Source organism: Acinonyx jubatus, chromosome A1 (genome assembly GCF_027475565.1).
Source record: "Acinonyx jubatus isolate Ajub_Pintada_27869175 chromosome A1, VMU_Ajub_asm_v1.0, whole genome shotgun sequence".
NCBI classification, from domain to species: domain Eukaryota; kingdom Metazoa; phylum Chordata; class Mammalia; order Carnivora; family Felidae; genus Acinonyx; species Acinonyx jubatus.
The window spans coordinates 142,016,769-142,157,581 of record NC_069380.1 but is presented as its reverse complement, the minus strand read 5'-3'; the positions used below and the strand labels follow the sequence as shown (position 1 = coordinate 142,157,581).

The 140,813-nt window shown below is 41.3% G+C and overlaps 2 protein-coding genes, 2 long non-coding RNA genes and 1 pseudogene across 8 annotated transcripts; 4 read left to right on the top strand and 1 right to left on the bottom strand.

Annotated features, from left to right (window-relative positions):
• Positions 1 to 10,152: 10,152 nt before the first annotated feature.
• LOC128311244 (uncharacterized) lies at positions 10,153 to 14,255 on the top strand. Its single transcript, XR_008289441.1, has 3 exons — positions 10,153 to 10,521; positions 11,488 to 11,542; positions 14,072 to 14,255. It is a non-coding gene; the product is annotated as an uncharacterized LOC128311244 (long non-coding RNA).
• A 10,998-nt stretch (positions 14,256 to 25,253) lies between these two features.
• Positions 25,254 to 27,916, top strand: LOC106972140 (60S ribosomal protein L18a-like; annotated as a pseudogene).
• A 12,111-nt stretch (positions 27,917 to 40,027) lies between these two features.
• THBS4 (thrombospondin 4) lies at positions 40,028 to 83,451 on the bottom strand. The gene is made up of 22 exons (XM_027039233.2): positions 83,160 to 83,451; positions 77,060 to 77,263; positions 65,695 to 65,942; positions 62,178 to 62,286; positions 61,713 to 61,795; positions 61,333 to 61,384; positions 60,907 to 61,118; positions 59,275 to 59,412; positions 57,012 to 57,080; positions 54,920 to 55,072; positions 51,945 to 52,049; positions 51,282 to 51,389; positions 50,874 to 51,033; positions 49,413 to 49,531; positions 48,491 to 48,543; positions 45,798 to 45,991; positions 44,708 to 44,886; positions 44,022 to 44,070; positions 43,728 to 43,924; positions 42,957 to 43,129; positions 40,785 to 40,924; positions 40,028 to 40,252 (listed from the first exon to the last, which is right to left on the bottom strand). The coding sequence occupies exons 1-22, from the start codon at positions 83,245 to 83,247 to the stop codon at positions 40,191 to 40,193; spliced, it is 2,895 nt and encodes a 964-aa protein (XP_026895034.2). The 5' UTR covers positions 83,248 to 83,451; the 3' UTR covers positions 40,028 to 40,190.
• LOC128316012 (uncharacterized) lies at positions 43,911 to 50,090 on the top strand. The gene is made up of 3 exons (XR_008299342.1): positions 43,911 to 44,143; positions 46,491 to 46,634; positions 47,441 to 50,090. It is a non-coding gene; the product is annotated as an uncharacterized LOC128316012 (long non-coding RNA).
• Positions 83,452 to 128,878: 45,427 nt separating the features above from the next.
• MTX3 (metaxin 3) lies at positions 128,879 to 140,396 on the top strand. 5 transcript variants are annotated; one of them, XR_003413928.2, is made up of 10 exons: positions 128,879 to 129,006; positions 129,515 to 129,584; positions 129,960 to 130,036; positions 130,993 to 131,085; positions 131,598 to 131,780; positions 131,923 to 131,999; positions 132,503 to 132,660; positions 133,043 to 133,139; positions 133,912 to 134,000; positions 137,677 to 137,708. XR_003413928.2 is itself a non-coding variant. In XM_015069089.3 (9 exons), exons 1-9 carry the CDS (start codon positions 128,926 to 128,928, stop codon positions 137,785 to 137,787), a joined length of 939 nt encoding a protein of 312 aa, XP_014924575.1. In that variant the 5' UTR covers positions 128,879 to 128,925; the 3' UTR covers positions 137,788 to 140,396. The 5 variants fall into 5 exon arrangements, 3 of the variants coding, with proteins under 3 accessions (XP_014924575.1, XP_026895051.1, XP_014924576.1); XR_008299340.1 differs by having other exon boundaries at positions 133,043 to 134,000; positions 137,677 to 137,737; XM_015069089.3 differs by lacking the exon at positions 133,043 to 133,139 and having other exon boundaries at positions 137,677 to 140,396.
• The last annotated feature ends 417 nt before the right edge of the window (positions 140,397 to 140,813 follow it).

Sequence of the window (140,813 nt, the reverse complement as noted above, 5' to 3'; positions counted from 1 at the left end):
AGAGTGTCATTATCTCCTTGAAAGGACACTGGAGAGCAAGCGTGAGAATCCCCAAGAAGGGAAGGAGAGGCCACATAGAGAGGTGAGCTCCAAAGTGGGCCCTGTAAAGGGAACAAAATAGACTCACAAGTAGGGTGCAGGCCTCAAAGCTGCACACAGCCTCTCCTTGCCCAGTGCTTAAAGAGGGAGACGTCGTCTCCAACTTAGTAACCAAGGACGGGAGCCTGGGAGGGACCAAGTGCCAAGGGCATTTTAAAGAAGAGACCACATCAGGAGAGTGGCAGGAAAACATGTTTGCTTTGCTTTGCTTCTCCCAACCCCCACCCCAACACACACAAACTTGGACCTGAAAGCTCCTGATTTTCCAGGCCCTTTGCTTCAGGTAAGGAACGTGACAGAGAGGAGAACAGGACCAGGCCTCAGATTCTGAAACCTAAAGCCACTCCAGGACAGAAAGGACTCTGGATCTAAGCAAAGTATTTGGGATGTAGTATTTGTTGTATTTGAAGAGAGGGTGATTTCCTCTGTATATGAGAAAAGATCCCTCTGGGGTGGTGGAAGGGAGGAAGAGGAAAAAACAATGACAGGACAGAAATGGTGGTTCCTAGATGGAGAATAGGGGGTGTCCTCCAGCCTGCAAACTAGAAAGAGCCTTGGGAGATCCCAGATAGGAAATAGCTTATGTGGTGTGTTCAGGCAGAGGAGACACCTTGGCCTCTAGAGGTCCCATCCTGGTGTGGTTCAGAGCAGAGCAAGTGCCTTCCCATGACAGCCAGAGTAATAATAGTGAGGCTTCAGCGTTAAGAGGACCATGACCTTGGGGCGCCTGGGTGGCTCAGTCAGTTAAGTGTCTGACTTGGGCTCTGATCATGATCTTGCAGTTCACAAGCACAGAACCCCATGTTGGGCTTTGTGTGACAGCTCAGGGCCTTCAGCTCAGGGCCTTCTGATTCTGTGTGTGTGTCTCTCTCTGCCCCTCCCCTGCTTGCATTCTCTCTCTCTCTCAAAAATAAATAAAAACATTAAAAAAAAAAAAGGGCCATGACGTTGAAAGATTGGCTCATGTTCCAGTGACCATGGGCTGAAGGGGCAAGCGATGTCTCAGCAGCTTCTATGGCAGCTGCAGGCACACCTCTGGAAAGCCTTCACACAGGGGTCTCCATGGTAGTTGGAATTTCAGAGATCCCTCCCTGATCCCTGAACCATTCTCCCACCCTTGTTATTCAGATCAAACACCAATTTAGTACAGCTGGGAAGGGACTTTGCAGGTGGAATTAAGGTTACTAATCAGCTGACCTAAAATAGGGATGCTAGGGATTAACCAGGTGGGCCGGATGGAATCAAGCAGAGGAGGAAAGCGGAAGAGTCCCTCAGAGAGCTGCAGCAGGAGGCTAAGTCAGAGGCTTAAGCATGAGAGGGATTTGCTTCTTTGTTGGTGGCCACGAGTACCATGAGCTACCCATGAGTAAGGCCAGGGAGGAGACCTCTAGGAGCTGGGGATGACCCTGGCCTACAGCCAGCTGGAAAATGAAGACTTCAGTCCCTCAAATACAAAGAACTGAATTGTGGGGTGCTTGGCTGGCTCACCCAGAAGAGCATGTGATTCTTGATCTCGGGGTCATGTGTTCAAGCCCTACATCAGGCCTAGAGATTACTTACTTAAACAAACACACTTAAAAACAAACAAACAAACATCACAGAACTGAAGTGGGCCAAAAACCTGAACAGGCTTGGAAGATGACTTTTCCCTATGGCCTCCAATAGAAGCCCTGCTCAGCCAACACCTGAGTAAAACCTGTGTTGGACTTCGGACCTACAGAAGCCTTAAGATCATATATTTATGTCGCTTTAAGCCGCTACATTTGTGGTGATTTGTTACAGCAGCAATAGAAGAGTTTTGGATGGTGCGTCTGCAGTTGGCAGGACACAAGGTAAGTGACCGTATGTGACACCCTCCAGACACCGAAGACCCCATCCCTCAAACCCCAGAACTGTGACAAGATCTGGGGTTCAGGGGGTAAATTCCAATTTGAGATTACATCCCTGCCTTGTCGGTGAGACAGGGATCAAAACAAACTGAAGGATAGGAAAAGTTTGTTTTTCATACACCTGAATTTGTGGCCTGAGATTGGGACCCCCTTCAAGAACTTTTATAGAGATCTCACATTCGATGGACTTAGAATGTTTCCTATGGAACTAGAGTGTATTATGCTAAGTGAAATTGTCAGAGAAAGACCAATGCCCTATGATTTCACTCAAATGTGGCATTTAAGAAACACAACAGATTAACACAGAGGAAGGGAAGGAAAAATAAAAACAGAGAAGGAGACAAACCTTAAGAGACTCTTAAATACAGAGAACAAACTGAAGGTTGCTGGAGGGGTGTTGGGTGGGGGATGGGCTAAATGGGTGATGGGCATTAAGGAGGACACTTGTTGGGATGAGCACTGGGTGTTATATGTCAGTGATGAATCACTAAGTTGTATTCCTGAAGTAAAAAAAAAAAATAAAAAATAGAATAAGAAAAAAGAATTAATGTTTCCTAAAGGCTGAGAGCTTCTCTGTCCAGGTCAGCATTTTTTAAAGAAACGAGCAAGGGAGAGAGAGGCAGAAAAAGATAGAGGTAGGGGCTCCAAGGTGCGTCTCCACCGAACCCATAGCCTGTGCCCACTGAACCTTCCAGTGCCAGATGCTCTTGGCATAGTTGCTCTTGTGCTGGTGAAGGACTGGAGGCCTTGTCTGTTGCTGCCTGGGAGAAGGTGTCACCTGTGTGGGGCGCTCTCAAAACCACCCGAGCTTCTGCTTTGGCAGCCCCTGAGTGAGATGAGGGAGGAGAGGTGAGGCTGGTGGTTCCTGGGTGTGGGGAGGCGGACAAAATGTGTAAGAGGGTCTAAAGGTACACACTTCCAGTTATAAAGTAAGTCCTGGGGGGGGGGGGGCATAATGTACAACATGGTGACTGTAGTTAACAATACTGTATTGTTTATTTCAAAGTTACTAAGAGAGTGTTAAAAATTTTCATCGTAAGAAAAAATTTTGTAATTGGTGACAGATGGTAACTAGAGTTACTATGGTGATCATTTTGCAACATACACAAAAAGCAAATCATTGTGTTGTACACCTGAAATTAATGTTACATGTCAGTTTAAAAAAGCTGAAAGGTTAAGTCTGTTGGACCTCCTCTGGGTGGCCGGGGTGCCAGAGGCTCCCTAAGCTGAGGTGTTGAGCTCCGTGCTCCTGGTGCATTGCTCTGCTCAGGTTATCATAACCGTTTAATGACCCACCTGCGATCCTCTTTGGGGATCTTAAGGGCAGTGGGGCAACTGGGTCTAGGAGAGAGAGCACTGGTAAGAGGAATATAAAGTCTTGGGGATGGATAAGAGGGCAAGCTTCATGGTCAGATGAACTTGGCCCAAATCCTGGCTTTCATCATTAGCTGGTGAACTTGCTTCTCTTTTTTTTCCTTTTTAATTAATTTTTTTTTTTTTAAAGTAGGCTGCTTGCCCGATGTGGGGCCAGGACCCTGAGATCAAGAGTTGCATGCTCCACCTACTGAGCCAGTCCTACGCCCCAAGGGTAAGCTTGCTTCTTGACCTTTCCGGGCAGTAGTTCCCTCATTTGCAAAATGGGTCTGTTGCTCTGTTGTAAGGCTTTCGCGAGAGAACCCATGTGAAGCAACTGGCACGTAGGACATGGAGGAGCAACCTTACCTATCTGTGATGATGCACAAAACGTCTGGAGGGGGAGATTTGATAGGATCATTTGATAGAATTTGATAGGATTCTCAGATTCTATTAAAGGTATTCCATCAGAAGTTAGAGAAGAATGTTTGCCTACTAGGAGGCAGCATGCATTCCTGATTAGTGGCATTTGTAGTTTCTGGGTGTCCATTGATGAGGTTTTTGGGGGGAGAGTGGGGTTTGTGGGGTCCAGAGCCAACAGCCAAGAAATAATTCTTGAAGACATCTTTGGTGCAAGAAGGTGATTTTATTAAAGCACAGGGATGGGACCCGTGGGCAGGAAGAGCTGCCCCGGGACCATGAAGAGACACAAGTGATATACTATGGAGCTGGGGGAGGCAAAGTCCAGGGGAAGTTTCCAATGAGATTTTCATGTGCTAAAGAAGACTTACAGGATACTGGGAGCCCAGCTATTGTCAAGCTAAAGTTATTTTTCCCTCTAGCAAAACATCAGCATTAAGGCAGTAGGGAGTTTCTGGAGAAACTACCCTCACGTGTTGGTCAATGGGCTGCAGGTTGTAAGGAAATTTTATTTTATCTGCCATTTCCTTCTGCCTTTGTTTCCCACATCATCCAGCGCTTACCCTCTCTTGCCAACAACACCTATTACTTTACTTTTGCGGACGTGTTCTTGTTTGTGGTCAACTTTGAGAAAATGCCTTGTCTTGTAGAACCCAATGGGGCCAGATCCTCCCCCCCATCCAGCTGTGGGTTGTGCAAATGTCTTTGGCTTAGCCAATTAAACTTTTAAAATTAAACTTTTAAAATTTCCTGGAAATTGTCTCTGATTTTTTTTTTTTCTGGACTCTATTATGTAGATACTGAACCTTCTCCGTTGGTCATCTTTTCTCTTTCAGTTTCTACCTACTTACTTTGTTCTCTTGACTGGATAGTCCCCTCCTTTTATCTTTCAGAGTTGCTGTTGAATTTACTATTTTAGCTATCATAATTATAACTCACAAGAGCTCTTTTCTGTTTCGTGATTATTCCTTTTCTTTCCTACATATAGTATTCTGTTCTTGTTTCATGGATGCGTATTGCCTTAGTTCTTTCAGGCTGTTATAGCAAAATACCACTGACTGGGAAACTTATAAAGAACAGAAATAGATTGGCATGGTTGCCTTCAGGTGAGGCCTCCTTGCTGATTCATAGCCAGCACCTTGTCACCGTGTCCTCTATCGGTTCAGTGCAAGAGGGTGGGCTCTCTCTAGAGCCTTTTTTTTTTTTAAATAAGGCACTAATCACATTCATGAGGGCTCTACTCTCTTGACCTAAACACCTTCCAAAGGCATACCACATGATACCATCACCTTTGGAGATAAAGATTTTAACATTTGTAAATTTGGGGGAGACGCAAACATTCAGTTCATGGAGAGTATTATTTAGTTTTTTTTCTTTTTTTTTAAGTTTATTTATTTTTTGAGAGAGAGAAAATGAGTGGGGAGGGGCAGAGAGAGCAACAGAGAGAAAATCCCAAGCAGGCACTGCATTGTCAGCTTGGAGCCCAATGGGGGGCTTGAACTCACAAACCGTGAGATTGTGACCTGAGCTGAAACCAAGAGTCGGAAGCTTAACAGACTGAGCCACCCAGGAACCCCTATAGTATTTTTTCTTTTAAGTTTTCCTCTTTTTATGGCCCTTTTCTCTCCCCTCTGAGTTGCTTTTATTCTTTTTTTTAATATATATACATCTATAATTTTTTTAAAAGTTTTATTTATTTATTTTTGAGAGACACAGAGACTATGTGAGCAGGGGAGGGGTAGAGACAAGGAGAGGGAGAAAGAATCCCAAGAGGCTCTGCACTGTCAGTGCAGAGCCCAACATGGGGCTTGAACCCGAGAAATGCCAAGATCATGACCTGAGCTGAAAATAAGAGTCAGACGCTTACCTGACTGAGGACTGAGCCACCCAGGTGCCCCTGAGCTGCTTTTATTCTGATTGCTTGGTGTCTTGCCTTTTAGAGGAAGACACTAAAAAGCAAATCAAAAGTTCTCTGGGCATTTCCACCCTATCTCCCCATAATTAACAGCAGTCATGATGTTGCTTCTCTGTTCCACTTCTTTTCTCTGAATGTTAACACTTTCCATTGTTTGATGTATTCTGCTACATTAATGACTTTATTTACTATAATTCCCAATTGTTTTGTAGGGTATTAAGGTTTTTTTTTTCCTTTTACAGGTACCTTGCCAGACATAGTTTTCCACATATGGCTTTTTTTTTTTTTTTTCATCTAAATCACTGTCTTGGAATAAATTCTGGGAGTGGGGTTACCAGGTCAGAATCTTGTGGGCATTTCCATTACTTTTTTCTGTGTGTTGCCAAATTTCTTCCTAAAGGTAGTAGATACAGGTCCAATGTCAACAGCAACAAATGAGTACAACCTTTCAAGCATATGATTTCTGAGTCTTTCTTGTTAATTTCAAAAGTACAAATTAGCACTGTTTAAATCTCATTATTTAGATTTCTCTTTTCTTTGGTTACTAATGAGGTTGAATAGTCTTTCACATGGATCTGCAAAAACAGCCTGGAAAAACACAAGGAACCCCACTGGACATAGAAAAGCTCCTCAAAGAACTTTCAAACAGTTGCGAAAGCAAAATATTTTGTGTTGATGTATTGGCATTGGTTGTGTGTGTGTGTGTGTGTGTGTGTGTGTGTGTGTGTGTGTGTAATTGACATACATCACCAAATACATTTAAGCAGTATAGCACATTTCACATATATTGTGAAATGATTACACAGTTGGTTCAGCTCACATCCATCATCTCATATAGATACAATAAAAAGAAAATTTTCTTCTTGTGATGAGAATGCTTGGGATTTGCTCTGTTAACAACTTTCTTACATTTCACACACCACTGTTAGCTATAGTCATCATGTTTATGTTATATCCCTAGTACTTATTATCTTAGTTATTTGTCTTTTAACTGGAAGTTTGTACCTTTTTGTTTAAGATTCTATTTTTAAGTTATGTCTACATGCAATGTGGGGCTTGAACTCATAATCCTGAGACCAAGAGGTACACGCTCCACTGACTGAGCCAGCCAGGTGCCCCGGAATTGTGTACTTTTTGTCCACCTTTCTCTAATCCCCCTTCCTCTGACCCTTTGCCTCTTGTAACCACAAGTCTGAGCTTGATTTTCCTATAAGTTTGATTTTTTTTTTTTGATTCCACGTGTTAATGAAATCATAGAGTATTGTCTTTCTCTGACTTATTTCACTCTGCATGATGCTTTCAAGGTCTATCCATGTTGCAAATATTAGGATTTCCTTATTTTTTTTAATGGCTGAGTAATATTCTGTGTGTGTGTGTGCTTGTGTGTGTGTATATACCACACACATACACCACAACTTGTTCTGTTTTAATATTTACTTAGAGAGAGAGAGCGAGTGTACAAGTGGGGGAGGGACAGAGAGAGAAGGAGAGAGAAAATCTTAAGCAGGCTCTGCAATATCACCACAAAGCCCGACGTGGAACATGATCTCAGAGCCATGAGATCACGACCTGAGCTGAAATCAAGAGTTGGATGTTTAACCAGAGAAGCCACCCAGATGCCCCCACAACTGCTTTATCCATTTATCCACTGATGGACACTAGGTTCCATGTCTTGGCTATTGTAAACAATGCTGCAGTGAATTTGGGGGTGCAGCTTTCTGAATTAGTGTTTTCATTTCTTTTGGATATATTCCTAGAAGTGGAATTGCTGGATATAATAATATAATTTTTGAGGAGCTTCCATACTGTTTTCCACAGTGGCTGTAGCACTTGACAATCCCATAAAGGTTCCTTTTTCTCCACTTCCACACCAACCCTTGTTATCTCTTGTCTTTTTTGGTGATGGCCATTTTAACAGGCATCAGGCAAGATCTTACTGTTTTTAATTTACATTTCTTTCATGACTAATGATGCTAAAAGCATCTTTTCATGTACGTGTTGTCCTTTCATATCTGGACATTTCATTGGAGAAATAGCTATTCAGGTGCTCTGCCCATTTGTAATTTTTTTTCTTTTGCTGTTGCATTGTATGGGTTCTTTATATTTTTTAAAATATTTTCCCCTTATCAGTTTTATTATTTGCAAGTGTTTTGTACCATCCTGTAAGGTGTTCTTTTCACTTGGTTGATGGTTTCTTTTGCTCTGCAGGAGTTCTAGTTTAATCTATTCCCACTTCTTTATTTTTTATTTTGTTGTGTGTGTTTTAGTTGTCCCATCCAAAAAATCGTTATGAAGACCCATGTCAAAGAGATTTATTGCTATATTTTATTCTAGGAGTTTCATGGCTACAGATCTTACATTTAAGGCTTTTTATGTCTATGTATTTATTTTGAGAGAGAGAGAGAGAGAGAGAAAGAGAGAACAGGGGAGGGGCAGAGAGAGAGGAGAGTGAATATCCCAAACAGGCTCCATGCTGTCAGCGCAGAACCAGGCTCCGGGCTTGATCCCACTGTGAGATCATGACCTGAACCAAAATCAAGAGTTGGATGCTTAACAGACTGAGCCACCCAAGTGCCCCAAGGCTTTAACCCATTTTGAGTTAATTTTTGTGAATGACGTTAAGGTATGGATCCAGTTTCGTTCTTTTACATGTGACTATCCAGTTATCCTGGCACCATTTATTATAGAGACCACCTTTACTCCACTGAGTATTCTTGGCTCCCTTGTCAAATATTAATTGACTGTATATACTTGGGTTTATTTTTCAGCTCTAGGTTTTGTTCCATTGGTCTATTTTTCTATCATTATTGCCAATACCACACTTTTGATGACTATAGCTTGAAATTAGGAAATGTGATGCCTCCTATATTGTTCTTTTTCAGGATTTCTTTGGCTATTCGGGGTCTTTTGTGGTGTTACATTAATTTTAGGAGTGTTTTTTTTTCTTTTTTTACTTGTGTAAAAAGTGTCATTGGAATTTTGATAGGGATTTTGCAGAAGTTTTTAACCTGGGTGTCATGGGCTGCAGTGGGTTGACTTCCTGAAATGATATGCAAAATTTTGTGTATATATGCACATTAGCAAGAGGGGAGGGTCCTTGACTTTCATCACAACCTCACAGGGATCTGGACCTAAAAGGCTAAGTTATATGATGAAAGTTTTCTGCCCCAAGTAACAAAAAGGTAATACAGGAAGGCTCTGGAGTGAGACTTCCTTGGTTTGGAGTCTCATTCTGCCACTTGTCAGCTTTACCATCTTGGGCAAGCTACTACTGTCTCTGTGCTGTGAGATGGGATGATGGTGATAAAGAGTTTGCACATAAAGTACTTTTAATAGTACCAGGCACAGAAAAAAGAAAAAAAAGAAAAAGAAAGGGGCTCCTAGGTGGCTCAGTCCGTTAAGTGTCTGATTCTTGGTTTTGTCTCAGGTCATGATCTCACCGTTCGTGGGTTCAAGCCCACGTTGGTCTCTGCACTGACAGCCTGGAACCTGCTTGGGATCCTTTCCTTCTTCTCTCTCTGCCCCTCCTCTGCTTTCTCTCTCTCTCTCTCTCTCTCTGTCTTGAAATAAGTAAGTAAACTTTAAAAAAATAGTACCTGGCACATAGTAAATATTTAATATATAATACATATATATTTTAATACATAATAATACATAATATATGTAATACATATAATACATATATAATATGTATTATAAATAAAAAAATAATAAATGTTTAGGGGCACCTGGGTGAATCAGTCGATTAAGCATCTGACTTCGGCTCAGGTCATGATCTCATGGTCTGTGGGTTCAAGCCCCATGTCAGGCTCTGTGCTGACAGCTCAGATTCTGTGTCTTTCTCACTCTCTCTGCCCCTCCCCTGCTCATGCTCTCTCTCTCTCTCTCTCAATCTCTCAAAAATAAAATAAACATTAAAAAATTTTTGAAAATCGAATTTGTCTAAAAACTTAATAATTAGAACCTTCTAACCATAGGATTGGCTATGGCATGTAGCAATGAGTTCCCTGTTGTTTGAAGTGTTCATGAAATAGATGAAAAACATCAGGGAGGCTTTTGAGAGGATCTCTGAATTAGAAGAGGGGTTGAATTAGGCCCTCTTAAGTTTCTATGAATTAAATTTTCCTTTCAGGCAGGTGGCAAGGGTGAGACCAGCAGGCCTCCAGCAGGAGTGACAGCTGCTCTTGCTAAAATGGAAATGTATTTGTGAACAAGCAGGCTGTTTCAAGAGCATATTTCTGGCACACTCTTCAAGACCAAGTGAGATTCTGCACCATTATGAGCAGAGAGAGTACGAGTGGGGGAATCGTCCTGGGTGCCCTGGGAGATCACATAGTAGGGGATTAGGAGTGGAGCCTTGTGGAGCAGAGGCTGCCTGATCCAACTGCTCCTCTGATTAACATATTTAATGAGCACTTACCAGGCCTGAGGGCTGGGTGTCATGGTGGGTGGTGGGTGGGGTTAAAAGATGAATGAGATCCAATACCACTGTTCCTTCACTGTGCTAGTTTTCATTCCACTTATTGGACTTATGGGCTATTCATGGAGGGGTAATAAAGTCCAGCCAAGTGGCTGAGTAATATGGATGTCTTTGGAATGGTTGGTTCAGAGAGAAGTTCTCTGTGTGGATGTATTTGTGCTCATGAGCATAGGGTATCCATGCACATCTCAGATTCCCGAACTCTGGATTAAGTAAAATTTGAGTGGGCTTGTGCTGAGCGAAATTTTCTTCTGGTTGGTTTATCCAGAAACAGACTCCGAGAGAAGGATTGCGGTACACCCTGTTTATTTGGGAGGTGAAGGAACCCTAGGAAGGGGAGGAGAGAATAAGGCAGGGATGGGGAGGTGAGTATCACTTAATTCCCCTGCACTTGTAGCCTGCCAAGGGAGGGGGGGTGTGGAGAAGGCCTGAGTGCCAGAGAATGCTCTGAAATAAGGAACTGCAGGTATTGGCAGTTGGACATCAATGGGTGACAAGTGGTAAGAGAGATGGACAGGCCACCAAAAGCATCTGTTACAGTGTTTTTGAGTACAACACTGATGTAAGCAAGGCCCAGTGTGCATTGAGAAGCAAGATGGGTCCCAGTGAGTTCCTTCTCAAGCCTGAGGTTGACCAGGGGCCCTGTATAAAGTTGTTGGGTCTTTGTGCTTCGTAAAGGCAGCTGGCCATGGAGGCACAGGTGGGGCTGAAAGAGCCAGCTTCTGCTCAGTATATGGCCCCTGAGTAAGAGATACTTCCAGTAAACCCAGGTTTGAACTCTGAGGGAAGATGAAAGCATGAAGTCTCAGAAGGGTGAGAGGAAGGTGTAGAGAAGGAAAGTGGGGGCTTCGGAAGTCCCAGGATGCGCCTAACTTCTGCTACGTCTTCACCAAGACCGGCAGTGGGGATGGCCTCCCACGAGATCCCTGGAACTTTGTCACATATGCTCTGTCAACACTTTCTGTTTGAGTACCCTGAAGCCTTTCATAGTTAGTGGAGGAGCATGAGCCTACAAGTCCCCAAACCTGGGATCTAGTCCCTGCCCTGTTGCTAACAGCCATGTGACTTTGGCAAACCAGACATGACCAAAATTCAAGTTCTCAGACGCCAGTTGAGGGCCAACTTTGCAAACAGACTTTTAAAAGGATAACAGTCTCAGGCCTGCTATGTTACCTGTTTCTGGCACAACTGATGAATATTTTCTGTAACTACATAATAACTTCAGGTTTGGAGCTAGTGACACTGAGTTTGAACCTTGCCTCCAACATTTATAAAGTAGGTGTCCTTTGCCAAGTCCTTACCATCCTGTGCCTCAATTTCTTCACCTACAGAAAGAAATTCCTTCCCCTGCAGGATTAGAGGGAATGTGTGCAAAGTGTCTGGAAGGTAAGCTGAGCTATTCCTGTTGGTGTCCATCTTTTCTCCTCCCTGTCTGTTGGCAATATGATGTTTTGGTCCGATGCCTGGGGCACAGGGCAGTGTGGTGGAACTTCACAGAACTTCGAGATCAATTCAAGTGGAGGAGGAGTTTGTTGGGGTCTTCTCTGTCCTGGGGCAAAAGTGAGGCCCACTCCCTGCCTGCTTCTACCCTGCTTTCCGTCTCACGGGGCTGGATGAACGTTTTGCATTAATGGACCCCCTTGTATACCCGAGTGCTGAGTTTGAATAACTGGAGAGGGGGGAGGAGATGGGGTTGGGCTACTTATTTCCTTGGTTCCTTCTCCCTATGGTTTTGCGGGATTGCTGTGCCCATCTACCCAAGGCCACAGCTGTTGTCCACCGACACTCACTGCACTCCTGTCCTCTCCAGGAATGATGATTATTCTTTCCACTTGCTCTGTCAAGGCTGGTGGGAAGGGGTGGGAGCAGCTCCCCCCTCTTGTTTGGCCAGTGGAGGGGAACGTGGGGAGGGATACTGTACTCTCCACTTTGGTTTCCTGAAACCTGCCCCAACCTCATAAATGGCCCTTTTATTAAAAATCCAAATTACCTAATTGAGTGTGCCATCTGTTTCTAGTAGAGCCCTGCTGGTAGGAGGAGTTAGGACTCCTGGCTTGGAGCCCAGGCCTTGCCATTCGGTAGCTGTGGAAGTAGGAACAGGTCACCTAACAGGTGTCGACCAGAGGGGTGGAGTCTAGCCCTCCTCTGTCTGTGCCTTCAACATCACAAGTTGAGGCTTTCAGACTGTCACTTCTAGGGGCTAGACAAGAGCTCCATGTGTGAAGAGGGTTGAATGAAGAGGGAATGTGGAGAACGCCACTCTCTCTAAGATTCTTGTGCAGGAATGCAGATAGTGTGGCCAGAGCTTTTCATTTTTATTACTGTTACTCTGCAATACATTTTAAAATTCTACAGTAAGGGCAAACACAAGTGTGTTTCTGCCCACTACACTATGGACAGCAGTCAGAACTTTTGATTTCTTAAGAGAAGCTGAAAATCCAGATTTTAGTGTGAACTCTTATAATTTTTTTCCTTCTTTATTTTGAACTTAAAAAAATTTTGATTATTTTGAGAGAGAGTACAAGCAGGGGAAGGGCAGAGAGAGGGAGGCAGAGAGAGAGAGAGGGAGAGAGAGAGAATACCAAGCAGACTCTTTACTATCAACACAGAGCCCAATGAGGGGCTTGAACTCTTGAACTTCGAGATCATGATCTGAGCCAAGATCAAGAGTCAGACGCTTAACTGGCTGAGCCACCCAGGCATCCCCCAAGTATTTTTTTTAATTAAAGTATAGTTGATACACAATGGTAATTAGTTTCAGGTGTGCAGCAGAGTGATTCAATGACTCTGTCACAGCAAGTGTAGTTGCCATCTGTCCCCACACATCACTATTATAGCACCACTGGCCATATTCCCTATGTTGTACCTTTCATTACCCTGAGTCATTTGTTCCGTAAGTGGAAGCCATACCTCCCATTCCCCTTTGCCCCTTTTGCCCATCCCTCTACCTTTCTCCCCTATGGCAACCACCAGTTTGTTCTCTGTATTTATGGGTCTGTTTCTGCTTTTGTTTCTTTGTTTAGTTTTGTTTTTTTTAGATTTCACATATAAGTGAAATCATATGGTATTTGTCTTTCTTTGTCTGACTTGTTTCACTTCACCTAATACCCTACCCTATAGGTCCATCCATGTTGTTGGAAACGGCAAGATCTCTCTTTTTTAGGCATTAAAAAAATTCATTTATTTTTGCAAGAGTGTAAGTGGGGGAGGGGCACAGAGGGGGACAGAGGATCCCAAGCAGCCTCTGTGCTGACTGGATGATAGCAGAGAGCCTGATGTGGGACTCAAATTCATAAATCGTGAAATCATGACCTGAGCAGAAGTCAGATGCTCAACCAACTGAGCCACCCAGATGCCCCTCTTTTTTTTTATGGCTTAATAATATTCCAGTGTGTGTGTGTGTGTGTGTGTGCCACTCTTCTTCATCCATTCACCTATCACTGGACACTTGGGTTGCTTTCATACCTTGGCTATTGTAAATAATGCTACAGTAAACATAGGGGTGCATATATCTTTTCAAATTAGTGTTTTTTTTTTCCTATTGGGTAAATACACAGTAGTGGGATTACTGAATTGTATGATATTTCTAATTTTTTGAACATTTTTTGTTTTGTTTTTAAGTAATCTCTACACCCAATCTAGGGCCTGAACTTACCACCCTTGAGATCGAGTGTCACATTCCACTGACAGAGCCAACCAGGTGCCCCATATTTCTAATTTTTGAGACACCGCCATACTGTTTTCCACAGTGGCTATACCAATTGACATTGTCACCAACACTTAAGGAGCATTCGTTTTTCTCCATATCCTTGCCAATACTTGTTATTTTTTGTATTGTAAAAAAAATTTTTTTATTTAAAAAAAATTTTTTATTAAAAAAAATTTTTTTAATGTTTTTATTTATTTTTGAGACAGAGAGAGACAGAGCATGAGCCCGGAAGGGGACAGAGAGAGAGGGAGACACAGAATCTGAAGCAGGCTCCAGGCTCCGAGCTGTCAGCACAGAGCCTGATGTGGGGCTCCAACTCAGGGACTGTGAGATCATGACCTGAGCTGAAGTCAGACGATTAACCAACTGAGCCACCCAGGTGTCCCCCCACCCCCGCCAAATTTTTTTTAATGTTTATTTATTTTTGAGAGAGAGAGAAAGAGAGTGTGCGTGTGGGGGTGGGGTGGGGCGCAGAGAGAGAGAGGAAGACAGATACAGAATCCGAAGCTGTCTCCAGGCTCCGGGCTGTCAGCACAGAGCCTGATGTGGGGCTTGAACCCATGAGCAGCAAAATCATGACTTGAACAGAAGCTGGACGCTCAACTGACTGAGCCACCCAGGTGCCCCATTTCTTGCCTTTTTAATACCTGACAGGTATAAGGTGATATCTCATGGTGGTTTTGATTTGCATTTCCCTGATGATTAGTGATGTTGAACATCTTTTCATGTATCTGTTGGCCATCTGAATGTCTTTTTTGGAAAGATGTCCATTCAGTTTCTCTGTCCACTTTTTAATTGGAATTTTTTTAGTGTTGTAATAATTTATATATTTTGGATATTAACTGCTTATTGGATAGATTTGAAAATATTTCCCCCCATTTAGTAGGTTCCCTTCTTGTTTTGTTGATGGTTTCCTTTGCTGTTCAAAGCTTTTTATTTTGGTGTAGACTCAACAGTTTAATTTTGCTTTTTGTTTCCCTTGCCAGAGGAGACGTATCTAGAAAAATATCGCTAAGACTGATGTCTAAGAAGTTACTGCCTATGTTTTCTTATAGGAGTTTTATGGTTTCAGGTCTCATATTTAGGTCCTTAATCCATTCTGAGTTTCTTTTTGTGTATGGTGTAAGACAATGGCCCCGTTTCATTCTTTTGCATGTACCTGTCCAGTTTTCCCAGCACCATTTATTGAAGAGACTGTCTTTTCCCCATTGTATATTGTTGTCTCCTTTGTCATAGACTAATTGACCACATAAGTGTAGGTTTATTTCTGGGCTCTCTATTCTATTTATCTATGTGTCTCTTTTTGTGCCAGTACAATACTGTTTTGATTACTAGAGCATTTTAGTATATCTTGAAATCTGGATGGTGATACCTCCAGTTTTGTTCTTCTTTCTCAAGATTACTTCGGCTATTTGGGGTCTTTTGTGGTTCCATACCAATTTTAGTATTATTTTCTCTAGTTCTGTGACACGTTATTCATATTTTAATAAGAATTGCACTGAATCTGTAGATTGCCTTGGATAGTATGAATATTTTAATAATATTCTTCTAATCCATGAGTGTGGAATATTTTTTCATTTGTGTCATCTTTAATTCTTTTCATCAACATTTCATAGTCTTCAGACTATGTATTTTAATTCCTTCGTTCAGTTTATTCCTAGGTATTTTATTCTTTTGGGTGCAGTTGTAAATGGAATTTTCTTAATTTCTCTTTCTGCTGCTTTGTTATTAGTGTAGAGAAACACAACAGATTTCTGTATATCAATTTTGTATCCTGTATCTTTACTGAATTATTACTTCTGATAGGTTTTTTTTTTTTGCAAAATCCTAAGGGTTTTCTATGTATAGAATCATATCATCTGCAATTAGTGACAGTTTTATTTCTTTCTTACTAATATGGATGTCCTTTTTTTCCCTTGTCTGATTGCTGCGGCTAGGACTTCTAGTACTATGTTGAATAAAAGTGGAAATCCTTATCTTGTTCCTGATCTTAGATGAAAAGGTCTCAATTTTTTACCATTGAAATGATATTAGCTGTGGGTTTGTCATATAAGGCCTTTGTTATGTTAAGGTATGTTTCCTCTACACTTGATCTTAACTGTAAGGCTGAAAAGTGATGGGTATGTTTCCTCTAAAGCCACTTTGTTACCAGTTTTTATCACGAATGGATATTAAATTTCCTCAAATGTTTTTTCTGCATCTATGGAGATGAATGTATGTTTTTTATCCTTAATTTTGTTAATGTTGTGTATCATGTTAATTGATTTGCAGGTATTGAACCATTCTTGCATCTCTGGAATGCTCATCCCCTTTGAGTATGGTGAATGATCCTTTTAATGTGTTATTGAATGTGGTTTATTAACACTTTGCTGAGGATTTTTGCATCCATGTTCATCAGGAATATTGGCCTGGGGTTTTCTTTTTCTGTAGTGTCTTTGTCTAGTTTTGGCATCAGGGCAATGCTGGCCTCATAGAATGTATTTGGAAGCTTTCTTATCCTACTTTTTGGAATAATTTGAGGAGAATAGGTATTAACTCTTCTTTAAATGTTTGGTAGAGGGGCGCCTGGGTGGCTCAGTCGGTTAAGCGTCCGACTTCGGCTCAGGTCATGATCTCACGGTCCATGAGTTCAAGCCCCGCATCGGGCTCTGGGCTGACAGCTCAGAGCCTGGAGCCTGTTTCCGAGTCTGTGTCTCCCTCTCTCTCTGACCCTCCCCTGCTCATGCTCTGTCTCTGTCTCAAAAATAAATAAAACGTTAAAAGAAAATTAAAAAAAAATATTTGGTAGAATGCACCAGTCAATCCCTCTGGCCCTGGACTTTAGTTCATCAGGAGTTTTTTGATAACTGATTCAGTTTTATTACTAGTATTCATTCTATTCAGATTTTTTTTATTTTTTCCTGATTCAGTTTTGGCAGATTATATGTTTCTAGGAATTTATCCAGTTTTTCTAGGTTGTCCAATTTTTGGTTATCATTTTTGATAGTAGTCCCTTATAATCCTTTGTACTTTTTAAAAAGTATTTATTTTTGAGAGAGACAGAGTGTGAGTTGGGGAGAGGCAGAGAGAGAGAGACAAGAACCTGAAGCAGACTCCAGGCTCTGAGCTGTCAGCACAGAACCCAACATGGGACTCGAACCCACTAGCTGTGAGATTATGACCTGAGCCAAACAAAGATGGATGCTTAACTGACTGATCCACCCATGTGCCCCTAATCCTTTGTGTTTTTGTGGTGTCATTTGTTACTTCTCTTTCATTTCATTTCTTTTCTTTTTTTAAGATTTTATTTTTAAGTAATTTCTACACCCAACATGGGGCTCTAACTTACAACCCCATGATCTTCTGACTGAGCCAGCTAGGCACCCCTCCTCTTGAATTTCCGATTTTGTTTATTTGGGTCCTTTCTCTTTTTTTCTTAATGAGTCTGGCTAAAGGATATTGATTTTATTTATCTTTTCAAAGAACCAACTCTTGATTTCATTAATCTTTTCTCTCTCTCTTTTTGTCTCTATTTTATTTGTTTCTGTTCTGATCTTTATTATTTCCTTCATTCTACTAATTTTGGGCGTTGTTCTTCTTTTTCTAGTTTCTTTAGGTATAAAGTTAGATTGAGATTTTCCTTGTTTGTTGAGGTAGGTTTGTATCACTATAAATCTCCCTCTTAGAACTGCTTCTGCTGAGACCCAAAATTTTTGAATTGTTGTGTGTTATTTTCACTTGTTTCCATGTAGTTTTTAATTTCCCTTTTGATTTCCTCATTGACCCATTTGTTGTTTAGTAGCATGGTGTTTAGTCTTTATGTGTTCATTTTTTTTTCCAGTTTTTTTTTCTTGTAATTGATTTCTACTTTAATACTGTTGTGGTTGGAAAAGATGTTTGATGTGATTTCCTTCTTAAATTTGTTGAGATTGTTTTGGGGCCTAATATGTGATCCATCTTAGGGACTGTTCCATGTGCACTTGAAAAACAACAACAACAACAACAAAACCCTGTGTATTCTGTTGTTTTTAGATGGAATGTTCTGTATATATCTCTTAAACCCATCTGGTCTAATGTGTCATTCAAAAACATTTCCGAGGGAGGGAGGGAGAAAAAAACATTTCCTTATTGATTCTCTGCTTGAATGTTCTATCTATTGATGTAAGTAGGGGTTAAGTCTGCTATTAGTATTGTACTCCTGTCAATTTTCCCCTTTATGTCAGTTGATATTTGCTTTATGTATTTAGGTGTCCAATGTCGAGCATATAGTTATTAAAATTGTTACATCCTCTTGTTGGATTTATCCTTTTATTATCGTGCAATGCCCTTCTTTGTTGCTTGTTACAGCCTTTGTTTTAAGGTATATTTTGTCCCATAGAGGTATTGCTACCCTGGCTTTTTTCCCCCCACCTTTATATGGAGTATCTTTTCCATATCTTCACTTTCAATTTGTATGTGTCTTTAGTTCTGAAGTCAGTCTCTTGTAGGCAATATCTAAATGGGACTTGTTTTTTTTTTTAGTCTATTCCATCTCTCTATACTTTTTGATTGAAGCATTTAGACCATTTGCAATTAAAGTCATTATTAATAGATACGTACATATTGCCATTTTATTCATTGTTTTCTGGTTGTTTCTGTATTCTCTGTTGCTTCTCCTCTTCCTCTCTTTATGATTGATGACTTTTTTTTAACATTTATTTATTTTTGAGAGACAGAGCATGAGCTGGGGAGGGGCAGAGAGAGAGAAGGAGACACAGAATTTGAAGCAGGTTGCAGGCTCTGAGCAAGCTGTTAGCACAGAGCCTGATGCGGGGCATGAACCCACAAACTGTAAGATCATGACCTGAGCCGAAGTTGGATGCTCAACCAACTGAGCCACCCAGGCGCCCCTGATTGATTACTTTTTTTATTGTTATGCTTGGCTTTCTTTCTCTTAATTTTTTGTGTATCTCTTACAGGTTTTTGGCTTGTGGTTACCATGAGGTTTATGTATAACATTCTAAATATATAGCAGTCTATATTAACTTGAGGGTCACTTAAGTTCGAACACATTTTATGTATGTGTTGTCATATTTTACATCTTTTTTATTTTGTAAGTCCTCTTAATTTTTTAGATGTAATTGATTTTACTACTTCTGTCTTTCAACCTTCATACTAGCTTTATAAGTGATTGCTGTGCTACCTTTATGTTTGATTTTACTCAAGAAATTTTTCCTTTTGTTTTCTTAAGATTTTATTTTTTGGTAATCTTTACACCCAACGTGGGGCTCAAACTTAAAACTCCAATATCAAGAGTTACCTGCTGTACCAACTGAGTCAGCCAGGTGCCCTGAAAATTTTTTCTTTTATAATTTTTTTTCTAATTATGGACATTTCTTCTCTTCTTACAGAAGTCCCCTTAACATTTATTTTAAGACTGGCTTCGTGGTAATGAATTCTTTGATTTTGTTTGGGAAACTATCTTTCCTTCAAATCTGAGTGATGTTCTTGCTGGGTATTCCTGGTTATAGGTTTTTTTTTTTCTTTCAACACTTTGAATATATCATGCCTCTCCGTTCTAGCCTATAAAATTTCTGCTGAAAAAAAAGCTGATAGCCTTATGGAATTTCCTTTGTATATGACTAGTTGCTTCTCTCTTGCTGTTTTTAAAATTCTTTCTCTTTCATCTTTGACATTTTAATTATTATGTGTCATGGTGTGAACCTCCTGGGATTCATGATGTGGAACTCTCTGTGTTTCTGAACCTGGATATCTGTTTCCTTCCCCAGGTTAGGGAATTTTTTAGCTATTATTTACTCAAGTAAGTTTTCTGCCCTCTTCTCTCTCTCTTCTCCTTCTGGGACCCCTATAATGCAAATGTCAGTTTGCTTGATGTTACCTAAGAGATCCTGTACTCTGTCCTCATTTTATTTTATTTTTGTTGTGTTTTGTTGATTAAGTGTTAATTTTAATTCCAGTAGAGTTAACATACAATGTTACATTCGTTTCAGGTATACAGTATAGTGATTCATTAATTCCATACATCACGCAGTGCTCATCATGACAGGTACACCCCTTAGTCCCAGTTTCCCCCTCCCCCCACCCACCTCCCATCTGGTAACCATCAATTCATTGTCTATAGTAAAGGATCTGTTTCTTGGCTTCCCTCTCTCTCCCCCTCTCTGTCTTTCTCGCTCTCTCTTTTTCCCTTTGCTCATTAGTTTTGTTTCTTAAATTCCACATATGTATGAAATCATATGGTATTTGTCTCTGACTTATTTCACTTAGCATTTGACTCTCTAGCTCCATCCATGCTCTAATCCTTATTATTTCCTTTCTTCTGTTAGGTTTGGGTTTTGTTTGTTCTTCTTTTTCTAGCACCTTTAGGTGTAAGGTTAGGTTGTTGCTTTGATTTTTTTTGCCTCTTGAGGAAGGCCCGTATTGTTTTAAACTTCCTTCCTAGAACCAGTTTTGCTGCACCCCCCAAATTTTGGACTGTTGTGTTTTCATTTTCATTTGTTTCTATGTATGTTTTAAATGTTTATTTATTTATTTTGAGAGAGAAAGCAGGGAAGGGGAAGAGAGAGAGTGGGGGAGAGAGAAAACCCGAAGCAGGCTCCATGCTGCCAGCACAGAGTTTGATGTGGGCCTCAAACCCACAAACCATGAGATCAAGACCTGAGTCTAAACCAAGAGTCAGACGCTTAACTGAGCCACCCAGATGCCCCATCTTTCCATGTATGTTTCGATTTCTTCTTTGATTTCTTGGTTGACCCATTCATTGTTTAGTAGCATGTTATGTAATCTCTTTTTTTTTTTTTTTTTGCTCTTTCCAGACTTTTTCTTGTCGTTGATTTCTAGTTTCAGTGTTGTGGTCACAAAAGATGCATGGAATGATATTGATCTTTTTTAATTTCTTGAGACTTGTGGCCTAATATGTGATCTGTTCTGGAAAATGTTCTATGTGCACTTGAAAAAATTTGTATTGTGCTGTTTTAGGATGGGATGTTCTGAATATATCTGTTAAATCCATCCGGTCCAGTGTGTCATTCAAAGCCAATTTCCTTGTTGATATTCTGTTTGGATGATGTGTGCTTGGATATAAGTGGGGTCTTAAAGTCCCCTGCTATTGTATTACTATTGATTATTTTCTTTATGTTTGTTATTAACTTGTTATGTATTTGGGTGCTTTCATGTTGGGTGTATAAGTTTTTACAATTGTTATATCGTCTTGTTGGACTGTCCCCTTTATTATTAAATAATGTCCATCTTTGTCTCTTGTTGTGGTCTTTGTTTTAAAGTCTCTTTTGTCCATTTTAAGTATGGCTACCGTGGCTTTCTTTACATTTTCATTTGCATGATACCTGTTTCTCTATTCCCTCACTCTGAGTCTGCAGGTGTGTTTAGGTATGAAGTAAGTCTCTTGTAGGCAGCGTATAGATGGGTCTCTTTTTTCCAATGTTTGTTTTTTTGAGAGAGAGACAGACAGACAGACAGGGAGAGAGACCAGCATGAGGGGGGAGGGGCAGAGAGAGAGGGAGACAGAATCTGAAGCAGGCCCAGGTGCTGAGTTGTCAGCACGGAACCTGATACAGGGCTTGAAATCATGAACCCCAAGATCATGACCTGAGCTGAAGTCAGCCACTTTGCCCACTGAGCCACCCAGGCAACCCCACCATTTTTATTTTAAAACACCCTATGTCTTTTGATTGGAGCATTGACCCATTTATTTATTTGAGTCCAATTTGAAGTTATTATTGATAGATATATATTTATTGCCATTTTGTTACCTATTTTGTGGCTGTTTTAGTAGTTGTTATGTGATTCTTCTCTTGCTCTCTTTCATGGTTCGTTGGCTTTCCTTGAATTCCTTTCTGTTTATTCTTTGCTTGTCTACTACTGATTTTTGATTTGTGGTTACCATTAGGTTTGTAAATAACATCTTCTGTATATAGCAATCTATATTAAGTTAATATTCACTTAAGTTTGAACCCATTCTCTACCCCTTCCCCCTGTCCCCCACATTTTAGATATATGGTATTGTGTTTTACATCCTCTTATTTATTTAGTGAATCCTTTGACTTATTTTTACAGAAATACTTACTTTTACTGCTTTTATGGTTTTTTTACTTTTTATACTCTCACTTATGTTCTTTCCTTTCCATTCAAAGAGTACCCTTTAATATTTTTTGTAGGGTAGGCTGAGTGGTCACAAACTCCTTTATTTTTTGTTTCAGAAACTCTTTATCTCTCCTTGTATTCTGAATGATAGCTTTGCTGGATAGAGTATTCTTAGCTGCAGGTTTTTCCCTTTCAGGACTTTGAATATATCATGCCACCCTCTTCTAGCCTGTAAAGCTTCTGCTGAAAAATCTGCTGATAGTTACATACAGGGAGAATCTAATGATGCTATCTTCTTTTCTGTTGCTGCTTTAAAGTTTTTTCTTTATCACTACTTTTTGCCATTTTCAGTACTATGTGTCTTGGTGTGGACCTCCTTGAGTTGATTTTCTAGGGGGATTCCTGTGCCTCCTGGATGTGGATATCTGTTTCCAGATTGGGGAAGTTTTCAGCTATTATTTCTTCAAATAAATTTTCTGCAGCCTTTGCTCTCCTCTTCTTCTATGATCCCTATAATGCAAATATTATTACGTTTGATGTAGAGACTGAGTTCCCTACGACGTTTCTTAATTTGCATAGTTTTTCTTCTCATTTGGTCAGCTTCATTACTTTCTGTTACTTTGTCTTCCACTTCATTAATTCATTCCTCTACTTCATCTAGACTGGTGTTTATTCCATCAAGTGTATTTTTAATTTCATTTATGGTATTCTTCATCTCTGATTGGTTCTTTTTTTCCCCAGAATCTTGAATATTCTGTATTTCATTTCATTACGTTGTTATTGAAGTGTAGTTGACACACAATGTTATGTTAGTTTCAGGGCTACAGCACAGTGATAAAACAACTTTGTATGAAAGGAACTTGATAGATGTTTTCCCAAAAGAGGCAACATTCGGAGAAATGTACCTGACTATCAATAATGAGTTGTGAAAGTAAAAGAAGCTTTTTAAAAATTATCAGTGATAGAAACATGCTCGTCAGGTATTCTAGATATTGACATAAACTATCTTTCTAATCTCTATAGAAAATGAACTTACACATTTTTGTCATAAGAGGCAAAGATTTGAATCTGAAAAGTGTATTCTAGAGATGTGTCAGGCAGTAAAAAAAGTACAAAGACATCATTTATATATAGAAAAAATTCAGGCATGAGCAACACCATCTGATGGGTTCTTTTTAAAAAAAATGTCTGTTAAAGATCTCATTGATGTCCTCCACTCTTTTCTCAAGTCTAGTGAATATCTTTATGATCATTATTTTAAATTCTCTTTAAGTCATATTATTTACATCTGTTTTCCTTAGGTATCTTGGTCTGGTTTGGTCCTGTTCTTTCATTTGGGACATAGTTCTCTGTCTCCACATTTTGTCTAACTCTCTGTGTCCATTTCTATGTATTAGAAAAGTCAGCTATGTCTCTTACTCTTGATGCTAGTGGCCTTAAGAAGAAGAGGTCCTTAGTGCATGGCACTGCAGTGTCCCCTAATCCCCAGGACCTGGTGCTTCAGGGAGTGCCTCTCATGTGTATATCACGAGTTGGGCTGTTGCGTCCTGACCTCTTTTCCCTTCAGTCCATGTCTCTTTGCCTGTTGTGGGCAATATTTGTTCCTCAGAAGGGGTGGGGTGTGTTTTTACAAGGTGTGTGCTCATCTGCTTGTGAAATGAGACCTGCTGCTACCGCTGGCACTGAAACTGAAATCCTGCAAACCTTGTTGGTCAGGAGATGTGGTGTTGGCAGGGTTTGTGCCAGTCTTCTGGGGGAGGGGGCCTGCAGCACCAGGACTAAGGCCAGTGTGACTGGAAAGGGCAGATCTACTGATGTGGGGGGTGGGTGGGCATGGCTTGTGTAAGCAAGTTAGGTAATGAGTGTCAGAGGTACACTTGTTACTGTAGGTGGCCGCTATTTATGCTGGTGGGAGCAGGAGGTAAATGGAATGTGCCAGTTTTTTTGTTCCTGGAGGGGGCTTCTGTGATCTCTGTCTCTCTGAGTCACACTCTGAGATGAGTAAATCACTCTCCCTCCCATCTGCCCCAGTGTATTTCAACTGCTGATTCTGGGCTGTTTTTGCATGGGCTGTTGTGCTGTCTCTTTAAGGGTGGTGACTTGGCTTCCTAACACTCTCTGGGCTCTTTCAGAGCTGAGACCTCTGATTTTTTTAAAAATCCCAGGTTCTGCTGGTTGTACAAACTCACTAAATTTGGCCCCTCTCACTTTCAAAGCCAAATGTTATGGGGATTTGTCTTGCCTGTGTGGGCTCCCTTATGTGAAATTTTGTTTTTCACCCTTCTCTGTGCTACCAGTTCCCTCCCCACCATGGGTGGTCATGGTCTGTTTTGTTTCCAAACTGTGTCTTCACCCTTCCTACCTTCCTCAGTGTGGCTTCTTCCCAGCCTTTAGTTGTGGACTTTGTTCTGCCTGTCTTAGGGTTAGTTCCTAGTTATATATGCTGATGTGAGTGTTACTTAGTTGTATCCATGGGATAGAATGAGCTTACGGGTCCTTTTACTCTGCCATTTTCTCAGTCTTTCCTATCCTCATTTTTAGACATTGTTTTTTTGCGGGGTGCCTGGTAGCTCTGTCAGTTGTGTCTCACTCTTGATTTCGGCTCAGGTCATGATCTCACAGCCATGGGGTCAAGCCCCATATTGGGACCCCATGGAACCTGTTTGGGATTCTCTCTCTCCTTTTGCCTCTCCCCTGCTTGTACTCTCTTTATCTCTATCTCTCTCTCAAAAAAAAATCTTTTTTGGGGGTGCTGAGGTGGCATTTGGTTGAGCATCCAAATCTTGGATTGGCTCAGGTCATGATCAACCAAATGCACTGTACATGGAGCCTGCTTGAGATTCTCTCATCCTCTTCCCCTTTGCCCTCTCCCCTGCTTCCTGCTTGTGCTTAAAAAAATATAAAATAAAAATAAAATAAAAAAATCTTTTTTATTTTCAGCTTGGGTGCTTTCCCTTATCCTGCCTTCCAGATCACTGATTTTTCCTTTTTCATCCTCTAATCTACTGTTAATTCCCTCTTGGGTGTTTTTCATTTCAGTTATTATATTCTTCAAGTCCTTCTGAGATTTTTGTCTTATTCTTCTGTTTGGAACATATTGCTCTGTCTCCTCATTTTGCTTGACTTACTGTGTTTCTGTGAATTAGGTGAAACATCTACTTATCCTAACCTTGATGGAATGGTTTTGTTTATCACAGGCCATCCCCTGTGAATACTGTGTGTTCCTGGTGACTTTGGTTGGTTGGCTGGAGATGTGGCTGTCATGGGCTGGGGGTCCCAGGAAACTCTATACTAGGCTGCCCTGTTGGGATGGTTGGGACTGAAGTAGGTGTGGGCCAGAGTGGTTCTGGGACCCTCTCTGCAGAAGGTACCTTGGCAGGACAGCTGAAGCTGAAATTACAAGCCAGGGTATTCCAGGGCACCCTGTGCATGGCTGGAGCTGAGGTGTGCACAGGCCAGGGGATTCTGGGATCCTCTGTATAGATGGTTTGTGCCAGAGTGCTTAGAGCCAAGGTCAGTGTACCCCCAGTTGCTCTGCACTGGAGGGGTTCCCTGGCAAGTTGTCTGGAGCCAAAGTGATGTGGGTATGGAGAGTTGCAGGGTGCTTTGTCCCTGTGTCGCCTTGGTGAAATTGCCATTAGTTGTAGTGAGCATCGACCAGGGATGTCCTGGTGTGTACACCATGGTGGGGTGGCCTTGGTGGTATGGCTGTGACTGGTGTGGGCTAGGGGCCTGGGGCTCACTGAGGCAGCAGGCCAGCTATCGCACTGGGCCCTGCTCCTGTCCACACTGTCAAGGTGGAGGGAGAATGTAAATTGTGCTGCTCACCAGTCCCTCTAACCTTGAGAGTGTTCCCACAACTCTCCTACCATCTGGCAGGATTTTAGGGTTGGTTTGTTTATATTCTAGTTGCCCTTTTAAACTTGAGCTTTTTTTTTTTTTATTTTGGTACTCCAGGGAAGAGGATCTCCCAGCCTGTGGGTACCATCCCTCCCCAGTGCAGTTGGCAGCGTTGGGGATGGGGATTCCCCTTGTCGCTCAGTCTCCGTCTCTTGCCATTCTCTCTGGGTTGTTTATACTATTTGTTGCGCAGAAGCTGTTCAGACAGCCCTCAGTCCTTCTCCAGGAGGAATTGATCTACAAATGGGGGTAGATTTGGTATATCTGTGGAGGAGGTGAGTTCAGGGTCTTTGTACATTGTCATCTTAGACTAGAGCTCCAAATTTGTCTCAGTTTTTAAAGTTTGCATTAGTTAACAAAACAAACAAAAAAGCCCCAAGAACAGTGAAAACACTGTGCAGACCAAACAGTTTTTGACTGAATTAACTTCTGTCAAGCCACCTGTCCCTGCCTGGTAAGCTATGTTGTGTTCCCTGGAAAGTCATTCTTTCTGGTGAGACATTTAGGACAAGTCTTTTTTTTTTTTTTTTTTTGACTTAGCTAAAAACTCTCAGGATTAAGTAAATGGGGGTTCTTTCAGTGGACAAATGCTTTACAAATAGAGTCAGAGAGCAAGGGAATCCAGCAAGTTGCTTTAATAAAGTTTCATCCAGTCCTAAAACAAATTATTCTTTTGCAATTAACAGTGTTGGAGTGCAAATGGCTCTCAGTCAAATAGAGACCTGGACTAATGCCAACTGGATTCACGTACTTTTTTGCGTTCCTCCCAGTGCCTAGCACAGCGCCTAGCACACAGCAGTTGCTCAGTAGGTGTTGGTTTGATGTGTGAGTGAATGAATGATGAATGGTTGGATGAATGGCTCTTTGCTTGGCTCACAGAGAAGACTGGCATGTGAATTTAGGCTGAGGGACAAGGAAGGTCTTCTCTAGGCAATTCCAGAAAAAGAGAAAAAAAAATGAGGCTTCTGTGTTCATTCACAGCCTCATCTGTAATAATTGAAATATCATTTGTTTCATGTGTGGTTGCTGGTTTTTGTTTAATTTAATGTTTTGGTAATGAGTTCTTAAGCACTGAACTATTAGCAATGTTGTTACTAGGAGTAAAATAAGTAATAAATGGTGGTTGTTTGATTTTTAATGAACTTCAGGTGTTGTTTTTTAGCTAGAAAAGGGCAGCCTGCTCAGAATAGGCATGTTTTTGGAGGATTGCCGCCCCCTCGTGGATTCAGTGGGGAAAGACAAGAGTTTGAAGCCTCCTGCTCTTGGCTTAATGGAGGCAACTGGCTTTTCCAGTTCAACAAATTCTTTATTCAGGGGCTGAGGGTAGGGTACAGATAAGAATATTGCATTCTACTCATCCTCCAGCAGCTCACAGAAACCACAGAGCTCGAAGGGACTTTTGAGACGTTCGTTTTCAACCCCTGGTCCTCAGAAGTCTGGTGGGAGCGGTCCTCTCTTGGGTGGCGGTTGAGAGCGGACAGTGCACCATGATGGCACACTTTGGGGTACAAGGTAGTGGAGCGCTGCCTGCCCACCCCGAAGTGCCGCACTCCGCTGTTGTATCTCCTGCGAGTATTTGCACCTAATCATGTCGTCGTCAAGTCCCGCTTCTGATACTTTGTGTCTGAAGATGAAGAAGGCTTCAGGGAAAATGGTCTACTGTGGACAGGTGTTTGAGAAATTCCCCTTGTGGGTGAAGAACTTCGACATCTGGCTGCGCTATGACTCCCGCAGTGGCTCCCACAACATGTACGGGGCGTATAGGGACCTGACGACGAGGGCGCCATCACCCACTGCGACCCAGACATGGGCACCCCGCACTGCTCCCTGGACCGCTGGATCCAGATCATGAAGGTGGACGAGATTGCAGCCAGCACGTGCCGCCGAGCAGCAGACAGTTCCACGACTCCAAAAATCAAGTTCCCACTGCCCCACCGGGTCCTGCGTCGCCAGCACAACCCACATTTCATCACCAAGAGGCGGAACACCCTCTTTTAGATGCAGAGCCTCCCTGGCTCCAGTTCTGCCCAAATGAATTCAACGGGAAAACAAAACAAAACAAAAATCAAACAACAAAAAAAGGGCTTCTTGTGAAGATAACAGAACACCTTTTTCTTTTTTCTTTTCTTTTGTTTTCTTTTCTTTTTTCTTTTATGTTTGTTTTAAGAGAGAGAGAGTACACAAGCAGTGAAGGGGCAGAGAGAGGGAGAGAGAGAATCCCAAGCAGGCTCCCTACTGTCAGCACAGAGCCCAGGGCTGAGGGGCTCCATCTCAGGAACCATGAGATCCTGACCTGCGCTGAAATCAAGAGTCCCATGCTTAACCCACTGAGCCACCCAGGTGCCCCTAATGGAGAACACTTTCTTTTAAAAAAAAATTTTTTTTAACGTTTTTTTATTTTTGAGACAGAGAGAGACAAAGCATGAATGAGGGAGGGTCAGAGAGAGAGGGAGACACAGAATCTGAAACAGGCTCCAGGCTCCGAGCTGTCAGCACAGAGCCCGACGCGGGGCTCGAACTCCCGGGACTGCGAGATCATGACCTGAGCCGAAGTCGGACACTCAACCGACTGCGCCACCCAGGTGCCGCTGGAGAACACTTTCAATGAAAAGCTTACTTCTATAAGTTTTTCTTAGACTTGAGATATCTGCTACTGTTTTTTTCTAGTGGGTGCTATAAAATAAGCAATTAATGAACAGCTATTTAGAAGAACCCCCCACCCAAATATGGCCAGAGATGTTCATATAGTTGGACAACTCTTTTTTGCAGAGATGTATGTGCCTCACAGTGATTACTTATTGTGTTTTATAATGTATAAACCTGATATTACTTAGTAAGGTAACCTTAGTGAAGGGGAGACATGTGTGCTAGATCATAGCTTGGATAAGGGTTTGAAGTGAATCCTTTCTTCAGGGTACTTTGAACCAAAGCTGTGACTTCAGGAGCTGTCCCTTGAGGGTGCTCCACCCACGTGGAGCACTTCTCAGGGGCTGTTTGTAGAATTTCTAGGTGGAGGATGTGGCCTGGTCTAAACATAGGCATCTTTTTATTTTAGGAACAAATCCAAACAGTAGGAACTGAATTATCCAGGTCCAGCAAATAGTGGCTGGAGAAACTGCATTGGGGTCCAGCCTTGGTGATGTGAGTTGGAAGGTAAGGTCAAGTTGTTTGTTTGATTTTCATTTTATCTTTTTCCCTTTATGTCATTTAATCACCCATACTTCTCTTAGGTAATATTCTGCTGAATCTATTTATCTATTTATTTAAAACAATGTTTATGTTTTTGAGAGAGAGAGAGAGAGAGCACAAGCAGGGGAGGGGCAGAGAGAGAGGGAGACACAGAATCTGAAGCACACTCCTCCACACTGTCAGCACAGAGATGGATGCAGGGCTCAAACCCACAAGCCGTGAGATCATAACCTGAGCTGAATGAAGTCAGACGCTTAGCCAGCTGAGCCACCCAGGCGCCCCATGCTGCTGAATCAGTTTTAACGGCTCATTGGTTTCTTTGGTACTTTCTTAATGTTTATTCCATTTCTTCTTATAGAAACAACACATGTGCAGGAGTTTTAGAACAGTGAATATCCTTGGCGGGCTCCCCATTTCTGCGTGTGGGTCCAAGGCTGCCTGTTTCTGCCTCTGGTGACTGGAGGTTGGATGGAGAGTGTCGCCAGAAACACCTTCTGGAGTTGGGAGTGTGGGGCCTGGAGGTTGTCTGGCTCTCCGTATGGCCCCTTCTTTTTCCTGAGCGTAGGTCCCTGTGGCCTCTGCTCTTCAACTTTTCTTTGGTCAGCTCCCCTCTGTTAGAGCTGAGCAGAGCCCTGCTCCCTGCTCTCACTCTGTCCCCCTGCCCTCTCACCTAGCCAGCCTGCAATGTCAGTCCTTACTGGGGCTCCTTCCTCAGCCCCATTCTACAGGTTCTCTGTGCATATTGGGGGGGAGGAGGTGGTGCTTCCTTTAGGAGGGCTGCATTGGTGCTCCTCGAGATCAGCCTGCCTGCTGCTGTAAGCTTGGCCATCTAGAGCCCTCATCTCTGCTCCAGGGTGCAGGCTAAGTGTCCAGACCACAGTAATGACCAGGTACTCCCATCAGAGACTCCTCTCCATTTCTCAAACCATTTAGGCGTGGAGCAGACAAGTCCACTCCAGACTCCACCATGCCTCTGCTCCCCCAGCCTTGGGGAATCCCTTTCTCTTCTTCCTCTGCCACCACACCCTTCTGCCCCTTGAGCACCTGCAATTTCATTCTGTAAGTATGCCTTTTCCAAACAATATTCCTGGTGGCTTTTTTTTTTTTTTTTGTAGGCTCCAGAAACCCAAAGAAGATCCTATACTACACCTTAGGTCATCATCATTTGGGCTCATTCAGAATGTGGTGGGGTAGCACCAGAAGACACTGAGCCCATCTCCCTTTGATATTTCCCTCTTCCCCAATTCTCCATTCAGAGGGTGGACTCTGAGCTTATTACCTCAGAGGGGATGTGGCATGTGTGAGTCAGAGCCGGCCTGCAAGCTAAGCCTTTAGGGGAACTTAGGGGCCATAAGTAAAGGAAGACTGGGAACAGACAGAATTTCTTTGCCAAAAGCAAGGAGGGCGGGCGGACATAAGGCTTTCTTCTCAGATTACGGACAGATTGTCCCATGCTAGAGAGAGAGGGAGAAGAGGGGCTTCCTGCAGCCCTCCAGGTGAGGGCCAGTAAAGAAATGGCTCCAGGGGTTCATTCAGATTTGGGGGCCCTTTTGTGGTTTTATGGCCTCTGAGAATGGGGGTGGTGGTGAGTGCTGACGTGTTAGGAGGAATCTGTGTGGACAGCCACTCCCCAGTCCCTAACACTTTGGTACTGAGAAGGCATCCTAGGGTGATTCTGAGAGAAGAGTAGAAACCCCAAGCAAGACTCAAGTAGTACTTGTCTGGAGTCTGGGAGAATGAGTTTTCAACATGAAAACAAGTTGGAATTTGGGAATTAAAGTGGGTTTTCTCACAAACCTGAGTTCAAGGGCTGATTCCTGTCTACTACATGGCTGAGGAGGCAGGTGATATGAGGAAAATAATTGTCATTGTTTTCCAACAGGCTCAGGAAGAGGCCACTGTTACTTCTGGGGCATCTAGCCAGAGAAGGAAGCTTTAATTCTGCAGGTCTCATTCACCCCCAAGCCTCCAGGTAAGTAGGTGCATTTATACTTCTTTTTAAGGTTTAAAAAGGGGGGGGGGTGGCAGGAGGACGACAAAAGAGGGGTGCTTCTTGCCACATCCCTACCTGAGGCCCCGAGTCCAGCATGAAATGTTCTTTGGACCAAATGGCCAACAAATACGGGTTTGATTGCTGAGAGCAACATCACCCAGGCCATTGGTATGCTGTAGTAGCTGCCTGGTGATGCCTGGGGAGCCATAGGGAGTGGTACCAAGGCTCTTTTCCCCTCTGTGCGGTGACGGTCCCCATTGTAGAAATGCGCTGTGCTCTAGAACAACTGTCACTCCTTATTTGGAGTTGAGGATGTATTTCCCCAGACTAGCACTGGACTGTATTTTGTTGGTTTTATTTTTTGCTTATGAGGGCAATTTTTGTACATAGAAAGCTATTAATGGCTTTTATGGTTTTTAAAAAAAATTATTTACTTACTTTGAAAGAGAGAGAGAGGGAGGGGGAAGGACAGAGGGAGAGAGAGAATCCCAAGTAGGCTCTACGCTGTCAGATCCTACTGTCACCATGCGCTGTCACCATGGGGTTCCCTCTCACAAACTGAGAGGTCATGACCTGAGCCAAAGTCAAGAGTCAGATGCTCAATCCAATGAGCCAGCCAGGTGCCTGAGGTTTTTAAAATTAGTATTTGATTAATTAAAGATACAAATTGCAAAACCTTAAGTTTATAAGTTCAACTTAAAAATTTTCTTACTCTTCTATACTCCATAAATATACAAATGTACTTATAAATGTATTATAAATGCACTATAAATGTACTTATAAATGTACTCTAGAACAATTTATCATCACTTTTAAGCTTTTGATTAATGTTTAGTCTCATTTGCAAACTTAAATTTTAAATTGCATTTATAAGTTGAATATATTAATTTATAGCATCTAAAATACTATATTAATGTATAATATACTATAAACTTAATACGTTTATTTTTAAATGTTTACTTATTTAGAGAGAGAGAGAGAGAGAGAGAGACTCCCAAGCAGGCTTTGTGCTGTCACTACAGAGCTCGATGTGAGACTTGATCCCACGAACAATGAAATCATGACCTGAGCTGAAATCGAGTCAGATGCTTAACTGACTGAGTCACCTAGATTCCCCCAAACTTAATATGTTTAAATTTCATTTATAAAATTAATTTTTGTATCATTTGTCTGGCAAAAACTACCTAGGTACTCAAGTAACTTGTAAATATAACAAACTTATAAATATTGTGGATTTAATTTATCTTAATCACCTCACTCTTATTGATATAGTCAACCAAATTCTTCCATACCTTTTAACTTAAAATCAGAAGTCTAAAGTCAGATACACAACTATATGTACCTATGTATATATAATACGTAATACATTATATATATATTCTATATATAAACAAAAATGTTTATATTTTTATTTTGAGAGAGTGCAAGCAGGGGGGGAGGGGCAGAGAGAGAAGGAGAGAGAATCCTAAGCAGGCTCTGCACTGCTGGCATGGAGCCCCGCACAGTGCTCTGTTCCAGGAACCCACAAGACCATGACCTGAGCCTAGATCAAGAGTTGGATATTTAACCACTGAGCCACCCAGGTGCCCCAACCCTGAAAGCTTTTTTAAAAATAATGGATGTAGGGGCGCCTGGGTGGCTAGGTCGGTTAAGCGTCTGACTTCGGCTCAGGTCATGATCTCACGGCCCGTGAGTTCGAGCCCCGCATTGGGCTCTGTGCTGACAGCTCAGAGCCTGGAGCTTGTTTCAGATTCTGTGTCTCCCTCTCTCTCTGCCCCTCCCCCGTTCATGCTCTGTCTCTCTCTGTCTCAAAAATAAATAAACGTTAAAAAAAAATAATGGATGCTGTGGTCAAATCCACAGATATTCTAATTTAATTGGTTGGGGGCAGGGCATAGATTTATTTTTTAAGTTTCCCCAGCTGATTTTTTTTTTTTTTAGAGAGAGACAGAGAGGGCACAAGTGAGCAAGGGGCAGAGAGAGAGAGGGAGAGAATATCCCATGAGGGGCAGAGAGAGAGAGAGAAGCAGGGTTTACCTGAAGTGGGGCTTGAGCTCACCTGAAACAAGGCTCGAACTCATGAAACTGTGAGATCATGACCTGAGCCAAAGTCAGACGCTTAACTGAGCCACCCAGGCACCCCTCCCCAACTGATTTTTATCTGCAATTTTAATGAGAACGACCTTTCTGAGACTGGGAATATGCTTTACCTTTACCATTACCATTTTATTTTATATTTTATATCTTATTTTCTTATATTTTATTTATGTTGCATTGTGTTGCATTGTGGTCCATTCGATTCCATCCCATTGCATCTCATTGCATTGTATCTCATCCCATCCCATTCCTTTATTTTAGAGAGTGAGAGCCAGGGAGAGGGACAGAGAGAATCTTAATCAGGCTCCACACTCAGCATGGAGCCCAACGTGGGGCTCAATCTCATGGCCCAGGGATCGTAACCTGAGCCAAAATCAAGAGGTGGGCACTCAATGGACTGAATCACCCAGTTCCCCAAAATGCTCTTTTCCTAAAATGACAGTGAGACTTAGCAGGTGTTTGTTTTTGTCAAGAGAATTAACTGGGCAAAGTAAGAAATCAGCAATCCTTTATCATCCTCTGAAATTTATTTTGAAATTTCAAAAGAAAGCCAAAGGTTTGGGAGCAACTACATTAGAGGTTAGTAAATTATTAGGACTCTGGAGTTCTTAGCCCTTTAGGGAAGAGGAGTCTGGTATCTTTGCATCCCAGGTGCCTAGTAGAGTGCAGAGAACATAGGAAGCTCAATTTTGCTTTCAGATGAACAAATAAGTGAGGAAAAAAGACTTTTGAATTTCAGAAAATGTGTTTCTAAGCATGGAAACTCTAGTTGTGAGTGGGAACTTAAAAACATGCCTAAATGAGGAAGCTTCAAATGTGTGTTTTTTAAAGTATCTTTATTTTAATAGATAGCACATGTGCACATGCACAAATGCAAAAGTGGGGGAGTGGCAGAGAGAGAGAGAATCCTAAGCAGGCTCAGTGCTTTCAGTGCGGGACCCTACAAGTGGAGCCCGACATGGGCTTGAACCTACAAACTGGCAGATCATGACCTGAGCTGAAACCAAGAGTTGGATGCTTAACCGACTGAGCCACTAAGATGCCCCAGAATGATATATTTTTAATTGAATCACAAGTTCAATTTATTAGATTCTCTAATATGCCAAATTATTTACAATATTTCAAGTAATTTATTTGTATTTTATTTTTTAAAGTTTATTTAACTAATCTCTACACTCGTGGGGCTTAAACTCACCTTGAGATCAAGAGTCATGTGCTCTTCTGACTGAGCCAGCCAGGCACCCTTCAAGTACTTTAAATACCACATATTCAAAAATAATTCCAAACACTACACAAAAATATTAGGACAGTAGGTTTAGTATCTCTATACTTAATTCTAAGTGTTTTTAGGAATTAAAAATCCTTACTGATTAAGGAAACTACACTGTCTCAAGAAATTTAGGGTAAACTTCTCAGTGGACTGTGTGCCCTCAAACAAAGGCACCTCATATCCCACTTTTGTAGGTTAATATAAATGACTTAGTTCTCAAGTTTTTTTTAGACCAGATTCTTTTCTGTCTGTTGAATATACTCTGAGTTATCTTCCCAGTCTGGGTCATTAAAAAATGCTTTACAGATACTTTAATAATGGGTGACTAGATGTTGCATCTTTCTCATTTTCTTTCACTCTATAGCCCAGAATTAAAATTAAGCTAAGGATAACCTCCCATGATAATTCTGAGATATGGGAATAATAACCTGGGAAGAGAGAAGCAAGAGCTTCCTTTTTTGAGGGTGCTCTCCTTCCCTCTCAGCCCCTCCTCCCATGCCCCTGGGGCTTCTTCTCATGGCCCAGGGCCCTCCTCCTGCCCTCCAAACTCTTCCCTCAACTTGTGGGTGTCTACCCTGGAATGGTCTTTCCCCACAGTGACATTCTCATTTTTCCGTCACTCCTCCCATTTCCTCAGAACCCTTGATCTCAGTGAACAGTCAGGAGGAAGACAGACAATAGAATGAAATCGTGAGTGAGTGAGGGCTGCTCACACTCTTAGAGGTATTAATAAGATTATTCTTCTTTTATGTTTGTTTATTTCTATAAGGCAATTATTCTATGTTTTTAAAAAATTTTTATTTATTTTACTTATTTTTTTAAAGTTTATTTATTTATTTATTTATTTATTTATTTAGAGAGAGATGGGGCGCCTGGGTGGCTCAGTCGGGTGTCCGACTTCGGCTCAGGTCATGGTCTCTCAGTTGGTGGGTTCAAGCCCCGCGGCAGGCTCTGTGCTGACAGCTCAGAGCCTGGAGCCTGCTTGGGATTCTGTGTCTCCTCCTTTCTCTGCCCTTCCCATGCTCATGCTCTGTTGTGCTCTGTCTCTCAATAATAAATAAACATTAAAAAAAAAAGAAAAGAAAAGAAAGAGAGAATGTGACTGGGGAGGAACAGAGAGAAGGAAAGAGAGAGAATCCCAAGCAGACTCTGAACTGTCAGTATGGAGCCTGATGTGGGGCTTAAACCCACAAACTGTGAGATCATGACCTGAGCCGAAATCAAGAGTTGGATGCTCATTTGAGCCACCGAGGTGCCCCTATGTTTATTTTAATTTTTTTTTAATTTTTTTTTTTTAACGTTTATTATTTTTGAGACAGAGACAGAGCATGAACGGGGGAGGGTCACAGAGAGAGGGAGACACAGAATCTGAAACAGGCTCCAGGCTCTGAGCTGTCAGCACAGAGCCCAATGCGGGGCTCAAACTCAGGGACCGTGAGATCATGACCTGAGCCGAAGTCGGACGCTTAACCGACTGAGCCACCCAGGCACCCCATATGTTTGTTTATTTTTGAGAGAAAGGGAGAGCAAGGGGGGGGAAAGGGCCGTTAATAAGATTCAAATGAAGACCTTGCTAACATGGATGCAACTCTCATAGAAATTTGAGTTTCTGCACTAGAGTTGAATATAAATATTAAAAACTCCCAGGTTTCAATTTGGGGGAGAGGGCACCACACCAGCTAGGCCATTGCTATAGTTTGTCGCACGCATCTGGCTAGCCTTTTTCAAGTGTTTCCTGATTCTCACAACTTTCTCCACTTCTCCACATTTAAAATATTGAATATATTTGACATGTAATGTGCAAATTTAAGGCATACAACTTACTAGTTTGATACATCTATATATTGTAATATAATTGCCATTGTAGCAATATTTAACCCCTCTATCATGTTATATAATTATTCTTTCTTTTTAGCAGTTGGGATAATTAAGTTTTAGTCTCATAGTAAGTTTGATTGTAGTACAATATTGTACAATCATCTACATTCATTATACTGTATAGACTTTAGATCTCTATGACTTATTTACTACTTGTTGAAAGCTTGTGCCCTTAAACACCATCAATCTTTTTTATTTATTTTTTAAATGTTTGTTTATTTTTGAGAGAGACAGAGCATGAGCTGGAGAGGGGAAGAGAGAGAGGGAGACACAGAATCTGAAGCAGGCTCCAGTCTCTGAACTGTCAACACAGAGCCTGATGCGGGGCTCGAACTCATGGACCACAAGATCATGACCTGAGCCGAAGTCGAATGCTCAACCAACTGAGCCACTCAGGTGCCCCAATCTTTTTTTTTTTTTTTTAAGTTTATTTATTTTTGAGAGAGAGGAGAGAGTACGTGCATAAGGAGGGGCAGAAAGAGAGGGAGACCGAGAATCCCAAGCAGGCTCTTTGCCAATGTGGGGCTGGAACTCATGAACCATGAGATCATTACCTGAGCAAAAGCCAAGAGTCAGATGTTTAACTGTGCCACCCAGTGGCACTTACTGTTCCACATGTAAGTGATATCATACAGTACTTCTCGTTCTCTGACTTACCTTGCTTAGAATATTGTGCCCAAGGACTGTGATGTTGTCACAAATGGCTGGATATCCTTCTTTCTCATGACTGAATAATTTTCCACCATGTATATTTACCACATATTCTTTATCCTTTACTTCACTGATGGACATTCACGTTTCCATATCTTGGCTATTGTGAATAATGCTGTGATAAATGGGAGTGCAGATATGTGGTTGAACTCCTGTTTTCCTTTCCTTGGGTATATGGTAGATCTTTTTAATTTTTTTGAGGAGCCTCCATATTGTTTTTCATAGTGGTTGGACCAATTTACATTTATATGAATAGTGTAAAAGGGTCCCCTTTTCACCACATTCTCACCGGCACTTGTCTTGTCTTAATGATAGCCATTCTAACAGGTGTGAGTTGATAACTCATTATGGTTTTGATTTGCATTTTTCTGATGGTTGGTCATGTGGCATATTTTTACATATGCCTATTGGCCGTTTTGATGTCCTCTTTGGAAAAATGTCTGTTTAGTTCTGTCCATTTAAAATCAGGGTTTGTTGTTGTTATTGAGTTGTATGAATTCTTTATACGTATTGAATATTAACCCCTTATCTGATGTACATTTAGTTTCTTTTGCTGTGCAGAAGTTTTTGAGGTTGATGTAGTTCCATTTGCTGATTTCTGCTTTTGCTGAATGCTTTTGGCATCATATTCAAATCACTGCCGAGACCAGTGTCCAGAAGCTTCTTCTCTACATTTTTTCCTGTTGCTTCTCCATTTAAACAAGAAGTTTTCTGAAAGTTTCAAGCTTTCTACAGCATTTCCCAAGATACTGAGGAGGGGCAACCAGAAATAAGACAGGATAGTATACCCCACCCAGTTGTGTGTTGGTAAATGTTTGACCATCAGCTCTCTGGAGCCCTGCTTTGTAGTGTTTGCCAATTTCTGTGGTGTAAATATTCTCATGATGGCTAATATCAAACCATCAACAGCTTGACGGGATATCCTGTCTTCAAAACCTAATAGTTGGCTCTCCTGAGCTGGTAAGCACTGGCTTCAGCACATCACTGGGTCTGTTGCTCTCTGTATATAATGACCTTTGTCTTCCCAATGGTCTAATAAGCTCCCTAAGGGATACAATTGTATTCTTGATCTCTTATAGGCCAATGGTACTAGCATGGTTATAGACACAAAAGTATCAAACTTTCCTATGGGTATATTGCTTTCCTAGAGCAGCTGTATTGCTAACAGCAGGGAGACTTGGGGGTGGGGAGGGGACAGGAAGGCTGCCTCATCTTTCCACCAGCATCAGGGAGGCAGCAAAGGAGAGAATATGGGAGCCAGAGGATGGTTTTGATAAGGAAATCGGGCTCACTGAAAGTCCGATCAAAATACTGTAAGAATTCAGCTCAGCTTCACAACCGGATCTGATTAACACACTCTCTTTAACTTACAGAGTAGTTTATTTCCTGTCCAGGATCTGGTATATACTTTGGTGATGAGAATGAGATCTCTGAAGAAACAGATTTGTGGTTTTCATCACAGACTGCCTAGTAAAGTGCCAAAGACTCAGCAGAAGGGCATGAAAATAGCTATAAAGGTGTAACCTAACTGTATTGTTGACAGAGCGTGTGGAAGACCAAATGGGCCAGAGAGCTCCGAGAGGCCCTAAGGGCTCAGGAAATAATAACCTTTCAGTGACATTAAAAAAAAAAAAAAGTCAGGAAAAGGACTAAGATTGAAAGAGGATGATCTCTAATGAAATGAACTTGTTCTTAGTTTTTTTTTTTTTGGAATTGGGAAAGAATTATAGGTGTGAAACCACAAACTGAAAAAAGCCCATGACAGCAGTATGGTCCAGAAATCCTTGAACAGTATCTCTGTGTAACATAGTCCCGCTGGAAGACTAGACAGTGTCAGCAGAGGGAAAAATTGGTAGACAGGCCTGAATTCTGTTCACTCACTGAAGACCTTGATGTGGGAGATCTAGTGTCCTGAAATAGGAGGCAACAGACACCTCTAGGCTTTACATGTGTAGGGGGCTGTCTTGAAATCCTGCATATCTCCTATTGCTCACGCATATGCGTCATATTTTAGGACTATTGAAATCATAAAACTGTGGTGATAGTGTTTATCCTCTATTTATGACTTAAGATACCTCCAGGAGTATTGGAATAGGAGGATATATTACTACCCAGCAATATTCTTTAAAACAGAATTCTTAGTGAGTTTATAAAAATGGGCCTGGATCTTTGCCTTACAAATGGAATGGTAGGTCTAAATTAGGCACTGAAATTAGGTTACTGATATAATCATAGAGCATATGTTGTGAGGGTTTTTTTTTTTTTTTTAATTTATTAGAGAGCGAGCGAGCACGCATTAGTGGGGGAGGAGGAGAGGGAGAGAGAAAATCCGATGCAGGCTCTACCCTGTCAGTGCAGAGCCCAATATGGGGCTCAATCTCACGAACCCGTGAGATCATGACCTGAGCTGAAACTAAGAGCCGGGCACTTAACTGAGCCACCAGGCGCCCCTGTGAAGAGCTTTTTGAGTTGTGGAAGGGCTTATATGATCCATCTACACTTTTGTCCTTGTTACTTAGGCATTCGGCCATCAAGCCAGTCAATATAGTAGATATTACTGGATATCTACTATATTTCAGGTACTATGTTGGGTACTGGGAATACCGATTACAGTTAAAAGACATGGTCTTTGATGTCAGTAAGCTTACATTCCACTGGGGGGAGCCAAATATATAAATAAGCACAATAGCTGCTGAATGTGCGGGTGTGGAAAGGTGTGTGTGGAGTGGGGGAGGGTGTCAGAAGGAATTACATTGGCTCCAGGACTGGTCAGGAAAAATCTTGGGGAAGGTTCCCCTGAGCATGTGTTTTTGAGGCTGCTGAGGTGAGCAATAGCACTGTTAGGCTTTTATGTGAAGATAACCTGAGGGACCAGTGATCAGACCTTCCGCCTGAGTCTCCTGATTCATGCACTTGCTCAATCTCACTGATTCACCCAGTCTAAGCAAAAATTCCCACTACAAGTTCAAGATGTATACCTCAGAGAAGCACATACACAACCATCAAAGCCTGAGCCACATGTAAGCAATGTCTGAGTAGCCCAGGTTTTAGAAATTATCTCTTCTTTATTGCCACATCCATATAAAAAGTTTGATAGTATTTGGATTGGTAAAAGGCAGGCACAGTGTATATAAAAAAAAAGGTGTAGTAAGTTAAAAAATAGATGGCTTTAGTGCTTGGAAAAACAATTATGGATTGCTTCTTTGGTTTAATTATCCAGGCGATCGAAATTCTGGGTTTGAAACTCTTGGAAGTCCTCTGGGATGGTGTCTGCAAACCAGAACAGGCACAGCGGGGTTAGTAAAGCTCCTTCCACCTGGAATCCGGGTCCATCTCGTGCTGTGCAAGCATCCTGTAGGGGTCACTGTCAGCCTAAGCAACAGGCCCCTGAAGCCTCCACAGCCATTTTCTACTTCAGGCTGCTTTGCAAATTGTTGGCTTAAAGCCCGGGAGTGCTCATTCATAGGCCTAGAGGAAATTAGCAGGCAGAATGGATTTTGAGTGTGATTATGTTTGAGCCATGAGAAAATAAAGGCTGCCGTAAATTAAATCTGACTGAATTTCTCACTGAACCCCAAATCCTAAGCCAAGCAGTTAAATTCTGTGGGTCTCAATGTCCTCATCTACCAAGTAGGAAAAATGAGATCTACCATTTACTTTGGTTACACAGAGACTGTTACATTTTAATGAATATGCCGCATGAGCTTGGAGCTCCTGAGAAGAAAATGTGCCATAAAAATAAGGCGGCGTTTTCTGATTAATGATAGTAATAATATCGTATAGTAACAAGAATGCACGTTACCATTGCAGCGATATTTGAGGTTGGACCAAATGATGTTTTCTTGGGAGAAGCAGAACACGCCGAGCCGGCCTCCACGCATGGTGGTGTCTATGGTGACCCCGGAGTCAGCTACCAACTCAGAGCCTTCATAAAAGCGCACTCTGCGGACAACACAGCCCAAGCTGGTCTTCATGAACCTCAAACCCAAGTCAAGGTGAAGCACCCACTGTGGGACCCAGGGGCCCCACTTTAAAAAAAAATTTTTTTTTTTTATTTTTGAGAGAGAGACAGAGCATGAGGTGGGAAGGGTCAGAGAGAGAGGGAGACACAGAATCCGAAGCAAGCTCTGGGCTCCGAGCTGTCAGCACAGAGCCTGACAGGGAGCTCAAACCCACGGACCACAAAATCGTGACCTGAGCCAACCAGCTAACTGACTGAGCCACCCAGGTGCTCCTGAGGGGCCTCACTTCTTAAATACTCACATCTTTGCTGTTTCATACTCCATTTTTCACAGCCCTGGGTTGTGCTCCAGCTGTGGCCCCTTCCCTATTGGACTGGAAGTTCCATGAGGTCAAGAACTGTATGTTCCTGTCCTCCCATATTCTTTCTCTCCAAAAGCCTAACACAATGCTGGGCACAGAGTCCTATTCGATGGGTACTTGCTGATGAGTTAAAGAGAAACCACAGTGTGAACCATGGCCAAGAGGCTTTGTGACCTCATTGTCCTGTGAGTTACCTTGTCCAGACAACATGCTGAAAAATCACTGCTTTTCCTGAGGTCTGACTGGTAGCACCTGGTGCAATCTCAGAATAGTGATCCTCCTCGGGAGCAACAGCCCTCCCCTAAACAAGGGCTTTAGAAATTTGTGGCTCTTTGTCTGGCATTTTATGACAGAAGCCAGGGATGCTGAATGGCTTACAAAGCCCTGGAGAGAATAGTCAAACTTGTCCTGCATCCTATACTCCTTTGGAGTGTTCCTTCAGACACCTGGGTAGGTGAAAACCCTGCTTACAATTATCAGGGCGGGCCTAGACCCTAACTTCCGTTTACTTGAGAACATCAAGTATTTTTTGCACTGTTTTAATATATACTGAATTGGGGGGGGGGCGGTAAATCGAGAAACGACTACTTTGTTTTGCTTAAAAAGAGGTGCTCACCTTGTTAGAAGTTAACTCACCAGCAGAACAACCTGTATTAGAATGTCACTGCCTCTATTTCATTTTGTGTTGTGATATAGTGGTGTTTAAGCATTTACATGATTTTGTCATAAATTATTATTTTTCTCTTACAGTGTTAGGGAATTAGATAGTTTTGCAAATTATGTGCAGGCAGATTGTATATTCTATGACTACATTTTGGGACAGAAAAGAAGGCATTAGGCTTCATAAGGCTCAGAACATGAACGTCTTACTGTGTGACAAACAGTACATTTGACTAAATGCTCAAAGAAGAACAAAACATGAATTAGCCACCACGATTTTCTTTTTTCCACCGGGCTGGTTTCCTGGTCAGGAGACTGCCACTGGTCTACATAAGCTGTTGTTGGTGTTGATCTGCACGTTTGAGGAATGAGCAAGTACATGGTCTAAATTTCAAAGATGTAGCCTAAGCCATCCTCGTTTCTGAGAAGAGTTTTTAGTGCTTGTTTTTTAAATAGTCCTATAGGGAAATGAGGCAGATGGCATTGGCTCACGTGAAGATCCGTTCCTGCCGCATGTGGTACAGGCCTGGCAGTGGGGAGACCAAGGTAAAAGGAGATACAGGCACTGTCTTCAGGGAGTTGATAGTCCAGAGGGGAAGAGACCACAAAAGGGACCCACCGCAGTGCAGCATGCATATTCGTGAACAAGCCACCATACAGGGCAGGTGTGGATAGGAGGCTTACCCAGGCCTTGCCTCACAGTGGTCAGCATGGCAGAAAGGGGGTCACCACTCAAGCACCTCCTTCCCCAATGCTGACACCTCCCGTGCAGAAAGTCCCTCTACCTCAAGTTGGGCCATAATGTCCAGCTGGTTAGTTTGAGCTTGGGTGTCTTTCTCCTACTACTTTTCTGGGAGCCATGGCCTGAGTCTTGGAAGCATGCCCTTGGAGGGCCATCCGGGGTCAGGACTGCTCAGGGCGGTGAAGGCTCTGTGACGCACAATGAGGATGTGCTTTGCTTCAAGTGCAAGGTGAGATGTCTTCCACGTACCTTATGTAGCCCACCTGGGGCCTGTGCTGCAGGAACCAGCGGTAGGACACCTTGTCCTTCCAGCCCACATTCCTCGAGTCCTTCCACAGCAGCCGGACCTGGTCACTCGTGTCCCCGGTGTGCCACAGGGAGTTGCGGAGATGCTCCCCCGGGCCTGTCTTAGACTTAACAGCCTGGAAAGGACATGAGCACGGTAGAACCAAATACACAGACCACCCTTCCTGCTTCCTGGGTCCCTGGGGTGGTGACTTCATGGTTAGAATCTGGCTGTCTTGGATTTGGACAAAAGTGTAAACACTTAAATGCCCTTTCTCCTGAGGTGACCCTTAACCCTTTAATAACCAGCCCTGGCTGATACCCCACTAACCCATTCCACTTTTTTTCCTGCTGAAATCCATTGCTCCCCACATGTGTTTCTGAGAGCTCTCAAGTGTGCCTTTTCTCCAAGCAGGAGTGAGGGAGGCAGCGGCTCAGCCCTCCTGTACACAGCTGGCCCCATCAAGGGAACAGATTAGCCAGTTAAACTGTATGTTGTGCCTGGTGACATACCCCCAAATCTCTCCCAACTCTTGAGCCCTACTCACACTGACATTTTCACCATCAGTCACCCAGAGGTTAGGACACAGCTTATACCCAAGAATGAAGGCCAAGCCCTGGGTGTGCTGTAGCACAAACACCTCGATTTCACAGATGAATTAAATGCCACATGGGACAACAGAGGATTTAAATTAGGGCTCCGAAGAGAGATGAGTATCTTAGAGCTGCTGGTACCTTAAGCTGGATGCCAGGTTCTGCCACAGCGCGGAATGGCGTGGCTTGCCAATATGTCTGCTCTGTCTGCTTCCACATGACTACGTAGAAGCTGGAGCTGTCTTGGTAACCAAAGATGAAGCCAGCGTAGTCATCGTCTGTCTGGGTGTTTACGTGGAAGGTCCCTTCAAAGTCAACTCCGTTGAATGCCGTGTACCCTGCAGGGATCAGAAGAAGATCAGAGAGGCAGACCAGCCACATGAGGAGCTGCAATGAGTGGATTCTATACATGTGCTCCTGATGCCCTGGACATACCCACTGCCAGGCCAGGATCGCTGTTCATAGTCTGCACAATCTCCATGCCCTGCAGAGAGAGTTGAAGGCCATCTTAGAGGGTGGAGAAAGCTCAAGGAAGCCCAGAGCCTCCGGCAGCATTGGTGAGTGGTCAGCAAGGTCTCACCTCCACACAAAGATTTAATTACCTGAGGAACTGTTCTACCTTGTTATGTCCTCAAAGAAAGCACATACTTGTGAGAGGGGAAAGAGAATCTGAATAGAGATTATTTTGCTAAAACTGTAATTAAGGGTTTATTGAATCAGCTTAATCGAGAGAACATAGACTTCTAATGAATGTGACTTCCTGGGTGACACTAAAAAACCTAAGCCTCTCTGTGCCTGCTGTTTGTAGCTACACAATAAGGAAGACATGCAGGAGGCAGTCCCCTGGAGAGATCAGTAGCATGGCTCTGGGGTCAGACTGCCTGGGTCCCAGTTCCAGCATTCTTAGCCATCACCTGCATTGCTACCCGGAGCAATCATTTCGGATTGATGGGACTTGATCTCATGTGTAAAACAGGGCTAATGAAAGTGCTCTGTCATAGGGTGATTATGAGGAGTAAGTGCAGTCCGAAACAGTGCCCCCTGTCACTGTTACCCACTTCTCCCAGAACGACCTGTGCTGAGAGGCAGAGCTGAGCTGCTGTTGACCACGTGACGCTTACCTGGTTCAGGACCACCCAATTGGGATCGATCTGGGCATCCCCTTCAGGGTCCAGGACTACTGTCTGGTAGGCCCTGAAGTCGGTCAGTGTGACCTCCGCATTCTCTGGGCAGACATCGATCCGATCGATGACCTGGTCCTGGTCAAAGTCAGTCTCACAGATGTCTCCCACGCCATCGCCTGGGTGGGGCGGGGGAGGAGGAGAGGAGCTGCCTACCGCCCACTCCGTACTTGACTGAGACAGGGCTGGGCAAGGAGCTGGAGGGAGCCTACACCCCACCTCCAGGGCTATGACTCTCCACCCATGTGGGCAGAGGAGCCCAGCAGCAGTCATGTCTGAGGTGGCCCCGAGCCCCATCCTGGAGTCATCATGGTTGGTTGCTGAACCCCACTGTAGGTGACCAAAAGAATTTTCTGGGGATAGAGTGGTGTGGTAGGCAACTCTACAAAACTGATCTTGTCAGAAACCTTGGGTCAGGATGCTGGGGTTCACCAAGTGGTGAATCTTAAGGCTGATCTTACATAAGCAAACATCTATAGTACTTTCTCTAGAACATATGAAAAACAGGGAAATTATCATCACCAGACAGTCTCTAAGACCATCTGGTGATCCTTAGGCTCTCTGGCTCCTCTGGCTCATGGTTTGTTTTGTTCAGCTGACCTGGTATTAAGATATTTGAACTGAATACTGCTGAGCTGTGGATGGGCGTACCCTCCCCCACTCGCCAAGGTCCTCTCTACTCTGTGTCATTTCTGGCTTTGTGCACACTCTTCCTTACTGGCCTCGCCCCTGTAGCCATCTGAGCTTGGGACTTCTGTGAGACGAGCAAGCAAGATGGCAAAGCAGCTCCCCAAGCCCTTTGAGGGGAATCGTGTGGCTGCTTCCCTGGCCCACGTGACCTCATCCCAGGGCTACTCCGAGGCTGCCGGGCAGTGCTTCTCTGACGGAGCTCGCCAGTGGTGTCTACCAGCTGTCTGCTGACCACCCAAACTGTGGCTCCTCAGAGAGGCCCTAGGAGAAGCGTGCCACTGTGGGCCTGGCAGAAGGGAGCCTGGGGGCCCCCGTGCAACCCGAGGCTGAGCCCGCCTACTGTTGCTATCCTCCTGGGCTGGGTTGGGGACCAGCCGGCAGTTGTCTGGTCCCGGGGGCACCACGTCTGGGATGCCATCGTTGTCATCATCATCATCACACTCGTCACCGATGCCATCCTTATCAGTGTCCAGCTGGGCGCTGTTAATGACGGTGGGGCAGTTGTCTGTGCTGTCCTGGTGTCCGTCTCCATCACTGTGGGAGGAGGAAGAGGTGGTTTGTGGCACAGGTGACCAGCGAGCAGGGAGGAAGAGAGAGTTTGGTCTTTGTTGACCCACATGTCCTTAGACAGGGCTGCCCTGTGGGCCTCCGGGACCATTTTCTCCACTTCCTCATCTTGTTGAAACAAGTACATCATATCCTACTCAAGAAGATAAAGGTTGATTTCTGATTTTGTGACCAGATGTTCCTATCAGTCCCTGGGGACTGTGATCACCTCCCCACACCCTGCCACCTCCAGCTGAGACTGTGCAAAGGGAACAAAGTGAGGGGCAGTGAATGAAGCCAGGCTGCTCAGTGAATCCTGGCTCAGCCACTTACTAGCATGCAGCCCCAGGCGTGATACTTGACCCCTCTGTGGCTCAGTGTCCACATCTGTAAACTGGGAGTAACAGAGCCTACCTCATTGCGTTGTTAGGAAGATTAAATGCTTCTGTGATTAGAATTTTGCATATTGCAATTTAATCGATGACAGAGTACTTGTATGTGCTGGCTCCTAGGAAGCCCTCCAGTGTTTTCCATTCCTCTTCACAATCCCTGGCCAGCAGACCCAAGAAGGATCAGATGTGCATGCCTCAGGAAGAATGGCAGAGAGGAGGGGGCGGCCCCTGCCTGAGAGGTAAGCATGGAGGCTGGGCTCAGTCCTGCTCTAAAGCACTTCTCAGAACCCTCATTCTCCACCTGACATTTCTTTTTTCCAGGCCTTAGAGCCACTCGAGGAGGAGACTGCCCTGTCCCCAGAGTTTTTTTCCCCGTGTTGATGGAGGCCCTCTTTGGCTACTCTGTATCAGAGCAGATGTCCCTTTCACCTCATTCTACCCATGGCCTATCCCAGACAGGGGAGGGAAGCCAGACACCAGCCCATGCCCTCCAGGCCACATGTCCCAGATGGGTCCCAGAGAAAACGAGGCCAACCTGGGCAAGTAGATAGATGACATGGCTCAAACAGCGGAATTCCTGTGCCTGTAGCAGGGCTGACTTTTAAATCCTAAGATCGAGCTGTTTCCATCAGCAGCCATTCTATACGGCCTTGCACATTTTTATGCAAAAACAAGCAGTTCCTGTCCTCCTCCCGAAGGTTCAAGTTTATGGGAATTAAAATGTAGCAGAATGAGTCATTTATTTTAGGCAAATATCTAGAGGGTGACAGGATAGGATATTTTAGAGATTCCGTAGATGGCAGTTGGTGCAAGACCACCTGCACCAAGGAACATTCTTGATGTCCATCCCTTAGGGAAGGTTCCACTTAGAAATGGAGACCTCCTAGGGCAGACTGTGGCCCTCTCCTCATGTGGTGGTAACAATAACACAGCCACCGTTTGGTGCAGGTCACCTGTGGACCAGCACTCTGCCAGGAGCGTTACCTACTTTAGCTTTTATTCTTACAGAACCTGCAAGGTGCATTTAATTCTCTCTACTTTGCAGATGAAGAAACTGAGACTGCGTTGAGAAGTAGGATTAAGTGCACTTGGCTGACACATACTTTGCAGCAAGGACACTGAGCACAAGGACAGAAATGGGACTTTATGGCAGCTGTCCTTGCACAAGGTTGGGCTCAAGAACCACTGGGGACAGGGCCACCTCCAAGGGGTTGAGAAGGGAGGCCCTGCTTTGTCTTCCAGGGTCCTTTCCCTCTCTCATCCCTGTCCTGCCGCCCCGACAAGCATCCCTGATGGAAATGAAAGGGGACAGAGCCTAGGACCACAGGCGCCTCCAGGGCAGAGATAAACTTGTCTGTGTTCTTGCTGATGTTGCTACAGCATCTGATCCAGCCCTGTGTCTTAATATAGGACTACATCGTGTGGGGCTAGACGGGTTGACAAAACTCATTTGCACAGGACAATACCACCAATAAAGGGACACAAAACGAAAAAATTCCAAGGACAATGAAATAACAGTGATCTCTCAGCAAACTGACAGTTTCCTATTTTGGGATGATGGTGAAGCTTCCCTGAGCTGAAAGACTATAATAATAAAAGAGCTCATACCTACTGAGTGCTAGCTATGTAAGGGAAGCTGTGATGTGCACTCTCCATAAATTAACTCCATCTTCACAACAGACCTGGCTACGTGCCATTGTCGTCCCCATTTTTCAGATGAGAAAACTGAGGCACAGAGATTTGATGACCTGCCTAAGGTTAGGTAGTTTGTAAGTGAAGGGGCTGGGATTTATCTAGCTGTGTATCACCCAGAGCCCCTGTCTGAAGCATGATGCTCTATTGCCTCTCCTGTGCTAGAATCTCACTTGCTGGAGTGCCTCGTGGCCCCTCCTGACACTGTCACCTGGCTATAGAGAACTTTCAAGGAAGTGCGGTGACCCTGGCCAGAGGCAGGGCTATTGTCCCCCCAGTAGCTCTATCTCTCTCAATTTATTCAGCAAGATCCCAAAGCAAGGTAGCAGCAGAAAGCTCCAAAAGCTAAAATTCCCTCTAAATTTTTCATTGGGCCTTAATGCAGCTGGGAAATGTGCCATACCTGTCCTGATTGGTGTCACAGGAGTCCCCAACCAGGTCGTTATCCACATCAGACTGCAAAGAGAACAGACCATGTAATTATTTATCCCTGGGCCTTCATGCACAGAACGTTCCAGAGAAGGCAGATCTGGCCCCTCACCACTGCATCTCAGGAAGTCTCTCTGGAATTGGGTTGGTGCAAAACTGCAAAAGGACAGCACCATATTGGTGTAGGCACAATGCTGAATTGTCAAAAAAGCCTTCCAAAATATCAAGCCACATGGCTGGGCTGCCTACACACCAGATGAGCTGATTGGAAAGGGCGCCGGGGCAGGATGGTGGCAGGTGGAGACGTGGAACTCTGGCACGGGTCTGAGGAGAGCCAGCCAAAGGCATGGGGACAAGGCAAACTGATTTGGCTTTGCTTCTGCATGTTGGAATTAAGCCAGAATGGGAGTGAGTCACAGAGGGCAACAATGACGCCCCTCTTTCAGGGCTTTAAAAATACATGACACATCATACCTAATTATCCAGACAGGAAGCGAGAAGGGAAACAACATGGCGCTAACTGAACTTCATCTGAAATGTCCAGACATAGGCTGTATAGGGGCCTGGGGACTAAAAGGGCACAGGCTCCCAAAGGTTAGTTTCCATGCTGTATTTTCCTTCCAGCAAAAAGACTTGTTTTGGGCATCATTAAATTCCTACTACTAAGGCACTCTACAGCCCATGAGATTAGCCCAGAGGGCCTTAGGTCTCGTGAAGCATTCTTCCTACCACCTCCAGACCTAAGGTGTGCAATTCTACCATGTCTGCTCTGGTAGGTAAGTGCAACAGCAAGGAGCTGAGCCAGTGTGCTCTGCCGTTTTTCTAGGCACCGGTCTTAAAGAATCTTCACATAGGGGAGCTCAGCCTAGAGTATGAGGCCCTCAAACGCTACTCACCTGGTTAGGGTTACTGACATCAGGACAACTGTCACAGGCATCCCCCACACCATCACCATCCCTGTCCCGTTGGTCACGATTGGGAACTTTTGGGCAGTTGTCCAGAATGTTTTTTATTCCTACAAGAAAGGAATGGTTCCCTGAGTCAGGTGAACACACAGATCTAGAAGACAGGCTTCTGGGTGCTAAGAGATCAAGCCTCTACCCAGGCCTGGGGTGAGTGACTTCTGTTGAACTGTCCTCCAAGAGCCACACTACCTTTCTCAGCACTCATCTGGATGTACCCTCAAAGGATGGATTCTGGGAGACTTAAAAATGAACAGCAATCTGAGGCATTTCTCCATGCAGTTAGAAGTTGTGCAAGATGTCAAGGACTATCATGTAACCAGATGAAAAGGTCATGAGGGCTAGGTGGGCCAGCCCTGGAGAGGGAGGACCTTGGGACGATGTGAATAAAGACTGGGACCCAAGGGCTGGGCCCACCGTGCCCTCCCCTTCCCAACTGTTGTCTATGTCCTGTCATGCAAGCAGCCTGTAATCAGTCATGGTGGGAGTGGTATTTATAGCATAGAAACTGGCAAATGCTACATCTTGGAGCTTTTTTTGGTTTGTTGAACTGGTTTACCAGCATACCACTGGATCTGATCATCAGTAGGGCTTGCAGAGGATGAGGTCATGTTTTAGGGAGGTGTGGATATTCTGGAATGGTGTGTGTGTGTGTGTGTGTGTGTGTGTGTGGTGGGTGAGTAGGTGGAGGGCCGGGAGTATATTTCTAAAGATTTTCCTTCAAGGCCCTTGTGATGTGAAATATTTTTCAAAAACTATCACATCCAGCCTATACTTTGATGACAGTCATCTATATGCTATGGAAGCTACACAGAAACAAATGTTCTGCCTCCCATCCTGAGACGCTCCAGAGCTCAAACTGTGCTCTGGGGGTTGCCATTCACACAGCCCACACTAGAAGGCCTCTTCAGTGGAGCCTAGAGCTGGCCCACTCCTGCCTCCACACTCTTCCCAGAATAGGCAGGGGAAGGGCCTGTCTTCCGGGAGATGCCTGATTCTTCGCAGGAGGAGCCAGACCCAGGGCCTGTAGTTTGTGACCCTGCTCAAGGCCCCCTCATTCAATTCTCTGCTCCCAGGAATCTTACAGGTGGGAAGTGGGGTAGGGGAGATCTACTCTTTCTAGGAAGATACATGGCCTACAAAGATGCCGCTCGAAGTAATCCCCACAAAGTTTCTGGCAAAGTTGTAGAATTCGAGAAACACCCAGGGTTATTAAATAGAGGAGTGGGCTATGGAGTCTCCTTCCATCGAAAGAGGCGGGCCAGACACAAGCTACAGGAAACCACTCCATGTGGGAGGCCTTCTGAGTTACCAATGCTATTTCTGCTCCTAACAGAGAACAAGGGCAAAAGGACACACGAGTCCCACATAAAAGACAAAGCAAGACAAGCCCACCATCTCCATCCATGTCATCATCACAGGCGTCTCCTTTTCCATCTCCATCAGTGTCTTTCTGGTCATTATTCAGGACATTCCGGCAGTTGTCACAGGCGTCCCCAAAGATATCTTTGTCACTGTTCCTTTGGTCCACATTGTGAGTCAGGACACAGTTATCCTAAAGGATCAGAAGACCATTTAATCAGACTTGATTGAATCCCTCCAAGGTCTCTGGTCCTGCAGTGGATGCCAGCCAGCCTCCACCCCATTGTCATGCACTGTCAGAACTCAGGAGAGAGAGCCGCAATGCCAGGGGATCACAGGCATGGCAACTACCATGGGGGATGACTAATAGGGGACTCTGCAGGCTTTCTTCTGCATCCCTGGTATGTGGCAATTCATGCGCCAGGCTGGCAGAGCAAGCACCTGCTCATTCAGGATCCCGTCTCCATCAGCGTCGTCGTCACAAGCATCTCCTATGCCATCTCTGTCTGCATCTTCTTGGCCAGAATTTGGCACATACTTGCAATTATCCTAAGGAGAAGAAACAAGAGCTCAGAGAAACATCTACATCTGACTTTTTTTTCAGCTTTATTGATGTATACCTGGCAAAATTCTCATATATTTGAAGTGTACACTGTGATTAATATACCTTTATGTTGTGAAAGGATTCCCACCATTGAGTTAACACATCCAACATCTCACTGGCTCTTTGTGTGTGGGTGAGAACATTTAAGTTCTATCCTTTTAGCCAACTGCAGTTAGACAATACAGGGTTAACAACTACAGTCACCATGTTATACATTAGATCCTCAGGTTTATTCTTCTTATGCCTTCGTATCCCGTCTGTACCCTTTTATCAACCTCTCCGTATTTCCCCACCCCCATCTGCATCTGTCTTAGGTCAGAAATGATTTCTAACCTCAAGACTGACTGTAGCCGCCTGACTTTCCTGTTGATGGCTGTTTGGCTACGTTTGACATGCAGCTACTTTCAAAATGCAGTTTTAAATGGAACCCTCCCCCATATAAGCTCTGGCTCTGGACAGCCCACAGCGAACGTGGTGTTTTTCTTGTGTGCCCTCCTTACCTTCTTGCAGTTCCTGGCAGAGCACGGCAGTTCTTCGTCGGGGTAGCTGTCAATGTCCACATCCTTTCCGCAGATATAGCCATCGCCAGCCCAACCAATGCCACACTGTGAAGGGAAAGCGCAGAAGTTTGGGAAGCCAAGCCTGGGAGGAGGCAGGTGGCTGACAAGGGCCTCAGCTCTGACTCTGTGAATCCCTGCTAATCATATATGCTTCCCCAGAGGGAGGGCCCAGAGCTACACCACCTTGTTGGGTAGGATTTTAAAACTATTGTTTTTTGAATAGTCTTATGAATCAAAAGGTACAAAGGGAGATAGAATCAAGACTCCTCCCCATTCCTATTCTTTTGGCTCAGGCCATCCATTATTATGTATACTTCCACAGATACAACATGCACAGACAAGCAAATACACGCATTCTTTTTCTTTTGACTTTTAACACAACTGACAGCACCTATATCCACTGTTCTGTACTTTATTTGGAGCTCTTTCCATATCACTCCATGTAGATCACGTCACTCTTTTTAGTGGCACAGATTATCATACCCAAAGTGGTAGGCATGTGCCTTAATGAATTCAACCAGTCCTCTACTGATGGGTGTCTGGTTTTTAAAACATTTTTCTATTGCAAACAAGGCTACAACAGGTTACTCTAGTACATAGGTCATTCTGCACATGTACTGGTGTCTTAGTGTGGAATTCCTGGTTCAAAGGGTATTTGTAATTTAGAGTTACTGTTAACCTGTTCTCCACATGATTATTCAATTTCCTCTCCCAGCAGAAACGAATGCATGTGGCTTTTGTGCCACTTCCCTTATCATTCTTGAACCGCAGTCATATCTCTGATTTTAACAGTCTTCTAAATCAATTTCCATCAAAAGAGTAACCTTCCAAGGTGCTTTACCTTTATTCATGCCCTGTAGCAGAAGAAGATTCCCACAGGTCCAGGGCTGGGCCTGTGTGTTCTCTCCATCCCTGGAAAAGTCTACCCAAGTACCCTGTCGTCACCAGCCCTCACTTCATTGCCAGCATAAGAGGCATCAATAGTTATTCTGTATCATACCCTACACCCATTGTCTCCAATCCTTACAATGACACTGCAAGGTCATTGTTACCCCATTGTAGGTGAGACAACTAGGCTATTGAGCAAGGATCGCTGGCAAACCAAAGACAAAAGAAGTTATTCAGTAAGTGGTGCCCTGGGCATGAGGTAGGACCTGGGGGCCCAGCCCAGGAACAGGACAGGCACCTGCAGAGGGGGAAGGCAGAACAGAGGAAGGAACAGTGAGGAAGAGGACCTGGAAAAGGACAGGGAACCAGAAAGTCAGGGAGAGGACAGAGAGCCTGAGGAACAGAAGCAGGGTTTAGGGAAAAAGAACTTGACATGAATAAACATTAAATTTCCTGGCCTTGCTAATCAAAAGAAGGTGATTGAAGACCAGTGACTTCCTAAGCGGCAGCCTGCCTGTTCTCAATCATCCATGCTTTCCTTCTGCAACCAGGAATTTAGAAGGCAGGAGGCCAAAGACACCCCTCCCGTAAGTGCCCCTATATCCGTGCAGTTGCTTCAGCGGGCCTTCAGAAGGCCTGGAAAGCTTGGCCATGGGGTATGGTCCTTGACTCATTTTAATGAAAGAAAAAATTTCCTCTAGGAACAAATAAATTTTTAATGAGCCATTTTCTGGCAGATTAAATTATTTTAGTAGTCACACCAAGTGTATTAATCCTTTACCATCTGTCGTCGTGCCTTATTACAAATTCAAAAACATATTAAGAGCTCCATCACCCACCATCCCAGGGAAGTCATTAATTTGTTCACAGAAAATTAGGATTTAAACACAGATTTACACTCGCCTCTCAATGGTAATAAACATGCCCAGGCAATAGGAATTAGGCAAGTTGTGGGGTTTTTCCCTCTGACCCAGCTTGCTCCTTTGTCAGGACCTTGTTACAGACTATCTGTGCTGCCAGAGAGAACGTGTGTTATTACATTTCTTCAACTTCATTCTGATTCTTCTCCTTTCCAATATTTGAAAAGCGATATGCTCCCAGTAGAAAATTTTGTGAGCATAATGATAAAGAAGCCTAAGTTCAAGGTATAGAGAAGAGAGAAAGCGTCTCCCAGAATCCATCCTGCCGCTCAGGAGTGACCGTCGTGAACCTGGGAGTCCCACAGTCTGAAGGGCCACCTGCCATGGGCCTGACTTACTGGGAAGCAGCTGAAGTGGCTGATTTCTCAGTCTCTAGAAGCCCTGAGGACTCTGGAGCCTGGGATTTAGGAGTGGGTGTCAGAAAGGGCCTTCTTCTTCACCAAGGGCCTAGCATGCACCCACCTGGCCCGAGACCCACGTCAGCTCTCTTGCCAGCCAGCTCCTCCCCAGATGGGCTCCAGGGTTGGGTAATGCATAGGGAGAAGAGTGACCATCCGCTGAGCTATTCCTGAATCTGGGTGTAGGTGGAGACGGAAAAGTGCCCTCTGTCCCCTCGCGCTCACTGGCGGGAGACAGGAGGGTTCTCTGAGAGTTGAAACAGCCTACCACTTCCCTCCAACCTGCTTCCTGGAACATCAGGCCAGATTCTAAGGACAGCTAGAAAGGATGGCAGTATGCTAATACATTCCCCGAATACATAGGGCGGTGGATGGGAGGGAGGGAAGGCGGCCCCTTCGCTTCTTGCCGCCCACTTCTTGGCCCTCCACAGAGGGTATCTAGGAGTGAGGGCTCTACCACTGATGTGCCCGAGGGAATCGTGTTGACCCATGACTGACAGGGAGAGAAAAGGCAGCTGACGTTCAATGGACTTCACATTGCTCTCCGCGAACTCAGCTGACCCTGTTACTATTAAATTCTGTGTTTATCTCAATTGAAATGTTTTCACTTCCGAGTACTTTTTACCTGGAAGCAAGGAGAAACTGGGGAGGGGTTGGTGTTTGAAATGGAAGAGGAAAAAAATCATTGAGCAGGTGACAGACAACTTACCACACATGTCACATCCCCTTGCCTCTCTTCAATGCACTGTGCATTCACACTGCAAGGATTCAGCTCAGGATTTCTGCAGCTCCTTTCGGTCTTGCATCCCCTTGTCTGGTCACCAGTGTACCCCGGTTTGCAAGGCCCACAGCGATAAGATCCCTGCAAAGATCAGATGATGAGCTGGGGCTCAGAACTGTGAGCAAGGCGACTGCAGTTGTGTTTCTTTTTGTAGGTACTCAGTGATGCCAAGATTTAGGGACACCCATGCCTGCCTCTCTGCCCATGTGTACACCTTGGAGGACTGTGCGAATGTTGAGGAAGACACCGCCAGCCTGGAAGCTGCAGTGAGCCACACGGACATGAGGGAAGAGCGGGGAGGGCAGAAGAAGGCTAGAGTGAACCACCGTCACCAGGACTTGCCAGCTCTGCCGTGGAAGACAAAAGGGGAAGGGGCTGATGGCGCCAATGAGGCCCTGGGAGGCAGAGAGCATTTATTCTCAGGACAAGGGAGACGGTTTGATTGAAAAGCATGTTAGGAAAAAACAAGGTTTTTTTTTTTTAACTGTTCCTTTGGCTTTTTAAAAATGGAATGACAAAGAACAGTTGTACAGAGAAATGTCAATGGCCTTGCACTGAGAATTCTTGATGAGGTAGGCTCCGTGGAGAAGCCTGGCAAATGAGCTGTCAGCCCTGCTACAGCAGCCCTTCTACCGGCCGTGACTTTTTTTTAAAAGCTTTACTGAGATGAAATTACATTTCCTGAAAGACACCCATGCCACCTGTAGGGTTCAATGATTTCGGTCATTAACAACCTCTTACTGCCAACTCCAAGGGACGCTCTTCAGTGGTCTTCCTCTATCTACTGGCCTTACCGGATTGCTCCATTTGGTTGGTTCTCTCCTTTTCTTGGCTCTTGCTCTTTTTCGTCGGCCCATTTTTGAGGTTCTCCGGAGTTCTACTTTCTAGATGGTTCCACCATCTAGTTTTCTTCCCCCAGGGTGACTTTAGTTATTACCTTTATGTGTCTCCCAAATCTCTATCTGCAGACTCACTGATAAGGGCCTGGTGAAAAGCTAAGAAGCAACAATCCCTATATATTCCTAGGTAGCTGAGTATGTGGATAGGAACACAGGCTCTGCAGCTGGAAGTCTTAGGAGAGGTGTGGGCTTGGCCCAGTTACTTTTCTGGAGTTGTTTCTTCAACTGTCAAACGGGAATAATAGTGCCTAGTGACATGGTTGTTGTGAGGACTAAAATAAGGGGCTTGATATTTATAAAATGTTTTTAAATTAAAAAAAATGTTTATTTATTTTTAAGAGAGAGAGAGAGAGAGCAACAGAGCACAAGTGGAGGAGGGAGAGAGAGAGAGACACCCACAGAAATCCGAAACAGGCTCCAGGCTCTGAGCTGTCAGCACAGAGCCTGATGGCAGGGCTCGAACTCACAAGCTGTGAGGTAATGACCTGAGCCGAAGTCGGACCCTTAACCGACTGAGCCACCCAGGCACCCCTATAAAATGTTTTTACATACAAGCAAACTAGAGTAATTTTCCTAGGGACAAAGTTAGAAGCAGTCACAAACGGAATCAGCAGGTCTCTTGATGGTTACTGGGCCACACCTCTATCTCGGAATCAGTTGACAAGAACTTTCAGAAATAAAACCGTATCTAAATATATACACTTTAGACCTCTTAAGAGCTAAGCATTTTAATACAAATGACTTTTGGAGAGATTTATAAAAATAATGAATACTATTTGGGGATTGTGTCATCACCAATAAAATGTATATTCTGAACTGTATAAACTAAGAAGCTCTTCATATTTTTAAAATAAAAGAATATTTCAAAAATATATTCTAAAAGCCCAACATTGCAACTATGATTAAAATATAGCAGTTAGAAAATAATTCTTATATAAAAATTACTTATAAAATTACTCTCACATGAAAAACTATTTTTCAACATAAACTTTTATCTTCATTTGCCAACCAAATATGTTGTACCCACCTGTTCTATGTGTGTTTGGGGTTATGATTTATAAACATATGATTGTCTCAATAACTGGTCTGCTTTGATAACATCATCCATGAAAAATACTTACCAGAGTGTTAATACAGATAGAGTTGAGAACACACGCTCCGTTTTGACACTCATCAATGTCAGTGCAGACCTAGTACAGGAAAGTTTAAAGACATACTCCATTTAAGCAGAAATGCAAATAAATTTTGCTTTGATAGCTTTGGGTGAAGACATGGGATTTCAGGTAAAATGGGAACAGGAGCGTCGCTTTAGCCACCTCCCTGTGTTTGTACTAATCTGTACTTGACCTAATTTCAAGTGATAGTTGCCGCCTTGGGATTTAAGGTTGTTCAGAAAACAGAACTGGTATGATTCATCTGTTCCTGCAACCTTTTTACTCAGGAAAGTACTTCTATATCCTGTTTGGTACTAGATGTACTTCTGTATGAGGATTCCTAGCTTTCTTCAATTCTGGAAAATTCTCAGCTTCCCTCTGCTCCTACTCTTTGAATTCTTTCTTTGGAACTACCAATATAAGCCAATATTGGACTTTCTCATTAATTTCTCCTTTTGACTCTTAACCTCTTGTTCATATTTTCACATATCTTTATTTTTCTGTGCTGCATTCTGGATGATTTCCTTAGATGCACCTTCCATTCTATATATTCTCTGATAGCTGTCTTGCCCATCTATTGAGTTTTTAATGTCAATGATTACATTTTTCACTGAGTAAGTTTAACCTGTTTTTCAAAGTTGCCTTTTATTTTTCACACTGCCCTATTTTTAAATTATGATATCTGTTCCTTCCTTGGCCTCTTTATCCTTTTGAACTGTTTTATATTTATCATGTATCCTCAGGGTAGCTTAAGTCACCATTCACATAAATCACCATTTTTGTTTATGAACAAAATGTTTATGAACAACATACCTTTAGCGCCCTGTTTTTGCATGTTCTACTGGCACTGGGTTTCAGAGTCTCTGGTATGGCTTTGACATTAGCCAGGGCCCCAGGGATTTTACTGCACCAGGGCTAATTTTTATGTTAATTTCCTGGCTTGTATTTCCATGTGGTATTAGTAACATAGATTTGAAGCTCATAACGGTATACGGCACAAACCTGGAGCTCTGATTTGTTGTGGGAAATATTCCTTTTTGTCAACCATGTCCCAAAGATGACATGAAGTTTCCTTGTTGATTGTGGGGGCTAGTAGTTTTCTCATCTCCTTGTAATGCATGGGTAGGGTTCATGGCTTTATGAAGGTGTGGTAGGTCTTTCTAAAGGTCCAGGACTACATCTGCTATACCTACACAGGTGCTAAAACCCCTGATTCCCACTCCTAGGACTGATACCCAGCTCCTACCTCCCATAAGCATTAATTTGTTAAGTTTTAGCAAGGTGGCTCCTTCTACTTCAGTCGAGTCTACCATATTACTGGAAATCCACTGGGCACTGCTTCTTACTCTCTTACACAAAGCACTGTCTATTTCATTTCGTCTATTTTCCTTGGTTTCGTCTTGGAGACTTTTGTCTTTAGAGGAGAGGATGAAAAACTTTGGGTCATTACTCTAATGGTTTCTTGTTACTCGTCTATGTCCAGCTTGCCTCCTTTTTCTAGTCTTAAAAAATGATGCCCTCTAGAATCCTTTGATAGGCAGCTAGGAAATAATGAACCCTTGCCCTTCTTCAAACCTAATAATTTCCCTAAGGTAGTAAAATATATTTATAGACCAACCACTTTTAAGGGCTGAAGACATCAAAAAGAATTTCACAGTCAGTCAGTTAAATAATGGCCAGGATATAGTAGAACATTTGGAAATAAATGGAGACTGTCACAAAGTGCTCAAGTGCTTTATGGCAGTTTATAGCTTATATAAGAAGAAGGGGGGTTTCCTCAGGGGATTATTTCTACTCTTGAAATCCTCTCATCTCTAAAACAGCTTCTTATCAGCAACAATGACTCTATAAAAGTGACCTAATTTTTCAAAGCTTTTATTTGTTTCCTTGATTCTCAAGTTATTCTGCAGGACAAAACGTTCAATGGCTAACAGAGTAAGTCTGAAATCATACCACATATTTAGTTTTCCTAGTGATACTCTATTGTTTTCCTAGTGATACTCTATTATCCTGATTTAATAGTTTCCTCCCTACTGGATATTATGAACATCTATACTCAGAAATGAGTTGGAAAACTTCCCTATTTGTCCTTTGTGCACCATGACATTCCACATGGCATTGGCTGTTCAAGGAGGTAAAGGGTTATAATGAAAGAGGTGGGAACAAACCCAAGGTTTTCTGTTGGTAATTAAGACAAAAAATGAGTAGAAAGACCGTAACTTCAGCCCACCTGCTTGTTTGACTTGGCAAAACTGATCCCAACACCCTGTACCATGGGCCCTGTGAAGCCCATGGGGCACGCATCACATCTGAAGCCAGGAGCCAAGTTCACACAGCGCACACCTGGGTAGCAGGGATGGTATTTGCACTGGGAACAAAAAAAACCAAAGTCTTTAGCCACATGGAGAAAACACAAACTCTCATTCAGCTATATGTACATGCTTATTTACTTCACTGTCCATTTCTTGGTGACCAAGATGGTAAAAGGATATAAAGGCTTCTAATTTCATAGTTATAGATGGAATCTCAGACACACACAGTATAAGGCTGACTTCTAGTGGGCTTTGCTGTATTACAAATAACGGCATGGCCAAGTGGAAAAGGTCCTTAACGATAATCAGTCTACCTCCCAGTGTAAATTCTCTGATATTCTACCTTGTAACTTAAAACCACCATGGAAGGACAGTGTTCCTGGACTGCCTGTCAGGTGGCTGTTAGATGAATCCAAATGCATTACTAAACCAAATTCTCAAATGAAAAAAATCTCAAGAAGACAAGGCCAGGGTAGCTGTTGCTTTTTTCAACAAGATGTGATCTATTAGGGTCTGTGCCTGCCTTCATGCCCTATAGAGTCCACGGATGTTCTAAGGCTCTTGGTAGTCTAGGAGATTGGTTCTGATTTTTTTTTTTAACCGCTTCAACTAATGTAAAAAACATGACCACTTCCTGCCCTTTCAAAAGGAGGAAAATTCCAGCTCACAGATAAAAACCAGATGCAGTTCTGTGAAACATGTACAGACGTCTCTCCAAGTGCGGGATTACTACAGACCATCTTAATTGCTTACTACCTGGGAAAGTAATCAGCTGAGTGCTACCATGAGCCTGAAGGAGCTGTGTGTGTGTGTGTGTGTGTGTGTGTGTGTGTGTATGCACACACACCTAACTCTTTGCAGGCACTGTTCTTTCTCCTTCTAGTCCTCCTCTGGCTTGGTGGGAGGGGAAAGGCATATTCTGGTGGCGGCCTTGCTACCTACTGTGAACACTGCTTTGGGACTAGACTAAAGACTGGCTAAGCACAGTCTTGAAACAATCTCCTTTAGAGGCTTTTGCAAGCTGGCCAAACAGCCTGTGTTTGCTGTATGTCCTTCTGGCTCCATCCCTCAGCACTTTTGGTTACTCACAGGTTATAGGATCTCCTCAACAGGCTTTGCTGGTCTGAGATTCCCCTCTGCACATCTAACCTGAAGAAGTTAGTTGCAACCCCTGAAATATACCCTCACACAGATATTCCCCCTCCCGTGTTTGCAGAAGTGTAGAAAAATCCAAACTGTAACACTGACTACATGAGAGAAATAATCGATGCTGGGGTACAAATCTCAGCATTACAGTGACATGGCCCAGCAGAACAGCCGGGAACACAGAGAGGAGATATTACAAACAGAGCCACAATCAGGTGTCATGCCTCCTTCATCCTGCTGCTCATGGTCTTGTGGTCGCTAAGGATTCACGAGGGAGAGTATTTATGTCACCTGGAGAACAGGCCATGTCATCCCAGCATCATCAACCTGGCTTCCTTTTCCATAAGCTGTAGGGTGTACAAGATACTTAGGGAGCCCCTGTCCCGGGGAAGCTGAACTTTTACCTCATCAATAACAGAACAGGTGATCCCATTTCCTGTGTAGCCCTCGGGGCAGGGCCCACACTGAAAGCCATCTCTGGTGTTAGTACATCGGACGCCGCGGAAACAGGAGTTAGAATCACAGTGGCGCACTGGGGGTGTCGAGGATGTCGTGGGCGCTGGGGATGCAGGGGGCACCAGCGTGTTTGGGGTTGGAGACTGAAAGCTCAGTGGACCTAGAGGAAAACCAATAATCCGCAGACTTTTTGACCACCAGAAAAATGTAGCTGATTCAAAATGCTATTTGATTTTCCAATGAACTTCCCTTCCCTCCAACTCTGTGCCAAACCTCCAGAAACCATAGTCAGTGTAGCCTCACTCCATGGCCCTTCATCAGTCCTCACCTGCTCGTCCAACTCAGGATGAAGCAGTTACTAGAACAGCACTTACCGCAAGCCTGGCACTCAGCTATGGTATTTCGCAAAAATGATGTTTCCTTGACCTTTAGAAATGGGAAGGGAAAAACAGGATGGAAAAGGAGTATCTGATATAGAATCCAGGAATGAAAGAATCCATGTGTAGCAATCTAGTAAACACTTCTTAAGATAGTGCTAATGTAGCCTTTGATGGCTCCAAGGAGAGCCATCACATACCTGTCCCCCACTTCCAGAGCCCTTCGAACAGACCTCCAGGGTAGTGGGCCGCATGGGGCCACCTGAGGTCTGCCTCCAGGTCCATTTCCCTGCCCCTGCTGCCTCAGCAGCTCCACTAGCTCGTATGATGAGCTTCTTTGACAGGACTAGGGATTTTCGATGCTGTGGCCTTGTTACCTGCTGTCTCAGAAGATCCTTCACCTCTCCCAGGAGCTGGTTGAGTTGGGTCATTTGCCCCAAGAACTGCCGGTTAAAGTCTCCTGTAGCAATAGCAAAAGGCAAGGAGTATTCAGCCACTAACAGACATTTCTACCATGGCTCAAAAGCAAATGGTTTCCCAGAGAATCATCATGACAAAAACCCGAGGAGAGGAATTTAACTTGGGGTAATTCATCTAATTCACCTAAAAAAAAATGATAATGATGCCATTGGCTGTTAGCCCAAATTCATGAGTTATAAAAATAAAAGTACAATGGAAATATTTCTTGTCCCGCTCTTTGGCACAAGAGCCTGATTTCTGTAGACACATCCTGTACCTGTGCTCTACTGAAGTTCACCTTTCAGTGATGGGAGCCAGCCCACTTGGGGGCTCAGGGTTTATCTGTACTGATGAAGGTGTGCAAATTGCCCAAGAGCCCATACCTGTGCTTGTGGTGGCCAGTGGCTCACTCTGCTGTAGGAAGCAATCTTGCAGGCTGGCCACCTGGAACAGTGAGCCCCTCACCACCAGCTTCAGCTCTTCCAAGGAATCCTGGAAGAAATCACATTCATACCACACATTGCTGACACTGTTAAAAAAACCAATGTGCTTGCATACTCACACAATTTTCATAACAGAGTAAGTAGCCCTGTATACTTAGACTCTGACAGCTTGCATAATTTTGTGGGTTTGATTTTTCCTAAAACCTGCCAGCCCTATCCTTCTGACTGAAGCAAATATGGAAGTAGCCAATAACCTAGGAAAATGCTGGCATCCAACTTGGCCTGAGGGTTCATCAAGGTGTCTCCAAGAAGAGGAAAGGCTTTTGCTTTCATGGTAAACAAGTTATTTTGTGGCAGACACCTCTTAAGAATTGTCTGGAATTTAGTTATGGAGTTTAGACTGTAATAAATAAGACACTGATCTCAATTTTAAACGCTATTGTTTTTAGGATGTCTCGGCTCCAGGTTTTAGCAAAGACCCTGATTTCCTTGGGCTAGGAGAATGAATAAACAGTATACTCTCTGATTATCAGGTAGTTGGAATCATACTTTCACATTATTGGTTGATATCAATCATTCTAGTCACAAAGTCAATTTCCTCACCTCTTTATTTTATAATTTTTAATCTACTCATTATTGTATACTCGTGACAGAAAAAGTTTAACTGCCAGTGTAAAGTTACCATCCTTATTATTATTTTTTAAATTTACATCCAAATTAGTTAGCATATAGTGCAACAATGATTTCAGGAGTAGATTCCTTAATGTCCCTTGGCCATTTAGCCCACCCCCCTCCCACAACCCCTCCAGTAACCCTCAGTTTGTTCTCCATATTTATGAGTCTCTTCTGTTTTGTCCCCCTCCCTGTTTTTAGATTATTTTTGTTTCCCTTCCCTTAGGTTCATCTGTTTTGTCTCTTCAAGTCCTCATATGAGTGAAGTCATATGATATTTGTCTTTCTCTAATTTCACTTAGCATAATACCCTCCAGTTCCATCCACGTAGTTGCAAATGGCAAGATTTCATTCTTTTTGATTGCTGAGTAATACTCTATTGTATATATATACCACATCTTCTTTATCCATTCATCCATCGATGGACATTTGGGCTTTTTCCATACTTTGGCTATTGTTGGTAGTGCTGCTATAAACATGGGGGTGCATGTGTCCCTTTGAAAGAGCACACCTGTATCCCTTGGATAAATGCCTAGTAGTGCAATTGCTGGGTCGTAGGGTAGTTCTATTTTTAGTCTTTTGAGGAACCTCCATACTGTTTTCCAGAGTGGCTGCACAAGCTTGCATTCCCATATCATCCTTATTTTAAAAATGAGGATGTTCATATGTGAAATTTAAGACACAAAACAGATGAACATATAGGAAGGTGGGGGAGAGCAGAGAGGAAAGCAAATCACAAGAGACTCTTAACAACAGAGAACTGAGGGTTGATGGAGGGAGGTGGGTGGGGGATGGGCTAGATGGACAATGGGTATTGAGGAAGGCACTTGTGATAATGAGCACTGGGTGATGTATGTAAGGGATGAATCACTGAATTCTACTCCTGAAACCAATACTGCACTGTATGTTGATTAAAATTTAAATTAAAAAATATATAAGTAATAAAGAAATAAAACAAGGACACTAAGTATTTTCAGAGTAATTCTGTTTTCTAATTTTGCTAAGTTAATACGCAACACATGCTATGTAACAGATATTGTTTTGGACATCAGGCTATAAGCTCTATGGAGGCAGGGCCATGACTGTTTTGCCCACTATGCTTTCCTTAACGCCTAGAATATGCCTATTTGTTAGCTGACTGAATAAATAAGAAGGTGACTATGAAGATAGAATACTGTAGTCTTTGATAGTCTAAGGATTTAGAACTTTTGGAAAAAGTCCAATGAGTTTAGTTTCTGATGACCTTGACATGGCTGACTCCTGGCTTTTAGAAATTGACTTATTTAGTGGTACACACTAAATTCCGAAATGGTCAGTGACACAATTTGTGACTGTCATTCTGATTATTTGGGCTACTTTGGGGATTCAGAAATAAAGTTTTGCATATCTCTCTATTCACTATTTTTTTCTCTATATAAAAGTCTATACTAAGTCTATATGTGTTTTTCTCTTTTTCTGCAAAAACAAAAGAACCCTTGCATTTTAGCTTTCTTGCAGCTTCTGCTTGAAAATGCTTCCTATTCTCCAAACACAAAATTCCAGTATCAGATTCATTGTTTTTATATTTTTATGTAAAACTTCTCAGCATTCCTAGTTGTAATGGAAATTATTGCTTATACCCAGTCTCTTTGTACAAAGGGATCAGAGCAGCTTGTAACTAAAGCACATACAATAAAATAAAGTAGAAATGGAAATGAAGATTGAGACACAGAAGATAACATTATGGGCCGTAACAGATGAACACAGTTACTGATTTTGGCATTGACTTCTACATCAATGGAAGGTAAAATTCAAGAACTATGACCAGTTATAATAAATGGGAAGGACAAAGAATGCTAGTTCTTTATAGGAAACACATTATTTCCTGGCACAAAAATTTTAAAGCAATATATGTGGCAATTTCTAGGGGAGGTGCCATGATATAATAAAAAATACCATCAACATATCATCAAACAGAAAAGGGGTGATGAGACTTTTAAGGCCTCATGGAACTAAGTTGGCAGTAAGGTCTTTTTTGCTAGGATTGCTCTAATAAGACACATGAAAAATGTTCCTAGTGCTTGGAGTTTCCAATCATTCTTTGTCACTTTCATTAAAAACAGTAAAATTATAGAAAGATTTAAAATAGATCATCCTATTGCTCTAAGATTTTGTTTTTGTTTTATGTAATCTCTAGGCCCAATGTGGAGCTCAAACTCAAGAACCCACAATCAAGAGCCGCATGTTCTACCAAACGAGCCAGTCAGGGGCCCCTCGAAGATTGTTCTTTAAATTTTTGCTTTTCCTTTCCAACTTCAGAGGCTCTCAATTTTAGCTTCTGATTAGAATCAGTGTTATTATTATTATTTAAAAAAAATTTTTTTTAACGTTTATTTATTTTTGAGACAGAGAGAGACAGAGCATGAACAGGGGAGGAGCAGAGAGGGAGACACAGAATCTGAAACAGGCGCCAGGCTCTGAGCTGTCAGCACAGAGCCTGATGCAGAGCTCGAACTCACGGACCGTGAGATCATGACCTGAGCCGAAGTTGGATGCTTAACCGACCAAGCCACCCAGGCGCCCCTAGAATCAGTAGTATTAAAAATACTTAGGCCTAGGCACCACCTCTACAGAATTTAATTCAATTTGCCTTGAGCCTAGGCCCTCTTTCAATAGGTTTTTAAGTTCTACAGGTAATGCTAATTATGCATCCAGAATGAGACCCACACATGACCTCAGCCATACTCCTCTGCATTCCCTGAGCCTGGGCTCTTTCCACTTTGGAGAATGGCTTATGGGTTTCTACCTGTGCCTTCCTCTGGAAGGTCCTTAATTCAATGGACTCAGGAATCTGGGAAGAGCCGGAAAAGGCTCTGGGGAGATTGTGAACAGAATCCACTTGGGTGCAATCCATGTAGAGCTCTACAGAGCCAGTCCCTCGCCGCAAGTTGGTGAGTCTCAGGAGGACCCTGTGCCGCCTGCCATCAGCCAGATGCAGGTTGTTGAAAACCACCAAATGAATTCTCCCATCGTTCTTCAGGTAACGGAGTACAGCTGGAACCAAGCACATATCAACCAAGGATGAGAAAAGGATGAGAAAGGGCAAGTCTCTGCTAAACAGCCTGTAGGTCACAAGGCTGGGTTACTAGAAAGAATGCAAACAAGTTGGAACCATAAATATTCAACACATTGTGTGCCAGCATTATTCTAGACACCTGTAACCCACTCTGTTGTTGAGGATGCTTTGTGCTCATGGAAAGACAGACACTAAGTAGCACATCTGAAAACAAACAATTTCAGACAGTGGTAAGTACAATAAGCAAGCAGAATCCATCAAAAGTCAATTGAAATCCAAATAAGCTCCTGAACGCATAAATCCATTAATTTACCAACTCATTTATTAAGCACTACAATGGAGCTGGGTGCTGCCCTTAGTTGCTTTCAACACTTAATTTCTATTCACTGCAACCCTATCAAAGTGGAATAATTCCAGATGACAAAAGTAAACGTCAGGTAAGTGAAGGAACTTACACAACGACACCTAAGTGGCAAGACTAGAATTTGAAACTGAGAGGAGGGCACCTTTTGGGATGAGCACTGGGTGTTGTATGGAAACCAATTTGACAATAAATTTCATACATTGAAAAAAAAAGTAAAAAAAAAAAAGAAACTGAGAGTGGTTTATTTCATGACTAAAGGAATGTGAACTATGGCTAGGCCTTTGTAAACATATATTGAATGGAGTATTATCTGTCATACTGTCCCTCTGCAACCCATCTTCAATTTAACAATGCTCAGAAAACCTAAGGTATCCATGGTTGCAAAAGAAGGACTAAGAAGAAGATCCACTATCTTATTTTCTGTTTGATTTTTTCTTTTTCTATGTAGGTAGCTATCTATTCACATATATCCTTAAGCTCAAGCATTTCCACTTCTTGTTAAATAAAAATTCTTACAAACTTTAAGATTCTGGTTTTCTGTCTTGCTTTTTACTCCATTACTTTCTTGAATTTATTGAGCCCTGAGCTGAAATCTGTTCAGCTGAGCCTTTGGGAGTTAAAGCCCATCGGGTGAGGTTTGCTCTAAAGACCCAAGTTTGGTCTTGGGAGCAAACCAATTTGCTTCTAAGGGCTTAGTGAGTCGACCCAAGAACACCTCCAAATTCATCCATAGGTACCATTGCCAAACTCCAGTTCATTGCCAGAAATAATCATTTCAGAAATATGTAAGAAACATTTGGTACAACATATATGCATAAAAAGACAGGGTGTACTAGCTACTTTAATTTTAGTGTAATCATGAAATGGGATACTATGGAATAGGTGCGCATTAAAAACACAGAGTCCTGGTATTTTGTGGAGTGAGAAACACGTTGAGTCACAGTATAATTTCGTTCAGAAAAAAATATACAGAAATTTAGAAGGAAATATGTCAACTTTAATACGGTCATTGATGGGTGCTTGGATGATGTTTTCCTCTTGCTCATCCTCATTGTCTAATTTTTTTCACAAGAAACATGCGTTATAGTATACAAAAAAAAAAATTAAGAAAAAGTGAATTACGTACATATACCCAGACTGTGCTGCTGTCAAGCTGTATGATTTGTAGCAAGTAACTTGGACTATTTTTCCACAGGTACCTTTTCTGAAGAGTGTAAATGCCAACTTGGTGCCTCCCCGTGGAGTAACCAGCCTGTTGATGTTGTAGTACTGCCAGAAAAAATAATCACCACTATGAAACTTTCAGGATTTATTTGAAGACTTCCTCCAAATGTATAAGGCTGTCTAGGTGGATATTCCCACCGCTTCTAAAATCTGCCCAGATCTGTTTTTCCATTTGACCATGACTGGAGAGGGTCAGATAGCCTTAGGTTCTGTGATATACAGAGATGCCAGGAGGAGTAAGGAGATCTTCTCTTAGGCCTATGTGCTCACCACCACTCGCTTACCAAGAGAAAACAATTGGTAAGACCTGGCAGGACAGACTGGCTAAAAGACCTTTCTCTGACTCTAATATAAAACATAGTATTTTATATATGGTGGTATGAAGAGAAAGAGTGGGAAGGAAAAAAGTAGACATGAGTAGACATTCTCGAGGCATTATAAATATGGGATACGCCCGAATTTTTACCTCTTTAATGTTGTTCAGAATTTAAACAATAACTGCACAGCTGGAAATTGAAGGCATATATGGTACCCAAAAGAGGGAGAAAATTGATCAAAACCTATGGACTAATTCAACTTTTCAGAGCTCATTTCTTTATTGTTTTGAACAGTTTTACAAATACCTGGAGTTTTACAGGCCAGTGAGAATACCACTTGGGACACCAAACTTCAATTAGGTCATAGACATGTATACTCAACATCTCCTTATTCTCTTCACACCACAACCTCAGTGCCTCAAATTAACAGTTTAAGAGGATACACACAGTGTCTTAAAACAGATAGCCTTGGTTTTCTTCCTCAAACTGAGATTTCTGTGGAATTCAAAGGAAACATATTTTCATGGGCATCTTGCCTGCTTTTAACAGGCTTTCCAGGGCATGTGGGCCATGATTTATTTTCATAACTGAATCACTAAGTTTAATTTTATAAATAGTACCCAGTGGAGCACTTTACACATAGCAGGTGCACATTAAATGTTGTGAACATGAACTTTCAATGAATAATAAAATGACTGCATGGAAAGTGTTCCATATATAAATTATGAAGTTTAGAGAGGGGCAATTCAGTATCTACTGCAGAGAGCAAAACCTACTGTTGTGCTCATGCTGTTATCTAAGGGGATTCTATACCTCTGCCTGGCTTTGTGTTGCAGTGCAGTGCTGAAATGACAAATTCCTCATGCTCCTAGATCTTGTGACAATGGCAAGAGGAAACAAAAGCAAAAGAAGAATCACGGAAACTTCCATCTTCAAAACGTCCGTTAGCAGAAAAATTATCAAGTGCTTTGACATTTACCATTCTTCATATTTGATCCAGTGATTCTCATTTCTCTTATGGCTTCCATTTTTCATTTTTCTTTTTTATTGCAAACTAAGGAGTTTCAATGCTTCAGTGCTTCAATACTTATTTTATCTTCAGAGCAGTAAGACTACCCCAGAGGGCAGACAGGCACCTGCTCAGGAAACTCACTGTTGTCACATCAGTCACACTGAGTTGAGACACATTCTAAAGCTCTGGCTCTAGGAGCTTGCAGCCTGCGGGGTGGAAGTTTCCCCGACCTTCTCCAGAGACAGCACCGTTGGAGCAAGAGAGGGCAGACATAGTTGCCTCCCTCTCTCCGGCCCCCTTTTCCAGTGCTCACCTTGCCCTATCTTAATGCAACACACATACACACAGCAGAGAGGGCAAAATGGAAGGGAGATACTACAGAGTTAATAACATAATCAGGTCCCCCCCTCCAGGAGGGGTGCAAAGCCAGTCCCCTGAAGCTGCTAAGAGTGGTCTTCTCCTGGGTCAACCACACCTCTGCCCATCACCACCTCCAGGAACACCGCACTCAGGAAAACAGTCATCAGTACAGCTTTGTTTCTTCAGCTGCGGCACACTGCGTTCTCTTATTCCCTCTTCACTCACCACTAGCTGAAACCAGTTTGGTGATAACTGCCTGAAAACCGCACGTCTTCAAACGGCGTTTCTGTCTCCACTCTGTTCTGTTGCTGGCTTTGTCCACCACATTCCTGCCTCACGTTCCCACCGAAAGCTTCTCTCTGCACAATTTATCTAGACCGACAGCTTGAGCTCCTTAAAGGACTCTTCTGACCAAGTTATTGCCTTCTCAAAGCCGCACACAAGCAAGCAACTGAAATCTTTTAATAGCTCCCTAGTGGTTCCTAAATAACATCTAACCTCCTGATCCCAGGACTAGCTGCAACCTTCCCCCTGCCTTCATTACCCAGCCAAGCTGAACAACCCGTATTAGGTTTTCCCTCTGTATGGAATGCCCTCTGCTCCATTGCTTTCTTTCCTGATCCATCGCGGCTACTCATCTGAAACCAAGATCCAGCTCAAATGCACCCGACTTCCCGAAGTCTTCCTTCTTCCCAATGGCTGGCAGCTGTCTTCATTCCTAGTCCTGTAACACTTTGTCGGGACTTTTCCAGCTGTACTTTTCCAGGACTCAGAGTCCAGTTTTGGCTCAGATACTTAATAGCTCTGTGACCCTGGGCCTGTTAATTTTGTTAGCTGTCCATTTCTTAAACTATTAAATGCAGCTAAGAAGAGTTTTCCTTTCTATCTCTTTTGGTTTTCAGTGTTGGTCAAATAAGAAAATGCAAAAACTACCAACTGCTATGCAAATGTAGGTATTAGTGTTATCTATTTGTATTTATTTCTTATCTTCACTACTAGAGCATAAAGTCTGGGGCCAGGATTCTAATTTTTATCAATTTTCTCACATACCATAGCATCTGAAAACGCAAAATACAGCTATTTATTGGATGAAAAATAGAGTATTCATGTATCCACTCTGATTTTTTTTTTAACCCACAATCTCTTAAACAACGTGAAGGGCAGTTTCTACTGGTTTATTTTTTTTTCTACTGGTTTATTTCCTTCTAAACTTAGCATCTTTGCATCCCAGACAATTTGGGGCTTGATTTTATAGCTCCATTTACATGCCTGGCTACCAGCTTGACACAGAAACCACGTAACTTAGCCTGATTAAATACCATCTCCGCGACTGGCAAAAGATGAAAGAGCAAACCCAAGCAATGAAGATGTGAAATACTGCTTTCTTGGAAAAGAATTTTCAAAGGGTGCTTTTCGGAACAGTGGACTTGGTAGTCAAAAATATTATGATGTACTGAATGTCAGAGCAATGAAGTAGGGCGCCAGCTTTAAAGAACTGGAAATGATAATATTTTGTCTGCCTGGGCAAAAGAGTTCAGAGTGACCTGGCCCGCAGGCAGCAAACTCGTGAAGCCGTAGTCCGGGGCTTTCTGCTTTGCTTGGCAAATGGCTTTGCTCTTTGGCACTTTTCAATATTTGATGAAAGCCATTGCTGTCAACCTTTCCTCTTCTTTTAAAATAATTGCACATTAAAAAAAAGTCTTCTTGCCATTAATGTCTCTTGTGATGGATATTCTTGTTTGCCTTTGCTTATTTATCTTCATGCCCTATACACTGAGTCTTTGTAACTTTAGTGCTTTGGAAATACATATAAAAGGTAAGCCATCAAATTGCTTTTCCTGAAAGTACTCTGGGTGACTCCCAAGTGGGATGAATGCCGTGTGGAGGTTTTGAAATTTTCTTATAGCAGTTTGAACAAATGTACACAGAGTACATGTATACACACACACACACACACACACACACACACACACACCCTGCAAAGAAACCATCCAGTGAAAGGAAGCACAGTAATTATATTAAACATCTGCAGAGGGCTTGATATTTTGAGAAGTTATGAGATTCCTCAAGTGTGCAACTATCTGGTAGGTGACAAATGCTGTTGAGTGCACACGAAATCCCAAGGTCATCTTATAGGAGGGAGTTCCAAAGCAATTCCTTAAGCACCCATGGAATCTTCTGGTCTTAGCAGAGCGACAGAATATGAACACTGTAAGTTATCTAGCTCAATATCCCATTTCACAAATCCCTTCAATAAAAGTTTAGCCTCTACCAGCACATTTCCAGGAAGAAGGAACTAATTACTTTGTAGGGAAACCCATTTCACTTTTGGATTGCTCTCCAAGATTTTCCTAATAAAGAACCAATATCTGTTGTTCCCTCTGACTTCCACCAATGAATCCTAACTGTGCTCTTCAGAACTATAGACAGATTTAGTCTTATCCTTAATTCAAATGATATTCTTCAAATATTTTAAGGCAACTTTTATCTCTCTCATGTCTTCTATTTGGCTCCTTTATTTCTCCAGATCCTTTAACATTTTGATTTGTGATGTCATAAAAAATGAGGTCCAAAGGGCTGTTGTTTTGGTGACTCTCCTCAAGGTAATCTCTGACTTGAGAGTGTCCTTGTGTTATGTGTCCTGAATGAGTATGGTGGGACTATTAGCTCCTTTAATCCAGCCACATGAATGCATTAATGAAGTCTAAAATTTAAGGAGATTTTTTTTTAAATGATGACAGGTGATATGTATTTTTTTAATTTTTACTTGTAGAGAAAGCATGCAAGTGAGGGAGAAGGGTAGAGGAGGAGAATCCCAAGTAGGCTCCTTGCTCAGGGCAGAGCCTGAGACGGGGTTAGATCCCACAACCCTGGTATCATGACCTGAACTGAAATCAAGAGTCAGACATTCAACCAACTGAGTCACCCAGGCACCCCTTAAGAAGATTTAAAAAACTGTTGCATTACTGCATCTGTTAATTAATTAATTCATTCATTCAGCAAACATTTCTAAACAACTACTAAGTGTCAGGCACTGTGCTTAACATTAGTTGGTTCTTAATGTTGACTAGACCTCTGAGGATAGTTCTCCCACAGCCTGTACTTTAGCAATTTACTTTTCACCCCTAGGTGATGGATTTACATTTATTATTGTTAAATTTCATATGATTGTGGCATATGTGGCAGACTGGTAGGACCTTGTTAAACTTGATGATGGCATCCAACATATTCAACGGTCTTCTCTAGCTATGTGCCATTTGCAGACATGATAAAATACTATTTATGCCTTCACCTAAGTCACTGATATGCTGAACGGTTCAATGCCCAAGACAGAGCGTTGTCAAAAACCACTAGATTTGCTGTAAAACAACTTACTAACCCCTAATAGTACTATTTATCTAGCTTATTCTTTTTTATACTATCCAGAAATGTATAATGAGTGGCTTCAAAAAATTCTTTTCAGATATCAAGATACATTATGCTCACAGCATCTTTTTGATCTCTCAGCTTAGAAACTACTTTAAAAAAAGTTTGGCATGACTTATTTTTAGTGAACTCATTTTCTTTTAAATAATCCCAGCTCTTTCTTTTCCAGGTAATCCCAAGATACAAGGGTAATAATATAACCCTCCAGGAGTTCGTCCTAAAGTTCACTAATATTCTTTCCATTTTCTATACATGACCATTTTAAAACCAAGCAATTCAAGGGCACCTCATAGGAATACAGTGAAGATCACAACAGATAATGAGGTTTGAGCCTTTAGAACACTCTTGGGACACTGGATGGGCCCATAAATATTATTATTAATGTTTGAGGCACCTCATTGTCCCCCTTCATTACTGGGTTCAAAATTCTAATTTTTTTAGGGGGGGAGGGGCAATGGAAGAGGGAGAATCTTAAGCAGACTCCATGGCCAGTGGAGAGCCTGATATGGGGCTCGATCTCAAAAACCATGAGATCACGACCTGAGCTGAAATCAAGAGTTGGACACCTAACCGACTAAGCCACCCAGGTGCCCCCAGAATTCTAGTTTTGAAACTCATCTAGCTCTCTTATACTGTGTTTCTCTTTAGCCCACAGACTTCTCTGTGAACCATTACTCTGAACTATTTGACATGTCCTATCTTAATGCTAAGGAGCTTGACTGTCTGCAGTTATTACTGCAAATTCTTGGGGTTCCCTTCATTTCCACAGCACCAAGTTGTTCTTTTAAAAAAAAATTTTAATGTTTATTTATCTTTGAGAGACAGATTGTGAGCAGGAGGAGGGTAGAGAGAGAGGGAGACACAAAATCCTAAGCAGGCTCCAGGCTCTGAGCTGTCAGCACAGAGCCCAACATGGGACTTGAACCTATGAACCGTGAGATCATGACCTGAGCCAATGTCATGTCGGTCAGACATTAAACCAACCGAGCCACCCAGGCACCCCCCCAAGTTGTTCTTCTGTGGCAAACAAACTAAGACTAAAGAAGCAGTTCTTATTGTTTTTTTCTGAAAGGTGAAGGTCTCATCAAGGCAAGCCAAGAGTTCACCAAATCCTCTCTGGAAGACAGTCCCCTAAAAAAAACAGAGATCTTTCTCTTCCTCTTCTTTCTACCTATCTTATAGAAGCATATGGAAGAACCTGAAATTTTTATTGAGCTTCACAATCTATAAAAAGTATACTTATATAATTCAGTTCTTGCAATCAATCAACCCGACTGTAGAGACAGTAAACCAAGGCTAAGCACTTCAGAGACATATTCATGGGGACAGAGCTGTTAAGAGATTTAACTGTGACTCAAACTCAAAATCCTAACTGGAAGGTTGCTTCTATGCCAGATACAAGAAAAATATCAACCAGGTCTTCTGTACAGCCAGGTGATTTCTGTAGAATGCTTATTTCTACCAAGATTGTACCACCTGTATTACTAACAATCTGATAGATCATTTATATCAAAAATAGTCCATTTCCCTTATGTCCTCATCCCAATGGTCTTCAAAATTCATTAATGCATTTGAGCCGGAACTATTATGTGCCAGACATTGTATACTTCCAGAATTTTCACAACAGTGTATATTTTCTTTAATAAACAAGGCTACTCTTCACAGCCTCCATTTATTCTATTCACTTTGCTCATGAGCTACTTTATGTACAAGGCACTGTGCTAGGGGCTACAAAAGACACAAAGGTGAGTTCAGGGATGCTCAGTTCCTGCTTTGAGGGAGCTTACAACCTACTGGAGAGAAGAATTCAAGAACAAGGCAAACTAAGATTAATACCTTCTGTAGGAATCGTAATAAAAGGTGTCAGAAAGAATTTGAGAACGGTCTTGTATCTTTAGGATTTTGGTATCTGTATATGATGCAGGAAAGGTACCCGTGGGGAGCAAAGGACAAGAGTAAAAGGATAGAGAAAGACAGACATCATGAGTGGGGCCAGGAAATGGTAACTAGTCCATCTAGCTCAAGCATAGGCTGCATGGAGGGTTGGAAGAAGGGATAAATTGCAAAGGCTGGTTGGGAGATCATGCCACAGAAAGTTCTGACAGGTCAGCAGGGACATCTGTATCTTATTCAGTTTGGAATGGGAAGCTACTAAAGGTTTCTGCCATCCAGCCTAACTCCATCCAAGTTATGCTTATGAACAATAATGAGGCGGCCATGCAAAGGCTGACTTGTAGAAGCAGGGAGCTCATTGGCCAACTTGTGCTGCACATTCTTCATGGAATACACTTCACTTTACTGTAGGAGCTCATCTAGATCCCTAGACAGTGACTGGGGTTCACCTTCAAGGTAGATGATTCTCCTCGACCCTCCAGGTCAGGCCTGCATGGCCACTATCAAATACCTCGACAGGGAGTCACAATCACATCCCCGTCTCTTCCATGGAGCTGATGGACCCAGTCACTTCTCCTTCTCGTTCCAGTCTGAAGGCTACTGCTCCATCACAGAACCTTCAGATTGACCGTGTTGGCAACTGTCTATACTTTTTCTATTGCTCCAGTGAAAATTCTCTATGTCAAGTTCGTCCACTCTCCAAACTCTGGTATAAATTCCTCTTTGTTTTCCTTTAATTTTCATTTTCTAACAAAATCCAGAAAGGTGGAGAGGTGTTCATCCAACCTTGGGGTCTTCTCCTCTAACATGGAGATCAGCTGGTGTTTACAGCTGAATCACATGACTGCTGGTTGTTCAAAGGAAGCACTAAAAACACCCTTACCTCTTCATCTTGCTATCTGGTGTTACCTCTGCCCATATAGAGTCAACAAAAAGAATCCGTTCTGGGGAATGTGCTGCCTTGTGTTTCCAGGCAACACAGATTTTCCACAATGGGCTCACGCATACTGGACAATTGTGAAATGGAGGGGGGAGATTCAGTGAGGATGAAAAGCTAGGAGCAGAGTTTTTCACTCCACAGAAGGCCCTTCTGTCACCAAGCTGAGACATGTCACCATGTCCCCAGACTCCCTTCACTATTTGGGACCTCAACACAGCCCCTGACAGGTCCGAGGTACAGACAGAGAGAGCACATATGAGTGGGGAGGGAAGGGGCAGGGGGGTGGTTGGGACTTGACATAAAAGGAATTAAAAACCCATTCCTTCCTGCTTGTAACTCTGTAGTCCTATGAAAGCTAAGAATTAGGAATTTCTGTCAGCTCCTAATATCTGAAAATTAAATGTTCAATCACAATTAGAATCTGATAGAGAGTCTGAAGCACTTGAAGTAAAGCAAAGTGAAATAAATATGACATCTAGCCAGAAGGACCAGTCCCCCCCTTTTTTTTATTAAAATCATGAGGCAGCAGGAACACGTATCTGTCACATTCCTCAATAAGCAGGAACAGGTGTTGTCCCCAGGGCATGGGTGGAGGGGAAGGAGATGAAAAAATAGTGACCTGTTTCTTTGAGAATCATTTCTTAGTATTTGTAGTAACTCACTGTGACAGTGAAACATTTGACAGCAAAGCAACCAAACAGATGACAGACCTGTGTAAACTGGGATGAAACAGGTGGAAAAGAACGCTGTTCATTTAGTTCTACTGACTGAGGTATGTTCTCTGCATCAAGTCCAGGGAGGTTCTTGCAGAGCTGGGAGTTAGGTCTGCTAAGCCACATGCTTCCGAGGGAACAGAAGAATGGTGTGGGTGGCTGTTAGAGGCTGAATATTTGTGTCCCTCCTCCCCACCTCCCCCCAAATTCAGATGTTGAAGCTCTAACCCCTCAGTGTGGTGGTATTAGGCAGTGGGCCTTTGGGAAGTAATTAGGTTTAAATTGGGTCATGAGGGTGGGACCCTCACGATGGCATTAGTTTCCTTTTAAGGAAGGCAAGACAGAGAGCTTGCTCTCTTCACTGGCACACACTGAGGAAAGGCCATGGAAGGACATGGCAAGAAGGTGGCAGGACCCAGGCTTTCTCCATGAACAAGATCTGCTGGCACCTTGATCTTGGACTTCTCAGCCTCCAGTACTGTCAGAAATAAATGTCTCTTGTTTGACCACCCCGTCTATGGTATTTGTTGTAACAGCTTGAACTAAGTCAGTGGCCTAATGGTCCTGGGTCCTGTCCCTTCCCAAACTGGACTCAGAATAACAGGAGGTGGGACAATGTCAAAGGGCATTTTGGCCACAAACAATTCTTCATCCTCTCTCCAAATTATCAACTCATCCTCCCCAGACAGGTCAATGAACAATCAGAAGAATTTTGTATTGAAAACTGACATGAATGTTGGATCAGTATAAAATTGGAGGAGGAAACCATCTCAAGGCAAGAAGGTCCCAAATGTTCAAATAGGAAAAGAAGATTCTTAGAAAAATGATTTCTGCAAATGTGCTTACCTTTGTTTAAGCGTCCCATCACAGTGAATTCAAAATATTTGCTGCCATCAACTGAAGAGTAAAGGCCCAAGATGGTGGATGAACTTTTAGAATGCAGCTTGAAGGTGGAGATCACATAGACCTCATTCAAGGTGGGATCTGTCAGGATTGGCTGCAGAACAGCTGGGTTCAGCCTCTGGCTGGAAGATGGGAGAAGGTCAAAGACTAGGGAGAATGGAGAGAAAGGGATAATCAGTGAAAGAAGTTTGGGACAAACATTTTTTTGAGGGGGCACAATTTGACAGTAAGATATAACGTACATGAACACTGTTACCATTTACATTGCTAAACTCACCAGTTCTTCCTTATCATTCTTACAGTGGCTGGACATTTGAACCAGAAAAAATACAGCATAATCATCATCACTAGGTCATGAACCCCCAAGAGAAGACTAAATTTGCAAACCGTAAATCACATTTGGCTCAAGAAGTGGCTCTGAAAAAGCCCACTAGGAAAAGCACTAAAGGCTACAAGGGAGACAGGTGAGAGCATGCAAGTCATTGTTTCTCTTATGTCTCCAAGTAGTAAATGCCTGCCTTAGGGTTCTCATGCACCCCCTGGACCAGAGCTGACTGTAGTTTCCAGGTCAGTGATAAATAAAATGATACCAGGCATGCAGCAGAAAGAATGGATGTGGTGGGACACAGTGTGTCAGCAAACAATTTGCCGCCTTTGTGAGACCCAAGTGTTCCCTTTCTGCATATATAGTTCTCCCATATTTCTCTGTTAAAAATCCTGATGCAGGGGTGCCTGGATGGCTCAGCCAGTAGAGTAGGAGACTCTTGGTGTCAGGGTTCTAAGTTCTAGCCCCAGGTTGGATGCATCTATCTCTATCTTTTCTTTCTTTCTTTCTTGCTTTCTTTTTCTTTCTTGCTTTCTTTTTCTTTCTTGCTTTCTTTTTCTATCTATCTATCTAGAGATGTAGATACATATACATATTTGTAATATTTTTGAGAGCTTTAAGAGTATACATCCAGAATTATTTAAAAGGCAAAGGCCAAATGGGTAATACTCACTAGAAGTTATTCAGTATTTTTGTTGGTTTATACTAATATTGTTTGAACAATTCCAAAGCCTACAGGAACTTCAGCCTCTAAAGCTGTTTTCTAGATACAATAATCTGGTTATGAAAAGGGTAATAGAATCCATAATTTATAAAGAGCTCTTACAAATTAATAAAATAAGCAATAGAAAAATGGACACAGCAGTCAGAGAAAGGTAAGTATCATATGACTTCACTCATATGAGGACTTTAAGACACAGAACAGATGAACATAAAGGAAGGGAAGCAAAAATAATATAAAAACAGGGAGGGGGAGAAAACAGAAGAGACTCTTAAATATGGAGAACAAACAGAGGGTTACTGGAGGGGTTGTGGGAGGTGGGATGAGCTAAGTGGGTAAGGGACACTAAGGAATATACTCCTGAAATCATCGTTGCGCTATATGCTAACTTAGATGTAATTAAAAAAAGTAAAAAGAAAAAAATTTTTAAAAAGAGAAGGAAAATGGGCACAGAATATGAAAAAGCAATTTATAGACAATTTACAGAAAAAGAGTTACAATGGCAAATAAGTACTTTGTGTGTGTGTGTGTGTGTGTGTGTGTGTGTGTGTGTGTGTATACACATTACTGTATCTAGAAAAAAGGTTTAGAGGCCGAAGTTCCTGCAGGCTGTGGTATGTACACACACACACACACACACACACACACACACACACACACACAGTTCATATGCTTAACTAATGATGAAGGAATTGCTAACTTGAACAATAAGGTATTTTTCTCACCATCTGACTGTAAAAACAAAAAATACAATGATACCCAAAGATATCCAAAGAAAATGGGAGAAAATCTAACTGGAAGAGGTGGAAAACCAAAGCCTCGTTAGCATAGCACTTTTTAATGAAAACATCAACTGTCCTTAGCAGAGAAAGAAGGGCTTGACAGAGATCAAAGAGATTTTAGCCATCCAAGCCATCCTGTAGCACTACAATTGTTCAACAAATTATTGTTTATAATATCAAAACACTGCATGCAACTTAAGGGTCCTTTATTAGAGCGCTCAATAAATAAACTTTAGTCCCTCCCAAAAGTGGATTATTATCTATCAAAAATGGTAATGCAGCTGAATACTTACAGATATGGAAGATGTTCATGATATATAGAATTGAAAAAATCATAAAACTATACATGTAACATGACCCCACTTGAAATATATATTTCCAAATGAAAACATTTGAAAGACAGCACAACAGAACCTAACATGAATAGTACCTATCTCTGGGTCATATAATTATACATTTATTTCCTTTTTTTTGCTTATGCAATTTTTAATTTTTATTTTTACAATGAACAGGTGTTACTTTTGTAATAAGAAAAAAATAAATAAAAGTTATAAAACAAACAGGCAAAACCCTAATTACTCAAGAATTTCTACTCTTTAAGAAACTATCTGTCTTTATACTGGATATGTATTCTTTTCCATGTACTTAAGGACCTTACAAAATAATGTATTTAATATTAGAAATACTGGAAAGCAAAACATCTATTATGTTCCTTCTAGGACTCTGCCTTCCCCCCCCACCCCCAAACATGAAGACTATTGCCTACTGTACTTCAAAAAGGGAACAGAATTTTTTAATTTCCAGAGAATTGCAAGCTTTACATTTCCATCAGTAAGAACAAGGGAAAATGAGACAATAGGTCTAAAAGTTCCATTCAGGACAAGCCATCTGCCAATGTGTGTTCAAGGTATGGGAACTGCATTCAACACTAAACTCTTGCTATTCTGGAGTCTTGCTTTGACTAGGATTATGCACATGATTTAGCTCAAGCTAAATTTACCCTATTTCAATCTTCAAGGCTTATCTAACCCACTGGCTTCTCTCTCAAGAGGCAGAGTTGGGATTTGTTGGTAATGAGTTTGGAGAGGGTTTTGAAAAGGAAATGAGACACAATTTTCTATTAATGTTATTACATTTCATTAATAGTGCCACGATCTAAGCACAACTTTCTACTGTTAGAGGTGAAATTACTACTACGAATCAGTCCAACTACCACAGTATGACAATTGAATACATACCAATAAAACTAGCAAGGCAGCTCACAGGAGAAAGGATACAAATTATTATTCAGTTGAGTTGATGATGGTAAGACTAATTAACTCAATAAAACAATCTATCAGAAACTTAACTTAATCTGATAATCTACAGCAACTAAGTTAACCAGATAATTTAGGTAGTATAGCCTTATTCCGAGTCCTATGAAACAGGCAGCTCCAAGAAGCAGCAAAATCCATACCTGCAGCACACCATGAGGCCGTGTGTTCACATGTCAGGAATTCATACAACACAAAATATTAACCCCTAAGTTTAAAACTGCCAAATCCTATGCACAATCAGAAAACTTTTGAATTGTTTTGAAAAGCTTCCTTTTTTTTTTTTAATGTTCATTTATTTTTGAATGGAGAAGGGACAGACAGAATGAGAGAGACCGAGAATCAGAAGTGGGCTCCACGATGACAGCAGAGACCTGATGTGGGGCTTGAACTCACAAAGTTGAGATCATGACCTGAGCCAAAGTCGGACACTTAACCAACTGAGCCACCCAGGCACCCCGAAAAGCTTCCTTTCTAACATCAAAAAGCAAAGGCAGCAGAAGCAAAAGCAAACAAGTGGGACTCCATCAAACTAAAAAGCTTCTGAACAGCAAAAGAAACCATCAACAAAATGAAATGACAACCTACTGAATGACAGAAAATATTGACAAATCATATCTGATAAGGGGTTAATATACAAACTATATAAAGAACTCCTACAACTCAATAGCAAAAAAAGAATCTGATTTTTAAGTGGGTGGAAGATCTGAACAGATATTTTTTTCCAAAGAAAACATACAGATGAGCACTGGGTGTTGTAGGTAAGTGATGAATCATGGGAATCTAGTCCTGAAACCAAGGGCACACTGTATCCACTGTATGTTAGCTAACTCGACAATAAATTATATTAAAAAGACATACAAGTGGCCAAGAGACACATGAAAAGATGTTCAACATCAGTAATCATCAGGGAAATTAAAACCACAATGAGTTATCACCTCACACCGGTTGGAATGGTTATTATCAAAAAGAAATACCAAGTGTTGGCAAGGATGTGGAGAAAAGGAAACTCTTGTGTACTGTTTGTGGGAATGTAAATTGGTGCAACCACTATGGATAACAGTATGGAGGATCCTCAAAAAACTAAAAATAGAACTACTTATGATCCAGCAATTCCACTTCTGGGTATTCATCCAAAAACCCTAAAAACACTAATTCAAAAAGATATATACAGGTTCATGTTCACTGAGCCATTACGTACAATAGTCAAGATATGGAAACCATCGAAGTGTCCATTAATAGATGAATAAAGAAGATGTGGTATATGTGTATCATGGAAAATTATTTAACCTAAGAAAGGAATGAAATCTTGCCATTTGTGACAACATGAAGGGACCTTGAGGGCATCATGCTCAGTGAAATAAGTCAGACACAGAAAGACAGATACTGTATGATCTCATTTTCTATGTGGCAACTAAAACAATAAGCAGCCAGGCTCATAGACAGTAAGCATACTGGTGTGTGGGGGCGGGGGTAGGGGTGGAGGCAAGGGTGAAAAGTGTCAAAAGGTACCAACTTCCAGTTATAAAACCAATAGGTCATGGGGATTTAAAGTACAGCATACTGATTATAGTTAATAATACAGTATTGCATATTTGAAAGTTGCTAAGAGAGAAAACCCCAAAAGTTTCCATTGTAGAAAGTCATTTTTTTTTTTTTGTAATGGCGTATGGTGACAGACGTTAACCGGCTTTATTGTGGTGATCATTTCACAATGTATGCAATTTTGGAATCATTATGTTTCATGTTCACCTGAAACTGATATATCCTTCTGTGCCAATTACACTTCAATTTTTAAAAAAAGCTTTCTTACCTTCCTCGAAGAGAGGTCACAATGAATAAATACACACTATAGTATTTCCAATATTTCAAGGCAAACTAAATGCAGTGTATTATTACCTACCCCCTGAAACCACTATTCTGGTTGCCTGGTCTGAAATCAAAAGGAGTTATTTGGTGACATGCAAAGTTTAAATGGGTTATTACTGCAATAGGAGAGGGAGGAATTGGAGACTTCCCTCAGAGGCATGCTTCACCCTGGGTTTGTGAGGAAGAACAACTTTCACTTCAACCTGTTTGACTCCTTCCAGCTTTATTTCATGCCGCAGTAATAAGTCAACAGGTGAAGGTCATCACTGGATGGCCAGTGAGAGCCCTAACATCTTTTCTTGCTTAAGTAATTTCTTCCTTTTGACCTTTACAAAAAAAAAAAAATCAGTTTAAACTTAAGTGCATTCTGCCCAATGGTCATTTTCACCCCATTTCACACAGAGGTTTGAAGATTATTCAGCTGTCTTTTCAAAGCATTTATCGAATTTTTACCTCTAGAAGAGAAACACCGACTTCTTGGTCCTTCCTGCTCTATTCATCTCAGGAATCAAGAGATGATGCCGACTCCCAAAGATGGTTTTGGGGGCCAAAGAGCAGCAAAGAGCCAGTAGCCGGGCAAAGAGAGTAAAGCTGCGTGTGCCTTTCTCGGGAACTTCGCTCCCGCCGGGTCGGAGTTTAGTGGGCAAAGGCTTAGGGGATGGCCGGCCAGAGAGAACCGCAGGGGATACAACCTGGATTTCAGGATGTGTTAGAGGTCTAGCGCAGGGTGAGCTCTGAAATGAACTCCACTTCTTTGCATGGACTGAAAAAAAGTTTCGAATCCCCTAAGCTGTTGTTTAGGGAAGTGGTCTCATGGCTGGATCACGGTCTCTCAGAAAATGCTGTACTCCAATCGCCACTTCCAATCACAAAATGCTGGGACTCAGACCCCAGAGGGTCAGAGAAGTACCGACGGAGGCCCTGGGAGCCAAGGGCCAAGCAGCGCGCGGAGCTGGTCCCTCCTGTCGTCCAAGAGGAGCGCGAAGGAGGAACCCGGGGCTCGTCGCCCCCGCCCCGGCGCGAGCCCACTTACCCTGGGGGGTGGCCTGGGCGCCGGCCCCTAGCCACGGCTGCAGGGCCAGGTGCAGCAGGAGGAAGGCGGCTCCGCGCGGGGCCAGCATATTGGCTCTTCCTGCAGCCGCGGACGCCCGCGAGCGAAGCGGCTTGGCCGTGCCTCGGTGTCCCCAGCTGCGCGCTGACCCTCCGTCGGGCCCCGCGGGCGGCGCAGGTGCAGGGTGCTCGGGGCGCGGCCTCCGGGTCTGCCGTCGGGGGCGGTGCAGAGCTGAGCGCACTAGCGGCTGCCTCCGCCGCTGGCGCCGGGCTCTTTATGGTCTGGCCGGCCGGAGCCGGGGGAGGGCCGAGGCCGGGGCGGCCCCCTTGGCGGGGAAGCCGGTTCGCCGGGAAGAGAGGGGGCGGCCGAGCGGGGAGCGTGGGCGGCGGAGGGGACGGACTGCGTGTGGCGAGGGGAAGGAGACGCGGTCTAGCGGGACCTGGGCGGGCGAGGGTTCTTGGGAGAGAGCGGGGCAGCCAGGGCTGCTCTAGGCACACAGGACGGGGGAGAGATGAAGTGACCCTGTCCGCCCCCCCCCCTTCTTTCCTCCTTCTGTTTTCTAAAAAGAACCGCGCTTGGAGAGGCTTTGTAACGCCCGTAGCCCGTCGTAGGTTCCCTTGAGAATGAACCCCGAAGACTCTCCTGCCTCCTAAAGCGGTCCAGACAGCAATTGGTTTCTTTTATTTCAAGCTTTTCTTGAGTGCCTCGGATGTTGAATATTTTTCCCATCAAGTTTTAAGACACGAACAGTGAACGTTTGAAAGTTTTGAGTTTTTAACGGAAATAAAACACATCTCAAGGAATCAATCCGGACAGAACCGTTTATAGGAGGGCGGTTTATTTTCAGTCTAGTTTCCAAACACTCTTGCATGCCCACTTCTGTTGCGTCCTCCCAAAAGATTCCACGTGACAGTTTGAAGGTCTGGGAGCAGGGAGCATACCGAAAGAGAGGGAAGGAACATAAGGAGTTCATCTCTCTCCTAAGCGAAGCCCCCTAGGATAATGCGGATTAACCAGAGGAAAAGATATTTCAGAACAATGGCAAATGTTTCCCTGTTAGAGAATCTTGAGTAATGGAGAAGATCCAGCAAAGTATTTCTATCCCTGTCGTCATGTCTCAAAGAATGTCACTTGGAAGGTTAATAAGCTATGTGCCACAAGCTGGAAGATGAACCCATCATCTTATTTTCAAGCTTAACCCTTCACCTATTATGATTCCAGCCATTGCTGGTGACCTGGAGATTTGCAAGCTATCTTAGGATATCGCTTCTCTTTGAGGTCTACCACAGTTCTGGGTTTTATTTAATGCCACATTACACTAACGCCACTCTATGGAATGGGGTACCGCTTCTCTACATATGAGAGTGCACTGTAGCGAAAAAGGGCATGTGTTTCCAGCAATGTAACTGTAAACCAATGAAATGACTGAAGAATGTTCAGATCTTCAAACTGTCCCCGACAGTGGCCTGGGTGAGAGCAGCCTCCAGGTTCCCAACTTCTGCTAGAAGCAGAACAGCTTTGCCTATTTATGTCTTCTACAATGGACTGACACAATAACTGTAGTTATTTGGAGGCAGATCTTAGTTTTAAGTCATCTTCATTTAGTCACCTTTGCTAGGTGACCCCAATTCTTAGGAGACGGCCAGCAAAATAGCTTGCCCAGGTAGACACACAATAAATTTTGCTTGAAACTGGATGACTACTAAGGGAAACTGGATGACTACTAAGGGTAATGGATCAACAAGAGAACCAAGTGACTTTCTGCTAGCCCAGCACACTTACAATCTAGTTTTGCTGCTAAAGAGCCTGGATGTTTATTAAACTCTTCACTGGAGAATCTCACCCAGCTTTTTCTTTATGTCTTCCATAAGGAAGGAAGAGGAGGAACCAAGAGGAAAATCAATTATTTTTTATCATAATAAAATCCATTAAATTGGCTCTGAAATCTACGACCAAGGAGGTGAAAGACTTAATCAGTTTCTTTTCTGTGCCACCTTATTAAAATATCTGTTGTTGCACTTATCACGCTGGATTTTAATTTATCTTAATAGCGCATTGTTGGGGGAGCCTGGGTGGCTCGGTCGGTTAAGTGTCCTACTTCGCCTTGCGTCATGGGTTCGAGCCCCATGTCGGACTCTGTGCTGACAGCCCAGAGCCTGGAGCCTGCTTCAAATTCTGTGTCTCCCTCTCTCTCTGCCCCTCCCCTGCTCTCACTCTGTCTCTCTGTCTTTCAAAAATTAAACATTAAAAAAATAATAATGTATTGTTTATTTTACCCCAATATCAGACTATGAGCTCCCTAACACTCTTATTTATTTTTGTAGCCCCAATTGCAAGTATAGAGCCTAGCACCTACTGGTGAATAACTCACTGAACTGATTTTCCATCTCTCAGCAAAGTAGGTTATAAGAGGCTGTGATATGTTAGTAATCCATTTGTGTGACAGGTTGCAAAAAACTGTCCCTATTCTTTGTTCTTCCATCTACATATCTTTTGCCTTCCCACTATGATTCTCGGCTTGGTCATGTAACGTCCTTGGCCAATAGATTTTAGGAAATATGCCACATTCAGGAGCTTAAAAAGTATTTGTGTGATTGCACTTGCTTGCTCTTTCATCTCTACCTTTGCCATGATAGCATGGCTGTGCTAGCTTGCTGGAGGATGACAGACATGGAGCAGAGATGAGTCACCACAGTCATCCTAGGCAAAGACACCTGAGATTAGCTGTCAGCTGACTCAGGTGAGTGAGCTCAGGCAAGATCAGCAGAGCTGTCTAGCCGACTCCAGACATGCGAATAAACGTTTATTTTTGGAGGTCATTAAGATTTTAGGATTGTTACGTAACTGACATAGTAGCAGTTACAGTAGGTAACTGATATACTAGGTGTCCTTCCATTTGTAACTGTTTAACACAGAATATAACATTTTTTATGTTTGCTCACAGCTTTCAATGTCTGCCACTCCCCTCCCCCTCAGCCCCATATCTGAGCAAGCTGAGAAGAAAGCCTGGGTGCTCCCTTCTTTGGTGCTGGCAGGAAGTTCCACTGTGCAAGCCCTAACTATAGCCAGGAACCCTCACCCCAGCCTCACCCCCAAACCGCCACGAAAATCCCCAAACCATCTCCTTTCCCTGCTCTCTGAAACCATCTTCACACAAGCTTGGGAGCCCATCCTACTCTCGCCAGAAAGCCTCATTATGTGGGTGATAAACTTTTTCAAACCCTTTTGCTACATGCGTGGCAACATCATCAGTCTCAATATCCAAACCTCATTTTGGATGTGGGGATACCCATCTGCTCCTACTCCTTCTGTTCTTTAGAAGTGCAAGAAGTTACTCATATTACATACTGCTATTGGGCACAACGAAGCAGAAGTTTTGCATATTTGTTAATTGTTATTTGAACAGGGTTATCATTAGTTATGCCAAGTTTTCCACTTGAGTTCTTGAAGGGAATGGAAATGGGAAATAATGATTAATATGTAAAGAAAGCTTGGGGGCGCCTGGGTGGCTCAGTCAGTTAAGCATCTGACTCTTGACTTCAGCTGAGGTCACGAGCTCAGGGTCACGAGGTCATGAGATGGGACCGCGCGTCAAGCTCTGTGCTGAGCATGGAGCCTGCTTAGAATTCTCTGTCTCCCTCTCTCTCTCTGCCCCTCCCTCTCTCTCTCTCTCTCTAAAAAAATATAATAAAATAAAGATGGCTTAAAGGGAATATAGTTTACACCATGATGTGTGATAACATTTATGCCACAGCACAGGAAAATGCAGAGTTTGGGTTCCTATGTAGTTTAATGTTAATAACAAAGGAAGGTACTTGATTAAGTGACAGGAAAACAGCTTCTCTAGAAACTCATTAGCACAAATAAGGGTCTGTAAATTAGGTAGGGGGCTTTTGATTGGTGTGCAGTTAAAAGTAAAAAGCTTTTTTTCCCAGAAATTAAAAGATAGCAATTTAGGCACTGAAGATTAGTGAAGCGAAAAGAAATGTGTAAAATCACTCATTTTCAATCTCACTAAGAGTCTAAGCAGACTGTTAGAAAAACCTCTCATTAAGCTTCTTTAATATACTTTACTAAATGCTGTGTAAAAATTTCTTGGAAAAATGCAGTTGTGCAGACATTTATTACAAATAACTATGTCTACCCAACTTGAAGTCTAGGGAGAGTTTTGAAACTAGCATTTCTTAAAGTAACTTGTCTCCTTCATTAAACAATACATTAATCCATCTGCATGGTAGTTCCTGCAATGTCAAGTGATAATAATGATTATTGTGCCAGGACAATACCAAATTTAGTGCCAGATGTCTAAATATATTTGCTAAGAAAATATGATGCAAGGTGCAATGAAATAATAGGACATAAAGGAAACTTGTAATAAATTCTAAAATGCTATTCATTTGGATGTCAGGGGTTTAGAATTCAGGATAATTTGATTTGAATTGAAGTTTATCTATGGGAAAAAAAAGGTTTGTAAGCAAACAAATAGTATCACTTGAATTCCTGGGGACATGTTTAATCTAACTAAAAGAATGAACATATAAAGGATCTTAGTTAACTATCAATAGGAAAACTGGTATAACTAATTACAAATGAGCCTTAATGAGTTCATAAAAGAGTTGGATTAGATATACACAATTTTTCTAATTCCAAATTCTAAAATTATGTGGGTGTTGCTATCCAATCAGTGACAAAATTGTTAAGCTAGAAAGAATAGTTGCCTGTCAGGTATGAAATCTCAATTAGAGAGAGTTTGTTCTCATTAATGTGATCAGTTTAGCAACAAATATTTACTATGTGTCCATCACTTAATATACTTAACAAATATTTATTGACAGTCTTCTAGAATGTGCCCAGCATGCTGTTAGACAATGCCATACAATGATGAATAAAACATAGTTCTTGATCTTCAGCTCACAGTTTACTCAGGAAACCAGATAATGTAAATAATATGATAAGATCTATAGTAGACACGTGTCCTAAGAAACAAGGAAATACTTAGGAGAAAGTAACTTGTAGTTAGAATTGGAAAAGACTTCCTAGAAGGGCTGGCTTTTCATTTGAATCATGAAGGATGAGAATCTCCATGTGACAAAGTAAGGGAAGAACACAACAAACAGGAAATGCATGTTATATGCAAGAGCATCAAGGGACATATCAAGACAATATCTGGGGTTGTGACCTTGGCAACTTGGTGGACTGTAGTGCCATCCACCAAGATATGATGGGGAGGTGATGATTTGTCTTGGCTGTAATGAGGTGAAGGCACCTTCGAGACATTCAAATGGAGCTATCCATTAGGCATTTAGTTTCATGGGTATGTAACTAGGAGAGAATTGGGTTGACATCATAAATTTATAGGTAGCAATATAGGTACCTATATAAGCCATAGGCATAGATAAGACTACCTAAGAAAAGTGTAAGATCAAGGAAGAACATTGATGAACACTACACTACAGAGCCAGTAGAGAAGGAGAACCAGCAATAAAGAGAGAAAGATGTAAAAGAAGCTAAGGAAAGTGTAGTGTCAGGGAGGAATGGTAAACAGTATCAGCACTTTTGAGAGGTCAAGCAAGGTTAGGACTAAAAGACCCTGCTTGGGTTTATCAACCCAGAAGTCAATGGTGATACTGTTGAAAGCAGCTTGATGGAGTAGTGTGGGTGAAAGGAAGGCAGAGTAATGCCATCAATGAGTGAGGACCACAGAAAAGGCAGTGGAGATAGTAAGGGTAACAATAAAAGTAAGGTAACTTTGAAAAAGCTTGCCTATGAAGTGGAAGGTGGAGATAGAGCAGTAACCATTGGGAGAAGTATGAATGTATTTTCATGTATTTTGAAGAGAGCTCCTGCCAGGGAGGGAGTCATTGATACATCATTTTTCTTAATCAAGGGGCACTAAAAGTATAACTAGCATCATGTATTGGTCTATACATGTATTGGTCTATACATGTATCAAATATCATGTATTTGATATTTGATATTTGATATTTTCTTTTAATTTAAATTTTAGTTAACATACAGTGCAATGTTGGTTTCAAGAGTAGAATTCAGTGATTCATCACTTACGTACAACACCCAGTGCTCATCACAATAAGGGCTCTCTTTAGTACCCATCACCCACCTAACCTGTCTCCCACCCATCTCCCTCCATAAACTCATAGTTTGTTCTCTATTATTAACAGCCTCTTGTGGTTTGTTTCCCCTCTCTTTTCTACCCACCTCTTTCCATATGTTCATTTGTTTTGTTTCTTAAATTCAACATATGAGTGAAATTATATGGTATTTGTCTTTCTATGATTGACTTATTTTGCTTAGCATAATATAGTCTAGCTCCATCCATGTCATTGCAAATGGCAAAACTTCATTCTTTTTGATGGCTGAGTAATATTCCATTGTATATGTATATACTACATCTTCTTTATCCATTTATCAGTTGATGGACATTTGGGCTATGTCCATATTTTGGCTATTATTGATAATGTTACTATAAACATTGGGGTACATGTACCCCTTCAAATATTTATTTTTGTATCCTTTGGGTAAATACCTAATCGTGCAATTGCTGGATTGTATGGTAGTTCTATTTTTTTTTTTTTTTTTGAGAAACCTCCATACTGTTCTCCAGAGTGGCTGCATCAGTTTGCATTCCCACCAGCAGTGCAAGAGGGTTCCCCTCTCTCTGCATCCTGGCCAACACCTGCTATTTGTGTTGTTAATTTTAGCCATTTGGACAGGTGTGAGGTCGTATCTTATCATGGTTTATTTTTTTTAAAGGATGTTAGCATTTTATTTTTTTAAGTTTATTTATTTATTTTGAGAAAGAGTGCACACAAGTGGGGAAGGGGCTGAGAGAGGTAGAGAGAGAATCCGAAGCAGGCAAGTGACATTGAGCATCTTTTTCATGTGTCTGTTAGCCATCTGGATGTCTTCTTTGGAAAAGTGTCTATTCCTATTTTCTGCCCATTTCTTAACTGGGTTATTTGTTTTTTGGGTGTTAAGTTTGTTAAGTTCTTTATAGATTTTGGATACTAACCCTTTATCTGATATGTCATTTGCAACTATCTTCTCCTATTCCATAGGCTACCTTTTAATTTTGTTGATTGTTTCCTTTGCTGTGCAGAAGTTTTTATATTGATGAAGTCCCAATAATTGATGTTGGCTTTTCTTTCCCTTGCCTTCAGTGACACATCTAGTAAGAAGTTGCTGCAGCCGAGGTCATCAAGACAGCATGGTACTGGTGACACAAAAACAGACATAAAGATCAAGGAACAGAATAGAGAATCCAGAAATGGACCCACAACTATATGGTCAACTCATCTTCGACAAAGCAGGAAAAAATATCTAATGGGAAAAAGACAGTCTCTTCAATAAATGGTGCTGGGAAAACTGGGCAGCAACATGAAGAATGAACCTGGCCCACTTTTTTACACCATACACAAAAATGAATTCAATGTGCATGAAAGAACTAAATGTGAGACAGGAAAACATCAAAATCCTAGAGGAGAACACAGGCAGTAACTTCTTTGACCTCAAGCTTTGTATGTTAAGCTTTGTAACATAGCTTAAAATCCAGAATTGTGATGCCTCCAATTTTGTTTTTCGTTTTTAGGATTGCTTTGGCTATTTGGAGTCCATACAAATTTGTTCCATACAAATTTTAAGATTGTTTGTTCTAGCTCTGGGAAAAATTCTGGGGGTACTTTGATAGGGATGCATTAAATGTGTATATTGCTTTAGATAGTATAGACATCTTAACAATGCTTGTTCTTCCAATCCATGAGTATGGAATTCTTTTCCATTTCTTTAGGTCTTCTTCAATTTATTTCACAAGTGTTCTATAGTTTTTAGAGTGTAGATCTTTTACCTGTTTAGTTAGGTTTATTCCTAGGTTATCTTATTGTTTTGGTGCGATTGCAAATGGGATCGATTCTTTGATTTCTTTTTCTGCTACTTTGTTATTGGTATATAGGAATGCAACAGATTTCTGTGCATTGATTTTATATCCCATGACTTTGCTGAATTCATGTATTGTTCTAGCAATTTTTGATGGAGTCTTTTGGGTTTTCCACATTTTCTAGATGTCATCTGCAAATAGTGACAGTTTAACTTCTTCCTTGCCAGTTTGGATGCCTTTTATTTCTTTTTGTTGTCTGATTGCTGAAGGTAAGACTCCCAGTTCCATGTTAAATCGTAATGGCAAGAGTGGACATCTTTGTCTTGTTCCTGACCATAGGGGAAAGGGTCTCAGTTTTTCCCCATTGAGGATACTAGCTGTGGGTCTTTTGCATGTGGTCTTTATAACGTTGAGGTATGTCCTATCTACTCCTACTTTGTTGAGGGTTTTTTATCAAGAATGGATGCTGTATTTTGTCAAATGCTTTTTCTGCATCTATTGACAGGGTCATATGGTTCTTACTCTTTCTTTTATTAATGTGGTGTATCACACTGATTGATTTGCAAATATTAAACCAGCCCTGCAGCCCAGGAATAAATCCCACTTGATCCTGGTGAATAATTCTTTTAATGTACTGTTGAATTTAATTTGCTAATATCTTGTTGAGAATTTTTCCATCCATATTCATCAGGGATATTGGCCTGTAATTCTCCTTTTTTAGTGGGATCTTTGTCTGGTTTTGGAATCAAGGTAATGCTAGCTTCATAGAATGACTATTTCTATTTTTGAAACAGTTTGAGAAGAATAGTTATTAGCTCTTCTTTAAATGTCTGATAGAATTCCCCTGGGAAGCCATCTGTCCCAGGACTCTTGTTTGTTGGAAGAGTTTTGATTACTGATTCAGTTTCTTTGCTGGTTATTGGTCTATTCAAATTTTCTATTTCTTCCTGTTGCAGTTTTGGTAGTTTGTGAATTTCTAGGAATTTGTCTATTTCTCCCAGATTGTCCAGTTTGTTGGCATATAATTTTTCACAGTATTCTCTTGTAATTATTTGTATTTCTGTGGTGTTGGTGGTGATCTCTCCTCTTTCATTTGTCGATTTTATCTATTGGGATCCTTTCTCTTTTCTTTTTGGTAAGTCTAGCTAGGGGGTTATCAATTTTGTTTATTCACAAAGAACCAGTTCTTAGTTTCACTGATCTGTTCTACTGTTTTTTATTTTTGGTTTCTATATCATTACTTCTGCTCTAATTAAAAAAAATTTTTTTTTTTAATCTGTATTTTTGAGAGAGAGACAGAGCATGAGCAGAGGAGGAACAGAGAGATAAGGAGACACAGAATCCAAAGCAGGCTCCAGGCTGTGAGCTGTCAGCACAGGGCCCAACACGGGGCTCAAACCCACTAACTGGGATATCATGACCTGAGCCGAAATCAGATGCTTAACCGACTGAGCCACCCAGGCGCCCCTATTTCTGCTCTAATCTTTATTATTTCCCTTCTTCTGCTGGCTTTGGGCTTTATTTGCTATTCTTTTTCTAGCTCCTTTAGGTGTAAGGTTAGGTTGTGTATTTGGGATCTTTCTTGCTTCTTGAGATAGGCCTGAATTGCAATGTACATCCCTCTTAGGACTACCTTTGCTGCATCCCAAAGGTTTTTGACTGTCATGTTTTCATTTGTATTTGCTCCCATGTATTTTAAAAATTTTCTTCTTGGGGCGCCTGGGTGGCTCAGTCGGTTAAGCGTCCGACTTCGGCTCAGGTCACGATCTCGCGGTCCGCGAGTTCGAGCCCCGCGTCGGGCTCTGGGCTGATGGCTCAGAGCCTGGAGCCTGCTTCCAATTCTGTGTCTCCCTCTCTCTCTGCCCCTCCCCCATTCATGCTGTTTCTCTCTCTGTCTCAAAAATAAATAAATGTTAAAAAAAATTAAAAAAAAATAAAAATTTTCTTCTTTAATTTCCTGGTTAGGCTATTCATTCTCTAGTTCAATGTTCTTCAACCTCCATGTATTTGAGAGCTTTACAAAATTTTTCTTGGGGTTGAGTTCAAGTTTCATAGCATTATGATCTAAAAATATGCATGGTATGATCTTGATCTTTTTGTGCTTGTTGAGGGCTGATTTGTGACCCACTATGTGATCTATTCTGGAGAATGTTCCATGTGCACTCAAAAAGAATGTGTATTCTGCTGCTTCAGGGTAAAAGGTTCCAGATATATTAAGTCCATCTGGTCCAGTGTGTCATTCAAAGCCATTGTTTTCTTGTTGATCTTCTGCTTAGGTGATTTGTTATTATTGTAAGTGGGATGTTAAAGTCACCTACTATTTTTGCATTACTATCAGTGAGTTTCTTTATGTTTATGATTAATCAATTTATATACTTGGACACTTCCAAGTTGGAGGCATAAATATTTACAGTTGTTAGATCTTTTTGATGGATAGACCTCTTAATTATGATATAGTGCCCTCTTCATTTCTTGTTACAGTCTTTCATTTAAAATCTAGTTTGTTTGACATATGACAAGCTGGCTACTTGAGCTTTCTTTTGACGCCCATTAGCATGATAGATAGTTCTCCATCCTCTTTCAATCTCAGTTGTCTCTGGGTCTGAAATGAGTCTCTTGGAGCACGTGGGTGGCTCCATTGGTTAAGCATCCAACTCTGAATTTCAACTCAGGTCATGGTCTCATGGTTTGTGAGATTGAGCCCCATGTCAGGCTCTGCAATGACAGCATGGAGCCTCCTTGGGATTCTCTCTTTCCCTCTCCCCCTCTCTCTCTCACTGTCCCTCGTGTGCTCTCTCACAAAATAAATAAATAAACATTTTTGAAAAGATTAAAATGAGTCTCTTGTAGGTAGCATACAGATGAATCTTGTTTTGTTTTGTTTTTTTACCCATTCAATTTATGTCTTTTGACTGGAGCATTTAGTCCATTTACATTCAGAGTGATTAAAGATATGAATTTAGCGCTATTGTGTTGCCTGTAGAGTCGGTGTTTCTAGTGATGCTCTCTGGTCCTTTCTAGTCTTTGATGCTTTTGATCTTTTTTTTTCCTCCACTCAAAGAGTCCCCCTTAAAATTTCTTGTAGAGCTATTTTAGTGGTCACAAACTTCTTTCATTTTTGTTTGTCTGGGAAACTCTTTATCTGTCCTTCTATTCTGAATGACCACCTTGCTGGATAGAGTACTCTTGGCTGCATATTTTTGCCATTCAACACATTGAATATATCTTGCCACTCCTTTTTTTGTCCTGCCAAGTTTTTGTGGACCTGCTGTGAACCTGATCTGTCTTCCCTTGTAGATCAAGGACTTTTTCCCCCTTGCTACTTTCAGGATTCTTTCCTTGTCTGTGTATTTTGTGATTTTGACTATGATATGGCTTGGTGATGGTGGCTTTTGTTGAATTTAATGGGAGTTCTCTGTGCTTCTTGGATTTTGATGTCTGTGTCCTTCTCCAGATTAAGGAAGTTTTCACCTATAATTTGCTCACATACACCTTCTGCCCCTTTTTATCTCTTTTATCTTCTAGGACTCCTATGATACAAATGTTATTACATTTTAATAAATTGCTGAGTTTCCTATGTCTGCCTTCATGATCCCTGACCTCTTTCCCTCTTCTTTTCAGTTTCATTTTTTCCCATAATTTTATCTTCTGTATTGCTAATTCACTCCTCTGTCTCATCCATCCTCGTTTTTATGGCCTCCATTTGGGTTTGCACCTCAGTTATAGCATTTTTTTAAAAACTTAAAAAAAACGTTATGTATTTATTTTGAGAGAGAGAGAGAGAGTAAGTGAGTGCAAGGGGGAGAGGGACAGAGAGAGGGACAGAGAGGGACAGAGGGACAAGGGGGAGAGGGACAGAGAGAGGGAGAGAGAGAGAATCCCAAGCAGGCTTCAGGCTATCAGTGCATAGCCCAACTCAGGGCTCAATCCCACGACCCTGAGATCATGACCTGAGCTGAAATCAAGAGTTGGATGCCAAACCGACTGAGCTCCCCAGGTGGCCCTCGGTTATAGGATTTTTAATTTTGGCCAAACTAGATTTTAGTTCTTTTATCTCTGCAGGAAGGGACTCTCTGGTGTCTTCCATGATTTTTCGAAGCCCAGCTAGTCTCCTTATAATCACTGTTTTAAATTCTACTCAGACATCTTACTTATATCTGCATGATTAAATACCTGGTCATCATTTCTTCCTATTCTTTCTTTTGAGGTGAATTCCTCCATCTTGTCACTTTGGAGGAAGAAAAAACAATAACGACAATAATAGAATGAAATAAAAATTAAAAAAAATTAAAAATACCATATGAAGGAAGGTACATTGTAGGTATGTTTTGGTCTGCTTTTTAAGAGAAGCTGCAATATTCTCTCTCTCAAATTATGCAGATTGTTCTATTAATCCTCAGATTAATTTCCTAGGTGTTCAAAATGGTTTGATGTTGATCTAACTGCATTCAAGAGATGAGACAAGCCCAGGGTCTCCTTACTACTCTGCCATCTTAATTCCTCCCCTTGATATTTTGTGTTTTCTTGTCATCGTTTTCATTTTATGTGTCCCATCACTCCTCTAATAACAGTTTCACAAGAGTGAAGCCTGTCTGTGTAAGACAGTAACAGAATTCCCATCCCAGGGGTTTATTTTCTCTCCCATAACACGGAGTCCAGAGACAGAGTTGCAGGGGTAGTTCAGTGAATTAACAATGTTATGCCTCTAGATCAGCTTTTGGACTTTTCTCATGGTTACAATTTAACTGCTGCAGCTCCAAACATCTTATCTTTACATGACATTGTCCAAAAGTAGGAAGCAGGAAATAAGGCTTCTGCTGTTGACTCTCACTCTTGGTGTTGCTCTCTCTTTCTTTCTTATTCCAGTGGGGAAAAAAGGAACCTTTCCCAGGAGCACCCAAACAGACTTCTCAGGTGTTATTGTCTAGGAGTAGATCACAGACATATCCATGTCTTGTCTCTAAGGAAAGGTGGGAAAGTGATGACTAGTGTCCAGCCTCTATTGTGGGAGTAGACTGTACCAGGAAGGAAGAAAAAGAGGACAATGGTTAAATGACCATGTCAACATGGTCAGCCACAGATTCTGTGTCTTCCACTTTGTTAGTGCCACCACAGTGATAGGTGCTTACAGGGAAGTCTTTGGCAAATAGTCTTTATTCTCTTGTGAGGTTCACAAATAAGTGAAGCTAAAGGAAAAGTGATGTACTGGTAAATCAGAGTAGGAGGAAAGGTGTGAGGAAAAAAAAAACCAATGTAGGAAAAAGTGGAAGGGGGGGAGGGAAGGACAAAATAACTTCAATTTCAATGGGTCTAACATAAAAAAAAGTTCAAGACCAGGAATTGGCAAACTGGTCCACAGTGGCCCATTATCTGTTTTTGTAGGCTCAGCAAGCTAAGAAGAGTTTTTATATTTTTAAATGGATAGGAAAAAAATAAGAAGAGTATTATTTATGACATGTGAAAATTATGTAAAACAAGCTATAAATAAAGTTTTATTGGAACACAGCCATTTTCACTCTTCTGCAGCTGCTTTTGTAGCACAATGGCAAAGTTGAGCAATTGCAACAGAGTGCATATGGCTTGTAAAGTCCTCAAATATTTACTCTCTGGCCCTCAACGGAAAGTTACCAAGCTCTGTTTTAGACCACATATTTTCTCAAAATCCTATCCATTAAATCAGGCTTAATATTAAGCAGAGAAAAAACGAAGGGGTGGGAAGGAAGAAGAAGCAAATATTAGTGGGCTCTTGTTGCTAATATTCCATTCCTTACTCTACTCAGACCTAGGAGTTGAGGGGCACAGGGCATGAGTTTCATCTTGCTTCCTAGTACCACAAACGAATAAATATTAGATCTACTGTTCCTCTCCTTCCTCTTTTGAGGTACAGTATTTTTCCAGCAGTATTAAAATGGACCAGTTTATAGCACTTTCAAGAGAAATGGGAGGGAGTTGGTCACTGACCTGAAAAATCCGTCTAATGAAAATGTGATTCCTTTTATGGGAAATGTGAACTGCAAACATATTTTATTATTCCATTTGACCACTGACTTTCTTTGGTATATAGTATGTGTTCCATCATTCATGTCAGTGAAAAATGAAATTCCAACTTACATAATTCTCAGAAAGAGATTTTCTTGTGGGTCTCTAGCATGTCCCTTTATAGAAGTAATTCTGAGTATGGATATAATTGCTAGTGATGTTGATTCTTTTGGCTGCTACATTGAAAAACTGACCAGCAGAAAAGGAAAATAGACCTGACAAATTCAGTAAAGTAAAAGTTGTGCCAGAAAACCCAGAAGTGAGCAAAAGTAGCATGGGAATTGGGGAACAAGAAAAGAGAAGGGCACTTGGGTGGCTCAGTCGGTTAAGCATCAGACTTCGACTCAGGTCATGATCTCATGGTTCATGAGTTCCAGCCCTGCATCGGGCTCTGTGCTGACAGCTCAGAGCCTGGAGCCTGCTCTGAATTCTGTGTCTCCCTCTCTTTCTGCCCCACCCCTGCTTGCACTGTCTCTCTCTGTCTCTCAAAAATGAATAAATGTTAAATTTTTTTTTTCTTAAAGAAAAGAGAAGTGAGGCCTGGGAAGAAAAGGTGAGAAGGCAGCAAAGGGTCCCTCAAGGACAAGCTTATTGTGTCTGCAGGTGTTAAATGCTGATTCCTTTTAAAGAACCTGTCAGAGAGTCCCATGCCCCTTGTAATATTTTCCTCTTTCATTATCCCCCATTTCTCCCCCCATCCCCCATGTGAGAACTCGATTCCAGTGCCCTCTGGGGGAGCTAGGGTGTTCCATGGCAACCCCCTGAAGTCACCAGTGGAGACGCAGCTTTGTGTCAGTCCTTTGAGGACTACTGTTCCTCTTACCTTGGTCCCAGCAGCAATCTTTCAACATTGTCTATATAACTGATAGCTTAAGCTGCTGAAATCAGAGGCCTTGTAGGCTTGCCTTAGCATACTCTATCAGGGCTTATCCTGTGACATTATGACTAGTTTTTTCATCTTCATTTGCATAACACAACTTACTTATACACAGTACTTATGTGCATATTCATATATGCATATTTGTTCATGCATATGCATAAGAACACACACATACACCCCTCATCTTTTTCTTTTTTCTGTGGAAGAGTCTTAGTATCCCACACAATAATAGTAATCAACTTTAAATATCTCATTAATATCTCATTAAATATCTCATTTACGTGACCTCAATCTTCACAACAAGTGAGATAGGTAGGATGGTTATAATTCCCACTGTACAGACTAGAAAACTAAAGGTCAAGGAGGTTGAACAACCTTCCCAAGGAAATGCAAGAGCCTGCACTCGCACTCAAGTCTCTGACCCCAGGCCCAGCACCCTTCTACTCTGCTGTGCTGCCTTAGGGAGAATGGATATCTGATCAATGCATAAAACCCTGCTTCCTGGGACACCTGGGTAGCTCAGTCAGTTGAGTGTCTGACTCTTCGTTTTGACTCAGGTCATGATCCATGACTCAGGTCATGGGGGTTATGGGATAGACCCCCAAGTAGGGCTCCACACTGAGTGGAGAGCCTGCTTAAGATTTTCTCTCCCCCTCTTCCCCTCCCCTACTGGCTTGCGCGCGCGCGCTCTCTCTCTCTCTATCAAAAAACAAAAACAAAACCCCAAACCCTTCTTCCTGGGCAAATTAAGTAAAATGAGGCCATAAGAATGCATTTCTTATTATTAATTTAGCTTATTTATATAGAAATATTACATGAAACAAAAAAAACTCAGTTTTCCAGTATTTACTGTTTCTTTCTTTGCACTTTTTAAAGACCATTGCCAAAATGGTGTGGTCACCAGCACAGTATATTATGACCTTGCCCTGACCTGTGAAGGAATGCTAGGTCTAATCTGGGGAAGTGGCATGGAGGAAACACATGGGCTCAGCCACTTATTAGGTCTATGGCCTTGGGAATTCTCTTAAGCTCCTGTTATGGGACAGGTCGTGTCTCCTTGTCATCACTGGAAAATGTGAATGACACCAACCTTGTGAGTTGTATGAGAGGGAGCTCGAGGATGGTGCCTCACATATTGTGGCTTTCAATTAGTAGTAGTTGCTCATTCCTAGGCTGGGCTCTAAATCCGGAGACCTGAAGCTGACAACCTGGATATGTGAATTTGAAACATTTCTGAGAAGAGTCAGTGAAAACAAGCAGGGGTAGTGTCTTGGTTAGGACTGCAGCAGGCTCTGTGGTCATACTGCCTGGTTTTGTTCCTGACTCCATCACTGTGTGCCCCTGGGCAGCCATTTAATGGCTCCGTTTCTTAGACTGGAGTGTCATCCGAAAATGGAAATGCTAATGGTGCCTGTTTTGAGGTGAATGGAGATGCCAGTAGCACTTTTTAAGTGGAAGAATAAATATAAACATTTAACCTAGTGCCTGGCAAGTAGTTGTTTCATTTTTATCTTCTTCTTCTTCTCCTTTTTTTTTTTTTGATGAGGCTCAAGTATTTTGATTTGTAATTGAGATGGTTAATCTATTATTATCCAGAACCTAAGTGAGAAGAAATGGAGAAGCAGTAGGTTGCCTTGACAATCTTTAAACAAGCAGAACATATTCTCTCAGGGAAAGGGCACCCAACCCTCTTGTAAAAAGAAGAAAAGGACAGCAGGATTTAGAGGAAATTACTCTGACTACAATCATAATTAATGCTTTTGGCTGCTTTGGTAATTTAGAGAAAAAATTGAACACCAAAATCAAGGGGAAGGCTATATATAAAAACACAATAATCTCCCTCCTGAGTAACTATTTGTATGCAGGGACACCTAGATATGTTGACCAACACACAGATCAGAAAAATAGAGTCTGGGGGCTAGTTCAGAAGGTCCCAGACCCAAGGAAGGTCCCAGAATAAAAATATCCTCCATCTAAAACCTGTAACTAACATTGGAGAGTAACTATTCTACTACAATCAGTGACTTTGGGATGTCATGGAATGTTATGATTCTGAGATTTGTTTCTTGCAGAATAAATAATATTTCTTTTCTGTTCTTTATTTTTATTTAATACATATTCTTATTCATCAATTGAGGTTGGTGTTCGTGCAACTGAGGGACTGATGACAGTCTACTCAGCTTTGTAGGGGAAAGGTTCACCCTGGTTCTTAAATGGAGGCTTGTGTCCGGAGCATACCAAATCCATTACAATAAAAAGAAAATGTGAGAGATACTGGCTTTAGTAGTTTGCTCCTCATATAAGCAAATAAATAAAGAATGAAAAAGGGATATATTGCTCTTGTCAACAGGGCTATTTCCATTGTTGTTATGAAAGGTGTTTATGACTTACTGAGAAGGTGTTTTTTCATAATCTAGCCTCTCTCTCTCTCTCTCTCTCTCTCTCTCTCTCTCTCTCTCTCTATATATATATATATATATATATATATATATACATATATATATATATGTATATATATGGTACAGAATTATGACTTTACAATAAATTGAATAAATGAGCTTATAACTTAGGGGAAAAGACTGGCTTGATGGAGTATCTTTTTGTGTTGAGACAACTATATTTTCAACTGGGTAGATGAAAGGTAAATATACTTGATTTATGTATTAAGGCCAGGGGCTTTATAACAATGGTATGATAAGGAATATTTTTTTGAAATGTGCTTGTGGCTTTAACTGCTTTTTAAATCTCTATAGGAATTGGAAGAAAAATAATAAATTTCATTTAAGATGTTGTTGCATGAAGACTTCTGTTTCTACTAGTATAATAGGAAAAGATGCCCTAAATGATCCTCCTACTAAAAACATGAAATTTTGGGGTGAAAAATATTTTACAAATTAGATGAATTACTGAGCAAGCAATCAAGAAATCCATAGTGGCCAAATATAAAGTTAAAGCATGAAACCTGGGCAGTAGATAAGCACCAAAATCAGCTTTTACCCTGAGAGTATCTGATAAACCCTGGGATATTGAACCTCTGTTTTAGCAGCTTCAAAGGTTGAAGGGATTAAAAAAGTATAAGGCTCTACCAGGGTGAAAAATCTAAAAGAAGACCCCCTCCTCCATATCAAGTTGAGACCTCTAGAAGTTATGCCTTCTGTGTAAGAGATTAGAAATGAACCCTCTGTTCAGAAGGGGAAAACATGGAGACTTGCCTGTCTTGATCTTGGCCCTTGTGTAGGGGAGAAAATCTCCCCCCTAATACTTGTAGCTACAGCTATCCCTAATGTAGTTTTTTTGTTTGTTTTTGCCTTTTCCCACAAAATTTAAAAGTTTGAATACTTAAAAAACCTACAAAAAAGTCAAGAGAAAAGTACAAATGAATAATTCTCCTACAGTCACCGATTTCCCTACCTATACCTATACCAAGACCTCTATGTGTGTGTGTGTGTGTGTGTGTGTGTGTGTGTGTGTGTGTGTAGATAAACACTTGGGGGGTTTTGTTTGAACCAAGTGAAATTAAGTTACAAGTACAGGACATGTTACCCCTAACTACTTCAGTAGGCATCTCCTAGAATAAAGACATCCTCCTATATAATCACCATATCATGATCTCACCTCAGAAAAGTAATGATAATTCCATAAAATCATTTAACATGTGCTCTGTATTCTAATATTCTTAATTGCTTCCCAAATATGTTTTATGACTTAAAAAAAGAAAAACAGAAGCTAATTAAAGTGAATTCATTGCATTTGATCTGTTTCTTTAGTGTTTTTTTTTTAATTAAGAAGAGTACCCTGCCTTTTCTTTTTTGTATGCGTGACAATGACTTTTTTAAAGAATTCGGGCCATCAGTCATGTAAAATGTCCTATATTCTGGATTTGACGAATTTTTTCTCATGACTAGATTCAGGTGAAAAACTTTTATCAAAAATGCTTCATAGCTGATGTTGCTCCTTGTTGTACTGTAGTCCCAAATTCATGCTTCTATACGGTATGAAAAACTGTCAGACAGAGAACAGGTAGTGCCTCCAGACAACTAAAGTCACAGGAAATCCTATCTGGGGGACAAGAACTTTAACCTCGTTCTCAAAAAATTCCTACAGATAATGTTCCAAAGAATATAAGCCTGCAATAAAAAGAAAATTACAGAACACTCAAGGAAACAAGGACCATAAGTGAGAAACAACAGAATCACACTTTCACAGACTTTTGGACCATACAATTAACGCATTTAATATGCTTCAAGAAATAAAAGAGAAGCCTGAAAGTAAGGACAAGAAACGAACAAACAAAAACTATTAAGTAAAAAACCAAGTACAGTAAGACGTTGGATTGCGAGGAACTTGTTCTGTGACTGATCCACAAGATGAGCAAACATTTCTAATAAATTTTAACTTGATAAATGAGCAGTTTCTTGCAATACGAGTAGGACATGACGCCAAACGTCACATGAGCACGACTAAGGTAATGGTTCTTGAAATTTGCTTTGATATACAAGTGCTTTGGATTACGAGCATGTTTCTGGAACAAATTATGCTCACAAACCAAGGTTTTACTGTATATTTGCAAGAAATCTTCTAGAAATGAAAAATATAACTGAAATTAAAAACAATGTATGAATTAAACATCGGCTTGGACAAAATTAAGAGGTAATTAGCAAAATGGAAGATAAAGCGAAAGAAATTACAAAGAAAGTAAGGCAGAGAAACAAGATTAAAAAGAAATATGAGAAATTGAAAGTAAAGGAGGATAGAGTGAGAAAGTACATATGTCTAATTAAAGTTCTAGATGCAGACATTAGAAAAAATGAAAAAGTGACAATATTTAAAGAGATAATGGCTGAGAATTTTTCAGAATTGTTGAAAGACACCAAACCACAGAGTCCCAACAAATCCCAAACAGGATAAATAAGCAGAAAATCACTCCTAGGCACATTGCAGCAAAAGTTCAGAACACCAAGGTCAAAGAGAGGATCTTTAAAGCAGCCAAAGATTAAAGACAAATCTCAAGGGAATAAAAATTAGATTACAACACTGTTTTCAACAGCCTTTGCCAAAGCAAGAAGATACGGAATGTTATCTTTAATGTGCTGAGAAGAGATAACTATCAACCCCAAACTACAATTAGTGAAAACTCCTTCTGAGAATGAGGGCAGAGATGCCTGGGTGGCTCCATCAGGTTAGCGTCCAACTCTGGATTGGGGCTCAGTACATGGGTTCCAGCCCCATGCTGGACTCCACACTGAAAATGTAGAGCCTGCTTGGGATTCTCTCTCTCAAAATAAAAAAGTGAACTTCTTAAAAAAAGAATAAGGGCAAAATAAAGACATTTTAAGACAAATAAAACTGAGTATAAGGCATTACAAAATGAAATTCTCAAGGATATACTTCAGATGCAGAGAAGATGAATTCAAATGGAAAGTGTGAAATGCAAGAAGAAATGGTAAGCAAAAACATTCTTAAATAAATAAATTTAAACATTGGTCATATAAAACAACAACAATAATGGTTAATTTGTAGAATTAAAAAGTGAGATAGAACTAAAGTACTATAGGGGTGCCTGAGTGGTTCAGTCGGTTAAGCATTCGACTTCCACTCAGGTCACGATCTCACAGGTTCGTGAGTTCGAGCCCTGCGTCAGGCTCTGTGCTGGTGGCTCGGAGCCTAGAGCCTGCTTTGGATTCTGTGTCATTCTCTGTCTGCCCCTCCCCTGCTTGCACTCTGTCTCTCGCCCTGTCTCAAAAAATAAACATAAAAAAAAGAACTAAAGTACTTATAAAGTTGGGAGGGAAGCAATTTGATACAGTCGTACAATGTCCATGATCATACGTCTCAGGAGCAGGTAAAAAAAAAATGGATAAGCTTAGATGCTTATTATTAAAATATTTATGCTCTGGAAGAATAGACAGAGGAAGCATTGCTCTAGTAAAAGGAAGAGAATGAATAAGGAAAAAAAAATCCCTCAAAAAACACAGAATATTTTTGGTTTGCATGTTGCCAAACTATATTGTGGGATGGTGTCATCCATATCACTGGGTTTTTTATATAAAGATGTAAATAGGAAATTTTACCTTAAGGGGCACCTGGGTGGCTCATTCCTTTGAGCTTCTGACTTCGGCTCACATCATGATCTCATGGTTCATGAGTTCGAGCCCCGCAATGGGCCCTGCGCTGACAGCTCAGCCTGCAGCCTGCTTTGGATTCTGTGTCTCCTTCTGCCTCTGCCCCTCCCCGACTCGTGCTCTGTCTCTCAAAAATAAATAAACATTAAAAAAAATTCAAAAAAAGAAATTTCACGTTCAAATGCTAAAAAAAGGCTTTATTTATTTGGGGAGATTTTCTTTATAAGTAATAGGTAATTTTGTATCTGTTAAATTTTCACTTTTCCTTTTGCCACCAGGAAGCCCAGCCCAAATACTGACTTCTACTCTAATAATTATGCAGGAACTACTACTATCCTATGTATCTTTACCTCCTCCCTCTAACTTTATCTAACATTGATTTTTATTTTCCCCTATCCTAACTTCCATCCTGTGTTCTTCTCATCTGTCTTAAGTGCTTTGTGGAACAAAACAGGTAGGAATAAATAAATATATAATAGAGGGGATCAATATATAAAAATAAATGATTAAAGCAAATAGAAGATCGAAATGTGGAAAGGAGCAACTATTTGCCTGCTCTTTAGCGTTCATTACTGGGAGTGAGGTATGGATTAATCTTATCCTATTTGAATCTGTTCATCTAAGGTTGAAGTCACAAGCAGTTTGTCTAGGCTTGGGGTTTTTAGTAGCCGCTAGTGGTTACAAAACACAAACAAAACAACCAAAATCTTATGAAAAAGAGAAAGGAAAACTTATTACTTCACATTGCCAGTATTTTACTGACCAACTTTTAGAGCTAGTAGTAATTCTAAATGTGATAATATATGTATATTCATCTTACCATTTATGAACACAGTTTTATCTCTCAAATAGAAATTGTACCAGAGAGGGGCACCTGGTTGGCTCAGTCAGTTGAGTGTCTGACTCTTTTTTTTAATTAAAAAAAATTTTTTTTACATTTATTTATTTTTTAGAGACAGAGGGAGAGCACAAGTCGGGGAGGGGCAGAGAGAGAAGGAGACACAGAATCGGAAGCAGGCTCCAGGCTCCAAGCTGTCAGCACAGAGCCCGATGTGGGGATCCAACTCATGAACGGTGAGATCATGACCTGAGCTGAAGTCGGACACCCAACTGATTGAGCCACCCAGGCACCCTGAGTGTCTGACTCTTGATTTTGGCTCAGGTCATGATCCTAGGGTTGTGAGATTGAGTCCTGCGTTGGGTCTGCACTGAGTGTGGAGCCTGCTTGGGACTCTCTCTCTGGCACTCCCCTGTGCGTGTGCTCTTCCTCTCTCAAAATAAATAAACTAAAAAACAAAAATAAAAAAGATTCTCTCTCTCTCCCTCTGCCCCTCTCCCCCCCTTGCACGTACTCTAAAGAAAGAAAGAAAGAAAGAAAGAAAGAAAGAAAGAAAGAAAGAAAGAAAGAAAGAAAGAAATTGTAAGAGGGAAAGAACCTGGCCTCCTTTGATATAATGAAGTTGATTATGGCAGTTGAATTTGTTATGAGATTTCATCTTCCTTGATTCAATCTATGCTAAAAATAACCTCCTTTCTCAGAGCAATCCCACTCAAAAAATCAGTGGAGACATTTAAAAGCACACAGAAAATAAAAGTGAAATGAAATAAAACAAAATGATATTTTAAGACTGCAGTGTAGGTGTTGTATGGGAGGAGGGCAACAAGGAGGTGACCTCAAGAACTAGGCTATGAAAGGAAATAGCCTTTTGTCAGCTGAGCACATGTAGTGGGTAAACTCAGTATGCAGCCATATCTTAGAGTGTGACCTGTCCTGATGAAAGATTGTAACACATTAAAGGAAAGACTCAGTCAGAAAGGGAAGTGGTCAGACATTGAAGTTTGGAAATGGGTGGCACAGGAAGAATCAGTAAGGCAAACATTGGCAGTGGACATGTGAGTAGTGTCCACAGAAGGGTTGTCCTGGCTCCAAACACAACCAAGAAGTCCAAGAGGCAGGCAGGCCACATGGTGGAAATGGATGCATCAGGTAATTACAGGCTGACCCCATCCAGCAGCACCCTTGCTGCTTGCCAGACAGCTTTCTGTTAAATTGGCTTCCTTGCAGTTTGTCTAAGAATGTTCTTACCAGGCTGAGGCGAATGTCAACCTCATAAAAGAGACCTTGCCTTTTAATGACAATACTGGTAGTCTGCTTATTATTCTTCCGCGTCCTTCACACTGACAAGAGAAGAGTATCTGTTTGTCTAAGGCTGAGTCCCAGACCCTGGTCTCTGGCTCATTCACCACGGAAAGGAACATTCCCCTCGGGAGCCAGTCTTCCAGTCTTCCCTGTGACACCTGGCCTCTCTAGGGACCTTTTCCGTGAATGTCGACAATCAGCAATCATTTTACTAATGATGAGGATGGTGTTGTTCCAGTGAAACACATGATTATCAGAGGTTCTTTATCAGAGGGGGAGATGTACCAGAAGGCATGGGGATGAGCTCCAGAATATGAATTCACCCTTCCTATTACATCTCATAGAGGTACCAGTTGTCTACCCCTATCCCCCAGGGGAGGCCAGCTTTAGCCCTTTATTTATTTTTTAAATGCTGATTTGTTTATTTGAGAGAGAGAGAGAGAGAGGCAGAGAGAGAGGGAGAAAGAATCCCAAGCAGGCTCTGTGCTGTCAGCGCAGAGTCGACACAGGGCTCAATCCCATGAACCACCAGGTCATGTCCTGAGCCAAAATCAAGAACTGGTCACTTAGCCAAGTGAGTCCCCAGGTGCACCAGCTTTAGCCCTTTAGAATGTGCCCTCCTGGGGCGCCTGGGTGGCGCAGTCGGTTAAGCGTCCGACTTCAGCCAGGTCACGATCTCGCGGTCCGTGAGTTCGAGCCCCACGTCAGGCTCTGGGCTGATGGCTCGGAGCCTGGAGCCTGTTTCCGATTCTGTGTCTCCCTCTCTCTCTGCCCCTCCCCCGTTCATGCTGTGTCTGTCTCTGTCCCAAAAATAAATAAAAACGTTGAAAAATAAATTAAAAAAAAAAAAAAAAAGAATGTGCCCTCCTATCTCCCTAGGGACTTGTAGACCTCTACAGAAGATCTCTTACTTGTAATCAAGCATGCAAGCCCCAGAAGGGCATCATTTGCATTGGCTGCAAGGACGCAGCCTGGATATCTGAATCACCTCAGGAAAATCTATACCTGAGATAGTCAATTCCTACTTAGCTCTTGCTGCCACCAACTCAGTACTAAAGAAACGAAAACTTTCCCCATCCCCTAAATGAATCTTTATTTGCATGCCCAAAAGAAAAAGTATGAGAGGGTAACACCTTTTCCCTTCCTTCATCTTTTCTCATCTAAATTTGGATAATGTTCTAAGGTTGAGTACTGAATGTTAATTACTTTAAAGGATGTAATATTTCCATGAAAAGATTCCTTACCAAAATGGTAACAGTTCCAAGTCCTTGGGAGTTACACATTTCCACTGGAGAAGAGTGCTAAAGAGACCTTGGCTTTATCTGAATCCGGTAGTGATGAAGTAAAACCATTACAGAAAGGGTCTTGGTTATCGAGTGCAACTGTCTTCCCTCCTTTCTGCAGATGAGAAGCTGAGCTTCCAAGAGGTTAAGGCACTTCCCCAGAGAGAGTCAGTGGCAGGGTAGGATGAAAATCTAGGGCTCTATGGTCCTGGTGCAGTGCTCACTCCAATCCCTCACTGAAATATGGTGCCATAGGGGAAGTTCTTCATTTGATGCTTATAGGGATCCCAGATAAGAAAAGTGTATGCCATACCTCCTTGCCTATTTCCTTCCCTCCAGCTCACTTCAGAATCTCTTCACCACTTCCCTCATACCCAAATTTCTATACCTTGGACTAGAGCTGCACATGTTCATAACTAAACACTAGCAGCCACTCCCCGGTGTCAGCCATGTTCTTCCTCTCTTCCTCCAACCACTGGCCAATAAATACCACAACCTTGGGCCCCGGCACCACTCGGTCTCAACCAGCCTCAGGCTGTAGTGGCTTCTGAGGGTCCTGCTTTAGCCACAGAGCGCCGGAGATATCACCACGACCGCTAGGAACCATTGTCACATCTGCTGAGTACTGCAGTCGTGTCTGTGGGAGGTCACTGTTATACCAACCATGTTGATGTCTGCTAGGTACTGTCATCACATCATGACCACAGTCACGTCTGCTGGAAACGCGTGTCACGTTTTCCAGGTATCACCGCTGACGCTTTGGATCCTGTGAGATTCCAAAGCTGTGCAGCATTGTGAAGTGAAATTTGAGGGATTACAGCTTCCCCGGTCAGGTGGAACATAGGCATACACACTGCAGGAAGTGGTGGTGGTGCCAAAGCAACACTGCCTTGTACCTCAAAGCCTCAACGAGCTTTTAATGAAACAGCTCTTGTCACACTTTACTTATAATCCCACCTCCACGTGGAATTTGAGGATGATTTGCTGGGAAGTTGGGCCGGGAGACAGAGGTGAGAGCTGGGGACCAGCCAACTGTATTCAGATTCTCTCCTTTTGAGGTTTGTTTGTTTGTTTGTTTGTTTTACTGGGTCAAGTTGACTTTCTTCTTACCTTAAGGTAAATGTCTTCCACGGGGTCTTACTTATGGGGTAGCTACTATTACAGCTGTCATTTTGGGGGTGCTTACTACATTCTAGGCCCTGTGCCAAGAGCTAATTTTACCTCATTTAATTCTCATAATCAAGGAAGAAGCAGACACTATCCTTATGTGCTTATTTTAAAAATGAGAAGCTGAAGGCTTAAAGGGGATACAGGACTTTTCTAAGGCCATATAGCTCATACGTGGCAAAGCTGAAGTTTAAACCCAGGTCTGTGCAAATCCAGAGACAGCTTTCTTAATCTTTCCCTTCCCTGCCTGGTACAAATACGCTTAGGGCAGGCCATCACTATCACCTGCATATACTTGACTATGGCTAAATCCCAGAAGTGGACCTAGATGGGCCTCAAAGTAGTTCTCTTCATGGTAATTTCATTTTATTCTTAAAATATCAGTATGCAGAATCCTGGCATGACTCCTCAGGAGTCAAGAAATGAAACACTTTTTCAGGACGGCAGAAACTTGGCCCATCAGGAGGATCCCTGTGGACGTGCCTGCGTGTAGCTAAGAAGCACACGGTAATCCAGCCCTGGGTGTGTGGGAGAGGATGGGGACCAGGGCAGAGGGGAGAGGAGAGAGGAATCTTCTAGGAGTCCGTCAGGCATTCTGGAAGTCAGACTGTTATGGTCCTTCATACTCTCTTTGTTTTGGTCTCTATAGTTTCACTATTATTTTTCCTGTTCCTGCAGACTGACTGGTTCCTCCTTTCTTTTATTCCAAATGCACAAGAGGTTGGTTGGTTATTGCCGTACTATGCAATACAGTTCTGTTACTGGTAAGGGTTAATTACCAGGCTTCCTTTGAGGCTAATGATCTCCTTGTGCGCTCAGCCTATAGTAGTGGCTTTGATTTTAGCTTCCAATTCCTGGTCTAGTCAGTAGCAGGAACCAGTCTGGCTGCTTTGTTCAGAAAGAGGGACAGCAGGCACTTAAGCTTCCCTCAGTCTCCTTCCTTTCCACACACAATTATTATGCTGAAATCCAAGTACCTTTAACAGAAAGTGATAAAGTATTTCAGTGCTATCTGATGTGTGTTTGATTTGGGTCAGTATAGTTACTGTATTCTCTGCAGAATCAGAATCATATTTTAGTACACTTTACCCTCTATATTAAGTGACTTGTTCTGACATGTAGCAGGTCTTAGAAAAGCCCCTCATCCCATAGATGGATATAGATAGGGCCCAAAGTAAGGCCCTTCATGGAGATACTGCTTTATTTAGTTCTCCTTGTAGCTTGTGCTTTGGGGAAGGAGATTGGAATTGTGCCCCTAGGAACTTCTTCCTGCAAAGTTCTGGGGAATCAGTCCCTGGCTCATTCCAAAATCTAGCTAAGTTTGGTGTAGTCATCACTAGTCAAGGGACATCACTGGATATAAGGAACCTCTGTTGTTCTTGCCCCAATTTTAGCTTTCTTTCTGCCTCGGTGCTTTGCAGGTGTCTTCCTCAATGAAATAGCCTTTGATCTAAAATAGTCAATAAGTGGAACAAACTCAAGCAATGATTATCTTCCCTCTTGTGATTGTTCCCCAATACCCATTCTCCCCTTCTTCCTTTTAGTTCATAGATAGCCACATGCCTTTTAGCTAAAGGCTATATTTCTCAGTCTCTTTTGCAACTGTGGTGGTCATTCTAGGTCATTCAAGACATTCCAGATAATGGATGTAAGTAGAAGAGGTTCGTGCAACTTCTAGGTCACATCACGTCCTGGCTGCTGTGCTGTGCTGCCATGTAGCCATCCAGATAGCTGTTGGCCAACAGCCCTCTTTGAAAATCGCCTGAGCTAAAAAGAGCCATCTCATCCCAGGCAACATCCCCGACCTGGAGCTGCTCACAGCTTATCACTGGTCAAGGGATATAAAGGCCCAACTCTCCATCCCCCTTCTGAAGGGCCATGTTAGCTTCAGGGCTCTCGGGAGGGTCACATGAGGCCTTGTCATGCCTGTCCTGCAGCATAGCTTCTCCCCTGCACAGTTCTGCTTCCTTCCTCTCCCCCTACAGCCGTTGATCTCAGGAGCACTCCCTAACAAACCTCCTGCATGCTGATCCCCGCCTCAGAATCTGTTTCCTAGGAAACCCACCTGCAACACATCTTTAAAAGAAAGCTTTTTCGCCTGCCATTCTGCCCATATTTCTTCAGACTGGAGCACAAAGAGGGTGCTGGTGAGTAAGCTTTGACCATATAGATGAGGAGCAACAAGATAGAGTACCTGGTCACTAGATCACCACATGGGTCGAGCTCCACATGAATCCCGGGCCTTTGAACACCTGCATCATTCTAAACTGTTTTGTGAGAGAATAACCAACTTTGATCTTTTTTGAGCAAATTCACTTTGGGGTCTCTATGTTGGAGCAGCTTAGCCTATATGCTAGGAGCTAGAGAAAGTGTGATCAACTCCAGCCAGATACGTCAGGACCCTGCAGAGTGCAGTACGGATTCAAGACTTTATCTCAAGGGCAATGGGTCTCTGCTGCATTGTGTATATTGTGTGTCTAAACAAAGAACTTCAGACCAGAACTTAAGTGCTTCACCCTTAGAGCAGAATTGCCTTGACCTAACTTTAAAAAAGAATATTAGTGGGGATATTTGTCCCCTAAATTTTGTTAGAATGATTCAATTAAAAGAATATTTTTTGCACTACCCTCACAAAATACAAAATTGTAGATTTCAAATTAATAAAGGCAGAATAAGAAGCTCATGTATTCTCTTTGGAATTTTGTTTGAACCACTGTTCTTTTGAGTCTCTCTTCATTGGAAGTTGATTTGATTTTTCACTCCAATCTGGCAATCATGTAGAACTTGAGTGGAAAATAGGATTATGCTGTAAATTCTTTGGAGGAATGAATGATTAGTGACTCTCCATGTACGACCAAAAAACAGTAATTAGAGCCACAAAGGATTGAAAGGTTAATTCTTTAAAAAATGCCTCCATAATATGTGTAACCACATTACTTTCTTGGTTTAGACAATAAACTAAATCCATATGTTTTCTTGGGGAAAACAGAAGCAACAACACCATAGTAAAATTTCCTGTCAAATTGTTTTCTGGAGATCAAACAGTAAACAGTTTTCCCCACTCTGGTTCTCAACACATCTCCTGGCGATTTGGGTTTTTTGGACACACACACGATTCTTCAGCTAGGTGGTCTAGGTTGGAATTTCAATTATTGCTATCCAAATACAACACTCCTTTTCCAGAAATCAGCAGACTCTGTACTAACTGTTCTTTCAGAGCCTGGATGGAGGCTATGTTGGGAACACGAGCCTTCACTTAAGTCCTTTCTACTGCCTTTTTTATCTCCAAGAGGAAGCAGAAGCTTCTCTCACAGAGCCTCAGATTGCAAAACAATCCTGTCTACCAGCTCTTCAGCTTCTCAACCACTTTCCATCAGTTCTCCATTGGTGTCTCTCTCAAGATGCTTTAAAATGAAAACTGTATAAAATATGGGGTTTCCCTTCTTTCTTCCAGACAAGGACAGACTAGTTTTCTACCAAAAAAATACATGCACCATATTTACTTATAAATAAGCTTCTTCCCTCAGAACAGTGGTCCTCAGCCAGAGATTATGTTGTGTCCCAGGGGATATTTAGCAATGTCTGGACACATTTCTGGCTGTCACAACTAGGGAATGCTATTGGCACCTAGTGGGTAGAGGCCATGGATGCTGTTAAACACCCTACAATGCGCAGAGTAGCCCCTCACAAAGAATTATCCAGCCTAAATGGTCAGTAGTGACAATGCCAAGAAACCCTGCCTCAGTAAGATTTGAAATTGTATTTAAATATTTTCCAAATGAGTGTGCCATCATATCCTTTGGTTTTATACAGGACCACTAGCTGGAAACAAAATTTGCCCCTTAAATTATAGTGTCCCTATTTATCAAAAATATGGGAAGCTGAGTTAAATTTAAAGGTTTTACTAGTATAAAAACTATTTGTTATTCATATTAAATTCATATTTAACTGGGCATCTTGTATCTTACCTGGCAACTCTACCGCAGACGGAGACATGTGCTTTAGTTTTTTCACTGGTAGAACCATTTTTATGTCTTAATATAAATCACTGATTTTAGTCAGGAGATGCTCACTGGTCTGTAAAAAATTTTTTGTTGTTAATACAGTACATAAACAAGCTAATTATCTTTCACAAAGACTCTATTACTATGAACACAGCTTGAGTGTATCTTTAGTTTCTTCTCTGAAAATCATACCAATCTGATTTTTATTAGCGTTGCTGTGATGTGATAATAAATGTTTTAATGCTCCTAAGCTCTGCTGAGAATGGTCCACATTTATTCTGGACATGGGTTCAGTTTGTAATAAGATCATACCCAAAATACACAGATCAGGGTCTTATACCTTCTTTTCTTGCAGGGACATCTATGGCTTTCTTCACTCTCAAAACTAAGTATTTACCATTTGAGAAGAATAACTGATACTGTTAATCTCAGACAAAACGCAACATACCATCCACATCACCAGAAGAAAAGTGGCAGTAAGACCCAAAACGATATGTGTCTTTCATAAAAATATGTGATATGTGAATGGGCCCAGGGCTGGTACCGGAAGACCTGCATTCTGGATTAGATCCTGTTACTAGCTCACTCTGGGTCTCTCATCTACTCTTGGGCTTTTGTTTGATGCACAGACAAGTTGGGTCCCTGAAGCAAATGGAGCCCAAGAGCTGTGTCAGTTGGCAGGATTCCAGTCTTGAGGTAGAACCTGATCAAGAACAAGGGTCTGGGTAACAGGCGAGTCTTGCAGATGGGGCATGGAAGAAGGATGCCTGATTCTCGGGGGTGAGGTGACTGACCTTGAACACTACTCACCTGGCTTGATGGTACAAACTAATTTTAGGAGGCACAGGATGTCCCTGCGCTCAACTTTGCTTTTGTTCACTCAGAGCAACATGAAGACTGTGCTTTTAAGGCCCACACACCTACAGGCGGGCATGGCTGGGACAAGTAGGCACTGACACTAAATACCAGAAGTTTGAAAAAAATGACTAGTGTTAAATTAACTTAGTCCTTTTTAACCATGTTCTTTCATATGCCTGTGAAATTCCTAAGAAAAAATAAGCTTAATTTCTCCCTGTTAGTATCTAGTCACATTGGGCTATGAAGTTATGGAAGAGGATAAACACCTCATGGGCATTATCCTATTCACTGGGCATCAACTACTCACCCTCCTATCTGATCCTTCTGGTACTCTGATGTCTTTGGCTCTCGTATTCTGGAATACAAGCGCCATGGGAGAAGAAATGCACTCCTGTGGCATCTGCAGCAGGGCGAAGTTGAGGTCCAGTGAGGAGAGTGGTGTCCAATCTGACTGTGAGTGGCAAGAGAATATGGAGGGAAGAGGTGTCACTCCAGAAAGAACTAGAACAGAGTAGAATTGACTCACGTGGGGAAATGAAACCTCTTGATATTTTATAGTTAAAAGGAAAAAAAGTTTCCCCAATTCCTTTTCTGAAAACCATTGCTTTTCAGGAAAATGAGAATGTATACAAAACCCTTTATTTTAATAACAATGCCACAAACAAAACATATATGGTGTGCACGGTGTTCCAGGTTATAAACATCTCTAACTACACTATCTCTCTGGATTCTTACAACAGCCCACCAGCCAGGCAAAGGGCGACTGGTGCCCTTCTATACAAATTAGGATTCTAGAACTCAGAGAAGTAAAGTGAAGAACTCAGGTCAACGTGTGGTCAACCCCAACTCTCTAGAATTCACATATACTGTTCGTCTCTCTAGGCCAAACTGTCTCCATACAGAGTTTAAGGTACTTCGTGGTTCAGGTCTATTAAAATATATTAGGAATGACTTAATTTAATCAAAATTGTCATGTCTGGTAAATTAAATTTTAAATGATAGTTAATTCAGATAACTGCAAATTTGCTAATTAAATTAACCTTTAACTATACTGATTTTTTTTTTTACACATGGAAGTACAAGCCCCTAAACTTTGAGAAAACCATGATCCATTTATGTTTGCCAATAAAGGGAAAGCTGGACAATATTACAGTGAAAGTGAAGACATTTACAATACTTTCTGGATTTTCTAAAATAAATATACACAAAAGGAGCTAAGAAACAGAATATGGAAAGCCTACCTTGTTCCAAAATATATGGACTGTGACTTTCCCACATGAGCTCTGTCTAATTACTGTCGTTTTCTGCTAATTATTATTCTAATTTTAAATTTGTTTTTATTTTTTATTTTTTCATTCACCACAGTTGAAGAGTGCTAAAAGTTGAATCTTTGCTCCAATGGGCAAACGCTTCTCTGAACTTTCATCTATTTGTTTATTTCTAGATTTTTCTGAAATTCTAAATCAAATCTACAGGCCACAGAGAAGGGATGACTGTAGTACGTGAGAAGGAAGATGGGTCCAACTGATGTCCTGCAAAGATCTAGCCTGTGTGATGGGTCCGGCAAGATCTCAGACCTGCATCTTGAGAATGAACACTGAGAGATATTCACCAATACTGGAAAGCACCTTCCCAGAAGGCATAGAGTCCTGACTCTCTCAGGCCGGTCGAATGCAATGCTGATCCCACTTACAGAAGTTGAACAATATCATTTTACACATCTTAGTCATCACTCTAAATGGATAATCTAATAAAACCTTTCCATTTTCTCCATTTGGGGGGAAAATAAAACCTTGAGGCAAACCCGAATGACATTTCAGAAAACCTAGCTTCTAGTATTAGCTCAGCCATTGTAGCCAGTGTTCCTTGTAAAAAATCAGGGAGCCAAACTGGAAGACTTTCAAAGTCCCTTTAGCTGGAAAATTTGGTTCCCTTTTGGGCGTCTGGGTGGCTCAGTCAGTTAAGCATCTGACTTTCCACTCAGGTCATGATCTCGCAGTTTGTGACTTTGAGCCCCACGTTGGGCTCTGTGCTGTCAGTGCAGAGCCCGCTTCAGATTCTCTCTGTCCCTCCCCCATTCAAAAATAAATAAACACTAAAAAAATTTAGTTCTGTTTTATCTTCACCTCCCTGGTAATGTGCCCCCCTCCTTTGTATTACATATTTCCCTGTACTCAGTTGCACTTCTAACTTTTAAAGAAATAGACTTGTAGAGAAATGTTAAAAACCTACAATATACGAAGAGCTTCTCCAGAATCTCCCCCAAATCTGTTTCTGATGATAAATACCAGATGCTACAAAAGATTAACTATGCAGACAACTTGCATATAAATTACACAGTAAAGGCAAGAAAAGGGTCTGGAGGGATATGGGATTTCATTTTGAATTTGGCTGGGGTATCTGCTTCTGTCCCCAAAGGGGAATAGTTTAGAGTGGCTTTAGGTTCATTCATATATATATATATATATATATATATATATATATATATATATATATGTTGATTGTTTTTTCTTTTCTTCTTGAAATAACTGCATTTGCTGTCCTTTTCCCCCTCCTTTTCTTTTCTCTTCTTTCCTTCGGAAGAACTGCTTTTTTTGTCTGGGTTGTAAAGATCACAATGCCACGGGCTTCAGCCTCTCCTTGAGCTTCGTGTGGTGAGAGGCAGAGAGCTTACTCAATCAGGGCAATGGTTGATAGGGCAAACCACTAGCAAACAGCACTGAGTCAAAAAACTCTTGTAGGTTCAAAACCATCCCTTCTCGTCTTTTTTCTATCTCTCCTTTATTTCTCCTCTTTGTCTCATGCCTGCCCTTCTGATTTCTTTCTTGCCCCCTCTCTCCTTTCTCTATTGCCTGAATCTCCAATCCACTTTTTAAATGTATATAAAATGCTTCAGGTATATACAGGGTTATAAGGAATAATATGACAAACATTCATTCCCACCGTCAGCTAAGTTCGTTACTGCAAATTACTGACACCCCGTCCATCTCCCTCTCCTGGTAATAACCACCCTCCACTCTCCAACCCCAGAGTTAAACACAATATTGAATGTGCCTTCATCTGTAACAGACTATCATGTGGAAGTTTAAACCGACGACCTTGTTCTTACTGGAAAACATTTACATTCTTTGGTCTTATGATGAGAATCAGGGCATTTAATCAAAAATTTTGAAGAGAAAGAGGAAGCAAAGTTTGTCACATGAGCTTTCATTGCAATAATTGCAATAATAGTTCCTTGACCCACCTCCTGTGGTGGGGGTATGTCCTAGGTCGGCTTTCCAGCACCATCGATGCAATTTTGTTCAGAAGTCTTTTTCTGAAGACGTAGAATCTTAATGCTCTTTCATCTAGTTCTCGAGCTTTCCTTTTCCTTTCCTGGAGTTACCTCAACTGTTTGATGTTTCTCTCCTGTCTCATTACAGGACTCACCCCAATGACATTTCCTGCTTGGACAATTTATTCTTGAATATAAAATGTTCTCTCTCTGCTCTCTGCTCTGCACCAATTGATTACAGTTGACTTTCTCTGCACCCTCTCTATTTAAATGGTTTGGTGGGAAAGGATGAAGACCATTCATGTTAGGATGGAGCGTGAGGTCATCCAGAGGGTTCTTCCCAGCCCTCCTGAGGCAGTATGACTGTTAAATATGACAGAGGGCATGGTCTTTGTGCTTCTGTTCCTCTTTGGAAAATGCTAATGGTTTAGGGGCAGCAGAGTCATTCTTAGTAACTGGGTTTCCCTTGACCTCCAGCGAGGGGATGTCAGTCCCCTAAGTCAAGCCTGGGAGAGACCTCTGCTCCCATCAGGCCCAGCATATGTGCCTTGGTAGAAATGCCCTTGATGTGAAGGTCTGGTCTCAGATCCATGTCAGGTAGCTACTGAAGGCGGTGGCTGGATTCTCAAAAAGTAGAGTGACTGTTTTGGAGCACCCACCAAGTATAAGCCCAATATTAGATGCTGGTCAGTTTGCTATTTTAATACTAATGACAACAGAGTGCATGGTATGGTATAAAAAAGCAGGGTGTAAAAAATAAATTAAAATAGCAGAGGGTAAGATGTCTAATTAATAGACTCAAAGTTCAAAAAATATTGGAAGCAGGATTATAACACACATTTTCCAAGTAATGTTATTCAAGTATTTTCCAAGTTAATATTATTTTTTTCCAACTTACAAGACGATTTATTTATATCTTTGGCAAATACTGAACTTTAAGATTGTTTGTGGAGTAAATATGTAATAATGTAAAAAGCACAGGCTTTGGGGACAAATAGAACTGGGTAAAAATCTTCATAGAATCACTTTTCAGGACAAGACATTTACCCCAGGTGCTCCAAGTCCAAATTCCTTAGTGTGGCTGGTGTGGCTACATAGGCTTCTGATTATGTCTGTAGTCTTACTTCTCATCATTATCTACTGCTCACTTCACCCTCCTGAGAAGTTGAATTATACATAGTTCTCAGATGACAACATAGTATTTCTCTACTCCATGTCTTCTTAAAAAATTTTAATTCCAGTATAGTTAATATACAGTGTTATATTCATTTCAGATGTACAATATAGTGATCCAACAATTCCATATATAATTCAGTGCTCAGCAAGAGAGGTGTACTCTTTTTTAAAATTTTTTATGTTTATTTATTTTTGAGAGAAATAGAGACAGAGCATGAGCAGGGGAGGGGCAGAGAGAGAGGGAGTCACAGAATCCGAAGCAGGCTCCAGGCTCTGAGCTGTCAGCACAGAGCCTGACATGGGGCTCAAACCCACCACCTGTAAGATCATGACCCGAGCCGAGTGGATGCTTAACCAACTGAGCCACCCAGGCACCCCAGGAGAAGTATATTCTTAATCCGCTTTACCTATTTCACCTTCCCACCCCCCCTTACATCTTCTTTGTTTGTTCTCTATGGTTAAAAGTCTGTTTTTTGGTTTGCCTCTTTTTTTCTTCCTTTGTTCGTTTGTCTTGTTTCTTAAATTCCACATATGAGTGAGCTCATATGGTATTTGTCTTTCTCTGACTGCCTTATTTCACTTAGCATAATACTCTGCTCCACCCATGTTGCTACAAATGGCAAGATTTAATTCTTTTTTTATGGCTGAAGAATATTCCATTGTAATGCTTTATAGACATAATATCTGTATATATCATATATATGATATATATAATCTCCTTTATCCATTTATCTATCAATGTACACTTAGATTGTTTCAACAATTTGGTTATTGTAAATAATGCTGCAATACACTTAGAGGTGCATATATCTCTTTGGGTTAGTGTTTTCTTATTCTTTGGGTAAGTACTCAGTAGTGTGATTACTGGATCATAGGGTAGTTCGATTGTTAGTTTTGTGAGGAACCTCCATACTGTTTTCCACAGTGACTGCACCAGTTTACATTCCTACCAACAGTACATGAGTGTTCCTATTTCTCCACGTTCTCACCAATACTTTTTTCTTGTGTTTTTTATTTTAGCCTTAACAGGTCATAACAGGTGATAAGTCATTGTAGTTTTGATTTGCATTTCCCTGATGATGAGTGATATTGAGCATCTTCATGTGTCTGTTGGCTGTCTTCTTTGGAGAAATGTCTGTTCATGTCCTCTGCCCATTTTTAATTGGATTATTTGTTTTTTGGGTGTTGAGTTGTATAAGTTCTTTATATATTTTGGCTACTAACCCTGTATCAGATGTGTCATTTGAAAATATCTTCTTTCATTCAGTAGGTTATACTCCATTGGAGCTACTGTCTCTGCTGGGAACTCCTTCCTGGCCAACTGCCTCCAAGAGTACTTGTCTGATCCCACTTCATCTCCAAGCCCTCTGCAGATGGGTGAATTATCCTTCCCCTATAGTCCCATAATACCTTGAATTTATCCCAATGAGCACAAGCTGCACAGAATGCATGTTATATGCTTATCTTCTCCGATGTAAGCCACTCAGTAACAAGAACTACATCTTATTTACCTTGGCATTACCTGTGCTGGCTGGCATGTAGTAAACTCAATAAATGTTTGTTGGATTGAAAGGGATATATCTATAAAATGAGTATAATACTATCCCTAGGGTTATTGTGAGGAAAGATTCAAGAATGCTACTGCTAATTCTGTTACCCAACCTTCTCTTAAGGTTTTCCTAAAATACAGAAACAAATACAGAGTACTTGCAAGGAAAATATGTATTGACAGTCACCTCTAAGATGTTGTTTTTGTACTCATAACATTTTTCATGGAAAAATATGTTCAACAGAATTGCAACTATATTTGCCAATTTGAAGACACCATTTGGCTTTTGAAATCCAAATAGAGGGAGGATACTTATGGATCGGATGAGCAGTTTAATTGAGAGTCAACTGGTCTCTTTTAATTTTTATAAACTGTTGGCCATATCTCCAAGTACAAATTATTTTAAAGAAGAATGAATTTAAAAATACACTATTTTAAAAACAGGCCCACACACATAATGAATACCTCTACACATAAAAAGATCAGAGAGATTTTTTTTCTTCAAAGTAGAGACCCGCTTGAGAATATTTCTTTTGCCTGAGGAAGCTTCTACCACAATTCCTGCCTTGTAACACTTCCCCCACTGCACACACATACATGTTCTTGGAAGCACTGCCCTGGATATTCATACTGAGTCACTGTTCCACACTGGAAAATACACCCAAGAGAATATCCTCTGGACTTGCTTTGCTCACTTTCCTTTATCCTGTTGGTTTCCAGCATTTAGTTAGTCTTGCATGACTAACATGATTTGCATGAGAGTTCAAGGTCACTTAATTATCTACTCCAACAAAGAGGAGGAAAAGCACATTAATTGTATTTATTCACAGAATGGTCTTATTGTCTCATTCACATGATGGATTCAGATGTGCAGAGTGGAAGACTGTGGTGGCAGTAATAGAAAGCATAAAGTATCAGGAAGCTAATGGATGGATATGCCTTGTAGACACAGGAGACAGCAAAAGGAAAAAAGGTTCCTGAAGTGGAGAAAAGATGCAATGGAAAGATAGAACACAGCCCTCAGAGGAAACCACTGTAAGAAGGGGCAGACATTGTGATGGGATGGAATGGGTGAGTTTGAGACTTTGGAAATTGAGGAAGCAATTTTTGCTCTTTTAAAAGATTTGCTCTTATTTGTTTGTTTGATTTGTTAACTAGGCTTAAGTTTTCTTTCTTCTTTTTAAAGTTTACTTACTTTTGGGAGAGAGAGAAAACAAGAGAGAGAGAGAGAGAGAGAGAGAGAGAGAGAGACAGAGAGAGAGAACAAGCAAGTGGGGAAGGGGCAGAGAGAGAGACAGAGAGGAGAGATAGAATCCAAAGCAGGCCTCAGGTTCTGAGCTGTCAGTGCAGAGCCGGATGTGGGGCTTGAACCCATGAACCATGAGATCATGACCTGAGTCTAAGTCAGACTTTTACTGACTGAGCCACCCAGGCATCCCAAGATTCACTCTTTTAATAGTTGAACATGTGGCACCTGGGTGGCTCAGTCAGTTAAGCGCCTGACTTCAGCTCAGGTCATGATCTCATGGCTTGAGGGTTCGAGCCCCGCATCAGGCTCTGTGCTGACAGCCCAGAGCCTGGAGCCTGCTTCAGATTCTGTGTTTCCCTCTCTCTCTGCCCCTCCCCTGCTCATGCTCTGTCTCTCTCTCAAAAATAAATAAACATTAAAAAAAATAGTTGAACATGTTTGGTGTCCTTCCCTTCTCTTTAGGGGAACGCCATCAACTATGAACATCTATGATGTGCTTGTTGGCTGTGGAAGATATAAGACTTAGCCCCTGCATTTGAAGTCGAAAGTCAGCGCAGCATGATGTGCAAGCAACCATAGGGTGTGAGTAGATACAATAATACAAGTTAATAATAATTCACAAGTTTTTACATAGAGACATATTGTCAAATAGTGAACATACATTCCATTCTTTTATATACCTACTCAGTATACCTTTTGGCTTGGTTTTAATGTTGTTGCCTCAGACCTTTGATGAATATGGAGAACAAAAGGATTTCAAGAGCTGTAAACAGTACACACACGTAAAACTGTCCTGTGACATCATTTCAAATGTGTTGGATTCTGTCCTTTCCTCATCCTAAATCACTTCCATTGCTCAGAATATACACTAATTCCTTTTAGTCTGCTAAGATAACATTTCAAACATTTATGTAAGTAATGGTTATTTCAAGAGGAGGTTCCATGAAGTAGGGTATCAGACCAGATATGTGTCATTTTACACAACTGATATGATTGTGTATAGACAGAATTTGTATTTATGAGCTATTTAAAAATGCTACTGGGTTTTGCTATTTAAAACAACTTAATGTATAAAGCAAAGAATCCCTCAAAGGAATGACTACTTATCCAGATCTCAAGATTTCACAAGGTAGGATTTTTTTTGTCTTTCACTGTTAATGGCAGCCTATTAATCTGGGAAAGTTAATGCAGCTCCCTAAAAACTTAACAATATCATGAATGACTTAAGTTCTGGAAATAACTAGGATTATTTTATATACTCATTTTTAAATATTTACAAAGATGGTACTTTATAGCTTTCTAATAACTACCATAAAAAATGGGGCATGTGAATTTAATGATTTTCCCCCTTGTAAAATGAGCTAATTCAACGGAAGAAACATAAAGGAATTTATGTACATATAAAATTACATGTATATGATTCTAAGTAATATAATTATTATATCTAATATAATAATTAATACTTAAGTTATCAATTAATACAATAATTATAGTGAATATACACTATATTAAATATAACTTTATTGTTATAACAATTATATTAATATAATCATATATAACATATAATGTATGTATATTTATATGCACATATATAAGTTTATGTATGTATGTATATAAATTCCTTTATACATATATTATATATTGTATTTAATATATAATTCCTTTATATCCGTGAACTGAATCTATGCAACTTTATGCATCACTTTTCTTTTCTTAAAGAAAACTCAAAACTGTATCTTTAGCCAAAATAGAGGTAGCTGGATTATTTGTAGGTCATACAGAAGTTCCAAGGTTGACTGAACCCCAGTGGTACAGGGAAGTTTATCTGGTGCTAAGATTGTGTCCTGCAGAGCTCCTTAATCCCAGTTGTCCATCCTTATTCATCATTATTGATTATGGAGAGCTGTGGGGTTGGCTGAACGTAGCTCAACACCTCTTCTGGGAAAACATATAAATGGCATGGCTCTGTTGATGAAAGGATGTCCTAAGAACAAAGGTCCATGAAGGCAGATAGTCTACATTTTTAGTTGCCATCTGGTTGAGGATTCTGGACATTTTATATACGAATTTTTTTTTTTTTTGCATCACACACTATTACATCATAACTCTTTTTAAAAAATTTTTTTAATGTTTATTTATTTTTGAAAGAGAGAGAGAGAGAGAGAGAGAGAGAGAGAGAGAGACAGAGTGCAAGTGGGGAATGGGCAGAGAGACAGGGAGACACAGAATCTGAAGCAGGCTCCAGGCTCTGAGCTGTCAGCACAGAGCCCAATGTGGGGCTTGAACCCACGAACTGTGAGATCATGACCTGAGCTGAAGTCGGAGGCTTAACCCACTGAGCCACCCAGAGGCCCATAATTCTTTAAAAAAATCTTTTTATTTTCAAATAAGTATAGATTCATAGGAAGTTGCAAAACAAATGTAAAGGGAGCTTCAGTATACCCTTCATACTGTTTTCCCCAATGACAACATCCTGCATATAATACAACAGAAAACCAGGAAATTAACATTGGTACAACCCGTGGAGCCTTTCCAGATTTCACTAGTTTTACACACTCATTTGCATGTGCCTATGTGTATATAGTTCTATGTAGTTTTATCATGTGCAGATTTGAGTAACCACCACAACTGAGATACAAAATCACTTCATTACTACAAGGCTCTTGAGCTATCCCTTTGTGGACTCACCCAGCCCATCACCCCCATCCCCAACCTCTGGTAGCCACTAATCTGTTGAAATCATACACTGTGAAACATTGTGAAGTTTTTTTTTTCTTCGCTCAGAATAATTGTTTCTGGATTCATCTAAGTTGTTGTAGGTGTATCAGTAGTTCGTTCCTCTTTACTGTTGAGTAAGGATGAGCTACTTTGTTTAACTATTTACCTACTGAAGGACATTTGAGCTGTTTCTAGTTTTTTGCAATCATGAGTGAAGCTGCTAACGAACATGTGTGTAGTTTTTTGTCTTAACATTTCTTAGAATTCTATTTAGATTTATTCAGTGTTTTTGAGTATATCTCTTTGTATACTTTTCTTAGTGGTTGCTCTAGGCATTACAATATACATGTATAACTTGTCACAGTCTACTGGTATATAGTTCTTTACCACTTTGAGGAGGTATACACACCTTATTTCCTTTTAAGACTCTTCACCATCTTCACTTTTAAAATATAATTTTCCTGTTTGATTGCTATGTCAGATAACACTACTATTTTTGTTTTATCTAATTCTTTTTCTTACAAAACACAGACATCAGGTTCACTATGCTGGAAAAACAAAATTAATCCCTTACAATACATACCACTGCCTGATAGCCTTGATACTAAATGAATAAATGAAGCTGGCTCCCTATTTAAACTTCTGGGCCACAAAGTACCACTGGAGGAAGCCACACAACTGTGATAACTTAGCAAGACATAAAGATGGCTGAACCCCACTGAATCCATAAGTTCCGTCTTCACACAATTCCTAGGATCCTTTCCCTCTTCTCTGTGCCATCCTATGGAGCAAACTTTAAGTGGTACTAAAGCCTAGGTTTCCATGTAGGACTTTTAACAGATGGAAAGATTAAAATTTAAATTGATCCTGTCATGTTCTCTAGCTACCAACATTACAGTTTTTGAAAAATGGTGAATATTTAAATAATAACTGAAAGGATGCCTAATTATTAGCCTGTCCATGACTCTCACTTGATTTATCTCCTTCATACTAATTTAAATTTGACCTTTGCCACTGTCAGCAACGCTTCCATTCACTTTTTACTAACTCACCAGTACATTCTCTAAATTGTTGTCCTTCTTTCTGAAGCCCCAATCTCTCTTTCAGGCTCTTTTGATTTTTTTCTAATGTAAGACAGAAATTTGAAGGTAACTGGCTTGGGCTAACTCAGGATCCCATGCTGTCCTTGAAACTTCCTTTGGTGTCAGAAAGAAAGCCTCTCTCATTTTCAGTGCCAGCTGCACTGCTCATACTCCTGATCTCAGGCTCTCAACTCTTAGGGTAATTCTGAGAACTCTAAAAATAGGATACAAGGCATCTTTCTATCTGGCATCTTTAGGCTTTTGCTCACTAGTAGCCAATTTTGTCTTCATATGTATGTAGATTCACCTTGTCATCTCCTCCAAAACATTTATCTTGAGTCATCTGCTCCCATCCCATTCTTTCCTTCATCTGTCACATGCCTTATGATCTTTTCCTTGCCCCTGTTCCTAATACCATTTTCTTCAACAATCCCTTCCAATTTGATTTCTAACAACTTATTCAATGAAAAATGCTCAGCACAAGGGTGCCAGTTGATTTTCTTCTATTAATACTCAGCCTCATTTCCTCACTTCATTTGCCACAACATTTTCCTTCAATTAGTACAATTGATAGGTTCATAAAGCCCTTCCTCCTATGGTGTCCATGAGACGATAGCATCCCACCTTCTATCCATGACTACATGTGTCTGTTAATATTGTATTCAGACTTTTACTCTTCTTTTTTACTTTCTCAAAACTACATATATCCATGCCTTCCAACATCATCAATTCTGGTTCTTAAGTTAGTCAGTCAACATCCCGATCAGTCTTGTTATCAAATTCAGCATCCATTTACTGAAGATTCTTTGCCATAATCATTCCCAGCACTATGCCTTGACTAAGGTAGCATAGCTCATGTGGAATCTCTTCCCTGTGCCAATCTAAATCCAATGTAGCCATCCTTCCTGCCAGGTCAGCTGAAGTCCCACTTCTTCCACTAGGCCTTTGCCATGCAGTGCAGTATGTTAAAGTCTCTTGTCTAAAATCACATTAGACTTGTGGTCTGCTGGACAAAATGGTACTCCTAATCACTTCTACTTACCTCAAACATGTAGGCCTTGTTTTATCAACTATCCCTAGGAAAGCGTGAACATAAGTTATTATTCCCTGATAGCCCAGCAATGTGCTGGGCATACAGAAATTGCTTAAGGAAATTATTTAATGGATTAATACCAAAAGATATTATTAAAACAGGTAATGATAGTACTATCATGGCATTGATAGGTTTATTTTGACTGAAGCTAGGATTTTTAATGGACTACTTAGAAGGCTACCAGCAGTATGACACAGTGGTTAAGAGTATGAGCCCAGACTACCTGTGTTCAAATCCTACTTCTGTCACTTACTGGCTAGGTGAACTTGGGAAGGTTAATGAACATCTTTGTGCCTTAATTTCTCTCCTTGGAAACAGGAGAACATAACATTACCTACCTTATGGAGTCATCATGAAGATCAAATGAGTTATGTCAGATACAAAGAACAGTTTCTGTCATGTAGAAATTGTTGCAAGAATGTTAACTATTATTAAATGCTTATCACACATAGCATGATAGTATTTCAGTATCTCACTTAATTTATAAGTGAATGAGTTGAGTAATAAAGGTAAAATGATTGGCTTAAGGTCTTATCGTTAATTAGAGGCAAAGTAAGAAACCAACACTCCTGACTTCTACTCAGTGTTTGCTTTTCCTCCCCAAGGATTTTATACCCGAACACGGAACTAAATTATAGATGTTCAGAGTGGAAAGAGATAGTCAAGGCTGTTTGGTTTACCTTTTCCGCAAAGGACCATATTTTCTGATCACTTATCACAAAACTTTCATCTTTGTTGACAGGGGCATTTCACAGATTCTTAATCACCCAAACAAAAAGATCCTAATAGAACTTACACCATGGCTTTCAAGTTAGGAAACACATGAAGGATACAAATGGATGCCAAGGTCAGGTCCCCTGAGTTCACATGACTGTCACTAGATGAGGCCCTTTTTAATGTCCTTCTTTTCAAAAATAATATTTCTTTTTAAGGGAAAACATTGTCTGGAATACTCATTATAAAGCTGTGATTCAAGTTATCCCACACATATGTGAATGCTTTGCAGATAATATGCTTCCTGGTAGGAATCTGTGATTATGATTTTGATGAACTCTGAACAACACGCTTTAGCAGCCAAAAAAGGCACAGGGGCCAAGTATCCATACCAGGCATAATTCCTGAAGGTTTCAGCTTTCTGTGTGGTTCTCTGGAACAACATTCAGCCTGGTTGTGCAATCAGCTGTGCTAGGGTTTTAAAATTCAACCTAGCAAATACAGACCCTCAGGAGGAATTGCAACAATAAAAGATTGCTATTAAATAGACACAGATAAACTTGTGTGTAAGGATTTTCTCATCAGATGCATTAGCATGCTATTCTGTCTGAATGCAATGCTAAGAGGAGATATTTAATTTCTCTTTAATGCAAACGAAATTGTCATATGTAACATCAGAAATAAGGGAGAAGGCTAAACTGAGTAATTATATTATGTATACACAAAAAAATGTGCATCCACTGCCCACCCCCTCCACCTTGCAAACAAGACCCAGGGCATTCACAGTTTAAATGCTCAGTTGCAGTATATGGACTCTGAGCTTTATGGATTAAGATTTTAACCTCAAAACAGGGAGGTCTTATTTCTTGAGTCTGAAAGTTGAATTACTTTCTTTACTCTGAAGGCTGAAGAGACAGCCTCCACTGATCACACAGAGAATGCATCCTTTCTGGTTTGTGCTTCTATAGTATTTTCATTTATATCTCCGCCTTTACTCATGATAATATGACTTGTTACCCTTAGTTGTATCTTTCCTTTGTGCACTATAAATTCCTGAGGATAGAGTTCATGTCTTATTTATCTCTGTATTCTCCTAGAGTGTTACTGTGTCTTCCATACAGTAACTACTCAATACATGTTTTGATACTTGGTTTCAATGGTACATATGTTAAGCATTTCCCATTTATAAAGTATTTTTAATGGATTCTCACCATTGACATACTTTACCCTTCTCATTTCTGAGAACTCTTGCATTTGAAAGAGGAAAAATTTAGATAGCCATATAAGCTATATAAACCATGTAACCCTAGGGAGTACCTAGCAATTATATGTCGAATTATAATTTTATGAAAATTTGCAGAGGTTTCTTTTGAGCTTTCAGTTACTTAAGGGGACCCAACTAACTTAGTGAAACAGAGGAAGGCAAAGAATTCAGAGAAGTGACTGAGAGGGTACCCCAGAAAGACTGTTGTGCCTTCTAGAAGATCCAGCACCCAAGGTGTAACTCCCACACTCTGTAAGCATGTTAGGATCATGGCATTCTGAAGGGCCATTTTTCCTCTTTGACAGTTTCTCTGAGAAACTGTCAGTTTGATATTAAAAAAAAAAAAACAAACAAACACCAAAAACCAAAAAACAAACATTTAGTTCATGCCCACAGACTCAATTGGCTTTACAATCACTAGGACCCAATAGAAAATAAAAATGGAAGGCTCTTGTTCAAAAGTTAAGAATTTCAAGACAATGGTAGCAGAACAGTAAGGCAATTGTGGGCCCTTCTAAGCATGGGGCCTTGGGTGACTGCACAGGTCTCTCATCTATGAAGCCAGTCCTTTTGTATCTTCAAGGAGTTTTCAAGGATAGTGAAAGGCAAAAAATCTGTATGGAATAGAAGCTACAATTTAAGTATGTACAAGGAACTTCCTAACTTTGTAAAATCATCCTGGAGAAGGTGACATCTAAGGTCACTTTTGAAGGAGCAATGGCAGGGAAAAGGAGATATTCCAGATTGAAAAAAAGGCAATTCACTTCACAAATTTCAGGAATAGGATTACTTTTAAGGAGAGCAGACCAAGTGAACTTGAGGGTGACATAATTCAGAGTGGAAAGAGACAAAAGCCAAATATAAGGAGGAAAGAGTTGAACTATTGAGTGCCTATTGTATGTCAAATTATTTCTCCCTGTGTCATAATTTTAAACACAACAATCATGTCTATTTTACAGATGGCTTAATTGAAGCCCAAGGTAGTAATTCTCAAAGGGCTGGGAGCACTTTAGGTACCTATAAATATTTTAAGACTCTCGGGGAGGGCGGGGGGTCTAACTCAAAGGCCAAGACTCCTAGCCATCAGGCCAAGCTGAGGCTAAGAGAGCTTTTAACCCCTCCACCTCTTGACGCATTTCACAGTCTAAAGGTACCCTTCCCTCCTCTCGCCCCGCCCCGTGTTTCACCGGGCCGGAAATTGAGCGTTTAAGTACTTCCGGGGTAACAAAGGTCGGCCCCGGCAAGATGGCGGCCCCCTTGGAGCTCAGTTGCTGGGGAGGTGGCTGGGGGCTCCCATCGGTGCACAGCGAGTCCCTGGTGGTGATGGTGAGGCCGCCTCGCGGACCAGGGCGCAGGAAAGATGGGCGGGGCCAGAGCGCGAGGCTGGCTGGGCCTGGTCTCCGCTGCTCGCCGTGGTTCCTTGCGGCGCTGCAGGGCCGAGACCGGCCGGGGCGCTTCTCGCTGTACCACATTGGGTTCCCTCCCGTGGAGTCAAAAGCCTGGCTTGTGACCCCGCCGAGGCCTTGGCGGGAGAGTCAATGCTTCTCCGCTTGCCTGCGAGCCCACTCAGCCTTGCAAAGCTTTCTGGGCGGTGGAGCTTAAGACCAAAGCAGGCTGCGCACGCGCCCCGCTCTGCATTCCCCGGACCTTTGGGGGAACAAAGTCCCCGAAAGCTGGGTAGCTGCCGCGCGCTTCCTCGGCTAGACCTCCGGAGAGGGATTCAGCCCCGGTGTCAGGAGTTTCTGCCTTAGGGCGACCGGGCTGTGAATTAAAGCTGCTTGCAGATTTGCACTACGTACTCAGTCTAAATGTTTTCTTACCAACTTTGTTTCAGGCTTACGCCAAATTTTCTGGTGCACCCTTGAAAGTCAATGTCATAGATAACACCTGGAGAGGTTCAAGAGGTACAGTGTAAACACAATTTTCTCCTCTCTTAAGGGACTTCCCCCCCCCCCCCGCCCCCCAACCTCCATATCTGAATTTAAAGCTATGAAGCATATAGCCATGGAGTACCTTGGGGTTTTAGTTTCTTCTTACCATAACTTTGGCTGTGTGTTGCTTACGGTTTGGGCATTCTGAGTAATACTGTAAAGTACAAGTCAGATCAATGGAAATACGGCACTGTTCTCTACAACTGCTTTGTGAAATTGCAAAAAACTAAGATGAGCTCACTCATTTTGCCCCCTCCGAATGTGCAATTGGTATGGTTTTTAGGGGACTGCAATCTCTTCAGAGCAAATAGAAATGTTTCCTTGTATGTAAACTGTTTTTGATTGTAGGAGATGTACCAATTTTGACAACTGAAGACAACATTGTTTCTCAGCCTGCGAAAATACTAAACTTTTTGAGAAAACAGGTGGGTGGTTCCTTTTGAAGAAGTAGATTGTTCCCTACATGTTACTTAAAAAAAATACATTGTAAGGTTTGGGGAATTTTTTTAAATTCTTTTTTACCAACTCAGTAGACAATTGGAGTTTGACATAAAAAGAGACTTGAGAATTACCGCTCTGAATCATGAGTTTTACTGTGATTTGAAAGTCATGTAGTGAGGAACACTCAATTTATATTTTCATGTACTTTTTTGGATTTTCTTGAAGTTTAGAAATAGGCAGGTTCAATGAGGCCATCTTTATGATTACACTTATTGATATGATTATCACTTGAGTGAAAGCTGCCACTCACTTTCTGCTGCATATGGCATCTGAGTTCCCATCAACTAGCACCTATTTTATTTTTAAAAAGTGCTTCACTGGAGAGTTGCAGTTAAATGTCCCATGAAGTAAGGTATCTAAAATGTGTGAGCATCTAAAGATTTATATAATGCATACAAAATGTTTAAACATGTAAAGACTTTTATGAATACAAAAGTTGTAATTGGTTTTGCCAATACTTTTCTTGAAAAAATAAATCCTAGGTCAACAAAATTTAGAATTATTCTAACTTGGAAGGTTTTCTTTCTTTTTTCATGGGGAAAAATGCAACCAATTAGAACGTCTTCCTTATTGTTAAAGGTAATAACTTCTATTTATTGTTGGTACAACATGCCATGTGCTAAACTAGGTCGTAAACAATCACAGAATATCAATTAATAAAAAATCGTAGCTGATATTTATTGACCTTACTGTGTGCGGGATGTGCTAAGAACTGGATTTGCATTAAACGGCATTTGTCATTGAATTTGTATTTATCATTATGCCTTTCAATATCATATTTGCCATTTTTGAGGAAGAATAGGAATCTTAATTAATTTAACTTCACTGTTTTGGGATACCCTTGACTTCTGAAGTTTTTTGGTTTTATATTTTTTAATAGAAATATAATGCTGATTATGAACTCTCAGCAAAACAGGGGGCAGATACACTGGCTTACATTGCTCTCCTTGAAGAGAAGCTTCTTCCTGCAGTGGTGAGCATTGGTGAATATTACATCATTGTAGTTGACCTACTAAAAGTATGCTTTAATCTATTTAGAAGGAACATAGTGAAAAAGGCTTAAAGGAGGAAATTTCATTTATGAATTAATTTTGATTCTTTCATGTTACTGTGAAACTGGGTTCTGTTAGACATTCAGCTAAGACATGAAACAACATGAAAGATACTGTCATTTTGGAAATAAAAATTATTTGTGGAAGACAGAGTTTGTTCCTCCATGTATAGAATTTAGCTAACTATCATTCACTCCTTCAACAAATATTTATTGAGCACATATGTGCCAGGCCTTGTTCTGGGTGCCTGGGATATAGCAATCAACAAATCCACATGTTTAAAATCTTGTTTCATCCTTGAGTCATTCTAATTGGGAAAGTTTTATGAAGCCACTTTATACAAGGATATTTACCCAAAACTTTCACACTGTTTAAATGACCTTTCTTTTCATAAAAGAACATGCTTGCGTTTTTCGTTTGTTTTGTTTTGTAGCTTCACACATTCTGGGTTGAGAGTGACAATTACTTTGCTGTGACAAAGCCATGGTTTGCTTCACGAATTCCTTTTCCCTTGAGTTTGATCCTGCCTGGAAGGATGTCTAAGGGAGCACTGAATAGAATTCTCCTGACTAAAGGAGAGCCTCCCCTTTACCACCTCCGAGAAGTGGAAGCTCAGGTATGGTTGGGATTACTTTCAGAGCAAGGTCCCTCCAGGGGAGGGACAAGAGAGACAGCAGAGATGAACATCCTGGATGCCTGCTTAGAAGGACTTCTAGAGCATCTGTTCTACCTTTGAGTTGTAATTTCATCCTTACTAGATATACAGAGATGCCAAGGAGTGCCTAAATCTTCTGTCAAACAGATTGGGAACATCTCAGTTTTTCTTTGGAGATACGTGAGTGCATTCCCTTAAAAATCGTTTTCGTGTTTTGTATGCATATAGTCCATGAGTAGTTATTTAAAGCAAGTCCTCTTGCCACCCCTCCCACCCATGAGGTTTTGCTTTAAAAAAAAAAAAAAGATTTAATGAATTACTATAGTAATTTCTCTGTCCATGGTAATCAAAAATTGACTAGACATGCTATATATATGAATTTTAAATATCTAAGACTATCCCCACCCTGTCTCATATCTTCATATAACACTTGTAAGTAAAGATGAATTTTTAATTTATAAGTTAATTTTCTTCTAAATAAAATAAATGGTTAGAGTATTAAAATTTTTTTTTAAAAACCCTCATTACATCATTTTTATAAGCTTACATGTGCAGTAAACCTTCTAAAAGACTATATTGTATACTTCAGAATTGGTAAATGTATTAGAGAAAAAATATTTTTAACATGATCCCAAGTTAATATTTTCCTATGTGTTTTTTAAAAATCCTGAATTTATTTTTAGGCCATCTACCTTGGATGCCTACGTGTTTGGTTTTCTTGCACCTCTTTATAAAATATGCTTTCCTAAAGTTCAATTACAAGAACATTTGAAACAGCTCTCCAACCTGTGCCGCTTTTGTGATGACATCCTAAATAGTTATTTTAAGCTTAGTCTTGGAGGTAAGCTGGCTTCTCTTCAGCTAATCTGCGTTTGCGTAGAGTATCTGCATATTCTCCTAAGGATGGATAAGCAAAATTCATGACTTATTAAAGAAGTTTGTGTATCGTCTTTAAGTGCTGACTTACAGCATTTGAAAAAATTTTATTTTTCCAACTTTATTCCCATGTGTTATTTCTATTTTAAATAGAGAAATAGATATTTTCCCTTTGCCTATTCTTCTAGATTTTATACATTTCTTGCCTCTTGTTCTTCTTTAAATATTGCCCCTTTGAAGTGGATCATTTTCTTCTAAAAGTTAACTACAGGTATTTATTGAGTCCCTGCTGAAAGATAGCATCTATCCTAATGCAAATGGGCAATTATTTTAAATGTTGCTTCTAGCATTTTCCTGCGTGAACAGAAATCAGCAGCAGATTGATTTGGGTGAGGTACACTCCCATGATACCACTACTTGAAAACTGATTGCATCAGACTGGAGGTATTGTAAATAGAGGGCACCTGTCACTTAGGATATGATTCCTTGGGTGTGTGGGCCATGTGTGTAAGTGATTGGGATACTAAATTTGTATTGGGAGAGTTGGCAGAAATTGTCCTTTTAAGAAACAGCAGTTACAAGGATAGCTGGCTTAGGGACAGTTTATTTTTCATGGTGGTTTATATGTTTTTTAGAGAGAGAGGGGTGAGTCATGAAACTAAATCACTTTCAACCTTGTTACTTTGGAGCAGTGATTAGCAAACCTGGCTGGAGGACATATACAGTCTTGAGTCCTAAGCCAGAGATACTGCATTAGAATCCCTTCAGGGTAGAGCCCAGAAATCTGTATTTTTTAAGTTCTTCCAAATACTTTGGATGCCTGTTTGATAGCTGTTTGGGAGTCCCTGCCTTAGACAGCTATCCAAATAGCTGTGACTAAAGGCCTATTTGATACGGGTGGGGAAAAGGTACAGCTCAAATTGGAGAAGGAAATGAGGACCATTGTGCTCTTTTACTAATCACTTTGGCTGGTTGCATAACACTTGGCTGTCTACTTCATGGACAAATTTAGTCCTTTTGTTTAGGTTTGGTTTTGGAGCATTACTATCCCTCTTTGCCTTTGAACCCATAATGGTTTTTCTCTTTGCTTGATTTTATTTATTTTTGGAGGGCAGTGTACTTGGGAGGGTGGATAGACTCAAAATTCTTTCAGTCTGAACAGCTTTAAAGACTTTCAAAATTTTCTGTCTTTCTGATTTCTGTCCTGGCTTCTTAGGCACCTCTCCTGCTGGTCAAGAAACAGTAGACGCAAATCTGCAGAAACTCACACAACTTGTAAATAAGGAATCCAACTTGATTGAAAAGGTCAAGTTTACTTCAATCATTATTTTATAGTAGTTTAGTATTTTTCTTTCTGAAATTAATATTGTAACTTTAATTGTATAGTTAATATGCATTATTTTACCCTCTTATTTTTTAAAGAGTTTATTTTTTCATAAAGCTGCTCAAATATACATTTACTACAGTTGTATATAATATAGTGTTTTGAAGCCAGTAGTGGTTCGATTACTTTGATAGTGGTATTGGGCTTATTTTTACCACATAATTAGTATTTTTCAAGTTGGGAGACCAAAAGCCTAGCTTAGAAAAAAAAAAAAAAGACAAAACAAACACACTTCTTGCTTGTCTGTTTCTGTCTCCCAAGGTTAACATTTCTTGAGATTGTAAGCACCAGTGCTGGTCCTTTCTTGTTAATCACACTATGATGTCTTTTTCTTTCTTCTACATAAACTGTTTTGCTTTGCTTCTTCTATCCTTCTCTTTTCTAATTGTTGCCCACAGTTTTTCATCACTGTGGGTATTTTGCCACTTTGGTCGCGTTCATTTGCTGAGAGAGAGATACTGAGGAAGCGGGTAGGAGAGAGAGAGAGAGAGAGCACGCACGCCAGTAGTGGGAATTTCAAGGGTGATTCTAATTGGAAAAATACAAGAGAGTTGATTCATTTTTTCCCCAAGTGTCTGTTCAACTTCCTTTTTTCTTATGCCAGTGAATGATACTTCATTCTTTCACTAACTAATGAGGCAATGTGGCCTAATAACACTGGCTAGCAGTTTTTGAGGTCTGAATAACAGGCATTGTGTCCTATGAGCTTTCGAGTTACCTCATTGAATCCTCACAGCCGCTGTGTGTGCAGCTACTCCGTCAGTCCTATCTTACAGATAAGGATAGTGAAGCCTGGAGAGCAGTGTATGTTACCTGCCCGAGATCATTCAGGTGGTGAGAGGCAAAGGGGATTCGAACCCTACAAATTGGATTCCATCATGGGCTTTGCAGTTAGTTAGTAAGCTGCAAATGAATGAAATTATGTATCCAGTGCTAGTAGTACTAGTAGCAAGAAACCTCTGTCACTCTCTGGAATGACCTTTCTGTTTCTTTGTAGAGTATCTCATGTGTTGTTAGAACTTGAGAAGTGAGTAGGACTGAGCAGTAAAAGTGTAAAAGACCAGTATTAAAGTTTAGGTGGGCTCGTTGAATGCCAAGTTTGTCTTCTTAGCCCAGCCCAGTAAATCCCATGAGAGGAAAGATATTGACTGTTAGGTGTGGATAATGGAAAGATTACTCAGATTGTTTTCGACACTTAGCTGCTGGATGAAGGCTATCCAATACAGTTTTCATTTTCTATATTTGGCAAATTCATGACAGACATGTAAAGGGAACCACAAAATACCTGCATATGCAGGAGGTGAACCCAAGAGGCCCTGTCACCGCTTCGTACACTTCGATCTTGGGTCATTATCAGCATGTGAACGTTTCCTAACTCTAAATCAGGCACTCTCCTTCCCAACCCTGTTTCATATCTGCTCTTCAGTGTGGTTCACTGTTGGCTGCAGGACAAAAGAGCAGCAAATCCTATTGGCTACTACTGTTCGCCATTTGCGCAGAAAATCTAGAGCTTAAGAAAAAAAGAAAAAAAGTAATGTTTGGGGGACTTAGTTCTTACAAAAAAAAAAAAAAGACAACCCAATTGATTCAAGCAGTCCACTGGGAATATTTTTTTCCATTGGAAAGTTAAAAGTTAATCTTTTATACTCTTTCCTTTCCTGTAAGCTGCTTGTATCTCTGCTGAGACATTTCCTCTGTGCTTTATAAGAGCATCTGGAGGAGATAAGGGAGAGTTTTGCTCTGCACATAATCAAAACTCTGGAAAAGCCTGTTTATCAAGTGGGTAGTCAGATGCTGTTTACTGTTGGAATCTTTGGCGGCAACTGCTTTCAAGTCTTTTCTGAAGTTGAGCTGATAGAGAGCTCAGCACCAGGCTGTGAACCCTGCACTCTGTTTGTGGGGTGTTCTGGTTGAAAGGTAGCTTTGTAAGGTATGACTCCATTCTTTCCATATATGTATGTGTGTGTGTGTATATATATACATGGAATATATATATACACACATAAATGTATATATGTATGTATATACATATATAAATATATATGTATTTCTTATTTATATATAAGTAACATATAATTATTTTTGCTTCTCTTCCCTTATGTTCATCTGCTTTGTCTCTTAAATTCCACATATGAATGAAATCATATTTGTCTTTCTCTGACTTATTTCACTTAGCATAATGCAGTGTAGTTCCATCCACATTGTGGCAAATGGCAAGATTTCATTCTTTTTGATTGCTAAGTAGTATTCCATTATATATATACCACATCTTTATCCATTCATCAGTCGATGGATATATGGGACCTTTCCATAATTTGGCTTGTCGATAGTGCTGCTATAAACATGGGGGTGCATGTTTCCCTTCAAAACAGCACACCTGTATCCTTTGGATAAATACCTAGTAGGGCAATTGCTGGGTCATAGGGTAGTTCTATTTTTAATTTTTTGAGAAACCTCCATACTGTTTCTGGAGTGGCTGCACCAGTTTGCATTCCCACCAGCCTGACTCAGTTCTAAACGATTCCTCTCCTAGTGTTTCCAGGGATGCTAATGTCCTCCTGAGGGCAAGTCTGAAACTCTTGGACATTTTCTCAATATGCTCCATAGTAATTTCTTTTTCTAGAGCAGGCTTAGAACTGATCTGGTGTTTGGAATACCTGGAATTCTGGATTAGGTCTAAATAGTTTCTCCTTCTATCTGTCTCTTTTCCTAGCTTCCCATGGTCTAAATACTTGCAGCCTAAAAGAATTTGTCTTTTTGAAGGGAGTACAGGTCATTTTCACTGAGGCTGTGGGGTGCAGTTGAAAGAATAATAGTATTGGAATAAGAAGACCTGGGTTTTGGGGCACCTGGGTGGCTCAGTCGGTTAAGCGTCCGACTTCGGCTCAGGTCGTGATCTCGCAGTCCGTGAGTTCGAGCCCTGCGTCGGGCTCTGTGCTGACAGCTCAGAGCTTGGAGCCTGTTTCAGATTCTGTGTCTCCCTCTCTCTGACCCTCCCCCATTCATGCTCTGTCTCTCTCTGTCTCAAAAATAAATAAAGGTTAAAGAAAAAATTTTAAAGAAGACCTGGGTTTTAATTTCAACTTTTGATACTAGCTTTGCAACCTAATGCAAATTTCTTAACCTTTCTGAGCTTCGTTTTGCTGCTACGTAAAATAGGGAATGATCGTCTTCCATGGTTTCTTCACAGTTGTGTTGGGAAGATCAAATGAGGTATTGTACATCAACATAATTAGTAAACTGTGGAGCTTAGTGTATCAGAAGTAATGCTTTTCCACTTACTATACTAAGAGACCTCTTAAATCCAGTTGTGATGTGGTTGAGTTCAGTAGAATATTCATTTTGTGGAATTGCTCTAATTTTGCAGAGGCATCAAGGATGAGCAATATTGCTTGTACACATAAACTGAGTTAGCTGGTATTTGAGGTATGACATTTAGAGTTCCTGCGAGATTATCTGTAAGAAAAAGGTTTCTCGAGCAGTCCTGGAACCATATGGTTCTGTACTCTTCTAGGCTATAGTTTGGATGAGGAGGTCACAGTCCATGAAAGTGGTGCCACAGCCATCAGTCACATGTACTTTTTGTACTTCCCACAGATGGATGACAATCTTCGCCAAAGCCCTCAACTTCCTCCTCGGAAACTGCCAACACTCAAATTGACTCCAGCAGAAGATGAAAATAATTCCTTACAACGACTATCACCCTGACAGTCATCATGCTTTGTGTCCACAGTCATGATTATTGCAGTAATCTCTTACACTAAGTGTGAAGGCAAAAAGAAAATGCCATTAGTAGGTATAAGGGAGACTCTAAAAAGAAACTTTCTATGACATCTATTTTTTCTTAATTAGGAAGCTTGTATTTTGACCTGGCAGTGCACTTTAGATAACATCAAAGTGAATGCTAAATGAACTTGGGGAACAAAGAAAACATATTGTACTGTATATTAAAAAAAACCAAAAACCTGCCTTAATCTTGGCAGATTTTTGCCTTTATTTCATATGTTGCTGACCAAAAGCTAGAATTCTGTTCTGAATGTGCACTCTTATTTATTCAAGTTATTTTATTAATTTCGTTTTCTTAGAACAGTTTGAATATCTAATATGTGGCTCTTTGAGGCTTTTTTCTTCTGTTTAGAAATTTGATGACTTTAGACATTAGGAAAAATGTAATATTCTAATATTCTATTCACTTCAATAGAAAAGTCTATTTAAAAAACAAAGAGGAATGTGCTTTTTAATTATGCTCTCAGAAGTGTAATCTTTTGGGAGGATTAGTACCATATATATGTATATATATAAATATCAAAGGTGGTTACATATAATATTCATCTGACTATATGCACTTCTGGTATTTGCTGATGTGTTCAATATAAGGTTGGCAAGGACGCTTTTAGTTTATTGGGCAAATGTGGCAGCTTTAGACCTGTGTATTTGTAGTACATTTTTAACTTTAGTAATCTCTTTCTTGGATTGATTTCAGGAGAACTGAGTATGTTGGTCATCGTTATTACGCCAGGCTGTAAAGTCTTACTGGAATTTGCCCAGTTGTTAGACCTTCCTCAGCCAGAGTAATAGAAGTACCTACTGTGTGCCTGGTCCAAGTTCACCAGGCTTGGTTCAGACCAGTGTTCTTTCAGAAGAAGCCTATCATGTAGTCAAAAGCGTTATGGCAACTTATTATTTTCCATATAGTTAAACTACAACAGTTGAATGATCCAGTGGAATATGCGGAGATAACAATAGTTTTTAAAGAACATTTTGTACTTATTGGTTACTGAACTGTTGAAGGATTTGTTGTGCAGGTGGTTTTGCTTAGAATAGAATCTTGCATACTTTCGTGGCTGAGGTGCTCCTGTTGTCCTAAAACCACTTCTGGGTTTTTTTAATTATGGGCTCATGTTTTTGATTAGTGTCTTAAAAGATTACTATGGTGCTCAGCAAATCTTATCACATCCTGCAGAAACTCCCGTGTTAAGAAAACAGTTTTGTAGTCAAGAGACTCCCCTAATTTGAGCTGAATGGAGCTCAGCTGTATTTGACCCGCATCCTCCCAGTTTGTTCATGTATTAGGTATTATACAGGAGTCTTTAAGTCACTGTAAATATTTTTTCTTGAAAGTTTTAATTAAATGAGAAACAAGGTAATCTTCAAAATCTTGTTCATCTGTTTGGATGCATTTAGGGAAAGTAACGAGTTTCACATCACTTATACAACAGGTTTGTGTGTTTTGTATTAATTTTCCATTAGACTCCAGCATCCAAAACCTGTATGAATATTCTATGTTGAAAATCATTACCATAGGACTTTATTGTCCCCTGGCGTCCATGTATATTGGAGAAGGGTGGTTAACACATTAATCAGACATCTGGTTATGCTGTAGTTAGAGTTGATCATTTTCAATCATGATTTATATTAAACCTTCTAAGAAGCATTTGAAGTGGCTTAAAATTGTCAAATACATAAAACAGGACAATTAAAATTAGTTTTTGGAATACTAAAAAATGGGGGAGAGAGAGCTATACCAACCCTAACAGATTCTAAAATCAAGTGGTAAATTTAACTCCCAAATTTCTCCATGGTCACAGTCCAAAGTAATACTGGGTTATGTAACAGTTTTCTGTCAGTAAAACTACTAATGCCCATGGTAAGAAATGTGTTCAAATTTTTATAAGAATGTGAGATCATGTTCTTTTGACACAGAATTCAGCCAGTAATCATACTGTAATATTTCATGTATTGAAAGTTTAATGAAAAGACATCATTTTAGAATGACAAGGATTTGTCATATTTTAGTAGAAAAGACAACTGTAAATATGATTTATTTCTTTTTGGTCATTCCTGCTTTGACTTGCCTTTAGCCTTGCAGTAGGTAGCGTCTGATGTTTCCAGACTACCTTTCCTAAGATGCAAAATGTGATTTACATAAGTGAGAATTTATATATGGGGCTACTTAGTTTAAGAGCATTTTGGGGACTGGCCAACAAGATGCTCGGAAGCTCTAACTGAGTATAACCTGCTCCAGGGAGCAGCCACACATATAGGAAGCTCTTAGAAAGGAACAGCTTTCCAGATTGGGAAGAGAATTTGCGATCAGCCTGGCAGGATGTGCTTTGGATAAAGTTTGAGTTTGCCGAGATGGATGGCCCACAGTCTTAAAATACTGTGAGCTATTTTCTTTTGGATGTGATGGTGGAATATGATAAAAGGGACTATGTGTTTATGTTTGGTGCTAGTACAGGATTAGAAAATTGATCAGATAATTCCCATAAGATAAAGATCCCTCATCAACACATTGTCATCAGTCATCTATAAGACCCACCACTTCTTATAACAGTAAATACCCTGTAGAGAGCATTGAGGATGGTCATTCCTTCACAATGGTTTTTTCCCTTACAAAGGTTGGCATTGACAAATTCCAGCTTAGGTATGTTTGCATTATTTTGGGGATACTAGAGAGTTCAAGATTCTTACAATAAATCCAAGCATGTTGATTTCTATTCGTAATTTCTATTAATTTAATGTTGCCAGATATATTAACATGAAGGAATAAGGGAGCTTATTTCAATAACAGCTAAGTTAAAGTTTTCAGAAGCTGCAAAAGTGGGAAACCATTGGACATCAAAAGAGGCAGAGATTGGTAACAGTGACAGAATCTCAGAAAAACAATTTTTAAGGTACCTTCATGTGATAAAAGTGGTGTTTGAAGTCAGCAGTATGTTTTCATAGAGCCT

Excerpts from the sequence above, each read along its gene's own strand:
- MTX3 (XM_015069089.3), top strand. The coding sequence starts at position 128,926 with ATGGCGGCCCCCTTGGAGCTCAGTTGCTGGGGAGGTGGCTGGGGGCTC. Across the intron at positions 130,037-130,992 it reads TAAACTTTTTGAGAAAACAG|AAATATAATGCTGATTATGA; the intron begins GTGGGTGGTTCC and ends ATTTTTTAATAG. Across the intron at positions 131,781-131,922 it reads TCCGAGAAGTGGAAGCTCAG|ATATACAGAGATGCCAAGGA; the intron begins GTATGGTTGGGA and ends CATCCTTACTAG.
- THBS4 (XM_027039233.2), bottom strand. The coding sequence starts at position 83,247 with ATGCTGGCCCCGCGCGGAGCCGCCTTCCTCCTGCTGCACCTGGCCCTG. Across the intron at positions 51,034-51,281 it reads ACGGGATCCTGAATGAGCAG|GATAACTGTGTCCTGACTCA; the intron begins GTGCTTGCTCTG and ends CTGATCCTTTAG. Across the intron at positions 43,130-43,727 it reads AACCTGGCATCCAGCTTAAG|GCTGTTAAGTCTAAGACAGG; the intron begins GTACCAGCAGCT and ends TGTCCTTTCCAG.